Source organism: Microcaecilia unicolor, chromosome 11, assembly GCF_901765095.1.
Source record: "Microcaecilia unicolor chromosome 11, aMicUni1.1, whole genome shotgun sequence".
NCBI classification, from domain to species: Eukaryota; Metazoa; Chordata; class Amphibia; order Gymnophiona; family Siphonopidae; genus Microcaecilia; species Microcaecilia unicolor.
Window position 1 is genome coordinate 73750921 of NC_044041.1, and position 144179 is coordinate 73895099.

General features: G+C 43.8%; 2 protein-coding genes across 3 annotated transcripts in view; one reads left to right on the plus strand and one right to left on the minus strand.

The window, feature by feature from the left end:
• The first annotated feature begins 4086 nt into the window (after nucleotides 1–4086).
• LOC115479559 (occludin-like) lies at nucleotides 4087–97648 on the plus strand. Its single transcript, XM_030217530.1, has 8 exons — nucleotides 4087–4335; nucleotides 15724–16486; nucleotides 19960–20121; nucleotides 43988–44130; nucleotides 62943–63143; nucleotides 65773–65944; nucleotides 81283–81324; nucleotides 94243–97648. The coding sequence occupies exons 2-8, from the start codon at nucleotides 15773–15775 to the stop codon at nucleotides 94342–94344; spliced, it is 1536 nt and encodes a 511-aa protein (XP_030073390.1). The 5' UTR covers nucleotides 4087–4335; nucleotides 15724–15772; the 3' UTR covers nucleotides 94345–97648.
• A 16991-nt stretch (nucleotides 97649–114639) lies between these two features.
• NR2F6 (nuclear receptor subfamily 2 group F member 6) overlaps nucleotides 114640–144179 on the minus strand; it is an 82165-nt gene continuing 52625 nt past the window's right edge. For both annotated transcript variants that reach the window (XM_030217580.1, XM_030217581.1), the window contains one exon: nucleotides 114640–117596. In XM_030217580.1, coding sequence (XP_030073440.1) covers nucleotides 117322–117596 — 275 coding nt within the window. In that variant the 3' untranslated portion in view covers nucleotides 114640–117321. The remainder of the gene's footprint in view (nucleotides 117597–144179) is intronic.

Genomic DNA, 144179 nt, shown 5'->3' on the forward strand with positions numbered 1-144179 from the left:
CTGTTATTACTTAAGCAACTCATACTGCAGGTAACATGTTAGATTTAATTTTTATGGGTAAGGACATACTGTGTGGTATGAATAGAGATGTGGAGATTTGTCCAGTTGGATGGTCAGATAATTTAATGTTATCATTTCAGCTGGCACTGTGGAATGTACGAAATGCTATTATGTAAGTAGGTGACACAATAGAGGTTCGTTCACAGTTTAAGGTTCGAGAGCTATGGAAGGTATGGGCTCCTAAACTTATGTTAAAAGATTCTATGTCACTTGGGAGTCCTCTTACAAAGCTGTGGCAAAAGGTGGCCTGCGCTGGCATCAATGCGTGTTCCTGACGCGCGTCGAGGCCCCCTTTTACCGCAGCGGGTAAAAGGCAGGTCTTTGTTTTTTTCAGGAAATGGCCGCGCGGCAAGTGAAGTACTTGCCGCGCGGCCATTTCGGGGGCAGCACTTACCACCACCCATTGAGATGGTGGTATGGGCTCCCACACAAACCCAGTGGTAACCGGGCAGTGTGTGGCACTGCCCGATTACCGATGGGTACACACCAGTGCTACAAAAAATGGAACTATTTTTGCATAACCAGAAATGGTATGTGCTGGAGGAGGGAACTACCATGGTACTTCCCTTTTAGCGAGTGGTAAGCCTGCATTGGGTTAACCGCTGCTTCGTAAACGGGCCCCTCGATGAGGTAGTTGCTACATGGATGGATAGTCTTGAACAATCTTTGGATGTAGTTGCCCCTAAAAAAGTGGTTAAAATTAAGTCTGGTTATACTTCTTGTCCTTGGAGAACTGCTCCAGTATTGCAAGTGCAATGTGAAGTGAGACAGGCAGAGAGAAAGTAGAGAAAGTCAAATGACAGTGATGATTTTGAGAGTTATAAATTACATTTAGTGGAGTATTTGGGACTTTGTGAGTTTGAGAAGAATAAATATTTCAAATTGAAAATTGGAATAGCTTTGAATAGACCATGGAAATTATTTCATACATACAGTTTTTGCTTGAAGGCTATAAGTGTGACAATGTGGATGAGGTTATTGATGTTAATGTATTTATAAAGTTCTTGTGTAACAAGATCTGTAAGTTAGTAACATAGTAGATGATGGCAGAAAAAGACCTGCATGGTCCATCTAGTCTGCCCAAGAACTGTGCCACTTTTTTGTGTATACCTTACCTTGATTTGTACCTGTCTTTTTCAAGGCACAGACCATACAAGTCTGCCCAGCACTATCCCCGCCTCCCAACCACCAGCCCCGCCTCCCACTACCGGGAGTTGAGGATGTTAGTGAACGATCAAATTTGTGTGACTTCCTTGGATTCTACCATGGTTGGAGTTGATAGATGGTTGGCATTAGTAAGTTGAGAATGTTAGTGAACAATCAAATTTGTGTGACTTCCTTGGATTCTACCATGGTTGGAGTTGATAGATGGTTGGAATTAGTGAGGTAGAAGTAATAATTCGATCTGTGACCCCTACGAGAGCTATGGTGGATCCCTGTTCTTCAGGTATATTGCTGTTATTATAAAAGACAATAACTCCTACGGTTCAGAATATGGTGAATATGTCTTTGCGAAATGTTTTTCTCTTTTCTTGTAAGTAAGCTACTGTAAAACCTGTGTTGAAAAAGGCAGGTTTGGATCCTAAGTAATTGCCGGCCTATTTCTGTCTTACCATTTGTAGGAAAGATCATTGAAAAAGCAGTTTTGAAACAGCTTGATGAGTTTATGGAGGTGAATAATGTTCTTGATTCATATCAATTTGGGTTTTGGAAGGCACGTAGTGTCAAATCACTGTTGGTCTCTACTGTTGATGCGAGCAAGAGGAAGGTGGAGGATAGCACTTGTTTCTGTTTGGTTTCACTGGATATTTCTGGTGCCTTCGATTCAGTTGATTTGGAGCTTTGGCTTGTGAAATTGAAAAATTTACAGATAGGGGGACAAGTGATAAAATGGTGCGTGCAGGTTTGCAGGTTTCTGACGAAGTTGTGATGGAACATGGTATACCACAGGGTTCAGCTTCATCAGCTTCTCTATTTAATATTTATTTGGCTCAGTTAGGTTCTGTGTTTGAATCTTTATGTTTACCGTGTATACGCAGATGATGTTCAATTTTTTTTCCAGCACAAGCTTGGATGTCCAGTTGAGCTTTTATAATGGAACAAGTGAGGCTTTAGATGATGAAGAATGGTTTGGTTTTGAATGTTGCTAACATTGAATTAATGATTGTGGGGAGAAGTGAGCAAGAAATGTTGCCTGATTGTGTCAATTTAGGGGATAGATACATTGCTGTGCAAAAAGAAATGAGGCTATTAGGTGTTCATTTAGATAGTGCATTGAATATGAGTGTACAAGTCTCTAAAGTAGTACAGATTAGTTTTTTTCAGGTACATCTTTTACACCTATGCTAACTTTATATGATTTTAGAATTGTTGTGCAAAGTTTGATACTATCTCGGTTAGATTGTTGCAATGCCCTGAATCTTGGTTTGTTATCTTCTCAACTCAAGGCATTGCAAGTGGTACAGAATGCCGCAGCTAGACTTATTGTTGGTGTATCAAATTATTCACCTATTGTACTGGTTCTTAAGGATTTGCACTGGTTATCAATCTTGCAGAGTATTCAACAATAAGTTTTGGTTTTGGTACATCAAACTATTTATGCCATTGTCCCTGTTTATTTTCAACGTCCTCAAAGTGTATCATCCAAAAAGGCCTTTGAGATCAGAAAGTATGATGCAACTGTCCTTAGTAGAGAATGACACGGGGATAAAGTTTGTCCCCGTCCTGTCCCCGTGGGTTCTATCTCCGGCCCCACCTCATCCCCGTAGGTTCTGTCTCCATCCCCGCCCCATCCCTGCAGGCCCTGTCTCTGTCCCCACCCTGTCCCCACAGGTTCTGTCCTCGTCCCTGCAGGTTCTGTCCCCATCCCCATCCCCATGGGTTCTGTCCTCATCTGCAGAAGCCTCAAACAATTATGACTTTATATTAAAATCTTGTTATTAACGTATAAAAAGGAACAATATGCTGTGCAACTGTTGTATATAAATTACAAATAGAGAACAATAATAACAGCAAGCAGCTATAATAACCTTCCTCATCACCACCCTCTACCCTTCCAACCCCAACAATAGCTAATTTCTACTACCTCAAGGAATCCTAATCCGCCCTGTTAAAATGTCCAGGGGTACAAAATATAACCTGTTCTGTATGCCCTAGAGGGGAGAAATATGCCCTATGAAGCTTGGTTATGATTTTTTAAATCTGTGGATGAATAAGAAGTCATCAACAATATCAGGATTCAGTCTAGCTCTCCTGACTTCGACAGTCCTTCCTGCAATAGAAGATGTCTTCTTAGAAGATATTCTGGCAGCAGGATGTACAGAATCCCCCATGCAAATTTTGCTAGTTGTGGCCAGCATGTTTGGTTGTTTTTCCACAAAAATCAAAATATCATTGCCTGCATCACTCAAACATAAATAACAGTCCAGTTCATTAACAGGTTTCACACAGTTGAAGGTTTACCTAGAGCATCTGATACCCTTGGGCCAGACCAGCCCCCTTTCCCCCAAGTTAAAGTAGTATTCAGATATAGAAAGACACAAGGCAAGTATCTCAAAGGATCGTTCTACTGTGGCACCAAACAATGAGAAGGCCCAAAGACAACACTTTGATGCATCCAAGCTGTAAACAAAAATACAACACATACACAAATATACATCCATGCAAAATACTCACACACAAACACAATGCAACTTCATAAAGAAATGAATGGTTACGGATTTTGAGCCTACTTTTCACCTGTTTCCTGCCTCCCTCTTCCCTTTCTCCCCCCGCCCCCCGCTTTTTTTTGTTCCTTAAATAGCCTCTCTGTTTCTCCTCCTCCCCCACTGCTTTCTTTCTTTCCCTGCCAGTCTCTCTGCCCTTCTCCTACCCCTCTACTCCTTCAGTTCCTTGCCTCTCTCCTTGGTGCCTCCCCCGCCCTCTGCCCTCGAGACCCAGAGTGGCAGAATCGGTTTGACTAGCAGCGTCCAATCAGCACTGAACTTCAGGCCTGGGGGAGTGGATTTTAATATCACCCTGTACTAGTAGTGCCTTGTTGTAATCATTAATCCCTGATTCCCTTGACTGGGTTTGAACGAACAAAGAGCAGTGAATGAGGTAAAAGAGACGAGAAATCTGAGGAAGAAGGAACTTCCCATAAGTACAGGCGCACCTGTCTCTCCCAAAAGAAAAACCATGAAAAATTCTGCTCGGGAAAGAAAAGCTGTAAACTTGGGTTAAAAACAGCAAAATGTGTAGCTGCTGCTTACAGAAGTAATGTGACTTCAGCTGCAGGTAAGAAGGTGGCACTCTGTTCTCTTTTAATTTCCACAAAATAGATTTTTTTAAAAAATATGCAACAGGAAATGTGAATCCTTGGATTAGGACCCTCAGAACTTCCCTAGAGCAGCTTTTCTCGGGCAGGGGGAAGAAATAACCTCTGATGGACAATGGTGGCCTGAGTTTTCATTTGCCCATCCCCGTTATCCCGTTTTACATTCCTTCCCAGCATTCTTAGCACAGTCAGTGACCATCCACTAGGTCTGGGACCTTGCAATAGGGAGAGGGAGACCTAAATCTGGCCGCTAAGTGTTTCTGTTAATGTCTGAGACTTTCCTTCTGCCCTTCGCCCCCAATAGCTGTAATTGTAAACACTGCCTCCGAGGCAGCCGCAGCACCAAGAACAGATCTGGGAAATGAATCCAAGGTCTCCATTTTGGCAGAGTACAGTATTGCCACCGGGATGGCCACAAAATACCTTCCACGCTTACAACCAAACCAAACTTATGGATTGTTGTGTAAACGAAATTTTCTCCACACCGAAAAGAAAACAGTGGCGATGGGGAGGGAAGTTGGAAACGTGCGGATTGCAAAATTGTGCTGAACAAAAGCACTTTGTTTGTGAAGTCTACTGTAGGTTGGGGGTGGAGGATGCATCTGGTTGGCTTCCAAGTATGAGGCAAGCAGAGAGGGTATGATGCTACTTATTTCCAGGCTGGTCTTTTGGATTTGGAAGTGGGGGAGGGGTAGAAGGGAGGTTGGCCAACTGCAGGTGTAACAGAAACAGGCTACAGCACTGTAGGAATTACAGGCTCTCTCAGCTGTAACAGGAGCTGAGGGCATTTTCTTTTGGTTCAGCAAACCTCAGAAGAGTGTGTGAGAACACTTGACTGTCACGCTGTGACACAGTGAGACCCACTTAAAGTATTTAGGAGTCCTTTCACCAAGCTGCAGTAAAAACTGGCCTTGGAGCGCCCTGGCACAGGTTTTTCTCCATATGGTGTTTATGTACATAACTTGTACAATGTAACCCATAACCAAGTTGTTAACAAATGTATTTCCATTATTCATATTTTATTGTAAGCCACACTGAGCCCGCAAAGAGGTGGGAAAATGTGGGATACAAATGCAATAAATAAATAAATATGTTGCCATTAGTGTCAGCCATTAAATAAAGTAGCACATCTCCACTTACCACCACCCATTTTGTAGGAGGGAAGAGTTCAGGTGCCTTTCCTACACTGACCAGTTAGTGCTCAGTATTGTGGTAAGCCATTTTAAATTGATTTGGTTTGTGATAGTGCCTATTAATACGGGGTCCACTTAGTTTGTTATTGGGTACAGCTGTGACAGATTCCTCTGTACCTCCACACCTTGCAGAGAAAAGAAAATGGTAAAAAAAAAAAAAAAGGTCTTTTTACTATGTTATTTATTTTTGTTACATTTGTACCCCCGCGCTTTCCCACTCATGGCAGGCTCAATGTGGCTTACATGGGGCAATGGAGGGTTAAATGACTTGCCCACAGTCACAAGGATGCCTGTGCCTGAAGTGGGAATTGAACTCAGTTCCTCAGGACCAGAGTCCACCACCCTAACCACTAGGCCACTCCTCATGGTAAATGCACAAGCAAGGCTGAAAATCTTTTCTGAAAACTTGGGCACCTGCCTTGGAGGACGGGGTCTTTTAGTTCACAAAAGCCAGTCTGATAAAATGTATCACCTTATATTATTGTTTTTGTTTGTTAACCTTTATTTATGTGCAGCCAAGTGGAATGGAACCATATGACTATCTTTAGGAATCGAGGAATTTTAATTTTTTTTGTTTTCTTCTCCCCTTTGACTTACCCCTCTCTCTCCCTCTCTTCAGTCTCTCTTCCGTTATCTTTTCTAGCTTCATCACTTTTTTTTCTCTTCCCACCACCTTGGGACCAGAGCAATAGTAGCTCCTATCAGGCTCAAGGTGTTGCCATAGGCCCTGAAGTTTAGGTAAGTGGTTCAAAAGATGCTTCTGAATTATTCCTCCAGTTCTGACTTTCAGGTAATCCTTAGTGATTATATATCAACATACTAATCAGGGTTATCACATATGTGCAATGATTAACTATCACAGTACAAAAATACTAAATCATTGATTTGCATTATATAAAAAAAATTTGAAACAACTTTATTGATATCATTAGAAAAATTATATATTAAAATCATACTGAACCCCAAGCTTTCCAGTAAGGTAGACTATACTTAAAACACCTGCAATAATGACAAAGTCACCTTCTATGTGGTGTCCCTTGGGGCTCATAGATTCTGTTATTGAAACCTTTCAGCACCTGGTGGTTAGAGATATCCAGGCAGCACAATCGTAGTTTGGTACTAGATATCATAATTTGTCTAAAGTACAATGAGAAGCTTTACTTGATTTGCAGCAAGATCAATAAATCATAGTTATTCAGGCTGACAAGGGAGGTGGTGTGGTAGTCCAAGACAGATCTAATTATGAAGAGGCATAGAGACAGTTACAGGATGAGCAGTATATTATAGGCTTTTACCACTGATCCTCCTCATTCTTTTTCTGAGTAAATTACGCCCATTTTCCATTCGGCAAATCAAAGGGGGATTGTGACGACTAAGGAATATTCCTCAACAAATATTGGTATTCCTGAATCATTTTATTTTGTGCCTAAAGTACATAAGTCTTTGCACAACCCCCCCTGGCCAACCGATAGTATCGGGAAGAGATTTGTTGATAGAACCACTATCCCAGGACTACTACCTCCAACCCTGCGTCAGCAGCCTCTTACGTAGAAGATTCTTCACATTTGTTGAGGATCTTGCAGCAGCTGCAGCTGAGGTCAGATCAACAGATAAGTTTAGTCACCATGGATGTTGCAGCACTCAGTACTAATGTTCCCCAGACTGCTGCGTTGATATTGATACATACAGAATTAGAGCAATTGGCCCTTTTGATGCAAAAAATTGAATTTTTAGATCGATTAGCGTAATGTGTCATCATTTAAAAATGACTTTTTGTTTCAGGATGATTTCTATCTTCAAGTTAAGGGGGTCGCCATGGGGGCTTCAGTGACCCCACAGTGGCCTGCCTATACACAGCTAATTTTGAGGATATATTTGTTTACCAATCAATCTATATGCCCCAGGTGGTTTTATGGAAGCGTTTCATTGATGATGATTTATTTTTAATTTGGCAGGGAGATAGATGATGCATCTTTAGAGAATTTTCTATAGAAACTGAATATGTGTGATCCCCATATTACATTTACTTGACATATTGGAGGTTCCAGTGTTTGTTTGTTTGTTTTTTTGTTTTATTTTATTTTTTATATATACAGATCACACATTCTCCAACAGGTTTTGGTACTTCGATTTTCTGTAAAGCTACTGACAGAAATGCAGTATTTCATTAAAGGAATTTTCATTCCCGAAAGTTACGAGACAGCATTCCTGGAGGTCAGGTTTTGAAAATAAGGTGGTTATGTTCTGATCAGAGGGGGTTTTTAACACATGCCAGGCATATGACATCTCGGTTTCTTCATCGTTGATGTCCTAAAAAAGTAGTCCACAGAGCATATAAAAGAGCCAATAATTCCAATTGGCGGTGGTTATTGAATGCAGGGAAGCAGTGTTTGATACACCTGTGTTTAATATTTTTCACAGGTGTATCAAGTTCAACAAATAATCCTCAAACATGGAATATACTGAGTTGAAGCCAAGATATGCTTATTCAAGAGGGAGGAATTTGGGGGGAATTGTACAAGAATACTACAACGCAGGTGGATCAGTCAGCAATTAAGGGGTATGCAGGCTGTGGTCATTGTGTTTACTGTAAATTTACCATAACCACAGATTCAATAACAATTCCTAATATCACTAGACAATATAGGTTGAGACAAAATACAGATTGTTCATCTAAGCAGGTCATTTATGGTATTAAATGTCCGGTGATAAATGGTATGTGGGACAAACGAAAAAAACAGTGAAACATAGAATTACACAACATCTTAGTAATCGTAGACTTGATCGGGATGATGTTCCTTTCACTGACCATTGGAAGCAGGCAAAACATAATGTGGAAGATTTGCAGTTTGTAGTCCTGCAACAGATTCTATTACTAGTGGGGGGCTATATCAGTAATTTTGAATCGTAGGGAGCAAAGAATATTTATTTGAAACACCATTGAACCTTGGGCCTTAACAAAGAAATTGATTAGATGCAGGTGTAGTAGTGCTCAGCGTAGTTTATATTGAGTCAGTTCCACTGGTAACCCAATGCCTGACGGAGACTTCTGGTTTAGGAGGTACCGTTGAGTAAGATAGCCAGATTGGTAGTGTCCATGTGAGGACGTTTTATAAAAACTGTAAGGTATGTAAGTTTTATATACAATAACAACATTATTCTGTGAATGTTTTACGATTTCGATATGAGGATATGTTTTATGTGGGTTGTATGTTTCAGTTTTAGTCTTCTGAAGACACCGCATTGGCGAAACACCATGCTGTGTTGAGACTAATTCAGTTTGAAAGATTTATGTCTATATGAGTTGTGAACCATAAACTTTTGCAATTAAAGCTTTCTGTTTATGCAACATAAAATGATAGGAAGACGTCTGCATATTATATGCTGTATGTGACACGATCATTGCCGACTATGCAGAGTGATTGAGAAGGATTTTTCTTTTTAGTGACCGTGAACAGTGAGCCAGTTCATTGGACTTTTTGTTTTGATTAAAAGAACTGGTTGCTCATTCACTAGCTTGCCCCCAAGGTTTCGTATGACTTTGTCATTATTGCAGATGTTTAAGTATAGTCTACCTTATTGGAAAGCTTGGGGTTCAGTATGATTTTAATATATAATTTTTCTAATGATTTTAATGTTGCTTCACATTTTTTTCTATAATGCAATTCAATTTAGTATTTTTGTACATTGATTATGTATGAAATACACTTGTAAACAATGGAGGCAACACGTCAGACTCGTCCCTCTGACATGTGGTGTTCCTCAGGGTTTTGTCCTGGCCCTTAAGCTCTTTAATATACACCTCTCTCTTTTATTTATTTATTAGGATTTATTTACCTCCTTTTTGAAGGAATTCACTCAAGGTGATGTATGGTAAGAATAAATCAAACGTGAGCAATAGGCAATTATAGCAGTAAAAATATTCACATAATAATACAAAGTATGATTTGAAGAATTACAAGATAAGATAGGGAACACTTGGGGAGACCGCTTTGCCTATGCTCAGGTTAAGCATTACATTTTACATCTAAACCAGCCTGCGTTAAGATTGAAACTTGGACATCTAGTAAACACATTTTTTCAAAACCTGGAGACAGCGGGAATGACAGTTTCAACCCTATACAGAGCACTAGTGTCACGCTATCCCCAGAATAACATAGGATATATCATACAAAAATGGGAAAGAGACTCGGGGAGGTCATTAAGAGGATGGGACATCAGGGCAACACTGGGACGCATTCCGTCACTCACCATAGATGAGAGATTAAGAGAATGTGGATATAGGGTGGTTATGCGGGCATATATGTCAGGGCAACAATGGGGACATATGAGGGCCACAAATGATACTAAATGTATAAAATGCAACCATGCACCCCACAACTTATACCATGCTTTTTGGGGCTGCCTAAGGGTACGTGCCTTTTGGAAACAAATCCAGAATTATTTAACTACAATAACACAAGTCTCAGTAGGTGGAACCTGGGATCATTATGTCTTAGATACACAGGCAGCCTTTGCAACTCAGGCGAAAGGAAATAGAGTTTGGTGTCGCAAGGTATGTTTAGTGGCACGCAAGACTATTCTACAGAAGTGGATAGACCCGGATCCACCGGTGTATTGGCACTGGAGGAACCAGATACATGAGTTGGCCACCTGGGAAGCCAGAGAGGCGAAGGGAACCCCGAAAAGGAAAAAACAGTTCATGTCAATATGGGGCTGATATATACAAGGACTTAGTCCACGGGGGCGAAGTTTGCTCCTCAATCTATTGTGAGTTACCTTGGCAGTACACATGGTCTGAATGTTTAAATCCATTATCCCCAATATTGTTTGACACACAGAAGTAAGGAGGGAGGGAAGGGGAATAGAGGGTGGGGGGAGGGGGGAAGTATACCAAAAACTTGATGATGGTCTGTTCAATACTTATATGTGAAGTTTCACTGTACTGTTGAAGTTTTATATTTTATGGTATCTGTTATACCATATTTATTTCATCATTAATAAAAACGTTGAAACATAATACAAAGTATGGCATGGAGGGGCATAATTGAATGGCGCCGGCCAAATAGATGGCCGGCCATCTTTGGGGCTGGCTCCGCAAGGGGCGGAGCCAACCATATTTTTGAAATACAGTTGGGGCCGGTTAAATCGATCGCCGGGTGTAGAGGAGATGGGCGGTTTCGTTTTTCAGCCATAATGGAAACTGGGCCCGGCCATCTCAAACCCGGCAAAATGCAAGGCATTTGGTTGTGGGAGAAGCCAGCATTTGAAGTGCACTGGCCCCCCTCACATGCCAGGACACCAACTGGGGACGACCGTCTCTAAGGACGACCATCTCTAAGGTCGACCTAAATGTTGAGATTTGGGCATCCCCGACTGTATTACTGAAACGAAAGATGGACGTCCATCCCGCCCCTTCGCGGGGGACGTCCTGCGAGGACGCCCTCGGGAAAACTTGGGCGCCCCGTTCGATTAAGCCCCTCCACATGGTACTGAATAATAAACAAATCTTAATAAACTCAATTACATAATCATATAAATAAATGAATAAATAACAAAATTAACAGTTAAAAAAAAAAGTTTAACAAGTACATAAAATGAATCAATTAAAAAGAAGTGTCCTGAGAAAGTAAGTGGAAGCTGCATATTGCACATACTTGTGCAGAGACAATCTTGCTATAAAAGCCAACGGATGTAAGTAAGACGAGACGCAAATAAGTAACCAATATGACACAAAAAAGTATCAAAGTCTGTCAATCCAATTTAAACTGTTGGTGAAAATAAAATAAAAAGAGAAGCCCTCTGTAAGGGACAGTGCATTTGCAAGCGAAGAGTGAATATTAAGAGACTAAATAGCTAAAATGCATGTGAAACACTTAGGGCCCTGTTTACTAAGGTATGCTAGTGTTTTTAGTGCGTGCTAAAAATTAGCGTGTACTATTCATGTAGATACCATAGGAATATTATGGGCATCTACACAGTTAGCTGGCGCTAATGCTTAGCGCACCTCTAGCGCAGCTTAGTAAACAGGGCCTTTTATTTATTTGTTACATTTATATCCCACATTTTCCCACCTATTTGCAGGCTCAGTGTGGCTTACATAGTACCTTAGAGGCATTTGCCAGTCCGGTAAAGAAACAAATACAGGTGGTATTATGGCTGAGTAAGGAACATATGTTTCAGTTACAATGGGAATCAAGGAGAGGAAAGACTGTTTAGTGTCCAGTACAAGCTTTGGTTATGATGTGTTGTAGAGTGCAAGCATTTATGTTGGGTCGACGGGGTATGCCTTTTTGAACAGTTAAGTCTTTAATGATTTCCTAAAGTTTAGGTCGTTGTAGGTTGTCTTCACAGCCTTAGGCAGTGCGTTCCATAATTGCTGGATGCATAGGTTGTTATGTATTTAATGTTTTTGCAGTTTGGATAGTGGAGGTTTAGGAATGTTCGAGATGATCTGGTTATGTTTCTGAGTGGTAGGTCTATAAGATCTGCCATATATCCTGGGACTTGGCCATAGATAATCTTGTGGACCAGAGTGCAGATTTTGAAAGTAATACGCTCTTTGATTGGCAGCCAATGCAGTTTTTCACGGAGGAGCTTGGCACTATCGAATCGCGATTTGCCAAAAATGAGTCTGGCTGCTGTATTCTGAGCGGTCTGGAGTTTCTTTATAAGTTGTTCTTTGCATCCAGCGTAAATCTATAAATGGTGCAAACTAGTGAAATTGCTGTGATATGTGCCTGCTGGATGCATGTGCACAAAGTTCTGTACTAAGGGCAGCTAGCACTGTGCACATGCCTGAGGAAAAAAAGTGTCTGCACACATGCTAGAATATTATTCTGTGGATAAATATCAGCCTTGTAAAATTAACTTTTGCAAGGATGATATTTATGTGAGAAGTACATTCCAGTTTATGTGCAGATGTAATACTTTTCCGCTCATATCTGTGCACAGAATCTTCACCTCCTGTTTTAAAAGCTGCAGGCACACTTTGTTATAATCGCAGAAGAAAAGCTGGCATTAAATCCTCTGAACTAACCCTTCTATGCCTCAGACGTGGTGGCTAATTTCTCGCACTGTGCTCAGCATTGCAGTAGAATCACTAATAACCTCATTAGCTCCTTGTGACTCTGGGCAAGTCACTTAACCCTCCATTGCCCCATGTAAGCCGCATTGAGCCTGCCATGAGTGGGATAGCGCGGGGTACAAATGTAACAAAAATTAAAATTAAATTACCATTCATTTTAATATGCTGTGCGCCAATGTCTACTGCGCAAATTAACTTCTGCGCAAAACTCCTTTTTTGTGTTGTGTGCCCAGCAACTCACACACAGACCTCTCGGTAACTGTTCACTTCCACCCATGGTAGCTCTCTGCATCAGTCCTTCAGCTGGTCATTTACACAGACGCCTAGTACTGGCCTTCTGATATTGTTAGATTTATCTGCAGCATTTGATCTAGTCGATCACGAGCTGCTGTTGCATAGATTAGCCAAATTTGGACTAGCAGTGCTTGCTCTGGAATGGTTTCGTTTTTATCTCCACAAACTGGAAGAACTGTGGACTACATTCATCCTTAACTGTGCAGTTCCACAAGGGTCAATACTTGTCCCAACATTTTTTAACATATTTTTGGCCCCATTGATTAGGCAGATTCAACTGGGACTATCAGCTTTTTTTTTTTAATGCAGATATTCAGATTCTGGTTAGAGTAGATACTACAAACACAGATGGCTGTTCACTTAAATAATAAAGTTCTAACTATATCTGATTAAATTAAGGTTAAATCCAGAAAAGTTCTCTTTCTTTTTCCCAGAGGAAAAGAATTTACCTACCATTTTACCTCAATTACCTGGCTGTCAGATTCCAGTGGTTAGTTCCATAAAAATCCTGGGAGCTATTATAGACAATAAATTAGATTTTAGGTTACAAATCTCAAGTGTGAGTAAGAAATGTTTTTTTTAATACTATGCATGATTTGTTCCATATGCAAACTTCTAAAAAAAAATCAACTATTAATATTCATTTCTTGTTTATGAGCAGACTTGACTACCGTAATGCCGTGTGATTTATGTGCCTTAGACATGAGGCAGATCATAAATGTGATCATGTGGCACCTCCTTTGAAGGCAGAACATTGACTACCAATTTCCTTAAGAATTTCATATAAGATATTGCTTTTAACTTCTCAAGTTCTCCAATCAGATCAGCCACTATTTCTTTTTCAGCTGTTGGTCCCCTGTGTTACTCCAGGAGCATTATGCTGTACCCAACAGAATTTGATGATGGTTCGTTTTTATCAGATTATCTGCTTGGACACAAGAATTACCATTTTTAGTGTGACTGCACTGACACTTTGGAATGCCCTTCCCAAGTACCTTAAATTGGAAAAGTCCCTTGAAAAATTTGAAAGTGGACTTAAAACGAATCTTTTTCAAAAAGCATTTGACTTATGATTAGATCTGAGGGAACTGGTAGGGATTTGGGTTGGAATGATCTGGCCAATTAACAGACAGCATTCTGTGCTTTCTTTGATTTAGTCTTTTGATTTTATGTAATCTAATTTTTTTTCCTTTTTAAATATATGTTTTATTTTGTAAACCACTCAGATAATGTATGATGGACGGTATATCAAAACTGAATAAACTGTAAACTGTTATATGCTGCCTATACACCACACTCAGAAGCAGTTGTCTTCAGTCTCTAAATGGCTTCATTCTCACAAACTCAAATTCAGTTCCCATAAATCTGATGCACTCTCGATCACAAGAAACAGACACTCCCAAATATTGCACTGTGAATTGACAGTATGCCATTCCCCTTAAAAAGTACTGTCACTCCTCTAGGAATTTACTTAGACATTCATCATAAGTAGTGGCATAGGGTGGGGCACAGGAGTCAGGGGGTTACCAAATTTTTGCCCCACACAGCCAGGGAGATGGGGGGGACAGGGACGGAGCTTGGTTTGTTCTGCTGCCTGTTGATTATTATGTGAGGCTTGTAAACATGATTGCATAACTTCACTACTTATAGAGCAGCATTGGCTTCCTATTCCATTCAGATTAAGTACAAAATGTTTGAAATGTAATGCATGGAACATAAGCAGTCTTCTTTTTTTTTAATCTTGCAACTCATGTTGAGCCATACACCCCATCTCATTTACTAAGTCTTTCTTCCCTCCACCAATCATATCAAACTTGAAATCACACGTGTTTCTTTTTAGATGTCTCTGCCCCAGTCCATTACCAATGTGAAATGTCTTGCGTACACTTTAAGCGGAGACTCAAAAATGGCTATTTGAGCAAACCTTCCCCTTTTAAATAGATCAAACAGCTGTGGAAGGTCAGAGTTGGAACCAATACAGCTCTACTTTCCCCTTCTTTCTCTCCCCACCCCAAATGCCTTCATGGAATTGTATCCATTCCCATTTTTCACCTAGCTATCTAGCACTTCCATTATTCCTTTCCTGCTTTGCTATGCACCAGGGAAGGGCAGTATATCAAAATAAAGTATTTTCTGTATCGCATACCTGTCTTTAAATGTCTCCTTTGCAGTGCTAATTTCTCAGTAGTGTCTTGGGGGTGATATTTTTGTGTGGATTTACATGTCTTCAATGAGCTGTAAGAGATCCCTCATCAAAATCTGTTATTCTATCTGAGCAGTATGTTATTGAAATTTAAACTGCAGGGCTTGTTAAAAATTTATTGAGAAGAGTTTCATATAAGGGGAAGTACTGGCTCTGAATTTTTCAGGTCAGGAAGATCCAGTCCTGGCTTTGCCTAATGTCCTCCATGGACTTGTAGTTCGTAAGACGTTGCCTCCGTGAAGTAAAACAAGGACTGAGTTTTCCTGCTCTGCCAAAACAGAGAACAGAGGCAGCTAATCACTCTTTCCAACCCTTCTTCATTTCAGATGACACACAGTGGCCCTTGTACTAAAGAAAGTATGCAAACTTTCATTCTAGAAGTAGCTGCATGGATGAAATTGACATTTAATGTGACTTTTGACAGGGTTGTGGAGTCAGTACACCAAACCTTCAACTTCTCTATTTTTCTACTGTCCAATATTGACTGCTGCTGATAGTAGGCTTTCAATTTTAGACAAAGAATGAGTAAATCAGAAATAAGATTTGTGTTTTTCTGTGTTCTCATATGCAGGTGTCCAGAGCATTTATGATCGTCAGCAGTGCCTTTCCCCAATACCAAAATGTATGAGAAGAGACGTTATGATAGCCCACCAACATACAGTCCACCTAGTGCTTATGTTCAGTCCGGTTATGGATCACCTCCTGCTGGCCCCCATGACTATGACATTCATTCTCCACCAGCTGGCTCTTATTACATAGAAGACGTGCCTCAGAATTTCCACAAATGGAACTCCCCACCAGGCATCGTCAGAATCCTGGAGGCCATTATCCTGCTGTTGTGTGTTGCCATATTTGCATGTGTGGCTTCAACTCTGGCCTGGGAGTACAACTATGGATATGGCGGGCTAGGGGGTTACTATGGCGGAATGGGATATTATGGTGGAAGTAGTTATGGTGGTGGAATGATGGGCTATGGGTACGGTTATGGATATGGAATGACCAGTCCACAGGCTGCCAATGGCTTCATGATTGCCATGGCAGTAGTTTGCTTCATTGCAGCACTAGCCTTCTTTGTGACTGGTGTGTCCAAGTCCAGCAGGTCCAGGTCCCGTAAATTCTACCTGGTGGTGATCATTGTGTGTGCCATCTTGGCTTTCCTTGAGCTGATCGCCTCCATTGTGTACATCATGGGGGTAAATCCACGTGCTCAAATGACAGGCAGCATGTACTACAGCCAGATAATGACCCTATGCAACCAGTTCTACTCTCCGATGACTGCTGGGACCTTTACCAACCAGTATCTCTACCACTACTGCATGGTGGATCCTCAGGAGGTAAATCACTACTGGGTTTCTTGAATTTATTTCTTCTTAGTGATTAATTTCAATGTTTACCGACTAGCTGAAGTAAAACCTGTGTGGTACATCACATAAGGGGCCCTTTTACAAAGGCTCATAAGGGCCTTTGTGCATGTAGCCCGTTCTAAATCAGCATTACCACCTGGCTACCGCATGACCCATGCAGTAATTCTGAATTTGGCATGTGCCGAAAACATGTGGCAGAAAATATTTTCTATTTTCTACCACGTGATGCCTACCCGGCGGTAAACAGCAGTGGGTGTGTGCTGCATGCTTACTGCCCGGTTAGTGCATGAGACCTTACCGCTAAGTCAATGGGTCTCAGGCCAAAAATGGACGAGCGCTGGTTTTTATTTTGACATACATCCATTTCTGGCCCCTTAAAAAAGGCCCTTTTTCCAGGATGCGGTAAAAACTGACCCGGTGCATGCCCAAAAGACTACACTGCCACAGGCCACGTTTTGCCGCGGCTTAGTAAAAGGGCCCCCATAATAACCTAGTAAATGATGGCAGATTGAAACCAAAATGGCTGCTCTGTGATTGACTGATAGAAAATTTTGTAATAATGCCAAGCCTTCTAATGGGTTTACATATATAGTACTTCAAATTGTCAGCAGCATAGGCATCTCAATAAGTTGACATGGTTTTCATCTCTGCTACTTGGAGAGACAACTGAATACTCTCCTACTCACATATTGTTTCTAGATTATTGGATCCATAGGATAAAGGATTTATTCCACGTAAGAACTGAGACAAGTCCTGCTTCTCCTTAGGTGTACAATTTTAAGGTATAACAGCATTGAGGTTTAGGGTATGTTTTCTAAGAAACAGAAAGAATTCCAGTCTTCTGTTCAGGCCTGTGCAATTGAATGTTACAGACCCACCAAGCAGTTCCAAGAAGGAGACTTTGACCATCCCTGGTTTTGAACTTCATCCCAAAGTAGTGTGGTATTTGTATTCTCATTGAAATTAGTGCTGCAGATCGGATCCAAGATGGCGCCTAGTGTAGACGTGCGCGTAGCAGCTCCCGATTCTTAAGAACCTGACTATTGGGAGCTACCTTGGTCCTATAATGGGAAAGAGGAAAGGAAAGCCCAATGTGCTTACCTCCACAAGCCGGGCGAACCTACCCTCAACTCGCCAGATAACTTTAGAGGAATCGTGTCTGCGAGCACCGGGAACGCGAGCAGACGCCTCGAGAGGTCCTGGGGAAACATCTGACCAAAGCGCAGAGGGAGTTTCATTAAGTTCTCCCTCGGTAACAGCACCCCCAAGACCCGGAGGAGAAATGGAGACAACGGAGAGCCAGCAAGCAGGGATTTCTGGATATGGTACCCCTGCAGCTGCGAGTGGAGACCCAATTGCCACGTCATTGCCGATGGGAACAGCTCCCCAGGCAGAGATGGTGGGATATACTCCCCTGCCTATGGGAAGTCACGGCGAACCCTCCGTAAAAATTGGGGGTACAACGAGACCAACAGTTGTTACATTAGAAGCACTATGGGAAGCAATTCAAGGATTAAATACAGCTCTACAACAAATATCAGGATCTTTGCGAGGTGAGGTGGTGGATCTGGCATAGGCCCAAACTCATCTATCTGGTAAGGTCAGTGAACAGATTACAAAGATGGAAGTTATTGATAGCAAGGTAAAAACAGTGAAGCTTTCTACATTAGCAATTATAAAAAACAATAATTTTCAAAAACGCAAAATTGAATACCTTGAAAATCAGATAAGGAGGAACAATTTACGCTTTTTGAATTTTCCCAAATCTCCTCTTATCCCCACATTAGAAATGTTGAAAAAGTACTTTGCGGAGGTATTGGGTGTTTCCCCTGAAGGTTTTCCACCAATAACAAAAACTCAGTATATAACCAGTACTGGAACTAGAAGATTACCTGAGCAACCTATACCTGACCTAAACTTAACAGAATTTCTTGAAAGCTCACTTGAGGTTATTACAGAAAGAACAACATTGTTGGTTTCATTTGCTTTGGAGCTAGACCGAAATAACATATTTAGACTTTATTTCCGCCACATCAATACTACTTTTCTGGGATCCAAAATACAAATCTTTCCGGACCATTCAAGAGACACTCAGAAAAGAAGAAAATAATTTTTGATGTTAAAAGCAAGAGTTCTCCGTTTAGGAGGGACTTTTCTTTTGAAATGTCCTTGTAGATGTAATGTCTCTTTGAATTCCTCTAACTATATATTTTTTGACCCAGGGAAGTTGTTAGAATTTGTTTCCAGTAAGGAATAATTGTTGTAGTTTTTCCTTGATTGTTAGCGTTAGCTCGGCTGCGTTTACTCAAGCTCCCTCTATTCTATAGATTCGTATTACTTAATTCATTTAGGGGTTTTTTTTTCCTAGTACTTGGATCATATAATTGTGGACTAAACTTATTTGACTTATTTTCCTTACAAAAGATTTAATTTGTTAAATTGTTTCTATATTAAAAAAATTTATGTTAATTGCATAAATGTAAACTTGAAATTCATTAAAAAAAGAAAAGAAATTAGTGCTGCAGTTCCCATAATGCAATAGGATGGGATTGTCAGAATCCAACAGTAACCTTAGATTTCTAGCTGGAACTGGGAACTTGGCAGTTCTGATGTTAGTAGGACAGAAATTTGCACTAAAGCAGTGGTTCCCAGATCTGTCCTGGAGGCACCCCAGCCAGTCAGGTTTTTGGTGTATCCACCATGAATATTTGCATGCATTACCTCCCCTGCATGGAAATCTCTGTCATGAATATTCATGGTGGATATCCCAAAAACCTGTCTGGTGTGCCTCCAGGATCAGGTTTGGGATCCATTGCACTGAAGAGAATAGCAGCTGACTGTGAAATACCACAGATAAAGTTGATGCTTGCTGATCTGGGGGAGCCAACATTAATGAGTGGAGGAATCGACTCACAAACTTGTAGACACTCTACTGTTCAGCTGCTGGTTGATGTCTTGTCCTTGTTAAGTGAACAGAAAAGAGTTTTCTGGCTTATTCCAGTCCCTAGGAATATCAGAACTAAATATCCATGCATTCACTGAGGAGGAACCAAGATTGGATCAGCATGTTTAGCTGACTTAGTACAACTTTGGTAACACCAGTTTCTCAGAGTTGCCAAGTTAGCTAGTTCCAGGAGGGAGACTTTTGGCTAGTGCTGGTTTTAAATTTACATCCTAAAGCAGTTTGGCATTTATAAAGCCTAATTCTACCCATTAAAATCATTGCTGCATCATGATGAGGTTGGCAGAAATCCAAGACTGGCCTTCCTTCTAGAACTGGGCAACTTGAAAGCTCTGTTTTCCAGTTAGCATGAGATTTTATCCTACTGTGCTAATTCTGCTTAGCCAGCTTTCGTCATGGCAACATGGAGTTAGATTAGCAGAACTGGAGTTGGAATACTTTTTTGAACATGTCCTCTGTCTTTTCCTTTCTCTACTTATAGGCGATTGCAATTGTCTGTGGGTTTGTGAACGTTATCCTCCTGTGTGTGATCTGTTTCTTTGCAAGCAGAGTTCGCAACAAGATCTGGAAATATGGAAAACCCAACATTTATTGGGACAAGCCATTTGCTGATGTCCAGGAGGGCCCCAATGTGGCAGAATGGGTAAGTAAGACATTTTATTCTCCTGCTGAATTCTCCGGTTTAGTGGTTGCATTCACCAGAGTTCAGCATATCAGCACTGGCATGTCACCTTGATACACAGTACATCTTATTAAGAATGGATGGTCCATTTCGGAGCAGAAAGCCCAGTTCTTTTTTTTTTTAACGTTCCTATCAGTGTGTTCTGACTCTTGTAATGTCTATAAGGAGAAAAAGGTCATATAGCCCTTATACAAGTTATTAATGAGACGCCACCTTGAGTTTTGTAGGCTAAATTCTGTAAGGACAGTGAAAAGATAGAAAGTCAGAAAAAAAGATACAAAAATGTTATGGGACCTATAACAGAACCATTATGCTGAAAGGCTTGATGTATGCAAAATATACCTGCGGAAAGAAAGAAGGGAAAGAGATTGAGCAGAAGTGGTGGAAACCAATACTGTAAGATTACTTGTTTGGGAAAGATATAGAAGAAAGTGGTAAGAACAGAGGCTGAAAGACAATGTAACAACATAGTAGATAACAACATATAAAAACAAAGGACCCAATGTTCAAAATGATTTAAGTGGCCAGGAGAGGCCGAAATGGCTATTTTGTGAGCATTCCAGGTGTGGAGTCGGCACTCAAATCGGTTAAATGCTGATTTTCAGCACTTAACTGGCTAAGATAACCGCATAAATAGGACTGCATAAAATGCAGTCCTCTCTTTAGGCGGTGCACCATAGCCGATTAAGTGCTGAATATCACACTTAACCAGCTATGTTTTCGCTGCCTCTGTATATCTGAAAATTTAGTACTGAAATCCAGACATGGTCCAGGTACTGGACGATAAGTCACAGTGTTCGTCAAACTGGCGCCAGTTTGGCAAACACCACGACTTACTGTCAAGTTCTTGGCACTGCTTAAAATTTCATGTGCTGCACTTTAGAATGACCCTTGGTTCAGGCACTGTGATGCCAAAACATGGCTTGTATTGGGTCTCTGAATAACTTAGACAGCGAAGGTGACAAATAAACACACTTCACAAAATCACGGTGTAGCACAAAGCTTTATTGGTTAACAAGACTCAACAAAATGTGTTCCGGCAGCTAGGCCTTCTTCAGGAGTCTAAAAAACAAAACAGTATGCTAAAATAAATACATTACAAACAAGAGAGAGACATCGGGGATCCCAGTGGTGTGTGAGAGAGAAAACTATAATCCCCACCAACCAAAGAGAAGACAAAAGTGCAAGAGGTAACAGTACTTAAAAGATCACCTCATTGCCACACCAAAGCAACCACTAGCACCCCCAGACCACCCTTGGGAACTATAGGTCTAGTGAATGCCAGATCAGCTGCAAAGAAATTCTCAGTGATCCATGATGTTATACATAAGCAGCATCTTGACATCCTAGGAATGATTGAAACCTGGCTAGATGAAAGTGGGGGTCTGCCACTGGCTGAACTGTGCCCAACAGGTTTCAGTATCCAACATCAACCAAGGCTCTGAGTTCTGACTCCATGAGGATCAAGACCCTGAGTCAGATCCAGGATCCAGGCAAGTCTAGTGCCAGGGCATGTACATTATCATCTAAATTTCTAGAATGTCTCTAATTCTTTTTCACTGTGAGTGTGAACAGGAGGCCATGGAACATTACACAAGTTATTTCTTATCAGGGAAAAGACCAGGTTGTACTCAGACGTGTAAATAAATGTGTGTGTACGGGTGCAGTGGGTAGGGCTGCGCTATCAGCTGGACTTCGCATTGGGAAGCTTTTGCTCCTTGAGACATTTTCATCTCCTTAGAGGTGTTACGTATTTATTTTTGATACAGTTGGTTTCGGTCTGGTGAATCATTAATCAGCTGCAACACTGAAGTTTCTGGTAGCCAATTCTTTAAAAGAGCTGGAAAGGATGAAAATGAGGAGGAGCCAGTAAATGGACTCATTTATTCCTTCTCCAAGGCAGTGCTGATCCTCAGCCACCTGGCAGCAGGGTGTGAGATTCCTGACAGCCACGCCCTCTGCTGTTTCCTTTAAACAAACGGATTTCATTCCTCACATTTAATATTTCATTAGGAATGTGCTTTTATACAGAAATGAGTGACTAGGGATGATGTTCTCAGCAGAATAAGGCAAAGAGCCATACTAGAATTCAGCCAGGCAACAACCGTACCGTTAAGCAGAATGCCCTGGATTTCAAAATGATCTTGGTTTTCCAGATTTCACTCCAGGGTGTTTCTCCACTTTGTTATTCATGTCACATTTTGCCTTTTCATGGGATACCTGCTACTTATCTGTAACAGGTATTCTCCGAGGACAGCAGGCTTTATATTCTCACACGTGGGTGACACTAACCTGCGTCACCCAATCCAGGACTTATGAATAGCATAAGTAGAGCTTTGTGGAGCGCAAGTACCTTCCTGCCCACCACAAGAACGTGGTCTCAGTTTTATACTACAGCAAAAAAGAAAAAATGAGACAACTCCAAGGGGAGGGATTGTTCGAATATAAAGCCTTCTCTCCTCTGAGAATACCTTCTAGGGTAAGTATCTTTGCTTTCTCCGAGGACAAGCAGGCTAATAGATTCTCACAAGTGGGGAAGCCCTAGCATCCAGGCTCACCAAAAACAACAAACATTGGTCAGTTGGGCCTCGCAACGACGAGGACATAACACAGATTAGCCTGAAACTCTATACAACCTGAATGAGAGTACAGCCTAGAACAGAATGGGCCTAGGAGGGTGGAGTTGGATTCTAGACCCCAAACAGATTCTGCAATACTGCCCGAACCGATGTTGCATTGGGTATCCTGCTCAAGGCAATAGTGTGGTGTGAATGTGTGGACTGAAGACCATGTCGCAGCCTTACAAATTTCTTCAATGGAGGCTGACCTCAAGTGGGCTATCGACGCAGCCATAGCTCTGACATTGTGAGCCTTGACATGACCCTCAAGAGTCAGCCCAGCCTGGGCATAAGTGAAGGAAATTCAATCTGCCAGCCAATTAGAAATGGTGCGTTTCCCAATGGCGACACCCATCCTGTTGGGATCAAAAGTAATAAAAAGTTGGGCGGACTGTCTGGAATAAAAAGTTAGGCGGACTGTCTGTGGGACCTGGTCAGATCCATGTAGTAGGCCAGTGCTCTCTTGAAATCCAAGGTGTGCAAATTGCTTTCGCCAAGATGGGCATGAGGTCAGAGAAAAAATGTTGGCAATATAATTGACTGGTTCAGATGGAACTCTGACACCACTTTCGGCAGGAGCTTAGGGTGCATGCGAAGGACTACTCTGTTGTGATAAGATTTAGTGTAAGGTGCATTCACCACTAAGGCCTGAAGCTCACTGACTCTACGAGCTGAAGTAACAGCCACCAAGAAAATGACCTTCCAGGTCAAGTACTTCAGAAGGCAGGAATTCAGTGGCTCAAAAGGAGCTTTCATCATCTGGGTGAGAACGATGTTGAGATCCCGTGACATGGGTGGAAGTTTGACAGAGGGCTTTGACAAAAGCAAACCTCTCATGAAACGAACAACTAGAGCCTGTTCAGAGATGGGTTTACTTTCTACATGTTGATAATGATAAGCACTAATTGTACTAAGGTGAACCCTTATGGAGTTGGTCTTGAGACCAGACTCGGAACGGTGTAGAAGGTATTCAAGCAAGGTCTGTTTAGGGCAAACAAGGGGATCTAGGGTCTTGCACCAGATGGGAAATCTCCTCCATTTGGAAGAATAGCACCTCCTAGTGGAGTCTTTCCTAGAAGCCAGCAAGACCTGGGAGACACCCTCTGAAAGACGCAAGGAAGCGAATTCTAAGTTTTCAGCAACCAAGCTGTGAGAGCCAGAAACTGGAGGTTGGGATATAGAAGAGACTCCTTGTTCTGCGTGATGAGGGTCAGAAAACACTCCTATTTCCATGGTTCTTTGGAGGATAACTCCAGAAGTAGAAGGAACCATATCTGCCGCAGCCAGTAAGGCACGATCAGAATCGTGGTTCCACGTTTGCTTGAGTTTCAACAAAGTTTTCCCCACTAGTATCCCTTAATTGAGGAGGAAGGCATCTGATGCTAGTCTGTTGTGGGCCTGATGCCTGGAACAGAACTGAGGGACCTTGTGGTTGATCTGAGTAGCAAAAAGATCTACTGAGTGAAAGCCCCATGCTCGGAAGATTTTGCGGGCTATTCCCATATTGAGAGACCACTCGTGTGGTTGCATTATCCTGCTCAGTCTGTCGGCCAGGGCATTGTTTTTGTCTGCCAGATAAGTGGCTTGAAGGAACATGCCATGATGGTGAGCCCAGTGCCACATCCGAACGGCCTCCTGACACAGAGGGTGTGATCTGGTGCCCCCCTGCTTGTTGGTGGAATATATTGCAACGTGTTTCTCTGTTTGGATGAGCACAGTTTGATGAGATAACCAATCTCTGAAAGCCTTTAGAGTGTTCCAGGTCACCCGGAGCTCCAGGAGATTGATCTGAAAATTTGTTTCTTGGGTGGACCAAACACCTTGGATGTGAAGACCATCTACATGAGCCCCCCTATCCCAGGAGAGATGCATCCGTCATCAACACCTTTTGTGGATGAGGAATTTGGATTGGAAGTCTCAGAGTCAAATTGGATCAAATGGTTCACCACTAAAGGGAGCGTACCAACTCTGGGGACACTTGGCTGACATCTTCCAGGCTCCTCGTGGCTTGATACCACTGAGAAGCCAGGGTCCATTGAGCTGATTTCATGTGAAGACATATCATGGGTGTAGCATACACTGTGGAAGCCATGTGGCCCAACAATCTCAACATATGACAAGCTGAGACCTGCTGAGAGGCTCGAACCATCAAAATGAGTACGACAAGAGTGTCCACTCTCATCTCCGGAAGGAAGGCTCAAACCTGCTGAGTATCACGCAGTGATGATCTGGTGCCCCCTGCTTGTTGGTGTAATATATTGCAACCTGATTGTGTTTGGATGAGCACAATTTGCTGAGATAACCGATTTCTGAAAGCCTTTACAGTGTTCCAGATCACCCAGAGCTCCATGAGATTGATCTGAAGATTCGTTTCCTGGGTGGACCAAACTCTTTGGGTGTGAAGCCCATCTGCATGAGTCCCCCATCCCAGGAGAGATGCATCCATCGTCAACACCTTTTGTGGTTCAGGAATTTGGATTGGAAGTCACAGAGGCAAATTGGATCAAATGGTTCACCACTGAAGGGAGCTTACCAGCTCTAGGGACACTTGGATGACATCTTCCAGGCTCCCCGTGGCTTGATACCACTGAGATTTCAGGGTCCATTGAGCTGATTTCATGGGAAGACATGTCATGGGTGTAACATACACTGTGGAATACATGTGGCCCAACAATCTCAACATCTGCCAAGCTGAGACCTGCTGAGAGGCTCGAACCGTTGAAACGAGTGCAACAAGGGTGCCGCTGTCTTCTCCAGAAAGAAGGCTTGAAGCTGCTGAGTATTAAGCAGGGCTCCTATGAACTCTAATTGTTGAACAGGGCAAAGATGGGAGTTGGGGTAGTTTAAAATGAACCCTAGTAGCTCGAACACCTGAATAGTAATCTACATGGACTCCTGAGCACCATCTGAAGAGGTGCTATTTACCAGCCAGTCATCAAGATATGGGAACACATGGACTCCCAATCTGCATAGCGATGCTGCAACTAGAACTAGACATTTGGTGAAGAGCCTGGAGTATGACGCGAAGCCAAAAGGCAACATACTGTACTAAAAGTGATGTGTTCCCAACTGAAATTGAAAATACTTCGTAGGCTGGAAGTATCGGGATGTGAGTATATGCATCCTTTAAGTCCAAAGAGCGTAGCCAATTATTTTTCTGAATCATTGGGAGAAAGGTGCCCAGGAAAACCATCCTGAACTTTTCTTGGACTAGGACTTTGTTCAGGTCCCTTAGGTCTTGGATGGGACGCATCCCCCCTGTTTTCTTTTGCACAAGGAAGTACCTGGAATAGATTCCCCGCCCTTCCTTCCCTGGTGGAACGGGCTCGACAGCATGGGCCTTCAGAAGGGCTGAGAGTTCCTCGGCAAGTACCTGCCTGTGCTCAGAGCAGAATGAATGGGCTCTCAGTGTGCAATTTGGAATTTTTAGATACTAATTGAGGGTGTATCCGAGATGGACAATTTGAAGAACCCACTGGTCGGAGGTTATAAGGGGCCACCTTTCTTGAAAAAACATCAGTTTCCCCCTGACCGGCAAGTCGTCCGGGATGGACACTTACTGCGGCTATGCTCTGCTGGAGCCAGTCAAAAACTCATCCCTTGCTTTGCCTGGAGAGCAGCAGGGACCTTTGGTGCACACTGTTGACGTGTACGAGCGCACTAGGGTTGAGCCTGAGCAGGCTGGTGAGCCGAGGGATTGTACCTACACCTCTGATAGTAATAGGTGCTCATCCTTGGCTTGCCAAAAGTCCTCCTAACTGAGGAGGTAGATGCGGAAGGTGCCCGGCGGGAGAGAGAAGAGATGGTATCAGAATGTTTTTTCATTTATCTGCGATCTCGTCAACCTTACCTCCAAAAAGGTTATCCCCCTGGCATGGGGCATCTGCCAGCCTGTGCTGAACAGAATGTGCCAAGTCAGAAACACACAGCCATGAGAGTCTGTGCATTGCAATACTTTGGGTAGAGATTCTGGATGCCACACCAAAAGTGTCGTAAGTGCCCCTTGCCAAGAACTTCAACTCGCATTCTGCTGCGTGACCAACTGAAGTGACTCAGCCTGCTCCAGAGGGAACATCTCAGCTAGATCCGACAACTTGCGCACCGAGTTTCGCAAGTAAGATGCTCGTGAAAAGCTAGTAGGATTGTATTCGGGAGATGACTGTTGAAGCCTGAAACATCTTTCTCCCAAAAGACTCCAAGGTTCTAGCTTCTCTACCTGGGGGTGCCGAGACATAGTCCCTGGAACTTCTGGCTCTTTTGAGAGTGGATTCTACCACCATGGAATTGTGAGGCAACTGAGACTTAATCAAAACCAGGTGTACTGTGGATCCGGTACATGGTATTGTTGTTATTGGGCGTACCGGGACCGACAGAGGGGACTCTCGATTCCTAACGAGGACTTCCTGGAGTACCTTGTTGAGAAGGACAGTTACAGCCTCCCTAGGAGGAGACGTGTAGTCCAGGACCTCGAGCATCTTGGCCTGGGCTCGTCCTCCACTTCGAAGGGAAATGGAAGGGCATTAGCCATTTCCTTGACAAAAGAAGGGAATGAAAGACTCTCCAGAGGAGACTTTCTCCTGTCAGGTGGAGGGGAGGGTTCAGAGGGAATTCCATAGGACCGATCTGAGGAAAATTACCTTGGAATCCTCCTCTGAATCCCATGAGTGCTCCTCTTCGGTGTCGGATAGTACCTCCTAGTGGGAGTGTCGAACCTGCTTTGACGTGGAGGAGCCATGTCCTCGAGAACTGCGTTGAGAAGTCAGCTCCCGCCTCAACTGTGACGAAGCTTCCTCCACCAACGTCGAGAGAGTGCCGCACTGCAGGCTAAGGGCCAAGCAGGGCTGCAATGGGAGGCAGGGTAGCGCAAGCACCCCTGATGCCAATGCACGCTGTTGCAGAAGGCTATCCAGAAGCTCAGGGAGCAAGGCCCAGATGTGCTCATTGAGGGCCGGCAGTGGGAAAGGCTGGGGTGCCAGCTCAGGAGCAGTTTGCAGAACTGCTGGGATCGATGCGAGAATTGGGTCTTGGCTGCTGGGAGACCGATGCATCGGCACCTCCTATATGGAGGGGGAGTGGTACTCCTTGCGCTGATGCTTCTCAGATGCCAAATCCTTCAATGCCCTGGAGCTCCTGACACCATTACATAGTAACGTAGTAGATGACGGCAGAGAAAGACCTGTATGGTACATCCAGTCTGTCCAACAAGATAAACTCAAATGTGCTACTTTATATGTATACCTGACCTTGATTTGTATCTGCCATTTTCAGGGCTCAGACCGTAGAAGTCTGCCCAGCACTAGCCCCACCTCCCAACCACTACCCCGCCTCCCAACCACTGGTGCTGCCACCCAATCTCTGCTAAGCTTCTGAGGATCCATTCCTTCTGAACAGGGTTCCTTTATGTTTATCCCACACATTTTTGAATTCCGTTACCGTTTTCATTTCCACCACCTCTCACAGGAGGGCATTCCAAGCATCCACCACTCTCTCCGTGAAAAAATACTTCCTGACATTTTTCTTGAGTCTGCCCCCCTTCAACCTCATTTCATTTCCTGTAGTTCTACTGTCTTCCCGTCTCCGGAAAAGGTTTGTTTGCGGATTAATACCTTTCAAATATTTGAACGTCTGTATCATATCACCCCCTGCTTCTCCTTTCCTCCAGGGTATACATATTCAGGTCAGCAAGTCTCTCCTCATATGTCTTGTAATGCAAATCCCATACCATTTTTGTAACTTTTCTTTGCACCGCTTCAATTCTTTTTACATCCTTAGCAAGATACAGCCTTCTAAAACTGAACACAGTAGTTCAGGCGGGGACTCACCAATGACTTGTACAGGGGCATCAACACCTCCTGCTGGTCACACATCTCTCTATACAGCCTAGCAACCTTCTGGCTACGGCCACCACCTTGTCACACAGTTTCGTCACCTTCAGATCCTCAGAAACTAAAGGAAAATATTTTTAAAAGGGGGTTCCACAAATTGGAACACAATAAAGGATAAAAAAAAATCACTGAAAGGCACCAAAAAGCTCTTTGGACCGAGCAAAAGTGAGGAGATGGTAAAAAAGCCCCACCCTCTCCTCACCGCGGTAGAAAAAGAACTGAGACCATGTTCTTGCGGCAGGTGGGAAGGCACTTGCGCATTCGCGGTGGAGTGTGTCTTGCGCTCCACAAAGCTCTATTTGTGCTATTCATATGTCCCGGACTGGGTGACGCAGGTCGGCGTCAACCTCTTGTGAGAATCTATAAGCCTTCTTGTCCTCAGAGAATACACAAGACCAAAAGACAGACCAGTGGTGAGTGGCTATGTCTCAGCTTTGCCTGGAAAAAGAGCAGTGTGATTTGCAGTTTTCAGCCTGGGTAGTGCATATACTATTCTTCATTCTCCTGAGTTTTGAAAATAATACACAGAGCAATTCTATAAGCTGTTGCCTAGCGGTATGCATTACTTATGCTCAGGCGCTAGCCACTGTTCTAGAAGGTAATGCCTGAGTGCTCTGGAAGAGCATTTTTGATATGACATCCAAATCTGATTTGCAAAATGTCCAAAATTCCAGTGGCAAACATGGTCATTTCCCAAGTTTATTAAGGGCTTATATCCCTCCCATCAAAGTAATGTCTAGGTGGCTTACAATTAAAAGCAATCAAGGAGGGGTGGGAAATAGAGTGACAGACTGTGAGGAAAGGGGGGAATGAAATACTATGTTTGATAAGATAGGTAGGTGGTGGGAGACACAAATGGGGAGGGGATTCTGTAGTGCAGATCAGTACCCTCATATAAGCATCATGAATATAATGGGTCATAGGTGCCTGTAAATAAGAAAGACTGAAGGTCGGTTTTGAATTTCTGTAGAGAGGATGAGAGACGAAGGTGGGTTGGTAGTTTGTTCCAGAGCTCAGGCCCTTGGACTGGGAAAATAGTGTTGTGTGGTATCTTATCTAATTTTGTGGAAGGTGTTTGCTTGTTACATTTGCACCCTGCGCTTTCCCACTCATGGCAGGCTCAATGCAGCTTACGTATACAGGTACTTATTTGTACCTGGGGCAATAGAGGGTTAAGTGACTTGCCCAGAGTCACAAGGAGCTGCCTGTGCCTGAAATGGGAATTGAACTCAGTTCCCCAGGACCAGAGTCCACCACCCTAACCACTAGGCCACTCCTGGCTACAAGCTGATTTTGTTGAGAGGACCTAAGTGTACACAAGGGGCAGTAAGGTGTCAGAAGACAAGATATACTGGTTCACCAGTGGCATGAACTTTGAATATAAGGAACAGTAGTTTATTTTATTCAATGGATTTTTGAACCAGAAAAATGTCTTATCTTTTTGGTTTAAAATTTGCCCTATTTTAGAAGGTTTTTGTGCTCCGTGAGTCTTTAAGGGTCTTTTCCAATAAAAAAATGCACAAAAATAAGCCAGCAGTCTTACTAAACTGGCCACGCAGATATCCAAGCAGAGCAGTGGGGCAGCTTAGGGGGCACTACAGTAAAATTCACATCACATCTTAATCCCCTTATATTGTATGGTGAGCCTTCCAGGAATAGCAAAATGTGCTGTATACCACTAGAATAGCCCTTATGCCTGCAGGTGTTGCCTATATGTAGATACAGTAGGTATGTTGTGCACTTTCTACCACAAGTATACCAGTTAGAGTGGGATATGGGCCTGGGTCCCCTTCTCCACAGTACACTGCACCAGCCACTAGGCTACTCCAGGGACCTGCTTGCTGCTCTAAGAGAAATGGCCATTGTATCTGCAACTGTCATATAGCCTGGTATGTACTGTCATTTTCACCTCTTAGGGAAGGTGGGAGAGGCTCAGTGACCATTGGGGGATTAAGGGGGGCTCATATTTTTAATCCTACAGTGGTCATCTGGTCAATTCAGGCAGCTTTTTGGCTTGTAGTCCTTATTGAATCAGGTCTAGCCAAAAATGTCCTATTTTTTGCCCTCAACATTTTTACAATGTTCCATTATTGCAGAAAAATGTTCAGATCACAAGCCCACCCTATTCCCACCCAAAACACACCTTCAACACACTCCTTTGAGATTTAGATGAACCGCATAGAAAAGACTTCAAAATGAGTTTTGAAAATAGCAATTTGGATGTTTTTGTGAAAAGAAAGTCCATCTGCTGCTTTGTGCCATTTTGGATGTTTCTCTGTTTTGAAAATGAACCCCAATACCATAGGCGGTTGGTGGCCCAACTGTTTGGGGAGGCTAAAGGGGGTGGGGTTAGGGGTAGGGCCAGGGGTGGAGCTTACATCCATAATTGTCTGACAACACAGAAAAAAATAAGTAAAAATAAAAGTCACAATTAATACCTTTTATTAAATTTAGATATTAGATATGTATCATATGTCAAAGAATAAAGTGGTTGCTCAAAGCATATACTAGCCACAATCACTCAACTGCAAAACACTATGCACAAATTTGTTCAAAAACGCACTCAGAACCTTACTGTACCATAAATTTTACACTGGGCAGATCCTAATACACCAATATACCACCCATACGGAAAATGCAGACCGTCAACAATATGAAACAAGGGATCATAATATCATAATTCTCATGTAGAGCCACAAAACACCCTTTTAGGGTGGATATTGGATAGTGTTCATAATGAGCTCCTTTTATTAACGACCATAGGTAGTGTGTCATGATTTAGGCTCTACACCCTTTCTGATGTAAGGCCAACACACAATCTCTCCACTGCAAAACACTATACACAAACTTGTGCAAAAACACACTCATAACCTTACCAAACCATAACAGAACTAATTCCAAGGACAGGTCGAGCTACAACCTTATGCGTGGAAAGGCAGCACTGTAATTACATCGGGCTCTAAAACACCAGTACACAACCTAGTGAAAAAAACAAACAAAAAGGGCTGCTAATACTACATGCTAGCAGAATACTGCGCCTTGATCACACATGAAAAAGATGACACAACAGATATGAAGGCAAAATACTGATTTGGAAAGTTACCTCAAGAAGTCAGACTCAGCATGCAGCAATACTAGAAAAATTGAAACTTACATGCAAAATATCACAGATGCACATTTCCAAAAGCTGACATATTCCAATTAATAAATTCTGAATGAATATACTTTTTTTTTTATCTTTGAGGTCTGATCATTTAGTTTTTCTATTCACTTTGGTCCCAGTGTCTTCTGTTTTATGCAGTGTCTTCTTTCCATTTGATATTTTTTCTCTCACCATGTCCATCATCCTCCTGTCTACCATCGGTAGCCCTGTCCCTATCCTTTCTCCAGTTTCAGCATCTGCCCTCAAAGTGTTCCGATCCAGCCCTTAAATTCAGCAATTTCCCCTTCATCCATATCCAGCATTTCTCCTCACTCCCCTCCCCTCCATCCATGTGCATCTACTTCCTCTGTCTTCCCTCCCCTCCATCCATGTCCAGCATTTCTTCTCTTTCCCTTCCACTCCATCCGTGTGCATCTCCTTCCTTTGTCTTTCCTTCCCTCCATCCTTGTCCAACATTTCTCCTCTCTTTCCTGCCCTCCACTCCATCCATGTCCAGCATTTCTCTTCCCTCCCCTCCATCCATCCATGTCTAACAACTCTCCATTCTCCTCTCCTCCATCCACCCATATCCAGCAAATTTCCTCTCTCCCCTTCCCCCTCTATTCATCCATCCATGTCCAGCAATTCTGCTCTCTCCCCTGCCCTCCCCTCCATCCATCCATGTCCAGCAACTTTCCATTCTCCCCTGCCCTCTCCTCCATCCATCCATATTCAGCAAATTTCCTCTCTCCCCAGCCCCCTCCATCCATCGAGGTCCAGCAATTCTCCTCTGTCCCCTGCCCTCCCCCCTCCATCCATCCATGTCCAGCAACTTTCCATTCTCCCCTGCTCTCTCCTCCATCCACCCATATCCAGCAAATTTCCTCTCTCCCCTGCCCCCATTCATCCATCCATGTTCAGCAATTCTCCTCTATCCCCTGCCCTCCCCTCCTCTCCTGTCCAGCAATCTCTTCTCTCCCCCTGCCCTCCTTCTCTCCCCCTGCCCTCCCCACCCATCCATGTCCAGCGATTTTCCCTGCCCTCCCTCAGCTTCCCGACAGCCCTCCTCTCCGTTCCTTCCTGCCCCACCACCCGCGCGTTTAACCGTTTTACTTTCAGGTGCAGCACTGGCAGTGAAGAGGACAACACATGCCACCTTCTGCAATGATGTATTTCCTGTTTCCTTGAGGACGGGACACTGTGTGAGGGATGGGAGAAGCTGGAGGCGAGCCTGCTGTGTTGTCCTATTAACTGCTGTCGCTTAGCCTGAAAGTAAAAGGGTTAAACGCGGGGGGAGGGGGGAAGGAACGGAGAGGAGGGCTGTCAGTCGAGGAGCTGAAGGCGGGAATGAGGGACTGGTCCGAGAGCTGCCTGCAGCGCTGCGCCAGCCCTGTGTTTGGGGGGGGGCAGCAGCCAGGGGAAGGTCACGCGCCTATGCCCAGTACTATAAATTACATTCATCACTTGGCACACCAACTTATGCCTGCCATTGACATGACGTTAGAGGGTACACCAATGCAAACATGCTACTGCAGGGGTTTCCAAACCTGTCCTGGAGGAGCCTCAGCCTGTCAGGTTTTCAGGATATCCAACATATATGCGATTTGCATAGCAAGGAGGCAGTGTATGCAAATTAATCTCATGAATATTCATTATGGATATCCTGAAAACTTGACTGACAGGGGTTTCTCCCGGACAGGTTTGGGAATCACTGTGCCTACTGTTCTATAAGTGGAATCTTGGCGCCAAGATGCGGTTATAGGATTGGTGCTAAGCGCACAGCATTGAGGCACCATACAATTTCTGCCTCCTGACTATGCTATGCATTTGGCATATGAAGTTCTGCTGGCATGGCGCCACACATGCCAGCCAGGTTTGGCCACGCACCACGCCGCCGATGGCCACATCGCCACCTGACACCCTCTGACCTCCCCCACTCCCGCTGACCACAGTGGTGGTGTGTGTGTGTCTGCAGACTTCTGCGCTGCTGCGCATATGCAGGCTCTTCTCTGCTACCAATGATGATTGATGGCATGGCAAGCACTGTCTACTGCGCGGTCTCCCACCCCCTGATGTAACTTCTGTCCTCACCTCAATCTCGAGGGTGGGCTGCATCAGAGAGTTCCAGCCTGAGCTTGTGGCACTTGGGAGTATTAACATCACTCATCTGGTCATGATTAGAAGACAGAAGAATTAAGAAAGAAGAGTAAGCACTACAGTCTAGTGTACTAACTTGGGGGGTTGAGAAGGCCAAGGAGGAATGGAAGAACAAAGTACACACATTATAATAATTAAAGTCTGGGGGGGGGGGGGGTCTTTTTTCATTGTGTAGTATTAGGTTTCCTATGATAGCATTGTGCCTATTTCAATCATTTTTTCTGTACAAGTTTTGCTTCATTTGTCTTTATTTGAAATTTTATAAATAAAACTTGTTCTAAAAATTTAATAATCTTGTCAGTGGGGGTGGAGCTAGGATAGGGCAGGGCTATAGTGGGTTGGAGCTAGGATGGGGCCCCACCAAATTGGTCTGCACAGGGTCCCGCACTTGCTAAGACTGGCCTTGTAGACTGAGGTGCCAATTTATAGAATTGTCCCAAATGTCTTTTTCTGAAACTACTAGAGCACTGTATAGTGCTACAATGCATTGGTATTTAGAGAGGCAGACATTGCCTAATGGCTGGAATCCCCAGGAGAGTATGAGGACACGAGTACATGCAACACACATTTCAGCACCCGGATATAGTACTTGTTTTTTTATTTATTGGGATTTAGCTCGCACCTTTTCAGTAGCTCTCAAGGTGAGTAACATTCAGGAACAAGAGGTATTTCCATGATCTCAGAGGGCTCACAGTCTGATTTTTGTACCTGAGGCAATGGAGGGTTAAGTGAGTTGGCCAAGATCACAAGGAGGAGCAGCAGCAGCAGGATTTGAACCAGGATTCCCTAGTTTTCAGCCTGGTGCTCTAACCACTAGGCTACTCCTCCACTTTTCTTTTCAGCCCAGCCCCCTTTTTTTTCTGGGCATTATACCAATTGCTCTGTTAGAGATTTAGCCTGCTTCATGTCTCAAAGGAATTTGAAGGCTATCTTAATGAAATGGTGGACTTGCAGGGATACTATCTGAACAGATCCAAAGTCAGGAGGCCTAGGATATAGTGGGGATTAGGTACAAAGCAGGGAATTTGAGGAATGTAACTGCATGAGCCTTGAGGGAAGTTGCAGGCAAGGGGAAGATGTGGTTGTTAAACCTTGATCTTTTAAGTTTAAAAGCTGGAAGGGGAGCTAGAGATTAGACTATGGGACTTTGCTCCTATCCTCTTGAATATATACTGCCTTTCTGTGGTACATCCAAAGCAGTTTACAGATATATTATATCAGGTACTTTCTCCGAGCCTAATATACTTTGTTTACATGCTTAAGCGTGGATGAGCTCATGAGTCCTGCTGCAGCCACATCTTGTTTGTCACTGCTGGTGAAATTTCGCTCATGTCATGACATTTCCACAAGGTCATTATGAGAGTTTGTTCAGCCCCAGTTGCAGAGTTAAGGCTAAGCAATCCATGTACAGAAATGCTAATACAAACCATTCTTTACTTTTTATTACCTGGCAAATACTGCCAGCCATGCACCACTTTCTCTCTTTCCAAGCTTTAAAACAATTCAGTAGGAGAGCAAGAGATTTTCTTAACTAAACCTGTGTTGCTGCTAAAGTGTCTCAGATTTTGGAGGGAAGCCCTAGCCCAGTCCTGGCTTTTTCTGACAGCCCCTTTTTGTGCATTTCAGTAAATGCAGTTCTGGCATGCAAATTGAAAAAAAACTGAGGTTGATCAAAAATCTCCCAAGCTTGGCTGCATGGCAGTTCTGGGTCTTAGCTCTAGAACGCTGGCATGGGTACAGCCGTATGACCACCAGGAAAATCAGAAGAGAATCCACAGATGTGGAGAACTCAACGAAGTCCCACGGATGAACACAATACAGCAAGGCAGTGGGTAAAGAACCAGGAGTACCAGAGTGAAGATGAAACAAACTTTATTAATCAATATATCGACTCGACACAACGTTGTGTTTCGGCCAAAAGGCCTACATCAGGAGTCTAAAAATAAAAATAATATGTAAACAAAATGTAAACATAATATATATAAAAAAATTAAAACCAAAACGGAACAAAAATTACATATATATTTTTAAGAATATAAAAACAAAAGCAGCAAAACCATTCACATTATAATGATCACTAAAATTTAAATCATGTATCTGAGAAATTAGTGCATGTCACCAATCAAAATATCCTGGTTAGCAGCTAGCCACAGCTGATTAGGCGCTGATTATCTGCGCCTAACCAGCTATGTTGAGCAGTCAAAATAGGCCACTTAAATAGCCTATCTTTGACGGCTAAAAACTTAACTGGTTAGTGCTGAATATCGGCATAGCCGATTAATTTTTTAGCGGCCAAAATAAACCCAGATATTCAATGCTGGTTGCTGGATACGGCCTGGCATTGAATATCCAGGTTTAATGCCAGTAGCAGACAGCAAACCCGCTGCCTGCTGCCCTTCTGAATATCGGGCCCCACGTGTTTATTTCAGTAGGGTTTAGCACAGTAGAGCCTCGGATTATTCGTTTTCAAATTTAAATCGCTGTTCAGCCTAATACGAATAATGTATTTTGGGCACTATTCGGGGCCAAATCGAATCAAATACGAATCTTTGGTACAGCCCTAGTTCCACAATCACCTACCCCACAGCTCTGTCAGGCAGACTTATGACAGTATGGCTGTTTTGGTGGTATTACATCCAGGTAGAAATGGCAATCTAGAAATCACTCAAGGCCTGTCAGTTTCACTGATCTCCCTGATAACAGCAGTAGCACATGAGGGCTGTGACAGGTGAGACTGTATTATCCGATCTTTGACCTTACATTTCACATCACACTAGAGACCATATAAAACCCAAGGAAGGGTTTTATACTGATGGATTCTGCTGTGATTTGTAAGAAAAACCCGAAAGGTGTAATAAGAAGCAGATTTCTTCCTTGCTATTATTATTACTCCTCCGTAATGTTTAATCATAATCTTTCTTCCCACCTAGATGAAACATCTCAGGCTTTGTAAGTTGCTAGGTGCCTGCTCTTTGACTTTCAGGGTATATCTACTAAGTTGCTAGTTAAAGAATAATTTTTTAAACAATGAGTTTCTGTAACATGACAATAGTGTACAAAGCTCACGATGTTTTTGTCCCTAAATTAGTTGTAGAAGAAAGATTTGTAGCAGAAAACTGAAAATGCAAAGGCTTAAAGTCATTTTAATTCCTACAGGAATTTGAGAATGTTTGTAGATATGCAGGGGTTAAGCAGCAGCTTTAAACATAATGCAAGTGTGGGAGAGCAGCAAACAAATCCAACCAGTGCCTGTTCATTCTAGGCCCCTAGATAAGACAAACTGGCACACCCAGGCATCTAATACTAGATAAGAGGGACCATTAATCTGGGCTTTCTGCTGCAGGTAAGCAGTGCCTCATTTCAGCAAGAATTGCATTCTTTAATGTCTTTAGGAAGCCTGGGCAGTTGTAAGATACTAGGTGTTGTTTCTTTCCTGGAAAAATAGATGAAGAAGCGCAATAACAAGCTCGGAGAGGTAGGGTTCGTAGCCGCCCACTCCCCTTGCTCCAGCAGGCAGAGACTGCCCCTCTACAATAGTAAGAAGTGGGCTGTCTAATATCTAGCACTGCATCACATAGGACTGTATGGTTTGGAAAGACGTGCTCTCTCTTAGAACCCAGAATGTTGTAGTAAGATGGGATACTGTCTTCCTCTTGTTCTCACTTCCACTTATAGGAAGCCTTAATGGAGAAATATAAGGGTCAGTATTCAGCCAGCGGTAGTCATTGTTTTTTTTTTTACCATTGCTGGCAGTATCCCTGGATATTCAATGCCGGGCTATATCCGGGCATTGACGTTGAATATTTGATTACATATAACCAGGTAATATCCAGTTAAGCAAAATATTCAGCACTTAACTGCATATGTTAAACCACATAACGATAGGACTGTGTTTTATGTGGTCCTGTTTATTCGGTTATCTTATCTGGTGTTCTACCACAAACCGCCCACAAAATAGCCAGATTTGGCTTGATCACGCCACCTAATATACCCAGTTAGCCCCAGACAGATTTAAATGTCCAGGACCCTTTCCTGGCCATTTAATTTGCTTTGAATATCCACCCCATAGAAAACAATTTCAGATAAAGACCATATGAGCTGTCCATGCTGCTCGTCTATATCATCTACTGACCCTTTGTCTCACTTAGAGATCCTTAGAGATGCTTTCTTGATTCAGATACAGTCCTCACTTCTACCACAGTTTCCATAAAGAAATGTTTGCATAGATTTCGCCTGAGTCTGTTCCTTGTCACCTTTATCCCATGCCCCACTTCTTTTAGCTCTGGAATCCCAGAGCCACTGGGAGCATGCTGTGTTACTGAATCATTGGGTCTTTCATTTGTGTGTGTATGGATCTGTCTATCTAAGAAATCCATTAGAGCTGTGAATGGACCTCCAGTTGCCTACTACTTCCATTTTTTTCAGGGTACAATAACTCAAATCATGGATTCATCCTACTGCATGCAGAAAGGTATGGTCTCACTTTTCTTAGGTAAATCAATAGGAATCCACAAGTCCATGCATGCAGTGGGATAAAACCAGGACTGGATTAACCTGTCATGAAAAAAAAATGGAGCTGTGTCCTCTATAGTTTTAAAGTATAGCTTTTGTTTTCCACGCAATAGTGTCGTGGACAGGATGCTGGGCTCGATGGACCCTTGGTCTTTTCCCAGTGTGGCATTACTTATGTACTTATATTTCTTGTTTGGAGATTAATCTGTTCTATAGGGAGCAGCTCCAGTCAAGAAACAACTCATGTGCTCTACTGCACACAATGTGGAAAAAATATACTTTAAACAGTAATAGATCTGCAGTAATGTAGACGAGGGATATTTACAGAGGCAAAATAGTTGTCCACGCACATACACAGAAACATATGATAAACATGCTTGCTGCCCTTCCCATCTTGGCAACAGAAAAGGCTCTCTTTTTACTTTATACGAAACCAACCTACCTTGGCAAATGAATTAGGTTCCTTGTTGTCATGGTTTGTGCGAAAAGAACGCATAAGAGATATTTCACATTAGAAAGACCACATGGTATTTGTTCAGTTGTAGGTTTCTGATAACACAAGCAGTTTCTGTTTGGTTTTTGTGTTTATTTTTTCTGGTCCTTATCTGTCCAGCAGTAAGCTGGGTTCTGTACAGACTCTGATATCTTTAACTGAAGTAGTGGAAGAGATAATCCACAGGTACTGCTGCACAGGAACTTTCCAGACCAAAGGGGAGGCAATTTTAGAAGGTTTATACCAGATTAACCCCCCCACACACACACTTTACACATGCAAATCAGCATATATGCTTTCAGGATGAAATTAAATAAAGAGAAAACACAGTGTTTAGTCCTATCTTCTCAACATTCTCCATTCATCCCAACTACTCTTAGCACCCCAGAGGTTAAACTTCCCATATCAGACAACTTGAAAATTCTTGGAGTAACGATTGATAGTCATTTATCTTTTGAAAACCATGCTAAAGTCATCAACAAGAGGATGTTCAATATGATGTGGATTTTGAAAAGCGTGAAATCATATCTTCCCTTAGACACCTTCCGGAACCTAGTACAATCCATGGTTCTTACACACGTAGATTACTGTAATAGTGTATTTCTAGGTTGTAAATCCCTAATATTGAAAAACCTCCAGACTTCCCAGGACACGGCAGCCAGACTTATTTCTGGTAAGTCAAGATTCGACAGCACAACACCTCTTTGAGAGAAACTTCACTGGCTCCCTATCAGAGAAAGAATTAACTTTAAAGTCCATACAGTGATTTACAGGATATTACACGGAGAAGCCCCCACCTACATGAATCACCTTATTGACCAGGAATAGTTCAACGTCTTCTCGTACTTACCTTAATTTACACCTCCCTAACTGCAAAGGTACTAAGTACAAATCCTTCTATGCATCCAATTTTTCCTTTTTAGGTAGCCAGCTTTGGAATGCTCTACCACGATCTATCCATACCATTAACGGTCTTCTGCCCTTCAGAAAAGCACTGAAGACCCATCTCTTCAAGATTGCTTATCCCAACGATCCAACCTAATCAAATCTTGCCCATATGATTCTTATTGACAACAGTTATATTTTGACCATGTTCCCCATTATCCTTATTGCTACCCCATACCCATTTCCATCTTTCTGCGCCTACCTCCCAACGCTTTTTTCCTTCTGAACCCAATTCCTCCCACGTTTAACTTACTTTCTGCTAACCCCATTAGTTTTTGCATTTACCACTAACTGTATATTCTTCTTACAACTTTGTAATTATATACATTGTTACTGTGTAAGCCGCATTGAGCCTGCCATGTGTGGGAAAGCGCGAGATACAAATGTAATAAATAAATACATGTAAGTAACCATTGTAGAAGGACTTGAAGGCATGGTTTGGACAAACCTAAAAATTATACATGTAGGAGTTAATATTCAAAGTGATTTAAATGGGCAGGAGAGGCTCCTGTGCGGGGGCTATTCATTGCTATTCTGCAGCACTTAGCCAGATAGTGCCAATGAATATCAGCACTAACTGTCAAGCACAAAGCCAGCAATTTTGTGGGTGATTCGGGGGGTGAAGTCAGCACTTATGCAGTTAAGTGCTGATATTCAGCACTTAATTGCAAGTTAATCAGACAAATAGGACTGCGTAAAACACAGTCCTGTCTTTGTCCAGTTTCACTTAGGCAGTTACATTCTGAATATTGCACTTAACTGTATAATTTTTATCCAGCCACAAAAACCCAGATATTCAGTGCCAGTGCCCAGACAAGGCCTGCCATTGAATATTTGGGCATAATGCCAAAAAAGCATTTGACTGCCGCCAGCTGAATATTTACTCTTTATGTTCTATTTAAAAGCAGTTAGCTTAGCAGGGTTTAAGAAAAGGTTTGGATAATTTCCTAAAAGAAAAGTCGATAAGCAATTAAGGTGGACTTGGGGAAATCCTCTGCTTATTTCTAGGATAAGCTGCTTAATATCTGTTTTACTCTTCTGGGATCTTGTCAGGTACTTGTGACCTGGATTGGCTACTGTTGGAAACGGGATACTGGGCTTGATGGACCTTTGGTCTTATGTTCTTATTTTGTAATGGAAATACATAACTGTCTTGTGTTTAAAAGAATCTCAAATGAGGGCATTGAGATAACACTGTGATTGGCCATGTGTACTGGTAGCTCCTGCTTGGTGTTCCTCTCTGTTTGTTCTCCATTCAAGGAGATTGTCTGTTTCTAGATGAGCTGAATCTTACTCTAAGCTCTTGGGATAGGTGGCTCCTCCTCCTCCTCCAATGACATACATGTGTAGTACCCCAGGAGGGAAGTCGCACTCAGATGAAATTGACAGGTAGCACCAAGAGTCTCGAGTGAATGGAACAGCTGACTCAGAATCTGGAAGATTCTCTGGTCAAGCAAGGCTCTGGGAGGACAGTTAAGAGTGCTTCAGGAAGACTGTAGGCTGGCATCACTGTCATTGCTCAGGTCAGTGATCTTGTTCCATCCCTTACTAGAGCCCCCATGATTGTGTTGTTTTCCTTGGCCCCTAGTGAAAGTAGTGTGATGAGCTACAGGAAGGTGTCCTGGGACATAGTAATTATGGAAAAGACTATGAATAGGTTTCTCAGGTGCTGGACTTTTCTAAGGGAACTATGAGCAAACTAGAGGAATACAATAGAAGGCTGAATCATCTGGTGCAGCAAGTGGGGTTGTGGAGATTCATGTGGTCACTTTACAAGCTGTGCGGAGTACTCAAAAGATAGCTTGATACTCCACAATAAGGTGAAAATTATTGGAAAATCAGCTTAGGAGCAAGAAGGAGACTACTTAGTTTCCCAAAACTATTTTTTGTCACCCCAGGAATTATGGAAAGTGTATTTTGAAAGAGGTTTTGAAAATATCAAATGAGGAGAACATTGGTGTTTCCAGAATATAGTATCTAGCTCCAGGGAAATATGTAGAAGACACTGATGAGGATGGGATGGACACCATTGTTTCAGCTGATAACTTGGATATCTCAGCCTTCTAGAAACATCAAGAAAATATACCCACTGGAGCTACTCTGATGGTGACTTTGTGCTCCAAATCGGACAGAAGTTTGGTGTTCAGAAATGTCTTTAATAGAAGGAGGTTTACCCATTGGGTGCATTTATTCCCAGACATGGGCAGATCCACACAGTTTAGGAGGAAGGTTTTCTAGTAGCTTAAACATTATGTGATGAGAGCAGGGGGTAAATTGTTTTTCTTGAGTTTCCCGGTGTTTGGCTAACCTGGAAATATATTCACTTTCTTTGATCCTAATCAACTTGAGGGGCCCATTTACAGAGTGGCGGTAAGCCCAACGTGTGCGTATTTCTCACTACTCCGGGACTACCACCGGCCCAGTGTGGCCGCTGGTGATAGTTTTGGGGTCGAGCGCATGCCATTTCTGGGGGAATCCCCTCTCCCCCAGAAATGGTTAGCGCAGCGGTAACCTGGTGGTAATAGGGCATCACCACATCAAAGAGTGGCAGTAAGGGCTCCCTGCCGCATGGCCACGTGGTAAGAGTTTTCTTACCAGATGGCCATTTTGGTTTTGGGTCTTTTTACTTGCTGTGGTAAAAAGAGCCCTGCTGCACGGGAAACACGGCCCCCGCCACTACGACAGAACCCTTTTTCCCGCAGCTTGGTAAAAGGACCCCTGAGTGATTTCTTCATGATAAAAATGTTTGGATATGACCTGATGGGAGTGGGAGGTTTGGATGACTTAAAATTTTATTACAACTAGGTTTGGTTTCGTCTGTTTTTCCCTTTTGCTTATTTATTTTTACATTTCCCCCTCCCTCCCCCCCCCCCCCCCCCCCAAAAAAAAATGATGTGGAGTTAAGTGGAAATGTAGGGTTAAGGTTAGATTTAGGAGCATAAAAACTAGGCGGCAATAGCAGATTTAGGACAGGGAAAATAAGTTTATTTTTATTTATTTATTTGTTAATTGGTATCCCACATTTTCCCACCTATTTGTTAAGCTTAGCACTGATTTTCAGCACTAACCTCATAAATTAGGCTATAAATCTAGGCAAACAAATGGCTAGTCTAAATTTAAGAGCATAGCCTTTAAAATTAAGATGAATTTTTCAGCTGAAAAATTACACTCCTAAGTGGATCTAGCTGAAAATAGGGCACAAATTTAGGAGGCTAACTTAGGAGCATATTGGACCCTTATGTTTTCTTTTTTCCATAGATGATCCTGTTTGATTATAGTTTACTTCTCACTGTTTCTTGATGATTTGCTTTACCTAAACTTTGAAAAAATTCTGAACAAGGAACACCTCAAAAAAGCAAACTGTTCTGAATCTTGACTTCTTTCTTTGCTCTCCTTTTGCAATGTCCACAATGTACAAAGTCCCAAGTGATGCTGCTCTTTTTTAAAATGTGTTTTTCATAAAATAGCTGTTCCTACTCTGCATATTGCCACATGCAGCATTATGTGGTTTTGTTTTGGGTTTTCTTTGCAAAAGGCGCCATTTTCAAAGAGGCTTTTGTAAAATATGCTACAGGTTGTGATTATTCCAATTTTGGATATCCCTTCTCTGGCCTGGAGGTCATTTAAGAAAAATTGAGTTTCCAACTCTCATTTAAAGATCAGGGGTGTGCTAGGGATTATGAAAGCAGCAGGTAGATTTCTCTTTAAGAAGCTTCAAAGTTTAAAAATGCCATTAGACTGATCCAGAAGGCTGAGTAGACATACAGTCTGTGTTCTAATAAGTGTATTTCTTTCCTTTCTGGATGTTCCATTTTTCTTTCCTTTCTATATAATGACTTCCACGTTTTCTATTAGTTCTTCCCATATATTGTGGGCTTGTGAAAATACTGTGTCTTATTTTTTTTAACACCAACATTATGAAAAAAAATAAATATACTATTTTTTCTTTCTCAAGTTATTATTTTATATATAAATTTTAAATGGAAGTAAAATAATGTTTGTGGGGAGGGGGGGCAGTGTGAGGGAAGGTTCCAGGGGTTGAGTTCAACACATAAAAAGATTAATTTCTTTGTAGGTGAAGAATGTTGCAGATGGCACAAACACAATGGCATATTCAGAAAAACCTGTCAGCCCAGTCCATGCCACCACCAGTGCCAACAGCTACGCAGCACAGCAAAATGGTTTTCCTGGATCAGACCATTTTTGGAATCACAACAGGTACAGCTGTAGACTTTCACCTTGAAGTTCCAAAACTGCCAAAAGAACACAGAGAAGGGCTTCTCTCCCAGCACTATTGTTCATTGGACAATTATCCTTACCTGTGGGGATCACTTTCTTCTATTTTTTTTAGGGGGATCTAGCCCTGTAATTAGATCAGTATACTAAGAATTAGGGAGATCAGAGTTCAAATTCCACCAACACTCTTTATGACCTTAAGTAACTCACTATCTCCCGTTGCATTAGGTATCTACTGTACCTGAAAGTAACTTGCCTTGACTTACAAAGAAAGTGTGGGCTAAATTTAAATCCATTTATCCTGTACTCACTTAAGACTTATTTTACCTGAATATTAATACTGTAAGCCACATTCAGCAATATTTGGAAAGTTGGGCTATAAATCCTGCAAAATAATCCAATCTTGCCATCCTGAATGTTCTGGTCAGGGAAGCAGGTCTGAAACCTCTTCCACTCAGTCTTTGCTCCTGCATTCTGATGAATACATTGCTGCTGTTAAACTAAGACTCCAGTTCTTTCTTCTAGAAAAGAACCTGAATCACTATGAAAAAGAAATGCTGAGACTCGTCTTCCGGGCAACTGTCCTGTGGCTTTCATCTCCTGAAAGCTCACTTTTCATCAACATTCCTGCTCTGTGAAAAGGGAAATTTCAGCCTGAGCTCTGTTCTCCTTGACCTTAAGGTCACACAGCACTGCTCAACATAACTCTTTTTGACGGCCTAGAACTCCCTTTGTTTTTACAAATGAGAAGAATACTAACATATGAAAAAAAAGTTCTCGCAGACAGCTAGAGATAGAGCTCAACACGCGAAAGATTCTAAAACATGAACTAGCTAAACTTGTTGCATCAGGAATCCATGTCTAAACCAGGGATTCTCAACCCAGTCCTCAGGACATACCCAGACAGACAGACTTTCAGGATACCCACAGTAGACTTGAATGCACTGCTTCCATTGTATGTAAATCTCTCTCATGTATATTAATTATAGCTATCTTGAAAACCAGACTAGCTGGGTGTGCCCTGAGAACTGTCAGGATATCCACATGAGATATATTTGCATGCACTACCTGCAGTGGTGTGCTGGTAAATGTTTAACAACAGGTTCTCTCCCCGGTCCACCTCTGCGCCCCTCGTCCACCTTTGCCCCCCCCCCCCCAAATTGCAGAGCTGGCTATAGCCGTGGAGAGAGCCTGGGGGGGGGGGGGCAATGCATTACTCCAGGAAAAAAAATTTAAATGATCCCAGGTTCTAATCTAATTCATGTTTAATGTGGGATAAAATGCCATAAATAAGTAAATAAATATAAACTTTTAGTGTTGAGCACCTGATTCTCAAAGTGGACATATTCCAAACACTATAATAAAAATAAAATGATTTTTTTCTACCTTTGTTTGGTGACTTTGTTTTTCTGATCATGCTGGCCCAGTATCCGATTCTGCTGCTATCTGTCCTCTTAACTCCGTTTCCAGGGCTTGCTTTCCATTTATTTCTTTACTTTCCGCCTTTCTTCTTCATTTCTTGCCCTACATCTGTAAGTAAAAGCTGGGTCCTCCACAGACTTGACTGTCCAGTGGATCCAGCTTCTGCCTATTTTCTTCATCCATGTGCTTTTCTCCTCTCTTCCTTTTCCCTCATCTCATCTCCTTCCTCAGTGCCCTCCATCCATGTCCAGCATCCCTCCTCTCCCCCCTGCCTTCCCCTTCATCCACCCATGTCCAGCAGCTCTCCTCTCCTCTCCCTCCATCCATCCATATCAGCAATTCTCTTCTCTCCCCTGCCTCCCCTCCAGCCACCCATACCCATCGATTTTCTTCTCTCCCCTGCCCCCCTCCAGCCACTCATACCCATTGATTCTCATCGCTCTCCTGCCCCCCCTCCAGCAGCACCTCTCTGCTCTCTCCCCTTGCACTTCCTTGCCTCTTGCGCTCGCCCGTCTTCTCCGTTTAATTTTTTTTTAAGCAGTGTTAACACGTCAGAAGGATCAGGCTGCTTCAGCCAATTCCAGGGGCCTTCCTTCAGTGTGTTCTGCCCCCGAGGGCTGAAGGAAGGCCCCTGGGATTGGTTGAAGCAGCCTGTTCCTGCTGACGTGTTAATTTTTATTTATTTAGTTTTTTAAAGCAGTGTTAAGCGAACTCCGCAAAGCTAAAGAAGAGAGGTGGGGGGGGGGGGGGGGAGGAGGAGAAACAAGAGAAGAAGTGCTGCATGTGCCGGTGTGAGAAGATGCCTAAAGGCACAGGGGACACCATCGACACTGCAGGTGGGGACCAGAGCCCAAATTTTGGCTCCCAAAATTCTGAAAAAAATAACAATCGGCTCTCGTGAGCCGGCTTCAGCACACCACTGACTACCTGTATTCCAGCACACCACTGACTACCTGTATGCAAATCTATTTTATGCATTTTCTTTGTGGGTATTCTGAAAACTCAACTGGCTGGGTGTGTTCTGAGGATAGGGTTGAGAACCCCTGCTATAGACTGAACTCACATAACAACTTTGTACATTTCTTCTAAAGAGGCTGACCTTGACAGGTCAGACTTACTTGGGTGCAAATGGAAAATACACAGCATGCTCGCCAGTTAGACCATTTTCTCTTCAAAGCAGCAATTACAGGCTTACTGGGACAAAAAGCTGGCTGGACTTTCTAAAGGCTTTAGTGCGCTCAATGGAGAGGATAACCGATCTCTTGCAAACCAAAACATGTAGGGCCCATTCACCATTGTTGGCCTGTGCTTATAGAAAAAAATTGTTGGCAGGATAACTTACTGATTGAGGCAGAAATTCTGGATCCATGCACAACCTGCTGTAATGAAACCTAATGTAAAGTGAACAAATTACTAGGGCCTGGTACTCTTCAACTCTGTAGTTTGAAGTTCTGGCCATCAAAAAGTAGCTTTCCAAGTTCAGTTTATTTGATATACTGTCCTTTAGTCAAGCCATCAAGATTTCAAGTCAGGCACTTTTAGTTCACAAGCATTCAGCCGCTGAATGGGAGCTTCAGTCAGCTGTGTTAAAATACTACTACTACTTATCATTTCTAAAGTGCTACTAGACGTACGCAGCGCTGTACACTTGAACATGAAGAGACAGTCCCTGCTCACAGAGCTTACAATCTAATTAGGACAGACAAACAGGACAAACGAGATAAGGGAATGTTAAAGTGAGGATGATAAAATAAGGGTTCTGAACAAGTGAACAAGGGTTAGGAGTTAAAAGCAGCATCAAAAAGGTGGGCTTTTAGCTTAGATTTGAAGACGGTCAGAGGTGGAGATTGACGTACCGGCTCAGGAAGTCTATTCCAGGCATATGGTGCAGCAAGATAAAAGGAACGGAGTCTGGAGTTAGCAGTGGAGGAGAAGGGTGCAGATAAGAGAGATTTACCCAGTGAACGGAGTTCCCGGGGAGGAATGTAGGGAGAGATGAGAGTGGAGAGGTACTGAGGAGCTGCAGAGTGAATGCACTTATAGGTCAATAAGAGGAGTTTGAACTTTATGCGGAAACGGATAGGAAGCCAGTGAAGTGACTTGAGGAGAGGGCTAATATGAGCATAACGACACTGGCGGAATATTAGTCATGCAGCAGAATGTTGAACAGATTGAAGAGGAGAGAGATGGCTAAGTGGGAGACCTGTGAGAAGCAAGTTGCAATAATCTAAGCGAGAGGTGATAAGAGTGTGAATGAGGGTTCTGGTAGTGTGCTCAGAAAGGAAAGGGCGAATTTTGCTGATATTATAGAGAAAGAAACGACATGTTTTAGCAGTCTGCTGAATATGTGCAGCGAAGGAGAGGGATGAGTCAAAGATGACCCCCAAGGTTACGAGCTGATGAGACAGGAAGGATGAGAGTGTTACCCACAGAAATAGAGAATGGGGGAGGAGGAGAGGTTGGTTTAGGGGGGAAGATGAGAAGTTCAGTCTTGGTCATGTTTAGTTTCAGATGGCGCTGAGACATCCAGGCAGCAATGTCAGACAGGCAGGCTGAAGTCCCATGATGCAGCCAGAGGGTTGATAGGAAGCTTTAAATGAAGCAAGCTTTGTTTGAGTCTTAATAAGTGTTGCACAAAACTTGGTCTTCCTTCTACATGATGGTATTCACCAGTCTGCTTCAGGAAAATCAATGATGTGGGATGTAATACTCACATATCACCCTAATACCTAATGAGTTAAATTGGTAGGGAAAGAAATACTAAGGCAGTGTTTCTCAACCCACTCCTGGAGGCACACATAGCCAGTTGGGTTTTCAGGATTACCACAGTGAATATGCATAAAAGAGATTTGCATACAATGGGTCTCCAGTATGTGCTAATTTATCTCATGTATACTCATTACAGTAATCCTGAAAACCCAAGCAGCTAGGTGTGCCTCCAGGAGGGGGTTGAGAAGCACTGCATTAAGGCATACCAACCCAAATTGAAAGCAAACAGAGTAACTCTGCAGAGTTAATTGCAATGAACAAATAAAACCTGCTGAGGCAGTGAATACACATCTGTCTCTCATCATAGAAAACAATGAACTGGAGCACCCTACATGGCCATTGACATGTAGGAAATATATCATGTATGCTTTCAGCCATGATGTTGGCAGATTACTTTTCTGAAAAGCTGGTGATTCCACAAGACACTGGTGAGAAGCCATACTTTTTTTTTTTAATTTATAGAAGAGTAATTTCTACTAGTAAAAATTATGAAGTTTATTAGTATTTAAGTTCTCTACTAGATTGTCGTACTTCCTCATTATTGATATTTCAGCCAGTACCGCTACTGCAATGGTTTAACCCTGTTCGTGGGTAGAGTATTAAGGGCTGGCTGTTGTTCAAGCATGCTTGGAGGTATGGTGTTAACTCCTATTTCAAAAGCTTATAACCTACATCTCAGTCTACCTTCAGATTATAGACCATTTTCCAGTCTATCTATCATGACTAAATTATGAGAAGCCATAGTTTCTTCTCAATTGGCTAATTATTTGGCTCTTTAACGATTGTTTGCATCCTTCACTGTGTGGATTTAAAAATGCTTATAACACTGAAACTTTACTAAAAACAGCAGTCACACTCATCATCGATTCTTCATGATCAAACCAACAATGAATGTGATATAAAATATTTGATCATGTTTTTTCTTTGGCATTTCTGGGACATAGACCATAGAAGTCTGCCCAGCACTGTCCTCATGTTCACAGCCAGAGTCCCATCTAAGTGCCACCTAACACATCCACACAGATGCAGCCATTTAAGTTTTGTTTTCTTTATACCATCTGTGTTCATTCCACAGAATTCAGTCTCTGTTTTTGCCTCTACCACCTCCCTCGGGTGGGCATTCTAGGCATTGACCACCCTCTGCTTGAAAAAGAATTTCCTGACATTTCTCCTAAGTCTACCACCACGCAACCTCAGTTCATGTCCTCTAGTTTTACCGTTTCCCCTCTGGAAAAGATTTGTTATATTAATACTTTTCAATTATTTAAGCATCTGTATCATATCTCCCCTGTACCTTCTTTCCTCTAGGGTATACATATTCAGGTCTTCCAGTCTCTTCTCGTACATCTTTCGGGGCAAGCCCCATATCATTTTTGTTGTCTTCCTCTGAACCGCTTTAAGTCTTTTTACATCCTTAGTAAGATACAACCTCCAAAACTGAACACAGTACTCAAGGTGGGACCTCCTTTCTTCTGCTGGTGTCTCTATGCAGTCTAGCATCCTTCTGGCTATGTCCACTGCCTTGTCACACTGTTTCTTGCCTTCAGATCCTCAGACACTATCACCCTGGGGTCCCTCTCCCTGTCTGTGCATATCAGCCTCTCACCTCCTAGGACATATTTCCCTTGGATTTCCACTCCCCAAATGCATCACTCTGCACTTCGTTGCATTACATTTTAACTGCCAAACATTAGACCATTTTTCTAACTTTTGCAGATCCTTTTTCATGTTTTCCACTCCCTCTGAGGTGTCCCCTCTATTACAAATTTTGGTATCATCCGCAAAAAGGCAAACCTTACCTTTTAACGCTTTGGCAGTGTCACTCATAAATATATTGAACAGAATCGACCCCACCAGTCCTTGAGGCACTCCACTACTTGCCTTTCCTTCCTCCGAGTGAATTCCATTGACCACTACCTTCTGGTGTCTGTCTAGGAGGACCCGCCAGAACGTCTCAAATCTTCCTCAATGGATCCCATCCAGTCTCATGGCTTTGTCTACCTTCAATTCTCAAGTTGTTCATGAACACTTTCTTCCATGAATGGTACAATATCTACTCAATTCTCATATGTATCTTTGCCAGCCAGTCACGGTCCTTCTCCAGGATTTTCTTTCGTGAACACTGAACAGAAGTATTTGTTTAGCACATTCACTTTTTCCTCATCACTCTCCACATAGCAGTGTAATGCATCTTTCAGTCTCACTATTTCAATTTTAGCCATCCTCCTTTCACTAATATACCTCAAAATGTCTTGTTTCCCCCCCCCCCCCCCTTACATTTCTAGCTGTTTGTTCTTCCGCTTGTGCTTTTGGCAGACATATCTCTCTTTGCTTCTTTCAGTTTCATCTAGTATTTTTCTATGTTCCTCTTCTTGAGTTTATAATTAACACCAACTCTTTTGCCTTTTTCAAAGCCACTTGTTTGGAGAACATTGTTTTCCTTTTTTTCTTGCTTTTATTTACTCTCCTCATGTAAAGGTCAGTAGCCATTTTTATAGCTTCTTTCAGCCTGGACCCACTGTCTTTCCACTTCTAGTATGTCCTCCCATCACATCAACTCTTTTTTCAGGTACTCCCCCCACCATTTTACTAAGTCATCATGTTTGAAATCCAGGACTTTTGAGTTTTGAGTGGCTGCCGTCCACTTATAGTAACATAGTAAATGACAACAGATAAAGACCTGTATGGTCCATCCAGTCTGCCCAACAAGGTAAACTCATTTTACATGGTATGTGATACTTTATATGTATACCCGAGTTTGATTTGTCCTTGCCTTTCTCAGGGCACAGACCGTAGAAGTCTGCCCAGTACTGTTCTTGTACTAAATTCTGAAGCTAACATCGAAGCCTCTTAAAATTTACACTCCAGCCCATCCCTATCTATTCAGTCATGATCAGGGCATAGACCATAGAAGTCTGCCCAGCTCCCGTTTTGTTTCCAATTACCGGCGTTGCCACCCAATCTCCGCTAAGATTCCACGGAACCATTCCTTCTAAACAGGATTCCTTTGTGTTTATCCCACACATGTTTAAATTCCATTACCGTTTTCATTTCCACCACCTCCCGCGGGAGGGCATTCCACATATCTACCACCCTCTCCGTGAAAAAATACTTCCTGACATTAGTCCTGAGTCTGCCCCCCTTCAACCTCAATTCATGTCCTCTAGTTCTACCGCCTTCCCGACTCCGGAAAAGATTAGTTTGCGGATTAATACCTTTCAAATATGTGAACGTCTGTATCATATCACCCCTGTTTCTCCTTTCCTCCAAGGTATACATGTTCAGATCAGCAAGTCTCTCGTAAGGTTTGCAAGGCAAATCCCATACCATTTTCGTAGCTTTTCTTTGCACCGCTTCCAGTCGTTTTACATCTTTAGCAAGATACGGCCTCCAAAACTGAACACAATACTCCAAGTGGGGCCTCACCAACGACTTGTAGAGGGACATCAACACCTCCTTTCTTCTGCTGGTTATGCCCCTCTCTACGCAGCCTAGCATCCTTCTGGCCAAGGCCATCGCCTTGTCGCATTGTTTCTTCACCTTCAGATCCTCCAACACCAACACCCCAAGGTCTCTCTCCTGAGTCAAGCTTACTAATCTCTCCCTTCCTATCCGGTATCTCTCTTTTGGGTTTACGCACCCTAAGTTCATCACTCTACATTTCTTGGCATTAAATTTTAACTTAGCAAACTATAACAGAAACCCTGATTAGAACTTTAAAGTATTAGAAATATTCTCATTTACTCATATTGTATAAATAGTTACTTTTTGTAAAAAGCTCAATAAAATTGTATAAATATTTATTTGTTGTGCTCAGTTTTTTTGGTGTATTGCTGTGGACTAAAAGTCCAAGCTTTGCAGGGACACCACATTTACATCATAGCACATCCTACCTCCATCCTGATCACAATATTTAATTAATGGACAATATCCAAAAAATGATGTTAAAAAAACTAATGTTCAAAAAAATATTGTATAACAGCTACTTAGCTTAGGTAGAGATTGTGCAGAACCAAAGATCTTCTTCCTGCAAAGTTCTTGTCCACTGCAATACTTTTTTCAGAAAAATCACTCCGTGCAAGACATAAGATCAAAAGAATCACTGTTCATAGGTTTAGTTGCAGTGGACAAGAACTTTGCAGGAAGAAGATCTTTGGTTCTGCACAATCTCTACCTAAGCTAAGTAGCTGTTATACAATATTTTTTTGAACATTAGTTTTTTTACATCATTTTTTGGATATTGTCCATTAATTAAATATTGTGATCAGGATGGAGGTAGGATGTGCTATGATGTAAATGTGGTGTCCCTGCAAAGCTTGGACTTTTAGTCCACAGCAATACACCAAAAAAACTGAGCACAACAAATAAATATTTATACAATTTTATTGAGCTTTTTACAAAAAGTAACTATTTATACAATATGAGTAAATGAGAATATTTTTAATACTTTAAAGTTCTAATCAGGGTTTCTGTTATAGTTTGCTAATTTTGAAATTTGAAACCGATTTTTGTTGGTTACCCAGAATTGCATTTGGTATTAAATTTTAACTGCCAGACCCTCAACCATTCTTCTAACGTTCAGAGATCCCTTCTCATCGTTTCTACTCCCTCCAGGGTATTGGCTATTTTCATGTCATCCGCAAAAAGGCACACCTTTCCTTCCAACCCTTCAGCAATATCTCCCACAAATATATTAAACAGAATAGGCCCCAGCACTGACTCCTGAGGAACTCCACTGCTCACCTTCCTTTCCTCCGAGCGGATTCCATTTACCACCACCCTCTGCCACCTGTCGGTCAACCAGTTTCTTATCCAGTTCACCACTTTCGGGCCTAAGTTCAACCCTTTCAGCTTATTCATATCAAACCAAACTGCTTGATGATCACTATTACTTCTACGGTCTGTGCCCTGATCATGGCTGGACAGATTCAGCTTCTGTAACTGGAGAACAAGGCCAGTGCTTGGTCTGTGCCCTGAACATGGCAAAGACAAATCAAGATCAAGTATATGTATCATACCGTATACTATGAGTTTATCTTGATGGGCAGACTAGATGGACCATACAGGTCTTTATCTGCTGCCATCTACTATGTTACTGCCCAGGTAGGTAACCACTCAGATATCAGACATACTTTCCGCATTTGTGAGCACTAGATCCAGCGTTGCTCCTTCCCTTGTGGGTTCTGTCACCATTTGTCTGAGCAGAGCACCACTTTGAAAGGTATCCACGATCTCTCTACTTCTTTCCAATTCCATAGATGGAACTTTCCAGTCCACATCTGGCAGGTTGAAATCTCTCAGTAATAGTACTTCCCGTTTCTTTCTCAACTTTTAGATATCTACAACCAGATCTTTATCAAGCTGCTCTGATTGTGTCGGAGGTCTGTACACAACACTCATGTGGATAGAGGTTCCATTGTCTATTTTCAAGGCAATCTATATTGCTTCCTCCTTTCCCAAGGCCCACTGCATTTCAGTTGCTTTCTTAGGAGCCAACTTTTCAAAATTATTGGGGGTGCTAAGTCCAATGGAAATGACCCCTCCTTGGACATATACAATGAATTTTCTCAATATTGGGGGTGCTCAAGCACCCACAACACCCACAGAGTCGGCTCCAATGGTTACTTTGATATTGTTTTTCACATATAGAGCTGCTACTCCACCTTTTTGACCATCTTTATCCATCCTAAATAGTTTATAGCCCAGTATGTTTGCATTCCATTCATAGGAGTCAATGAAATATATCTCCATGATAGAGGCACATTTAGATATTGTTGTTAACATCAGGGCTTGCAGATCATGAACTTTGTTGCTTAGACTGTGAGCGTTTGTGGTCATTGTTTTCCAACTGTGTTTCAGTGGCGGTCTCATCTTCTGTATAGTTTTTTGTTTAGTCTCACCACCTACTTTATTGCTAAGAAGTGAATTACTAAGATTGATGTTTAGATTGCTTTCTTTACTACTGTCACAGCTTGTCTTTTGCTGGGGATGACTACCTGAATCGACTTGCTCCCATCTGCCACCCCCACCTTCTAGTTTAAATGCCTAGAAACATATTGTCTGAATCTAACATGAATGATCTATTATTTAGAAGAAGATAAGTCTAGCTGCATTAAATTGCCTATCAGGCATTTTTGACATTGATTATGACCTACTGCTTAGACTAAACAAGCTAGGGATTTCTGGTTCGTTTTTTAACTGGCTTACGGAATTTCTCTCAGAGATTTTAATCAGGTTCAGATGGATGGTATTTTATCTTTTTCTTGGCATGCCATCTATGGAGTACTACAGTGATATCCTTTATCACCTTTTTTTTTTTCAATGTTTCATAGTTCTTTTGGTTTAGGATTATAAGAGTTGGGAATTTCTGTTTATTCTTGTGTTGATGACATTTTATTAATACCTGTTCTTGATGATCTAGGATCAGCTTATTCAAAAAAGTTAGGGATTTAGAGTAGTAGAGAACTGAATTTGTTCCCATCATCTAAAACTAAATACAGATAAGACCAAGCTCCTCTGGTTGAGTAGTTCTCCTGACACAAAGCCTGGTTTTAACCTTGAACTCATGGGTATCAACATATTTTAGGAATCATACTTGAGTCAGCCCTTTCGTTGGACTATAGTATCAGGTTAACTTATAGTTCAAGCAAACATCTATGGTAGATATTACTTTTGTGAAGAACATTTTATATTGTTGTTTCAGGCACTGACGGTAACTCGGAGTACTGTAATTCCCTGAATTTCGTTAAATTAAGAGTCAGATTACAGTGACTGCAAAATATGACAGACAAACTTATATTTAAAGCTTGGAAATTTGATAGTACCTTTCCTTTATTGGCCAGACTTCATTGGCTGCCTATACATGACAGGATTATTTTTAAATTTGTGTTTTGTTTTCTGAATTATGGCTGGTATAGCCTTACGATATATGACCCATTTACTTTTCTATCCTAATTCCATTCATTGTCTACGTTTTATTGATCAGTTGTTGTGTTTGCCTATTATACTCTTATTAACTATGGGCCTGATTATTCAAAATGATTTAACTAGTCAGGAGACGCTCCTATCCGATTAAATTACGCTTAGCGTCCCAGCTGCCGATATTCAGTGACATTTAAGCAGTATGTTGGCTCTGATTGCCCTAGCACTGCCCAGTTAGTGCTGGGGGCGGTCAGTGGGTGGCGTCGAGAAGGAGCCAGCAGTTATGCAGGCACCATCTATATTCAGCACTGGTGCCTACATAGCTAAGTGGGCCAATAGGACCACACAAAAGGCAGTCCTATCTTTACCCACTTAGATAGATAGGTGCTGGCTCAGAATATTGGCCAGCACCTACATAACTTCCAGGTGAGCGACTGACCCCAGATACTCAATGCTGGTGCCCAAACATGACCCAGCATTTAACATCCGGGCTTAATCCTTCTCGTGGCTGTCATTGGCTTTAAAACCACTAACCGCCATGGGCTGAATATCAGCTTCCAGTGCTTTTTTTGTAGGAAAAAGGGTACTGGTACTCATGATGAGCAACCTTAGGGGCAGGATCACTGTAGCTCCACACCCCTTTTACCAGCCATGGAGCATATAAAAACACATCATTGAAAATATTACACCAGTATAGGAGAAGAAAAATAACTTGTGATTTTTGTTTTCATTATAAATAATTCTGTAAGCTGTTACAGTTCCACTACACCCCAAATGACACAAACCAAATTTAGCACACAGACCAGGAATTAGGAGAACAGTCTTGCCAAATCTGAAACACAATATGTTATCAAAATCTCAGAACCTAACAAACAGACCCCTATTCAGACATTTGGCTTTGCAGTCACACATGCAGAAGAGAAAGAACCCATTTTCAAATATAGGCAAAAATGAACCTGAAATCCCAAGAAGCCAGACTCTGCAAGCAGCACAATACAAGAAAAAACGGAAAGAAACATGTTTCCTCATGTACAGTGCAAAATAAGACAGCAGATGTAAATGCTCAAATTGAACATATTCCACAATTAAAATTAAATGATTTTTTTCTACCTTTGTTATCTGGTGACTTTGTGGTGATGATTTTGTTTTTCTGATCATGTTGGTTCCAGTCTCTGATTCTGCTGCTCTCTATCTGTTCTCTTAACTCCTTTTCCAGGGCCTCCTGTCTATGTATTTCTTTCCTCCTTTCTTCACTTCTTGCCCTACATCCATAAATAAAAGCTGGGTTCTCCTCAGACTTGACTGGAGGAGGTATAGAGTGGATCCAGCTTTTGCCTGTTTTCTCCATCCATGTGCAGTTTTTCTCCTCTCTTCCCTTTCCCTCCTTTCTGTGTATCTTCTTCCTCTCTGTCCCCTCCCCTCCATTCATGTCCAGCCTCTTGTCTCTCCCATCCCTCTCCTCTCCATCCTAGTGCATCTCCTTCCTCTCTCTGTCCTCCCATCCATGTCCAACATTTCTCCTCCATCCATCTATGTCCAGCATTTCTTCCTTCCCCTTCCCTCCATCCATGTGCTCCTCTCTCCCCTCCCCCTCCTCTCCATCCATGTCCAGCATTTCTCCTCTCCATCCATGTACATTTCCTTCCTCTCTATCCATGTCCAGCATTTCTCCTCTCTCCCCACCTCTCTCCCATCTATTCAGCCCCATAGCGATACCAACAGGGAGGAGGTAAAATAAAAGGTGCCGTACCGGCACCAAAAAAAGCCCTATCAGCTCTTATATGTTTTTATCAATTAATGTTATATGACTCTGTATTTTGTGGTAGGTGACTGTTATCCTTTAAATGTTACCTGCTTTGAACCTTTTGTGGGGGATTAAGCTGGCTATATGATATTAGATTGGATTAGGTCTCTGGAAAACATCTTTATGCCAGCACTGTCAGTTGATAACAACAAGGTTTGTGGCTGTGATGTAGGCTTGTCTTCAGAGAAAGACACTTGCCCCAAAAGTCACAGAACATCAGGATTCAAATTCACTCTGACTCCCACACACTTTTATTTACGCAGTTACTTTGAGACTGGCATTCTGGTACTGGAGTTAGGATACTCCAGCATTAATTTGAAAAACAATGTTAAACTAACAAAACAACTTTCCTGAGGAAGTGACGTCATCGGAAGATATGGCTGCTTGATCAGTAAGCTCCGTCGTCTCTAGAGCAAAATCAAAGCATTCCTCGTGCTAAAAAGCGAAAAAATCACTCCTAATATAAAAGAACTAACGCTAAACTCATGGCAGCAAAGAAAAAGCTGGCAAAATTCAAGTTTACGTCCGAGTCATCGAGTGCTACAAAAGGAACCGGACTTCGTTCTCGAGGGGCCAAGATGGCGAACGCGGAAAGCGAATCGGACCAGGACCTTGAAGAGCAGTTTGAGAGCGAGGCAGAAATTAGTAAGAACGATTTCGCCAGATGGTTTACAGAATTAAAAACTGAAATGGTGACAACAAGACGTAGCATTCAAACGGCGGTAGCGGAATTGCGCGAAGAAATCAAAGAAATCGGAAATAGGCTGGCAGAAACGGAGGAAAAAACGGAGGCCATATCGCAGGAAGTGCGGGACCTCCGGGGCTCCATAAAAAATGAACAGCAAACAAGAGTGGATATGGAAGACAGGCTGGAAGACCTTGAAAATCGCACTAGAAGGTGCAACTTGAGATTCAGAGGCATTCCAGAGGAGGACCAGTATAAAGATGCTGAGAAAGTGGTTCAAGAAATCTGTGCTTCTCTACTTAATCAGGACTCCAATGCAGGAGAGGACCGAGAGAATGCACCTGTGGAACTGGAAAGGGCGCACAGAAGCCTAGGTGCACCAAGGAAAGGATTGCCAAGAGATATAGTAGCCTGTTTTCTCAGGTTTCCAGTTAAAGAGAAAATTTGGAGAAAAGCGAGAGAACTGGGGGAGATAACTTGGAACACGGCTAAGATCCGGATATATCAGGATCTGGCTAGACAAACGCTACAGCGCAGAAGAAACTTTAAGGACATCACGAGCTACTTACAAAAATCTGGACTACGCTACCGCTGGTTGTTTCCTTTTGGGCTGCAAGTAACGGTGGGGAGTACCACCCGCCGTCTTCAATCACCGCAAGGAGCGTGGAAAGTCTTAAAGGAGATGGGATGTACAGATGTCCCCAGAGAGGAAGAAAACATGCAGCAATCCCAAGGCAACACAGGGAGAAAAGATCAGACGGGTTGGCAGATGGCTGTAGGGAGGAGGAGCCGCCTCCCAGCACGAAATGCAAGAGATACAGTGGAGAAAGATGATGCCACCTGAAGCTGATAAGGACTGAACAGGGACTTTGAACGAGTTTCCACTGTAGTAAGTGGGAGTGAAGATGAAACAAGTTGAAAGGTTATATATGTGATGTTGGGGTAAATGCATATATGAGTTTTAATAGAAGGGAAGGGGGAAAGCAAAATAAATAAGGGAGAGAATGCATATTTCATTAAGAGACCGGGCAGTCAAGCTCAGAGGATGACGTGCTTCCTTAAGGGAAATACTGGCACGAAAGAGCGGGTGCCAGTTGATGGGGAGATTGGGGGGGGGGGGGGGGTACAGGGGAGGGCTGAGCGATAGAGGACTACGTATTGGGTCATGGAATGTAAATGGGTTAAACAATCCTGGTAAGAGAAGTATAATTTTCAGAGAACTGCGCAGATTGAACTGTGATATAATAATGTTGCAGGAAACCCACATTAGGAAGAAGGATGAAGCACTTATTATGAACAAAGGGCTGGGGGAAGGGTATACATTGGCTGATACTAGGGGAAATAAGACGGGAGGTTTAGTGATTTATGTGAAAGAACATTTGCAGTTTGTTAAAGAGGCTGTGTATAAAGACAGAGAAGGTCGCTGCCTTGCAGTCAGGGGGAAGGTCAACAATCGCAATATCACATTAATAAACATGTATGCACCAAACAAGGGACAAGGGAGATATTTTGATGCCACTCGGGCGGAACTGATTCCCTTTGTAGAAGGAGTGGTAATGCTGGGGGGAGACTTCAACCATGCGGCGGGGACCATGGACCACTCTGATAGGACGGATGGGGGAGAGGGGTATAATGGGCGCCAATTTCTTAGACTGATGCGCGAATTACACGTAATAGACATATGGCGTTTACAGCACCCAGGACAGCGCCAGTACACACACTATGCCCATGTACAGAGAACATACGCCAGAATACATGCAATTTGGGGTAGCCGAAACATATGGGGAGATATAAAGGAGGCAGAGATCGAGAGTATACATGCCTCTGATCATGCAGCAGTTTGGGTCACATTAGATGGGTTGGGTAAGCAAAGATCAGGACAAATCTGGAGACTCAATGAAACTTTACTAGATGGAGAATCTGATTGCCAAGAAATCAGGAACACTATTAAAGAGTACCTGGAACTAAATGATACGGGGGAGGTAACGGATGGGACAATGTGGGATGCTTTAAAATCAGTAGTGAGGGGGGTCTTAATTAAAAAGGGGGCTCACAAGAAGAAACAGAGGGCAGAGAGGGAGGTAGAAATTCGGAGGCAACTAGCGAGAATGGAAGCTATACATCAAAGAGAAGGGAGACCCCAACAATTAGTAGAACTTAAAAAATGGAGAGCGGAACTGCATATGATTCAGATGAAAACCATGGAATTCCATAGACAATTAATGCAGCAGAAATTTTTCGAGTTCAGCAACAAAGCTGGGAAAATCTTAGCTAGAGGTTTGCGTGATAGAAGAGTTAAGAACACTATCACTAAAATTAAGGGCCCAAAAGATGTGATTTACCATCAAGATGAGGAAATCAGGACACAATTTATGGATTTTTATAAAAAGCTATATAAAAGGGAATCAACAGAATCTGTAGAAAGCATCAGGGATTATATACAGGGACTTGGATTACAAAAGGTGTCGGTACAACAGAGAGATGAAATGGAAGCAGCAATAACATTAGAGGAAGTGTTGGGAGTTATCAGAGGCCTAAAGGGTGGGAAATCACCAGGGCTAGATGGATATACTGCTAAATATTATAAAATCTTCCAACAGGAACTGGGACCCCTCTTGGTGAGGTTGGGTAATGCTAGCTTTGAGGGGAAAGGATTCCCGACCAGCATGCAGGAGGCAGGGATATCGGTTTTGTTGAAACCTGGGAGAGATCCAACTTTATGTGGGTCGTTTAGACCGATATCCCTGCTGAATGTAGATGTTAAAATCCTGGCCAAAATAATGGCAAATCGGCTGAGTGGGATATTACCATCTCTCATACACGAGGACCAATCTGGCTTCATTAAACATAGGCAAGTGGCAGACAACATTAGAAGGACCCTTAACTTAATTTTGGGGGGCACAAAAGAGGGGAGACTCTATGACTTTATTAACAATAGACGCCGAAAAGGCGTTCGATAGGGTCGAATGGAATTACTTATGGGAGGTAATGTTAGGAATGGGATTTGGCAACACTTTTGTAGGCTGGGTGAAAAAGCAATATGACCAACCAAGGGCAAGGATTAAAGTGAATGGGGGGTGGTCAGACCCAGTGAACATACAGAGGGGGACCAGACAGGTATGCCCCCTATCCCCGCTGTTATTTGCAATATCTATTGAACCATTGGCCCAACGAATAAGAGCATTGAAGGAAGCGCAGGGGGTCCGAATGGGAGGAAAAGAGCATAAAATAGCTTTATTTGCGGATGATCTGCTGTTTTACATTGGAAAACCACTTGCGACACTGCCGGTGCTAATAAAGGAATTAAATCTTTTTGGGTCATTGTCAGGTTTTTGTGTAAACTTTGATAAATCTGAACTCATGGGAATAACTGCCGCTGATCAGGAAATAGAACAACTAGGGAAGAGACATGGTTTTCGCTGGACAGGCAGAAATTTTCGCTATTTGGGCATAAGTGTACCCCGGGATCTAAACACATTATACCTATTGAATTACACACCGCTTATAGCAGCTATTAGAAGGGACTTGCAAAAGTGGAAGGGAGGATTGTTGTCATGGTGGGGTCGTATAGCGGTGGTCAAGATGAATATTCTTCCTCGACTGTTATTCCTATTTCAAACACTGCCAATAGCTGTCCCTAAAGGGGAATTACAGAAATTACAGATGGAAATAGGGGAGTTCATTTGGGCAGGACATCCAGCCAGATTATCACGGAAAATAATGTGGAGAGCAGTAGAACTAGGGGGCAGAGGAATCCCTAATATTACTTGGTATTACTGGGCAGCCCAACTGCGGCAAATTGAGGTCTGGAGCAGAGTTGACCTTTCTCCGGTTACCCAGTTAGAACAGATATTTGTACAGGAAGGTAGGCTAGATGCACTACTCTGGGGGTCTATCCCTGAACATACGTATAAAACACTAACATTGAATCCCTTCGTTTCACATTTGTTAATATTATGGGGTAAGCTCAAAAAGAAACTCAGGGGACCACATAATAGATCCACATACGCTTGGCTCACACAAGAACCGGGGTTCCCTGGGGGGCAGGAAAACAAGATAATTGCCTCATGGTATGATAAAGGTTTGATTAGGTTTCGTGAGTTTACAAGAGAGGGCAAACTTAAAAACTTTGAAGAGATTAGTAAGGAATATGATCTTCCTGAGACAGAAATCTATGCATATCTTCAAGTTAGAAATTATATGGTGACAGCAAAATGGAATAAGGGCAACTGGATAGATAATGAAAAGTTTGAAAACCTATGGGGGTCCCTATATGGGGGAGGAAAGGGATCTCTAAATTATACGAACATATTAGGGGCACTACCTTTGAAAAATTACCTTATATGAAAGCTTGGGAGCAGGATCTTGAACAAGAATTCAATGGGGGAGAATGGAAGAAAATGTGTATAGAGGTAAAAAAAAGCATCTATCTGTGTACTGGTGAAGGAAAACGCTTATAAAGTTATGAGTCGCTGGTATTATACACCTGGCAGATTAAAAGCAATGTTCCCTAATGCATCAGATAAATGCTGGCGCTGTGAAGAAGGGAAAGGAACATACTATCACATTTGGTGGACATGCTCCATTATACAAGAGTTTTGGGAAATGGTTACAGGATTAATTACCCAAGCAATAGGGGTTCAGTTCATTTGTGATCCCAAATGGTGTTTGTTGGGCTACGGGAATAAGGGAGGGAAGGCATGGCAAACTCGAATAAAGCGTATGTGCCTAGCAGCAGCCAAAACAACAATAGCACTGAAATGGAAACAAAGAACAGGCCCCACGAGACAGGATTGGGAAAATAAATTGTACTTCTTGATGGGAATGGAAAAAATGACCGATAGGCGAAAGGGAAAATATAAACCCAATGCGGAAGAATGGTTACGATTAGGTGAGCTAATGGGGGGAGGGGAGGGGGGAAAGGGGGGGAGGGGGGGAGGGGAATAATGGGGAAGGGGGAAAAATAAAAGAATGTTAACAAAGCTTGAATGTTACAGATCAGCTATGTATAGGAATATTGTTTACGAGTGTAATACTTTGTTGGAATATTAATAAAATGTTTAACAAATAAAAAAAAAAAAAAACTTTCCTGTGGCCCAAGAGGATTTGGAGAGTCTTGTAGGTTACCTTTTTCAGTGTTGCCTGCGAACAGACTGAAACTAACACTCTTTTTTTTTTTCCCCCCTCGCCCAGTCTTCCCCATCCAGAGAGCGATGCCCCTGTGCGAACCGTCAGCAATAGCACTCTGGAGCTGAAAGTGAGCCCCAGCAAAACCACTACAAGGAAGGGGAGATGGAGGCGACGCAACCCAGAGCTTGATGAGTCCCAATATGAGACAGATTATACGACAGCAGTGGAGTCAGGAGATGAGCGAGACCAGGGCGAGTGGGACATGTGAGTACCTTTCTTCTCCATTACCTTTAAGAAATTATAACTAAAAGGAGTCTCCACTCAGAGCAGATCTATCAAAATGGTTTAGGGTTTTCACCAAAAGCTTTATGAGAGATGACTTTAAGAACCTAACATATACATCATAGAATATCACCTTATAATCATTCATACCTTATATTTGTTCAGACTGGAACCGGCAAACGCCGATAACGGTAATATGTAAGCCACATTGAGCCTGGGAAAATGTGGGATACAAATGTAACAAATAAAATAAATAGAACAAGGTTTCTTTACTAGTGGATGCACTCTGATGCCCATTATGAGTTCTGCAAAAGGCCTGCTCAGGTTCTGTGAAGTCTAACAAAAATGAATGAAAAATAAAATGTATGTTTGTTAAGCTACGAAAAGAACTGCTTCCTTAGTGTCCATCCAGACCAGCCTAGACAGATGGGTTATGCACTCCTATCAGCAGGTGGATGGAGACTGAGAGCTACAAATTCTGGTAGAGCTTATATGTCAACTATGGAGTACCTCCCAGAATCAGTATTTCTCAATCTCCCAGCAGGTGGAAGAGGTGTGAGCCTGTGCAGTCTCAACTGGTCTAGTAGGCCTGGGGATTCCTAGTCCTAAGAGTTGCTTGGGTCAGCAGTGTTTCAGTCTGGCTCCTAATTTTGCTGCATCTCTCCCATGGCTGCTCCTTGACTGCTGGTTGGGCTCTGGCCCACGGAGGTTGCATTGTGTCCCAGGGGTGTCAAACCCGGGTGGCCGATTCCCTTCCCATTCCCTCCTGGTTCCATGGCCCTGAAGGGTTCCTTTTTGTTTATGGATGTCCTTTTTGTGCCTCGACCGCAGTTGCTATCTAGGAACCCTGAATACATGGGAGGTGAGCCTCATCTTTGCTCTGTGTTTAAAAAAAAGGGGAGGGGGGTAGTGGAGCAGAGATCGGTCTTGAAGTTCTCTGCCCCCTCCCCCCCTCCCATTGAGGCCTCCCTTAGAAGACAGCATGGTGAGTTTGTGCTGTGTTATTTTATTACATTTTGGGGGTTTTCCACCAGTGTCAAACCCTCTTTCAAACATGAGAACAGTTTATTTTCCTTTTTTTCTTATGGCAGACTTGATTATTCCTCAATTTGAACTTCCCCAGCTGTAAAAGAATTAAATATAAGCAGGCATACACCACTACCTTCTCGTACAGGAGTACACAGCTATGGAACGCACTGCCCACAGCCTTGAAAATCATGGACAACCTAACCAACTTTCGCAAATCCTTGAAGACATAGCTCTTCAACAAAGCCTACAAAATGAACCCTTAATGACACTATCACCACCCAACCCACCTAAGAATTAAAACACACCCTACACCACCCTATATAACCCTTCCTTCTCTTATCTCTCTTACATCTTCTGCTTACATCTAGATCCTGTCATGTCGATGTCATAACAACACTCTGTAAGCCACATTGAGCCTGCAAATAGGTGGGATAATGTGGGGGTACAAATGCAATAAAATAAATAATAAACACACAGCCCCCCAAATTGCTGAGTAATTATTACAATGAAAGATAAAGATGCACTACTGCCAAAAATAAACTGAGGGCACGATATTCAACTGGCAGCAATCAGTATTTTGGTGACCACCACCAGTGTTATCCAAGGATAATCAATGTTGGGCCATGTCCGAGCTCCAGCATTGAATTTCTAGGTATATGGGGCTGGCAAAAACATAGCTGGTTAAGTGCGATATTCAGCACTTAACCAGCTGTGGCGAAACGCATAAAGATAAGACTGACTTTTATGTGGTCCTATTTATGTGGTTTCCTGGACAGGTTAAGTGCTGAATATCGACACTTAACTGGCCAAGTGCCAACTCTGCCCTGGAACGCCCCCCAAATAACCAGTTTTGCATTTGGCGCTAACCAGCCATTTTCAGCGGCACTATCCTGATAAGTGCCACTGAATATGCCCATTTAGCCCCAGACAGGTGATTTAAATGGCCAGGGGCCTCTCCTGAGTTTACATTATTTTGTTTTGTACAGACATACAGGCTTGCTGCACCTCAAATGCTTTAGGCAGACTAGACAGTCACCTATGATGGCAGCTTCTGGGGGGAAAAGAACAACTGCAGTCAAAGCAAAACAGTAAATCTGACAGTGATACAAACTCAAAATAAAAAAATTGGAGGGTGGGCAATTTTCAAATAGTTCATTCACCAATGTAAACAGCTTTTTAGAAATTCTTTTTTGTATTTATATATGTATTTTACAAGATGATTGTGGGAGAAGCGGTGTTGGGTGATCATAACCGAGTTTAATTATTAGAATCTAAGGGGGTAGAATCTGGAGAGTTGAAAGTTAACCAAGGAGAGGAGTGGGAGGACATGGGATGCAAATCTGAAGTTCACTAAGGAATCTGAAATCCTTGTACCAACCCTGTAATTCTGGAAAAGAAGGAACCTTATGTATGTAGGGTTGGTTACTTTACAGATTGATACGACTGACTACTTTTCTGTTTAAGTAAATAGATAAATAACTGGCTACTGCTGCTTATTACAAAAATGTCACCAATTGAAAACCAGATGTGTATGGTATGAAATTCTGTTAATGCTATTGGTTTTCTCTTTCTTGACTGGCAGCTTGTACCCTGTAATAAACAATTATGAGATGCGTCAGGAATACAAACGGGAATTTGATGTGGACCTTAAGCGCTACAAACAGATGTGCGCCGAAATGGATGACATCAATGACCAGATAAACCAACTCAGCAAACAGCTGGATGATCTTTCAGAGGACAGCCCTCAGTATCAGGTAGATACTAAGCCAATTTTGCCAGACCTAAGTTTATGTCTTAAGAGGATTTCAGAGTCCTATGCAGGCTCCTGAGCCAGCCTGTAACTATTCAGTGCTGCAACACAAGAGCAAGGAGTCTGATTTCCACCTTAAAGCTGTGGGATATGCTTTCTCTAAGGGTATGCAGCATAAAAATGGGAGGAGGAAGGGTAGAAGCAATATAGTAGCACTATGGAGGGAGTTCCAGTGTACAAAGAAATGCATGCTTAAAAGATAAAGTCTCTCCTACTAATGCTGTACATCACTATGAATACATTTTACTACTATGCACCATTTAAGAAGGAAAACAGAGTTTCCACTACGTAGTTTTCCACTATTCCAGAACCTATGGGATAGTTGTGTCCATCAACCAGCAGGTGGAAATAGAGAACTGAAAACTGAGCTGAAACATATCTCTCTTGGCATCCAGTCCAGCTCCTCAGTATTTTCTGTCTCCAGCAGGTGAATGGACACACTTTTCAGCCTCTGGTTCTGAGTGATTTGCTCCTGTTTGGCAGCTCACATCACTGGGTCCTTGAATGTGGAGGTGGACTTTCTCAGCAGGCACACTTTGGACCCAGGAGAATGGGAACTATCCAGCCAGGGTTTTCAGCTGATAGTAGACTGATGGGATTCTCCGCTTCTGGACTTGATGGCAACACAACGGAATTACACCACACTAAACTCCAACTTATATATGCAAATATCTCTTTATTATAAATACTTAAGCCTTATACTAGCTATTAACTTTAAACATTAAAACACTCATTCATCACCTTTCAACCACCACTCACCCTATGTACTAGTTATCTACAATGTCTTTAGAAATTTAAATATCAAACCATTATACACAGTGCATTTTTTGTAGAAAAAAAGGTGCCAGTACTCATTGTGGGCGGGGTCACCACATATGGCTCCACCCCTATGATAGCCACACTAGCCACACCCCTTATTTCAGCCATGGCGCATATAAACAGACATCATTGAAAATATACTAGTATAGGAGAAAAACAATAACCTGTGATTTTTTTTCATTATAAATCATTTCTGTAAGATTTTACAGCTCCAGTATACCCAGTGCAAAATAAGACAACAGATGTAAATTCTCAAATTGGACAAATTCCAAACACTAAAATGAAAATAAAATAATTTTTTTCTACCTTTGTTGTCTGGTGACAGTTTTCTATCCATACTGGTCCAAGTGTCTGATTCTGCTGCTCTCTATCTGTTCTCTTAACTCCGTTTCCAGGGCTTCCTTTCCATTTATTTCTTTACTTTCCTCCTTTCTTCTTCCATGTCCAGCATTTCTCCTCTCTCCCCACCAACCCCTCCATCCATCCATGTCCAGCAATTCTCCTCTATCTCCTGCTCTGCTCGCCATCCATTTCCAGCATTTCTCCTTCCTCCCCTGCCATCCCATCCATGTGGATCTCCTTCCTATCTTCCCTCCCCTCCATCCATGTCCAGCATGTCTCCTCTCTCCCCTGCCCTGCCCTCCCCTCCCATGTCCAGTGATTCTCCTCTCTCCCCTGCCCTCCTCTCCTATCCAAGTCCAGCAATTCTCTCTTCCCTGCCTTCCCCTTCCATCCATGTCCAGCAATTCTCCATTCTCCTCTCTCCCCTGCCCAGCAATTCTCCATTCTCCTCTCTCCCCTGCCCTACTATCCCATCCCCTCCATGTCCAGCGATTCTCTTTTGCCCCCTATCCTCCCCCTCCCTTCAATGTCCAGTGACTCGCCCCAGCCTCCACCTGCCCCCGAGATCATTCAAACCCCAGCCCTATTTGCCCAGCCCCCCTTGCCCATACACACATACCCCCAGCCCCACTTGCCCACACCCCCCCAGCCCCACTTGCCCATACACACATACCCCCAGCCCTACTTGCCCACACACACACTCCCAGCCCCACTTGCCCACACACACACCCCCAGCCCCACTTGCCCACACACACACTCACCCCCAGCCCCACTTGCCCACACCCCCCCCAGCCCCACTTGCCCACACATCCCCCCAGCCCCACTTGCTCACCCTCCCCTGCTCGCTCCCTGCTGTTTGTACCCCGTCGATCCCTGCCTCGTAAAACTTTTATTTTTTCGCGAACTGGCAGACAAGAAAGAAAACAAACAGCAGACAGGCTTGCCTCCTTCCATCGCGTCGGCCGCTTCGTTTCCCTGCATTCTCAGCGCGTCCCGCCCTCGAGGAAAGGAAATGACATCAGAGGAGAGCGGGACGCGCTGAGAATGCAGGGAAACGAAGCGGCCGACGCGATGGAAGGAGTCAAGCCTGTCTGCTGTTTGTTTTCTTTCTTGTCTGCCGGTTGGCGAAAAAATATAAGTTTTAGAGGCAGGGATCGGCCGGGTGCAAACAGCAGGGAGCGAGCAGGTGAGCCCCAGAAAAAAGGTGCCGGTACGCCGTACCGTCGCGTACCGGCACAAAAAAAAGCACTGATTATACATGAAAAAAATCCTGCTTCATCACATTAGTGAGGCAGACAGTTCATAGCACTCAATAATGTCCACTGCTGTAATGTGCTGTATAACGACATCCACTGTGTGATCCTTTGTTAGTCAATTTTCAGCAGCTGATTAGTCGCTCCTCCTTGGCATGTGCACACAGAAATTGTCAGCATTGCTGTTTACAAACATCCACTGTGTGACCTTTTGTTAGTTAATTTTCAGCAGCTGATTATGTCGCTCCTCCTTGGCATATAGGAACTGTTACACACAGGAATTATCAGCACTATTGTTTTCATTGTATAGGTTTTACTAGTATCGGGTGAATGGGCAAGCCCTCCACAGGGTAGTTACAAACAACTTGTTTGTAAACAGCAATGCTGACAATTTCTGTGTGCACATAAAGCACATTACAGCAGTGGACATTATTGAGTTCTATGAACTGTCTGCCTCACTAATGTGATGAAGCAGGATTTTTTTCATGTATAATGGTTTGATATTTAAATTTCTAAAGACATTTTAGATAACTAGTACATAGGGTGTGTGGTGGTTGAAAGGTGATGAATGAGTGTTTTAATGTTTAAAGTTAATAGCTGGTATAAGGCATAAGTATTTATAATAAAGAGATATTTGCATATATAAGTTGGAGTTTAGTGTGGTGTAATGTTGTTTATATACTCCGACTGAATTGGTTTTTCCCCCCTTTTTTGTAAGATTGTAAACGAAACGGAATGCCAAAATGCCCAAGTTCTTCAGCCATCAGAAAGAACCGGGCTCATCTACTGTATGTCTTCCCTCCTTGGCCCATGGTACACTGTGTGTTGAAAAGGATAGCATTGCACCAGGGGTTGAATAATTCTCATAGCCCCAGATTGGCTGCAGAGGCCATAGTATACTGACCTGATTCAACTGCTGGACAGGACTCTTCTCCATCTTCCACAGATACATGGCCTACTGAAGCAAGGTCCTGTTCTCATGGAGGATCCTTGCCCCTTTGGCCTTACAGCTTGGCTATTGAAAGGGCTCAGTTGAGATGAAAAGGTTATTCTGATTCAGTCATTGCTATCTTGCTTCAGGCTCAGAAACGCACTACATCCATGGCATATGCGAGGGTGCAGAGGACATTCGAGAGCTGGTGTTCTGAGTACAGACTTTCTCCCTTCTCTTTTCAGATCACGCGCGTCCTAGCGTTTCGGCAGGCCTTCAGAAAGAATTGGCATTGGGTTCTTTAAAAGTTCAGGTTGCGTCTTTGGCCTGTTTCAGGGGCTGACTGTAGAAGACATCTCTTGCAGCTCACCTGGATTTCATTTGATTCTTGCAGGGAGCAGGCATCCCTCTTTTATGCCGTGTCCAGAGCGGAACCTTATTTTAGTCCTTTGGGCTCTGCAGAAGCCTCCTTTTCAGCCACTCTGGAAGGCCTCCTTGAAAGATCTTACACTAAAGACAGTGTTCTTCGTGGCTATGTTGGCACAGAGGGTTTTGGAGCTTCAGGCCCTCTCTTGTCAGGATCCCGTTCTCTGCTTTTTGGAGGTGGGGGGGTCTCCCTGTGCACGGTTCCTTCCTTTCTTCCAAAAGTGGTATCAGCATTTCATCTCAACCAATACTACTACTCCTACTATTTAACATTTCTAAAGTGCTACTAGGGTTACGCAGCGCTGTACAATATAACATAGGACAGTCCCTGCTCAAAGAGCTTACAATCTAAAGGACAAATGTACAGTCGGTCACGTAGGGGCAGTCTAGATTTCCTGAAGGGTAAGAAAGGGTTAGGTGCCGAAAGCAACATTGAAGAGGTGGGCTTTGAGCAGGGATTTGAAGATGGGTAGGGAATGTGCTTGGCGTATGGGCTCAGGAAGTTTATTCCAAGTATAAGGTGAGGCGAGGCAGAATGGGCGGAGCCTGGAGTTGGCGGTGGTGGAGAAGGGTACTGAGAGGAGGGATTTGTCCTGTGAGCGGAGGTTTCGGGCAGGAGCATAATGGGAGATGAGGGTAGAGAGGTAATGAGGGGCTGCAGACTGAGTACATTTGTAGGTGAGAAGGAGAAGCTTGAACTGTATGCGGTATCTGATCGGAAGCCAGTGAAGTGACCTGAGGAGAGGGGTGATATGAGTATATCGGTTCAGGCGGAATATAAGACGTGCAGCAGAGTTCTGAACGGATTGAAGGGGGGATAGGTGGTTAAGTGGGAGGCCAGTGAGGAGTAGGTTGCAGTAGTCAAGGCGAGAGGTAATGAGAGCGTGGACAAGAGTTCGGGTGGTGTGCTCAGAGAGGAAAGGATGAATTTTGCTGATGCTGAAGAGGAAGAAGCGACAGGTCTTGGCTGTCTGCTGGATATGCGCAGAGAAGGAGAGGGAGGAGTCGAAGATGACTCCGAGGTTGCGGGCGGATGAGACGGGGAGGATGATGGTGTTATCAACTGAGATTGAGAGCGGAGGAAGAGGAGAAGTGGGTTTTGGTGGAAAGATGATAAGCTCGGTCTTGGCCATGTTCAGTTTCAGGTGGCGGTTGGACATCCATGCAGCAATGTCGGATAAGCAGGCCGATACCTTGGCCTGGATCTCCACAGTGATGTCTGGTGTGGAGAGATACAGCTGGGTGTCATCAGCATAAAGATGATACTGGAAACCATGAGATGAGATCAGTGAGCCCAGGGAAGATGTGTAGATTGAGAAAAGAAGGGGTCCAAGGACAGATCCCTGGGGAACTCCAACAGAGCGCGGAATGGGGGAGGAGGAAGATCCATGAGAGTGTACTCTGAAGGTGCGGTGGGAGAGATGGGAGAAGAACCAGGAGAGGACAGAGCCCTGGAACCCAAATGACAGTGTGGCAAGAAGTAAATTGTGATTGACAGTGTCAAAAGCGGCGGATAGATCGAGGAGGATGAGGATGGAATAGTGGCCTCTGGACTTGGCAAGGAACAGGTCTGTGGAGCAACTCTAGGACATAACTGCTGTAGACAGTCTGCAGATCCTCATTGGTCTGAGATCACCTGGACCCTGTCCTGGTAGCACAGGCAAAGCTATCTACCTATCTAAACTTCCTGAGAGGGGGCCCAAGCCCTGCCATTGGGAATCTTCGTGGTGGAAGAGGCCACCTTCCTTAGCTCACCTCATCCCCTGAAAGAACTGACTTCTCTGAAACTTCATCCCAGAAGCAGCTGAAGAGGGGCGGGATAATAACAGCTCTGGTCTCTGGATCAAAACCTAGACCCAAAGGACCTTGAAGACCATGCCCAGTTGTGTAGCAACTTCTGGGACCTAGAACTCCTTGACCTGCTTTTTCAGGTCCTCACCAAACAAGAGCCGACCTCTTAATGTTAGCTTGCTGAGAAGGGACCTGGATATGGAGTCCACTGATATTGCTGCTGCAGCAATAACCAATGCTAATAGTACTGATGCTGCTACTAAGCGGGCCAAAACCTTAATAAAATCATAAAGCAAATCCACCAGAAAGATTGCCCCCGACTTGAGCCTCAGTAGAGAGGACAGGAGTTGCTGCGTCCAGTGTGGAAGAGCTCTTGCAATATAACCGCCACATACAGCTGCTTGAACTCTCACCAGAAGGAGCTAAAGGCCTGCTTCAGGAGCTACTCTACTTTCCTATCATGAGGATTTTTTAAGGCTGCAACCCAGTCGGGTTTCCAGGCTTTCCCTGATGAATATGCATGAGTTCTGTTTGCATGCACTACTCCATTGTATGCAAATAGATCTCCTGCATGTTTATTGGGGAAATCAAGAAAACCCGACTGGGTTACAGCCCTCAAGGACAGAGGTTGCCCACCCATATTATACACCAGTGTTTCCCGAGTCAGTCCTGGAGTACCTTCTTGCTCTGGATATCCACAATGAATATGAATGGAAGAGATCTGCATATGGTGGAGGTAGTGTATGCAAATAAATCTCATGCATATTCATTGGATATCCTGAAAATCTGACTGACAAGGGGGTACTCCTGGACCGACTTAGAAAACACAGTTATAGACTAACAAATCTATTGAGGCATATTCTTTTGAGGGCAAGCATTCCCTCTGTCGTGTACATGAAGTGCTACTAGAGTTGTTAGCTAGTTCCTGATTCACCTGAAGGGATTGTTTCATTCCTGGCTTTAGCCCCAGTGCATATATATTATAGAAGAACAATCAAATAAGCCATAGATGTTGTAGTTGAAGTTGTTAGGTTCTGTTAATGCTAGTGACTGAGCTGGCATCTGGGTTTATGGCAGGGCCTGGTCTCTGAACTGGTATCATTGTTGTGCAGTTCTTAGTTGCTTGTAAGTATTTGAGTTTAAGGCGGTTGTCGATAAGCCAGGATAGGGTTATCATATAAGGCCTTTGAGAGGGTTGCATGGGAAACCTCTCTGCAATACGCTGGGTTACATCCTTCCAGCAACTTCTGTAAACAATTCAGCTGAAGGGCACGGAGAAAGTAACTAGAGATTATACAAACTAAATCTAATTTAGAATGAAGATTTAGGTCTATTATGCTATGACAGGGTGGTTTACAAATTAATGTATTAAAATGGGAAAGGACCACATTTAATGTGATAGAGAAGAAGACATGAGTAAGCAGGAGTGAAAATAGAGTGGGTAAAATAATTTAGGAATCTTAAAAGTACTGTAAATACGTTTTGCCGCCATGTATTATAAATACGTTTTGCTGCCACCCTTGGACTGATGGAGAAAAGACAATGAGCAACTAAAACAATCTACACTTTTGGTCATTGATCTGGGTAGGCCTGCCTAAAAGGATGGGCCTTCAAAGCTGATTTAAATCTACAGAATGACTCTTCCATCCTAAGAGACACAATCGGGCTCATTTTCAAAGCACTTAGCCTCCCAAAGTTCCATAGAAACCTATGGAACTTAGCCTCCCAAAGTGCTTTGAAAATATGCCTCCATGTCTTTTCAAAGCACTTACAAAGATACATGGAGGGGCATAATCGAAATGAACGTCCAAGTTTTGATGAGGACGTTTTCGCAAAACGTCCCCATCCAGGGGCAGGGAAACCCGTATTTTCAAAACAAGATGGACGTCAATCTTTCATTTCGATAATACGGTCAGGTACGCCCAAATCCTGAAATTTGGTCGTCCTTAGAGATGGTCATCCCTAGTCTTGGTTGTTTCTGATTTTCGGCGATAATGGAAACCAAAGACGTCCATCTGTCACGATTACAAAGCTGGAAACTGGGTTTGTGAGCCCTTGGGCAACTGCCGAGGAGCGGCAGTGGCAGGCAAAACCACCCCACACCAGAAGCAAGGCAGAATAGACGTACCGGCAAATCCAGGCAAGGTCTCTAGGCAGTCAGCCAGCAAGCAGAAGACAGGTCCAGGCAAAGGTTCAAAAGGCAGGCGGCAAGCAAAGCAAAGTCCAGGATCAGGCAAGGTTCAAAAGGCAGGAAACCAGCAAAAGCAGAATCAGGTCCAGACAAAGTCTCTCAGGCAGAAGTGCACAAGCATCCACGTACCAGGGCCTAAGGCGATGCAAAGGCAAGGGCTGAGAGTAACAAAATGGCTAATAAGCCCAGCAGCACCTGGAACTCAGCTGCTGCAATCACCAGGCAGCTATGGGTGCTGTGCAGGCTCAAACAACACAATCAAACCTGGCAGCCTGGAAGATCCGGACCAGACTTGAGCAGAAATCTGGAACGGGTGATGGTCCATAGCAGCCACCCGTTCTTGCCACCAGAGGGCGAGGAAAGCACAGATGTAACACCATCTCAGAAAGGACCAAATGCAAGCCATTTGGTCGTAGGAGGAGCCAGCATCTGTAGTGCACTGGTGCCCCTGACATGCCAGGACACCAACCGGGCACCCTAGGGAGCACTGCAGTGGACTTCATAAATTGCCCCCCAGTACATAGTTCCCTTACCTTGTGTTCTGAGCCCCCCAAACTCCCCCTAAAACCTACTACCCACAACTGTACACCACTACCATAGCCCTAAGGGGTGAAGAGGGGCACCTACATGTGGGTACAGTGGGTTTTGGAGGGCTCGCTGTTTGTCGTTCTCCACAAATGTAACAGGTAGGGGGGATGGGCCTGGGTTTGTCTGTCTGAAGTGCACTGCACCCACTGAAACTGCTCCAGGGACCTGCATACTGCTGTGATGGAGCTGAGTATGACATCTGAGGCTGGCAATCAATATTTTTAAAGATGTTTTTTTAGGGTGGGAGGGGGTTAGTGACCACTGGAGGAGTAAGGGGAGGTCATCCCAGATTCTCTCCGGTGGTCATCTGGTCATTTCGGGCACCTTTTTGTGCCTTGGTCGTAAGAAAAACACAGGTAAAGTCGTTCAAGTGTTCGTCAGAGATGGCCTTCTTTCTTTCGATTATGGGTCGAGGACATCCTAGTGTTAGGCACGCCCAAGTCCCGCCTTTGCTATGCCTCCAATACGTCCCCTTGAACTTAGGCCGTCCCTGCGACGGAAAGCAGTTGGAGACGTCCAAAATTGGCTTTCGATTATGCCAATTTGGGCGACCCTGTGAGAAAGATGCCCATCTTTCAATTTATGTCGAAAGATAGGCGTCCTCTTTCGAAAGTGAGCCCAGTAGTAACCTATGGAAGAGTCCAGTAGTAACCTATGGAACTTTGTAAGTCTAACTGCTTTGAAAATGAGCCCCATAGGGATCAACTTTCCGAGTCTGGGCACTTAAAAAAAAAAAAAAGCACTATGGCAAATCAAGATGCACACATTGTACTTGAAACACCTTCCCTTGAAGTGCACAAAATCAAGGCTTTTTACGGAAGAGAAGCGCCACTGTGTTTATTCCTACTTCAGTTACAGTGCATTAGTAAATTAACCGCAGCAGGTGGCAACACTGTTCCATCTCCATCATCAACATTTCCTCTTTGTTTTTGGTGGTGTTATGACATCGCTAGTATTACCAATACTGTTCAATGTAATGATGGCACCACTCGGGGGAAAAAATTGGAATTAATGAGTTTCAACCCGTTTATATATATATACAGACGACGTCACCATCTTCATACCTTTCCAAAACAATATCACAAACATACAGGACAAAATAAAAAAAAAATAAGGATTGGACCTCATGGAAGAATGGGCAACAACTTTTCAAACTCAAACTGAACAGAGACAAAACCAAATTCCTAATACTATCCAGCCCACACAACCCCACATCTTACTAAAAATTCACAATCAACCAACAAACATACCACTTCAAAACACATCTTAAAATATTAGGAATCATTCTCGACAAACATCTAACACTGGACAAATATCAGCAGTAACATCAAAATGCTTCACAACACTATGGAAACTGAGAAGAATAAGAGACTATTTTCCTAGACAATCTTTCCAGATACTGGTCCAATCAACAATACTATCGCAACTAGACTACAGCAATACAATATATGTAGGGTGCAAGGAAAACACACTAAAATTGCTGCAAACAGTCCAAACCATGGCAGGAAGACTGATTTTCAAGAAATCAAAGTACGAAAGAGCAACCCCACTGCTTGAAACACTACATTGGCTACCAGTCAAGGCAAGAATATTTTGCAAAGCGAGCACCTTAATCTTCAAGATACTGTTTGGAATGGCACCCGAATATATGCTTAATATGACTAAACTATTCTCAAGAAATGCCAGCCCAGTAAACTGAAAATAAATATAGGGTTAAATGGCCATTTTTCTCAATGGAAGAGGGTAAATAGTGGCGTGCCACAAGGGATCTGTACTGGGACTACTGCTATTTAACATATTTATAAATGATCTGCAAAACAGAATCTGGAGTGGACTAAAGCCATAGACAATCCATCCATCTGGGAGTGCATTTGTTCCCTTATCTCGACGATTGGCTGGTGAAGAGCACCTCGGAGGATGGTGCTAGGGAGTCCATGCGGAAGACTATTCAGGTGCTGGAATTACTAGGGTTTGTAATAAATTATCCCAAGTCCCAACTCACTCCGGATCAGAAAGTGGAGTTCATTGGAACATTGCTCAACATGAGAACGGTTCGAGCCTATCTTCTCAAGGCACGAGCAGACAACCTTCTGTCCCTAGTGTCCAAGGTTCGAGCGTCACAGCAGATCACAGCTCGGCAGATGTTGAGACTCTTGGGGCATATGGCCTCCACAGTTCGTTATTGTCATGGCACATCTACACGTGAGATCTGCTCAATGGACCCTAGCTTCTCAGTGGTATCAGGCCACAGGGAATCTAGAAGATGTCATCCAAATTACTCAGCCGCAAAAAGTGCTGACGGATGCATCTCTCCTGGGATGTGGAGCTCATGTAGATGGGTTTCACACCCAGGGGGCTTGGTTCCCCCACCCCCCAGGAAACATCTTCAGATCAACCTTATGGAGCTCCAAGCGATCTGGAACGCTCTCAAGACTTTCAGAGATCGGCTGTCCAACCAAATTATCTTGATTCAAACAGATAATCAAGTTGCGATTTACTACACCAAAAAGCAGGGAGCCGTCCAAATGTGGCATTGGGTGCGCTGTCACGGCATGTTTCTCCAAGCCACTTATCTGGCAGGCATAAACAACAATCTAACCTACAGGCTGAGCAGGGTTATGCAACCTCACGAGTGGTTGCTGAATATGGGCGTGGCCCGTGAGATCTTCAGAGTGTGGGGCACCCCCTTGGTGGATCTCTTTGCCACTCAGCTAAATCACAAGGTCCCTCGGTTCTGTTTCAGGCTTCAGGCCCACGGCAGCAAAGCGTCAGATGCCTTTCTCCTACATTGGGGAGCAGGCCTTCTTTATGTGTATACTCCCATACCTCTGGTTCGGAAGACTTTGCTGAAACTCAAGCAAGACTGCGGAACCATGATCTTGATTGCGCTGTCTTGGCTGCGTCAGATATGGTTCTCTCTTCTTCTGGAATTGTCCTCCAAAGAATCGTGGAGCTTGGAGTGTTTTCCGACCCTCATCACTCAGAACGAGGGGTTGCTTCTACATCCCAATCTCAAGTCTCTGGCTCTCACGGCCTGGATGTTGAGAGCATAGAATTTGCTTCCTTAGGTCTTTCGGAGGGTGTCTCCCGAGTCTTGCTTCCAGGAAAGACGCCACTAAGAGGGGTTACTCTATTAAATGGAAGAGGTTTGCCGTCTGGTGTGACAGCAAGGCCATAGATCCCCTTTCTTGTCAACAAAGACCCTGCTTGAATACCTTCTACACTTTATCAGTGAGCCCCTACGTCTTGCCCCATCCTTGGCCACCTTTAAATCTAGACTGAAAGCCCACCTCTTTAACATTGCTTTTGACTCGTAACCACTTGTAACCACTCGCCTCCACCTACCCTCCTCTCTTCCTTCCTGTTCACATTAATTGATTTGATTTGCTTACTTTATTTATTTTTTGTCTATTAGATTGTAAGCTCTTTGAGCAGGGACTGTCTTTCTTCTATGTTTGTGCAGCGCTGCGTTTGCCTTGTAGCGCTATAGAAATGCTAAATAGTAGTAGTAGTAGTAGTATCAGTCTGGTCTCTACCAACTCCGTAAGGGTTCACCTTAGTGCAATTAGTGTTTATCATCAGCATGTAGAAGGTAAGCCTATCTCTGGACAGCCTTTAGTTGACTTCATGAGAGGTTTGCTTTTGTCAAAGCCCCCTGTCAAACCTCCACCAGTGTCATGGGATCTCAACGTCGTTCTCACCCAGCTGATGAAAGCTCCTTTCGAGCCACTGAATTTCTGCCATCTGAAGTACTTGACTTGTTACTTCAGCTCGTAGGGTCAGTGAGCTTCAGGCCTTAGTAGTGGATGCACGTTATACTAAGTTTCATCATAACAGAGTAGTCCTCTACATGCACCCTTCCAATGTTGGTATCAGAGTTCCATCTGAACCAGTCTATCGTCTTGCCAACATTTTTCCCCGTTCTCATGTGCACCCTGGTGAAAGCAGCTTGCACACCTTGGACTGCAAGAGAGCGTTGGCCTTTTACATGGAGCGGATGAGGCCCTTCAGACAGTCCGCCCAGTTGTTGATTTTGATTCCAACAGGAGGGGAGTCGCCATCTGTAAATGCACCATTTCCAATTGGCTTGCAGATTGCATTTCCTTTGCTTATGCCCAAGCTGGGCTGACTCTGGAGGGCCATGTCATGGCTCATAATGTCAGCCATGGCTGCGTTGGTGGCTTACTTAGCCTCCATTGAAGAGATTTGCCAAACTGCGATGTGGTCTTCAGTCCACACATTCACATCTCATTACTGCCTTGAGCAGGATACCCGACGTGACGGTCAGTTTGGGCAGTCTGTGCTGCAGAATCTGTTTGCGGTTTAGAATCCAAGTCCACCCCCCTAGACCCATTTTTATTCTGTTCCAGGCTGCACTCTGTTAGTTGTATATAGTTTCAGGTTAATCTATGTTAAGTCCTCACCATTGCGAGGCCCAATTGACCAACGGTTGTTTTGAGCCTGGATGCTTGGGATACCCTACTTGTGAGGATTATTCAGCCTCCTTGTCCTTGGAGAAAGCGAATATACTTACCTGTAGCAGGTATTCTCCAAGGACAAGCAGGCTGGACCAGGGCCGTGCCTAGGGTCTCCAGCGCCCCCCCCCCCCCCCCGAAAAACGATCGCTACACTACCCGCCCTCTTCTCCCCAGATCCTTTTCCTTTTTTTTTGTATAAATTTACCTCTGTCCGGCGGCAGCGTAGCGTTAGTGAGAAGGAGGCGGCGCTCCCCCACCCTGACGTGTCAGTCTTCCCTTCACTCAGTGTCCCGCCTTCTTCTGATGTCATTTCTGATGTCAGAAGAAGGCGGAACTGAGCGAAGGGAAGACTGACACGTCGGGGCGGGGGAGCGCAGCCTCCTTCTCACTAACGCTACGCTGCCGCCGGACAGAGGTAAATTTAAACAAAAAAAAAAGGAAAAGGATCTGGGGAGAAGAGGGCGAGGTAAGCATGGTGCGGCGGGGCGCCCCCCCCCCCAGAGGATGGCGCCCTCCTGCTATGCTTACCTTGCTTACCGTGTTGGCACGGCCCTGGGCTGGACATCATCACGCATGGGTTGTCGTCCGCGATGGCTCAGGAGCTCTGGAGGTCAAAACAAAAACTTTTGAAAATTCTACAAGCGACGTGGCGAGCACAGGGGCAACGCACCGTGCATGCGCGAGTGACTTCCCGCCGGCAACGCCGGCGCGCTTCCCTCATTTCTCTTTTTTCCGCTTCGCAAAGGAGGAGTCTTTTTCGCTGCTCCTCGTGATTTTCGGCCCAGGAGAATTTTGTCGAGTTTATCGCGCTCCGTCTTTTTCTTCAAACATTTAAAAAAAAAAAGTTTCCTTTATTTTTTCTTAGTTTTCTCATCTTTTTAAGGTTCGAGGGAAGCAGCACCGAGAATCCAGGCAATGGCTGCCGAGAGACCACTTCGAGCTGGGAGCAGCGAGGCATTGAGTGGGTCTCCACCTGTCTCGAGGCCTACTGCTGTCCAGGCGCCCCGGCCCCGAGGAGGCATGAGGAGTCCGCGTCCTACTCATCGGTACCGAGGACTGTCGATGACAGGCGTCGAGCGAAGGCTAAGAAGCATCACCATCGATCTCCTTACCACGGTATCATGGGATAAACATAAAGGAATCCTGTTCCGAGGGAATGGATCCTCAGAAGCTTAGCCAAGATTGGGTGGCAGAGCCGGTGGTGGGAGGGGGGGCTGGTTGGGAGGTGGGGATTGTGCTGGGCAGACTTATACGGTCTGTGCCAGAGCCGGTGGTTGGGAGGCAGGGATAGTGCTGGGCAGACTTATACGGTCTGTGCCCTGAAAATGACAGATACAAATCAAGGTAAGGTATACACAAAAAGTAGCACATATGAGTTTATCTTGTTGGGCAGACTGGATGGACCGTGCAGGTCTTTTTCTGCCGTCATCTACTATGTTACTATGAATTGAGGTGATTAAATTTGCAGATGACACAAAACTATTCTTAAAGTTGTCAAAACGCATGCAAGTTGTGAGAAATTGCAAGGAGACCTTAGGAAACTGGAAGACTGGGCATCCAAATGGCAGATGAAATTTAATGTGCACAACTGCAAAGTGATGCACATTGGGAAGAATAATCCATATTGCCTGATGGTAGGGTCCATCTTAGGAGTCAGCACTCAAGCAAAAGATCTAGGTGTCATTGTAGACAATATGCTGAAATTTTCTGCCCGATGTGCGGCAGCAGCCAAAAAAGCAAACAGGATGCTAGGAATTATTAGGAGAGGGATGCAAAATAAGACCAAGAATATTATGATTGAGGCTTATAAAATCCTCAGTTGTGTAGAACGGGTAGAAGTGAATCGATTTTTTTTTCACTCTTTTAAAAAGTACAAAGACCAGGGGACACTCAATGAAATTACATGGAAATACTTTTAAAACAAAAAGAAGGAAATATTTTTTCACTCAAAAAATAGCTAAGCTCTGGAACTCATTGTCAGAGGATGTGGTAACAAAGGTTAGCATATCTGGGTTTTAAAAAGGTTTGGACAAGTTCCTGGAGGAAAAGTTCATAGTCTGTTATTGAGATGGACATGGGGGAAGCTACTGCTTGCCCCGGGATTGGTAACATGGAATGTTGCTACTAATTGGGTTTCTGCCAGGTACTTGTGACCTGGATTGGCCACTGCTGAAGCAGGATACTGGGCTAGATGGACCATGGGTCTGACCCAGTATGACTCTTCTTATGTTCTTATATTACTGTATTCTATGTTGTACACACAATTAGGTGAAAAGTAGACTGTAAGTTTTCTAATTTAAATGTTTTTAAAGTTAGCTTTCGTACAGTGAGGTAGACTGTTCTGCAGTTGCCTGCAAGGATTTCCACATTTATGCTTGTTTGTGAGACCTGAGATGCCTAGCGACAGCCCATGGCTGCCACCATATTTAAAAGGCTAACATGTTCTCTTCTTTTCACATGCAGGGAGTTGCAGAGGAATATAACAGGCTGAAACACCTAAAGAGGGTAAGTCTTCTCTCCACACAAGACGCAAAGTGTTTTCTTCCTACTTGTTCCCCTCTTCTTCTTGGATAAAAGATTGTTCTTTATTATCCCTACTTTGAAAATTTTAGGGGTAACTATTGACACTAAATTCACTTTTGAATGACAGGTAGCATCCATAGATAAAGTCTTACTTTTGGCCTTTAGATTAATGATTAAAATCGGGCATGGTACCGGAAGATTGGAGAGTGGCCAATGTAACGCCGATTTTTAAAAAAGGTTCCAGGGGAGATCCGGGAAATTATAGACCGGTGAGTCTGATATCGGTGCCGGGGAAAATGGTAGAGGCTATTATTAAAAACAAAATTACAGAGTACATCCAAGGACATGGATTACTGAGACCGAGTCAGCAGGGCTTTTGTGTGAGGAAATCTTGCCTGACCAATTTACTTCAATTCTTTGAAGGAGTAAACAAACATGTGGACAAAGGGGAGCCGGTTGATATTGTGTATCTGGATTTTCAAAAGGCGTTTGACAAGGAGGGTCATGGGATAGGAGGAAAAGTCCTATTGTGGATTAAAAACTGGTTGAAGGATAGGAAACAGAGAGTGGGGTTAAATGGGCAGTATTCACAATGGAGAAGGGTAGTTAGTGGGGTTCCTCAGGGGTCTGTGCTAGGACCGCTGCTTTTTAATATATTTATAAATGATTTAGAGATGGGAGTAACTAGCGAGGTAATTAAATTTGCTGATGACACAAAGTTATTCAAAGTCGTTAACTCGTAACAGGATTGTGAAAAATTACAGAAGGACCTTACGAGACTGGGCGGCTAAATGGCAGATGACGTTTAATGTGAGCAAGTGCAAGGTGATGTATGTGGGGAAAAAAGAACCCGAATTATAGCTACGTCATGCAAGGTTCCATGTTCGGAGTTACGGACCAAGAAAGGGATCTGGGTGTCGTTGTCAATAATACACTGAAACCTTCTGCTCAGTGTGCTGCTGCGGCTCGGAAAGCGAATAGAATGTTGGGTATTATTAGGAAAGGTATGGAAAACAGGTGTGAGGATGTTATAATGCCATTATATCGCTCCATGGTGCGACCGCACCTTGAGTATTGTGTTCAATTCTGGTCTCCGCACCTCAAGAAAGATATAGTGGAATTGGAAAAGGTGCAGCGAAGGGCGACTAAAATGATAGCAGGGATGGAACGATTTCCCTATGAAGAAAGACTAAGGAGGCTAGGGCTTTTCAGCTTGGAGAAGAGACGGCTGAGGGGAGACATGATAGAGGTATATAAAATAATGAGTGGAGTGGAACAGGTGGATGTGAAGGGTCTGTTCACGCTTTCCAAAAATACTAGGACTAGGGGGCATGCGATGAAACTACAGTGTAGTAAATTTAAAACAAATCAGAGAAAATGTTTCTTCACCCAACGCGTAATTAAACTCTGGAATTCGTTGCCGGAGAACATGGTGAAGGCGGTTAGCTTGGCAGAGTTTAAAAAGGGGTTAGACAGTTTCCTAAAGGACAAGTCCATAAACCGCTACTAAATGGACTTGGGAAAAATCCACAATTCCAGGAATAACATGTATAGAATGTACGTTTGGGAAGCTTGCCAGGTGCCCTTGGCCTGGATTGGCCGCTGTCGTGGACAGGATGCTGGGCTCGATGGACCCTTGGTCTTTTCACAGTGTGGCATTACTTATGTACTTTTGATATCACTTAAGCCCTTTCTGATCAAAGATGCACTCCATGCTTTGATCACCAGCAAGCTAGATTATTATAATTTATTGTATAATGGTGATAAGAAAACCACCCTTGGAAAGTTGCAGTTAGTGCAAAACAGCACTATTAGGCTCCTTCATGGAGTCAGGATTAGTGATCATGTTTCCCCTCTTTATGTCCAGTATTACTGGCTACCTATAAATTACAGGATAAAGTTTACAATTTTTAATATTTTAAGGTCATGTTGTGGGTCTTCCTGCTTCATTACCTAATGCTCTTATTCCTGTCACTTCCATCCACTGTCTTCATTCCAATACAGCCAGCTTGCTTGCTGTTCCCCCACCATTTCGTGCCCACCTTTCATCCACACACGTCAGTCTTCTATATCCTATAACCTTTACTTTGGAACTCTGTTCCAAGTTATATTTGACTTGGAAAAGCTATAGTTATTGTTGACACTCCGTAAATTTAAGGTAGCTCTTAAAAACTCCTTTTTGAACAGGCATTTGGTGTTTGATCAAGCAGTTGAGAGTGGTTTAGCAGTCCAGTGAGGCACTTATTGTGCATTTTTTTTCTTTCTCAGGATAATGAGAAAGAAGAAAAAAAATGCACAATAAGTGCAAACCGCTTTAATCTTTTGAACTGCAGTATATCAAGTCTTAATAAACATAAAGTGAAGTTACTCACCTGTAGCAGATGTTCTCTGAGGACAGCAGGACACGAATTCTTACATGTGGGTGATGTCATCCGACGGAGCCCCAGTACAGACACTATCCAGCATTCTGTTGCTTTAAGCAGCTTTTGGCAGCATCCCACTGTGTATGTGCAAATGCCTTCCCACCCAGCATGAGCATGCAGGCCCATCAGTACAATAACATAGTTATAAGTCCAAGGGGAGGTGGGCAGGTATGTAATATGTCCTTCTGTCCTCGGAGAACATATGCTACAGGTGAGTAACTTCACTTTCTCTGAGGATAAGCAGGACATTGATTCTTACATGTGGGAATTCCTAGCTACCAGGCTTACCGAAAACAACTCAAGGACAAGAGGGACTTGCAACAGCAAGGACAACCAGAAATCAATCAACCTGAACTTATATACAGTCTTGTTGTGAGGGTGCAGCCTGGAACAGAAGAAAAATGGGCCTAGGAGGGTGGAGTTGAATTCTAGCCACAAAACAAATTCTGCAAGACTGTCTGACCAAGCCAGCTATCATGTTGGGTATGCTGCTTAAGGTAATAATGAGATCTGAATATGTGGACTTATGGCCACATTGCAACTTTGCAAATCTCTTCAGTGTATGCTGACCTCAAATAGGCTACTGACACAGCCATGGCTCCGACATTCTGAACTGTGACATGATCCTCCAGAGTCGGCCCAGCCTGAGCATAAGCAAAAGAAATGCAGTCTGTTAGCCAGTTGGACAGAGTATGTTTTACCGATGGCTGCACCCATCCTGTTTAGATCAAAAGAAACAAAAAACTGGGTGGACTGTCTATGGGCTATAGTCCACTCCAGATAGAAAGCTAAGGCTCACTTGCAGTACAAGGTGTGCAGTGCACTTTTGCCAGAAGCTTTGGGAAGAATTTTGGCAGGACAATTGACTGATTAAGATGGAACTCCGACACCATAGAGAACTACTCTATTATGATGAAACCTTGTGTAAGGTGGATATGCTACTAGGGCTTAAAGCTCACTGACACTGCAAGCTGAAGAGACCACCATCAAAAACAAGACCTTCCAGGTCAGGTTCTTCAGATGACAGGAATCACGTTTCTCAAAAAGGAACTTTCATCAGCTGGGTGAGGACAATGTTGAGGTCCCGTGACAATGCAGGAGGTTTGACCGGGGAGGGGCTGTCATGAGAGGGGATTCCTCTCTCATGAAGTGAACTAGAAGCTATACTGAGATGGGCTTAGCCCACACACTATGATGATAAACACTGATTGCACTAAGGTGAACCTTTACAGAATTGGTTTTCAAACCAGACTCAGAGGTGCAGGAGGTATTCAGGCAGGTTTTATGTAGAGTAAGTGAGAGGATCTAGGGCCTTGCCCTCATACCAGAAGACAAACCTCCTCCATTTAAAAGTATAACACCTCTTAGTGAAGTCTTTCCTGGAAGTCAGGAGAATCTTGGAGACACCCTTCGCTAGCTGCAGAGATACAAATTCTACACTCTCAACGTCCAGGCTGTGATGGCCAGGGACTGGAGGTTGGGAAGCAGAAGAGATCCCCTTATTCTGTGTAATGAGGGTTGAAAAGCAGTCCAGTCTCCACAGTTCTTCAGAGGACAGAAGAGGAAACCATATGTTCATATTAGCCCTCTCCTCAAGTTAGTTCACTGGCTCTCTATCTGTTTCCGCATACAGTTCAAACTCCTCTTATTGACCTATAAGTGCATTCACTCTGCAGCTTCTCAGTACCTCTCCACTCTCATCTCTCCCTACATTCCTCCCCGGGAACTCCATTCACTGGGTAAATCTCTCTTATCTGCACCCTTCTCCTCCACTGCTAACTCCAGACTTCATTCCTTTTATCTTGCTGCACCATATGCCTGGAATAGACTTCCTGAGCCGGTACGTCAATCTCCATCTCTGACCGTCTTCAAATCTAAGCTAAAAGCCCACCTTTTTGATGCTGCTTTTAACTCCTAAGCCTTATTGTTAAGAACCCTTATTTTATCATCCTCACTTTAATATTTCCTTATCTCTTGTTTGTCCTGTTTGTCTCTCCTAATTAGATTGTAAGCTCTGTCGAGCAGGGACTATCTCTTCAAGTTCAAGTGTACAGCGCTGCATATGTCTAGTAGCGCTTTGGGAAATAAGTAGTAATAGAAACCAGCTCTGCCTCGGCCAGTAAGGTGCAATGAGGATCATGGTTCCCTGGTACTGCTTGAGTTTCAGTAAAGTCTTCCCTATCAGAGGGATCGGAGGATACATGTACAGAAGACCATCTCCCCAATGCAGGAGGAAGGCATCTGATGCTAGCCTGTCGTGACCTGAGTCTAGAGCAGCACTGAGGGACCTTGTTGTTGAGATGAATAGTGAGGGGATGCCCTGCTCAATCTGTCCACCAGACTGTTTCTGTTTTTCAGATATGTGGCTTGAAGTATAATAACGTGATAGTGGCCCACTGCCATATTCCTACAGCCTCCTGACACAAGGGGTAGGATCTCACACGCCCCTGATTGTTGCAAAACATAAAAACTCAAGAAGAACACAGAGAGGAATACTGGATGAAACTGAATGAAACTGAGAGAGCGAGCTACATTTGTCAAAAGCGCAAATGGAAGAACAAATGGCTAGAAATGTAAGGAGGGGTGACAATAATTTTTTCAGGTATATTAGTGAAAGGAGGAAGACTAAAAATGGAATTGTGAGACTGAAAGATGCTGTGAATTGCTAGGTGGAGAGTGATGAGAAAAAGCAAACGTGCTAAACAAATACTTCTGTTTTGTGTTCATGGAAGAAAATCCTGGATTAGGACCACGATTGACTGGCAAAGGTACATATGAGAATAGAGTGGATAGAGCACCACTCACGGAAGGAAGTGTTTATGAACAACTTGAAAATTTTAAAGTGGACAAAGAGATGGAACTGGACGGGATCCATCCCAGGATATTAAGGGAACTCAGAGAGATTCTGGCGTGTCCTCTTTAAAAGATTTGTTTAATGAATTCTTGGAGACAGGGGAGGTTCCTTGGGATTGGAGAAGAGCAGATGTGGTCCCTCTTCACAAAAGTGGTGACAGAGAAGAAGCTGGAAACTACTGGCCAGTAAGCCTCACTTCAGTTATTGGAAAAGTAATGGAAGTAATGCTGAAGGAAAGGATAGTGAATTTCCTGGAAGCCAATAGGTTTCAAGATCCGAGACAACATGGTTTTACCAAAGGTAAATCATGCCAAACGAATCTGATTGAATTCTTTGACTGGGTGTTTAAAGAATTAGATTGAGGACATGCACTAGATATAATCTACTTAGATTTCAGCAAAGCCTTTGACACGGTTCCTGATTGGATGCTCTTGAATAAACTTAACAGGCTGAAGTTAGGACCCAAAGTGGTGAACTGGATTAGGAACTGGATGATGGACAGATGCCAGAGGGTGGTAGTTAATGGAATTCACTCGGAGGAAGGAAAGGTGAGTAGTGGAGAGCCTCAAGGATCGGTGCTGGGGCCGATTTCTGTTCAATATATTTGTGAGCGATATTGACGAAGGTTTAGAAGGAAAGGTCTGCCTTTTTCCAGATGATACCAAGATTTGTAACAGAGTGGACATTCCAGAGGGAGTGGAAAACATGAAAAAGGATCTGCAGAAGTTAGAAGAATGGCCTAATGTTTGACAGTTAAAATTCAATGCAAAGGAGAGCAAAATGATGCACTAGTAGAAATCCAAGGAAGACATATGTGCTAGGCGGTGAGAGGTTGATATGCACAGACAGGGAGAGAGGGATCTTGGAGTGATAGTATCTGAGGATCTGAATGCGAGAAAACTGTGTGACAAGGCAGAGGCCGTAGCCAGAAGGATGCTAGGTTGTATAGAGAGAAGTGTAACCAGCAGAAGAAAGGAGATGGTGAGATCCCACCTGGAGTATTGTGTTCAGTTTTGGAGGCCATAGCTTGCTAAAGATGTAAGAAGACTTGAAGTGGTTCAAAAGAAGGTGGCAACAATTGTATGGGGCTTGCACCAAAAGACATAGAGAAGAGACTGGAAGACCTGAATATGTATACCCTAGAGGAGAGGAGGAACAAGGGAGATATGATACAGATGTTTAAATGCTTGAAAGGTATTAATATAGAAACAAATTTTCCAGAGAAGGGAAAGTGGTAAAACTAGAGGACATGAATTGAGGTTGGGGGTAGATTAGGAGTGATGTCAGAAAATTCTTTTTCATGGAGAGGGTGGTGGATGCCTGGAATGACCTCCAAAAGGAGGTGGTGGAAAAAAAATACTGTGGCAGAATTCAAAAACACATGGGATGAAGCCAGAGGATCTCCTAATTAGAAAATAAATTATATAAAAAAACAAAACAAAGGGTTACAAATGTGTTTGCATGTGAAGTGGTGCTTAGATGGAAACTCATCAACTAAAGCCGGTGCTGGGCTGGGTTGTACGGTCTGAGTTCCACATATGGCAATCCGGTATAGGGTGGGCTAGAGAGAGCTTCGATGGAAACTCCAGTGGTTTGGAATATGAGGACAGTGCTGGGCAGACTTTTACGGTCTCTGTCTCACAAATGACAAGACGGATTTGGGTAGGCTAGAGTCGGCTTTGACGGGAACTCCAGTAGTTGGAACATAAGGACAGAGTGTTCTGTGGTCTATATCCCAGAAACACTAAAGACCATGATCAAGTAAATAATATCACGCTCGTTGTTGAGTTAAATCTTGAATTGATAATGAAGGTGACTGGATGGACCATTCAGGTCTTTATCTGCCGTCACTTACTATGTTACTACGATTATCCATTTAAATCAGCACAGCTTGGTTCAGCAGCCAATTTCTGAAAGGCTTTAGAGCATTCCATATTGTCCATAGCTCTAGGAGGTTGATATAAAGTCAGTCCTCCTGAGTGGACCAGGTCCCCTGGGTGTGAAGCCCATTAATATAGGTTCCCCACCCAGTAGTGGACGCATCCGTAGTTAGGACCTTCCGATGAGGAGGAATTTGGAATGGGAGTCTCAGGGTCAAATTGGATCACGTCATCCACCAGAAAAATGACTGAGCTAGCTCTGGGGTAACTGTGCTAACATCTGCAAGTGTGGCTGGACACCACTGAGAAGCTAGGGTCCACTGGTGCCCCAGAAGTGGAGGCATGCCATGGAAGTGACATACACTGTGGAGGCCATGTGGCCCATCAACGTCAACACTTGCTGAGCTGCGTCCTGGTGGCAATAGTAACAAAGGCAGCCGCCCATGCAGAAGGGGAGATAAGTCTGAGCATGCTGTGTGCTTAGTAGGGCTCCAATGTACTCCAGTTGCTAGACCGGGGTCAGATGGGACTTGGCGTAGGTAAGAACAAATTCTACTAGCTCCAACACCCAAATAGTTCTCTGCACTGACTCGTGAGCACTTTCCCTTGATGTGCTCTTGACCAGCCAATCATCCAACTAGAGAAACACGTGAACCACCAGTCGATACAGCAACTACAGCAAGACATTTTGTGAATACCCTGAGAGGGGATGCAAGGCTAGATGGCAAGACCCGATAATGGAAATGCTATTTCCCTATCTGAAATCTTAGATATTTCAGATGACCTGGAAGTACCTGAATGTGGGTATAAACCCAAGTCTAGAGAAGCATAGCCGACTGTTTTTCTGAATCATGGGAAGAAGGGTTACCAGGGAAATAAATTCTGAACTTATCTTTGACCAGATATTTGTTCAGGGGCCTTAGGTCTAGGATGGGACAAAATCCCCCATCTTTTTGGGCATGAGGAAGTATTTGGAATAGAATCCCTACCCTTCTTCCCCTGATGTAATGGGCTCGACTGCATGGGCTTTTAGAAGGGAGAATTCCTCTGCAAGCACTTCCCTATGCTGAGAGCTGGACAGTTTGGAGGAAGCTGACAAAAGTTGAACTTACAAGGGGCTACCTTTCTTGGAAAAACCTCAGTCTGCCTCCTAGTGGTCATCCAGGATGAATACTTTTATGGCAGCTATGTTCTCTTGAAGTCAGTCAAAAGCCGATTCTTTGCTTAGACTGGGGAGCTGTCTGGGATGTCTGCACTTGCTGCTGTCTAGGCCAGGAGCACTGAGCCTGGGTCTGTTGCTGGGGGCAAGAAGAAGGGGTATACCTACACCTTTGAGAGTAGTAGGATCCTCTTCTATTCCCTCCAGAAAACCTCTGAGAAGTGGAGCCACAGAAGGAGTAGGCCGAGACAGGGAGTTGATGGTGTTGGCATACTTCTTGGTGAGGTCCGTCACCTCCTCCACCTTGTCCCCAAAAGATTATTGCCTCTGCAGGGGCCATTTGCCAGCCTCTCCTGAACCACCGCTTCTAGGTCCAAACATGCAGCCATGAGAGTCTGTATGCTACATCAAAAAGTGTCAAAGGTGTCTTTAGCAAAGTATTTCCTGCACTCCTCTACTTCTGGACTAGCTGGTGAAGCTCTGTGGCCTGCACTAGTGAGAGAGTGTCTGCAAAATCAAGCACACTGAAAAGCAGGGACTTTAAGTATATGCTTATGTATAGCTGGTAGGTATGGATGCAGGAGATAAATATGGAGGGCTGCTAAACCTTCCTTCCAAAAGAGTCCAGAGTCGAGGTTCCCTGCCTGGGGGAGCCGAGGCATGAGTCTTGGCACTTCTAGTTCTCTTGAGAGTTGATTCAACCACCATGGAGTGGTGGGACAACTGCGCCTTCTCAAATCCAGCAGCTTTCTGGACTCTTTAAGTGGAGTCCACCCTTTTAGGTACCACCTGCACAGAGAGGAGTCCACCCTTTTAGGTACCACCTGCACAGAGAGGAGTTTCCCAGTTCTTCATGTGTGCATCCCTCAGGACACTGTAGACAGGACGTGTCACAGCCTCCCTCGGAGAAGAATCATAGTCCAGGACAACCAATAATTCCTCCCTAGGCTCATCCTCCATCCCCAACTTAAATGGAATGGTCTCCGCAATTTCCCTTAAAAAAACATATAAAGAAGAGCTCTTCTGAGGGAGACCACCTCTTTTCTTAAGGTAATGAGGGATCTGAAGGTATGCCAAGAGGTCTGTCCTCCAAGAAATCCTCTGGCTGCTTCTCAGATCTCCAGGAATGATCTGTATCAGACTCAGCAAAGTACTTATTGTGAGAGGTCTAACTCTTCACCTGCCTCAACCTGCTGGACGTGCTGCAGCTTCCTCCCGCAGCGTTGAGAAAGTCACTGCATTGGCAGACATTGACAACCGCTCAACAGGCAGGGCATAAGCCTCCAAGACCTGCTGGCGCAAGCACCCTTGATGCCTCTGCAGCACACTGCTGCAGAAGGTGCCCCAGCTCCTCCTGGAGCATGGAGTGGAGTGTTCCTTGAGAGCAGGCATTGGTAAAGGCTGGTGTGGAGACAGCCTGAGAATCTGGCAGTGCCGAATCAGAACTGCGGTCCTGGCTGCAATAAAAGAGGGGGAGTGCTTGTCCCTGCATTGATGCTTCTCGAGTGCCGGCGATGCTGCCACTCTGGAGCTTCCAGCACTGTGCCTCGAGAGGGACCAATGCTGATGCTTCTTAGCCTTCACTTGATGCATGGCATTCAGGTTCTTTGGTGCAAATGAGGACTATGTCAAATCCACACAGGTTCATAGTGTCAGGTCCAATGCTGACCAGTCTCAGGGTCCACTGCTAGCTCCCAGTGTCGAGGCAGGTGGAGACTTCCTCAATGCTGGTGCACTCCCAGTGTCCAGCAGAGCTCCTGCAGCCATGGGGACTGATGTTTCTGATGCCAAGGGGCTGGACTTAGAATTACCAAAAGTTTCTCATGCCAAGCTTCTCTGGGTTTTTTTTCTGCATTTTTAAACAGAGAAGTCAGAGCCTTCATGATCAGGTCCTAGCACCCCAGACAGTTATGCGGATCTGTCCCTGAAATGACTTTATTGCATCTAGTACACCTTTTAAAACTACTGGGAGTCTTGAGAGACTGAGGGAAAAACAACCAATGCAAAATCAAATGGCTCAACGATGAAGGAAGCAAGGCTGCCTTGCAGGAAAAAAGAGGGTCCCTACCAAAACTCAGGCCTAAGTGGGCCATAAGGGCCATGAAAAGAAAATGAAACTTAGGCCAAAAATCTACCAAAACTACACCGTAAGGGGAAGGAAAACTCAGAAAAAAAATAAAAGAATATAAAATAAGGTACATGCAACCACAAGGAAGGCACTTTGAAAAGAATCAAAGATGCGCTGAGGAGAGCTCTGGAAAAACATGACCTCTCCGCTCCGTGGAAAAATGGAGAATGATGATCCTGTTCACTCATGCTGGGCTGAAAGGAACTCGCCCATACATGGTGGGATGCTGCCAAAAACTCTCCGCACTAGGGTTACCCACGTGTAAGAATTGATATCGTGCTTGGTCTTCGGAGAAACACCCTATATACTCGTCCATATGCCAAAAAATAAACCAGGGTCATCTTATCTATGAATCATTCTCATCAGTGCCCTTGCTATTGTTAGCTTCATGGAAGTACAGTGTTTTTGCCATTGTTAGATTCTTTCATGGAAGTACAGTATAGCTATAAAGGAGAGCTTAGCTGGGGGAGACCTTCTCCTTTCCTAAGGTGGGGAGGGATCTGAGGTATGGTAAAAGATCTCTCCTGTGAGAAATCCTCTGGCTCCTCCTTCCTCCAGATCTCCATCTGCAAGAATGGTCCGAGTCACACTCAGCAAATTACTCATTGTGAGAGGTCAGCGGGCTGTGCTGAAGTTACTTTCTGGAACAGAGTCGGTGCTATATATGTCCCTAGTTTGGGAAGAACTCCTAATGATTGCCTTCGATGAGTAGTTCTGGACCCTACTCAGAGAGAAGCTGGTGCAGTTGCTGCAGGGGCACACTGCACAGACATTGAGGGCACTTGCGCCACTAGCGGAACAGCCCCATTCCCAGCCACCCACTGACTCTTATCGATGCCAACACCTCAAAGGGTATCAATGTCAACATGGATGCGTACAGTACCACTCTCGACATTGGGGAAGGAAGCTTCTTCGGAGTCTGATGGTAGGTCTGTACCTTGGGGATGTAGAGGGCATGGACATAGATCCACTGGGTCAAGGCTGGTGCAGACCCACTCAGATCTGAATATGCTGAAGAGTCTGATTGGGATCACTCATGCGAATCAGAGAAGGATCCACATTACTTCTCAAAGGAAACATTTATGGGGTGAGTTTAAATTTAAGGAGAAGAGGTTTGGAGGAGGTGGCAAGTAAGACCAGAAGTGATAAAAATAAATAGTAGTGTTTGTTTAAAATCTGTAAATCTGTAAAATCTGCAGGAAAGTTGCATGACAATTACAGCAGTCATGCAGACAACTAAAGGCCATTTTATTAAAAATTTCTTATCAATTTGGGACCCTTACATAGACTCCCTCAGTCATACGGTTAAGAGTGTTATCTTGAACACTTTTTAAATTTGAATGGGAGTGGAGGGTTCGTGTCCCTCGGCTAGCAGGGGTCTTTTTATTTTTGTTTTCTGGTGGGAGAATATGGAAAGGATAGTATTCATTAGTTTGCTGCAAGGGACTTATAACTGAGGGGAAGGCTATAAGACACAAGGCCTTTTCTCTTATATCTGGTATGACAGTTCAATTTCCATGCTCTTTTGCATGGAAGTGTTATTGTCTCTTTGTATACTATATCATAAGCACTTGGCTGTTTTACCTGAATTGGGGGTGGAGGGTTTTGGAGGGGGTAAGTTAGGATTGAAAAGTGTATAGACAGTGGAAAAATGAGACATTGTTCTGTTTATTACTTTTTCAATAAAAAAGATTTAACGTAAAAGGCCATTTTATTGGTTGATGGCTCAAGCAGTAGGCTCAAAGAAGTTTAACTGAGACTTTGGTGTGCAAAGAGTTGGTGGGTGAATTCTAATTTTCTTTTACCAAACAGGAGTATGTGTGTAGGTGCTGAGAAATGCTGATTCCTGAATAAAACGTTCTCCTTGGATAGGAAGGTGGAGTGATTGTGAAAATATTTTCCTAGAACATTCTGTTTTAGTGAACTTGCCAAAGTTTAGAGAGAGAGTGGTGAATAAAACTGAATTGAAGACTTAAAATCATTGAGGGATAAATATATACTCCTCATATACTGAAATTTGATGACTTAGCTTAAAGCCAGAAGGAAATGTCTATTCCGACACCTGTTGAGATCTGTGAAACCTTGGGTTACAGGAAGGGGGTCGGTTTGGGCAGGGAGGGGAGGGAGAGAGAAATGTTGGACCTGGAGGTGGAGGGGAGAGATAGAGAGGGTGCAGTGTGGGACCCAGCCTCGACTTATACATGTGTCGCAGCATTTTTAGCCATTTTTAGTTTTTAACTGTCCTCGAATTATACTCAAGATCAACTTATAGTTGAATATATATGGTATTTCTCCACTTTTGGAAGAGATTATGAAATTGTGGTTCCAGAAAACATGTTTCAGCCCTGGTTTAGGTATACAGGTTTGTATCTTTTTCTGAAAAATGAACTTGCATGAGTTATGCTAAATTCCAACTGAAGAAAAGGTTTTACAGTACGCTCTGTTTATTTGTTTAGACTCCAGATTACCAAATGAAGAAACTGGAAAGTAAACAGCTGAGAAACAAACTGTTTCACATAAAGCGCATGGTCAGTGATTATGACAAAATGAGGGGATAATTTGAGAAAACAACTGTAAATCCAAAGGCACAGGTGGAAGAAAAAATCCAGACGAGGAAATGCATAACTAGCACAGTGATAGTTTTGCAAAACTGCTTTAGTTTCTGTGTATACATACTTTGGATGTAGAGTAAGAGCTAGAGTTGGTGCTGAGATGGAATTTTTCATCTTACAATTTATGCAAAAATAAAAAACTCAAGAAGTCAGAAACTGGGCTTAAGGGCAGAATTGTTTGTAACAACTAGAGCCAGTTTGTAAATGTAAGAGCATGTATATTTGTAAGATAGTATGTATATATATATATATTTGTATGTTATTTAAAATGTTATCCTTATATTTGTTGTAAAATGATACTATGCAGAACAAAGTCAAGAAAAAGGGTGCCTCCATCAGAGGCATTAGGCTAGAATGGTAAAAGCCCCAGCACCCTAGTTTTAAAATGTGTGTATTCATGATAAGAGAATCAAAATAACCTTAAGTAAAACTAAAGAATACACACATGAATGGTGCTTCTGCTATCCCCAATCTCACAAGCCTCTGCTTCACTTCTATCCGACTGCATCCATTTAGTACCCCCTCTTTAACCTGATGCCCCTAGTTCTTCCTAGTGCCTGGGCATTCTATTACTATCAACTATTGCAAATTTGGCTGACTAACCAATTAACTAAGGCCACCCAAGCAGAAAGCAAAGGGGAATAACATCAAAGCCGACCACCAACCAATAATAGCTGCATATATCACTAAAGTAAATAAATACAGAAACATGACACTTCCAAGAATGCAAGGGAGCCAAAGTGGTCATACACAGAATTTATTCAATTCATAGACTTGACACAGTACAGTGTTTCAGCGCTGGTTGTGTCTGCCTCGGGAGTCTAAAAAATCATTTAAAAAAATGAGTACATTAAAAAGACAATGATAAATGTCCTTTTCTTTTACATGAACACTATAATTTTTATTGCATTACCTTTTCATCCAAGTAACCTTTTTTTAGTACCTTTTAGCTTATTGTATTGCTTTATTGTTACATATTTGATCAGATTGTGTCAGTCTAATTGCACTTATCTATATGTTTGAGATTAACACCATGATATTACATTGTATAACCTTATATTTTTCTATTTATGTACTTTTATCATTATTTGACAATTTCTGATGTTTACCTAGTTCTTATTATGATGACTTTCATTTTATGTGATGATTTTTCATTTTATGTCTTTTTAATTTAGTCTTTATTTTTAAAATGATTGTTTAGACTCCTGAGGCAGGTGCAACCAACACCAAAATATTGCACCATGTTGAGTGTATGAGTTGAATAAATTCTGTGTATGAGCACTTTGGCTCCCTCGTGTTCTTGGAAATGTCATTTTTCTGCACTACTTCTTTGACTGTGCCTTACTATGTTCGTAGTGTTCCTGTTCTTCCACCTCGGCAGTTGATTTCGAAAGTGAATAAACACCATTTCTCATAAGCAAGCAATATAAGGAACACATCTGACTTCCAAAGCATTTCTCTCCTTATCTACAGAATGAATCTACATGAAAGTGATGGTGCCTTTCATGAGGGCACAAAAAAAAAGTTTAATTTTCCTTACTTTGCTTACGTCACATGAGGTAACTTAACTGACCTCATGTTTTCCTTTAAAAACTCTGATGTTGCAAAGAATGTAAACAAAGCCCTGTGACTGTCTGTCTCCTCATCATTCACTTCCTTTTCTGAAATCACAGAGAAGGAAACTGCCATTTTTCTTTCTCCTTCTAAACTCATTACTTCTGCCTCAGACCTTATTCCTATCCAACTTTCCAGTTTTATTTCCTCTTCAGTTGTCCCCTCCATCTGTCACATCCTCAATCAACTACTTGCCCTTGCAACTGTTTTTCTTCCTTCTAATTATGTTGTGATCACAACACTCAAAAATGCTTCACTGGACAGTACCAGCTCTTTCATTTTATTTCCCTTGTCTCTTTCATATCCAGACTGCTCAAATGTGCTCTTTACATTTGCTGGCTTGACTTTCATCTGAAATTGCTCTAGATCTATTCTACTCTGGTTTTCACACTCTACATTCCATAGGAACTACACTTGCCAAATCCAGTGGCCTTATTATAATCAAGGCCAAAGGCCTTTACTTTATCCTCATCCACCATAACCTAGCTACTGCTTTTGATACTGTAAGTCACCATCCATGCTTTGATGCACAGTACACAATTGGGATTTCAAGATTCCAGCTTGATTTTCTTCTTTTTCCTATTGTACTTCCATTGTACCCTCAAACTGTTCCTTCTCTACTTCTATTATTCAGCATACCTCAAGGCCGTGTCCTAAGCTTTCTTCTCTTTTCTTTCTATGTTTGTCCCCTCCGTGCTCTAATTTCCTCTCATAGCTTTCAAGAGTAGCTGCTGTGGAATGTAGAGTGTGAAGACCAGAGTAGAATGGATCACTGTAAATTTAGCATTGCCAAGATGGAATTCTCCCCTTTTCCCTTTTTTTCTGTCTTGGTGATGGCAAGCACATCCTTCTGGTTCCTTCCTTTTCAACTTCCCTTAGAAAGGAAGGGATGAAGTTTAGCAAGCTACCGAAATGCTCATACTCATTAGCACTTGTTTAGACTGTCATGACCTACTCCTTACAGATTTTGCACAGAACCATCATGCCCCATTGTAGTTTATAGAAAATGCAGCTGCATGAATTATCTTTCTTCTGCATAATTATAACCCTTTATTCAGCTATTTGTTGACATACGTTCACCCTATATTTAGGGACTGAAAAACACTACAAATTCTAAAATAACCAACTTTCTAGTACACAAGTTTTGTTGTGCTTGTGGTATGAACAACTTTTTGCATAGTTGGTCCCCTATCATCATTACTGATCATTCTGAAGTGATGCTGGAAGATTATACCTGCTTTGAAACTTTACTGCATATTGTGAGTGTATCCAGAATAACTTTAACCATTCAGCTTCTTTCAATTCTATAATTGCACAAGGGTTCCTTGAAAGAGAACTTCGGGATCAGACTTAATACAATTAAGGCAGTCAGACTCAGTCCTGATTGATAAGTGAGATTAGATGACTTCTTTTTATATAAAAAATTTATTTAAAAAAATATTCAGGTATAACCCACATTCAAGCAAAATGGGACACGCTTAACTTTCCTACTTTCCTGGTCTGTAACAAATTTTTCCTGTACAAGTAAATTTATTTTTTTTGTTTACTTTATTCAATACCTGAAAAATGTTAATTTCTGCTGTAATCTGATTTGAATTAAAATTTGAGTATTATATTTTTCACTTACTTGTTCACATTTTTTTTAATCCCTCCAATCCTTATTTCACACAGACGAAAATTTCTCCTTGATGAGGTTTAGGGAAAAATGATGTGCTGTATTACACGCAGGATTCTAGGTACTTCCTCTGCTGTGATCTAATGAAACTCCTAGGAAAATGAAATCTGAAACCTGTGGATTCCTGGAGGTGAGCTGAATATAAACCGCAGTAGCTGTAAACACCCAAATAGTCCTAGATATGGATTCCTGAGCTCCTTCCTTGGACTTGCTCTTCACCAACCAATCATCGAGGTAGAAAAACACATGTACTTCCAGTCTGCGTAGCGACGCTGTGCCTATCACTAGACATTTTGAAAAGACCCTGGGAGCTGACATTTTGCCATTTAGCCTCGCAGTACTCATACTGGTGTTTCCCTACTCAAAATCTCAGATATCTTTTGTGACTGGGATGTATCTGAATGTAGGTATAAGTGTTTTTTTAAGGCCAGAGACGATAGTCAATCTTGTGTCTGAATCATTAATAAAGAAGGCTAAAAGAGAATATGAAGAGAAACTTGCCACAGAGGCTAAAACTCACTGTATCAGCTTTTTCAGGTACATCAGAAGCAGAAAGCCTGTGAGGGAATCAGTGGGACTGTTAGATCACGAAGGAGCAAAAGGGGCTCCTTCGTGATCTAACAGGAGGGCAAAGCCATAGCAGAAAAACTGAATTCTTTGCTTCTGTCTTTACAGAAGATTTAAGACATCTGCCTGTACCGAAAATGGTTTTCAAGGGTGATGATGCGGAGGAACTGAAAGAAAATCTCAGTGAACCTGGAAGATGTACTGATCCAAACTGATAAATTAAACAGTAGTAAATCACCTGGACTGGATGGCATACAGCCAAGTGTACTTAAAAACTCAAGCATGAAATTGCTGATGTAACCTGTCATTAAATTGTCAGTAGTACCTGAAGATTGGCCCATGTGATGCCGATTTTTTAAAAAGGGTTTTAGGGGTGATCTGGGAAATTATAGACCGGTAAGCCTGATGTCAGGTGCTGGGCAAAATAGTGGAAACTATTAGAATAAAATTATCAAACACATAGACAAACAGGGTTTAATGGGACAGAGTCAGCATGTGAATAAGACTGAAAATACAATAATGCCTTTGTATTGCTCCATGGTGCATCTGCACCTTTAGTGCGTTCAGTTCTGGTCGCCGTATCTCAAAAAAGATCTAGCAGAATTAGAAAAGGTTCAAAGAAGAGCAACTAAAATGATAAAGGGGATGGAACTCCTCTCGTATGAGGAAAGGCTAAAGAAGGTAGGGCTCTTCAGCTTGGAAAAGAGACAGATGAGGGGAAATATGATTGAGGTCTACAAAATCCTGAGTGTTGTAGAATGAGGAAGTAAATCAATTTTTTCTACTCATTTCAAAAGTACAAAGACTAGGGGATATTTGAGGAAGTTACATGGAAATATAAAACAAATAAGAGGAAATATTTTTTTTTACTCAATGAATAGTTAGCTCTGGAACTCTTTGCTGGAGGATGTGGTAACAGCGGTTAGTGTATCTGGGTTTTAAAAAGTTTAGAGAAATTCCTGGAGGAAAAGACCATAGTCTGCTATTGAGACAGATATGGGAAACAACTGCTTGCCCTGGGATTTGTAGTATGGAACGTTGCCACGATCTGGGTTTCTGCCAAGTACTTGCAACCTAGCTTGACCACTGTTTAGAAAACCTGATACTGGGCTAGATGGACCATTGGTCTGACCCAGTATGGCTACTCTTATGTTCTTATTGGTGCTTGGGGCAAACATCCTGAAATTTTGGGGGGCCAAGTAGTTGTTCAGAGCCCTCCTGTTTTCTTGGGAACCAGGAAGTAGTTGGAGTAAAATCCCTTCCCTTTTTCCCTTGGTGGAACAGGCTCAACCACATCGGCCTACAAAAAGGAAGAAAGCTCCAGATACTGCTCTCTCGGGAGCTGACAGCTTAGGTTTGAAGTTCTCGAGGGGGGGGGGGGGGGGAATTTGGAGGAAGTGTTGACCAATAAAGTACATAACCCATCCAGACAATTATGAGGACCCACTAGTCCAAGGGGCCACTTTCTTTGAAAAAATTCAGCCTCCTTCCCATTGGTAGGTTACCTGGGATTGATACTTTTATGCTCTCTTGCAGCCAGTCAAAAGCTTGTCCCTGGTTTTGACTAAGGAGCTGACGGGGGTTAAGCGAGAGCTCTGGGCAGACTGGGAAGGGTGCAAGGCAGGATGGCCCCTATACCTTTGACAGTTGTAGAATCTCCCGTGATTTGCACCTGGAAACCTCTTGAGGGTGCAGGAGTAAGCCGGGAAAGTGATTTGATAGTCTCAGTATGTTTCTTAATTCGATCCATGACTTCTTCCACCTTGTTGCCAAAAAGGTTCTCTCTCCAGCAAGGGCTGTCCACCAGCTGCTCCTGAGCTGCAGGTTCCAGGTCGGAGCCAGGGGAGTCTGCACGTTCTAATACCCATAGCAGAGGTCCTAGGTGACATCTCAAAAGCACCATAGGTTGTCTGGGCCATGTGCTTTGATGCTCCCGATGCTTGGCTAGTAACTGGCAAAGTTCTAGTCATCTCAGGTGGTAGAATGTCTGCAGATCCACCATGCTATTCAGCAAGGACTTCAAGTACATGCTTATGAAGAGCTGGTAGGAATGCATGTAGGACAGAATAGCACTTTGATAAACTTTCCTCTCAAAAATGTCCAAGGTCTAAGCATCTCTCACCGGGGAGTGAGACTGGGCACTCTTGGCTCTTTTGAAAGCTGATTCGATTACCATAGAATGGCGGGGAAGCTGGAGCTTGAATCCAAGAGCTTTTTGGACTCTGAATATAGAGTTGGCCGCCTTGTATATGAGCTGTGCACAGTGAGGGATCATGACAGTCATCTGAGCCTTGAGGATGCTGTGAACAGACTGTCACAACCTCCTGGAGTGGAGGAGGGTTATCTCAAAAATCAAGGATGTCTAACACTTAGCCCTGGGCTCATCCTCTAACTTAAATAGAATGACCTCCACCATCTTTCATACAAAACTGGTAAAAGAGAGCCTCTTCCTCGTGTTTGTGGGGTGGGGGGTAAGGTGGGAAGAAGAATGTGATGGAAATTCCAGGGATTCCCCCTCCCCCCCCCCCCCCAAGGGATCTGGATCTTCTTCAGACACAGATCAAGGGGCTGGTGGTTGGGAGGCGGGGCAGACTTACACGGTCTGTGCCCTGAAAAAGACAGATACAAATCAAGGTAAGCTATACACAAAAAGTAGCACATATGAGTTATCTTGTTGGGCAGACTGGATGGACCGTGCAGGTCTTTTTCTGCCGTCATCTACTATGTTACTAGGATTAGTCCGACTCAGATTCAGGGTAGTAAATCCTGGTTGAGTCCTCAGTGGCCTTGAACTTCTGCGTGGGCAGGCATGGGCTGAGAGCATCAAGGCATGGTGCAGAACCTGAACCTCGAAGAAGCTTCCTGTGGGGCTAGACACAGACACTGTCTCAGCTGGCAACGATGTCTGTGTACAGCCAAGAGTGCATGGGCCTCTTGGATCAGCTGGACCAACATGGGGTCCGACACAGATGTCGATGCCTCGGCATCATATCAGGTGAGAAGTCACCCCAGCTCCTCCTGGAGCTTGGCCTACATCTGCACCTCATGATGAACACTGGCAAAGGCGGGGTCTCAGCGTGGTTGAATCAAAGATTGGTCCCAGCACTTTGGAGGCTTGTGCACCAGTGCTGATTAGGTGAAGCAGCCCTCACAGTGCAGGTACTTTTCAGGTGTCAACAGGGTTAGTGCCCTAGTGCTCATGGGGCCATGCTTCAAGTGTTCTGCCATTTGGCCTTGCGTCAGGTCCCAGAATATTCTAAATGTTTAGCAGTACTTGCAGTGTATCTACGTAGACTGGGAAAGTATGTGTTTCCATACTTGGACTATTGGCTGATCAAGAACACATCGCAGGAACAACAGTCACTGTGCCTACTATTCTAACTTCTAACTGTCCAAATAGGATACATCAATGCAAGATCAGTGGTAAATAAAAGTGAAATCATCACAGATTGGATCACATCAGAGAACCTAGATTTACTTTTCATCATAGAAACCTGGATTCGCCAACCAGAAGATCCTATCATAAACAAACTATATCCTCCGGGCTACAAAATATCCCATTGGCCCAGGAAAGACAAAAGAGGAGGAGGAATTGCTCTCATTTATAGATCATACTTCTCCGCAGAACCCACTTCAGAGTCCATCTCAACTCGAAATAGCCTCTATCGAACTATACAGCCCCATGCTATACGAACACTTAACCTGCATACTGTTCTATAGGCCTCCTATTAACTGGAACCATAACCAAACCACATTCATGGACTTTATATCAAATACACGCGTCAACAACTCCAATACACTACTACTAGGGGACCTAAACCTCCATTTAGAAGACTCTAACTCTGCCCACACTGTGGAATGTATTGACTTCCTCCAACTATGTGATTTCAACCTTCCTCCAATAGTACCAACCCATACCAAAGGCCACTCACTCAATATCATCACACTTAAACAATCCACAGAGCAAAACGTCCTCCTAACAGACATCCAGTGGGTCGCTTCTCCCTGGTCCGACCACCACAAAGCAACCTTATCTGTACAATGGAGGAAAAAAGACCAACCCAAACCACCAGAACTCACAACAATTATAACCAGAAAACGAATCGAAAAAGATACCTTCTGGCAACTTATCTATGACAACAACTGGACGATAGACCCAAACACAAACCACTTCCTTGCAGATTGGGACAATAGATGCAAACTCATCTTAGATAAAATTGCTCCGCTGCACTCCAAAACCCTACACACGAAGAAAAATCCCTCCCCATGGTTCAATGAGGAACTAAAAAAACTAAAGAAAGAAACCAGAAAACTAGAAAAAACTTGGAGCAAATCAAAAGACGATCTCACCCTGAATACATGGAAATAAACACAAAAGAAATACAAGAATGAAATTAAACGAGCCAAAAGAACGTACTATACAAAACAAATCACAACCACCGGAACAGACATAAAAAAAACAATACAAAATCATAAAGAATCTTCTTAACACGAACCCAGTAACAACTTCACCCTCAAACTGCCCATCTGCTGACCAGCTGGCCAAATACTTCAATGATAAAATTACTAACCTGTGCAACACAATTCCCCACGATGAGACCAATATTGACAATTTCCTTGATGAACTAGATCCCAGCAGATCGCTACTGGACAAACTTCACCCCCCCCCCCCCCCCCCTCAGCACTACGGAAATCTCCTCAGCACTATCCAAACTTTCCAAGTCTCACTGCCACCTGGACCCATGCCCCAATTATCTTATGAAAAATGCCCCAGAATGATTCATTACAGAACTCACCACCCACCTTAACTTCCTACTTCAACAAGGCTCCTTCCCCTCTGAACAGGGCAACATACTACTTACACCAATACCAAAAAACCCCAAGAAACCAGCGGATGACATTACTAACTATCGACCTGTGGCCTCCATCCCTCTTCTAATCAAATTGATGGAAAATAGAGTGACCTCCCAACTCAACGAATTCACTCAAAAATTCTCTATTTTACATGAATCATAATCGGGTTTCCGACCTGCACACAGCACAGAAACAGTACGGCTCACCCTGATATCCAGGTTCAAACAGGAAATTTCAATTGGCAACAAAATACTTCTTCTGCAGTTTCGATCTATCTAGTGCATTTGACATGGTAGACCATACTATTCTCACAAAATTACTGGACAAACTAGGGATCGGCGGAAATATCATTAAATGGATAAAAAGTTTTATCACCACCAGATCATATCAGGTCAAATCAACCTCATCAATATCGCCTGCGTGGTCATCAAAATGCGGAGTCCCCCAAGGCTCACCTCTATCCCCGATCCTCTTCAACATTATGATGATTCCTCTGGCCAAATCCCTATCCAAGTCCGACCTTAACCCTTTCATCTACGCTGATGACGTCACAATATTCATCCCTTTCCAATCCAACCTTTCTGAAATCTCGTAGAAAATAACTTCTGCCATGAACATCCTATCATCCTGGGCCAACGCTTTCAAGATGAAAATGAACAAAGAAAAGACTCAATGCCTGATCCTCTCATCACAACACGCTACTCTGCTCCCAACCACCCTGAACACACCAGACGTTACAATCCCAATATCTGACAATCTAAAAATCCTAGGAGTAACACTAGACAACCACCTAACCTTGGAAACCCCACGCAAAAGCCACAAATAAGAAGATGTTCAACATGATGTGGGTATTGAAAAGAGTAAAACCATTCCTCCCACAGAAAACTTTCCGCAATCTAGTACAATCCACACTACTCACCTATGCCGACTACTGCAACAGTATCTTCATCGGCTTGAAAGCCCAAATCATTAAAAAACTCCAAACCACCCAAAACACAGCAGCCAGACTCATCTTTGGCAAACCACGATTTGAAATTGCAACACCACTTCGTGCAAAACTTCACTGGCTCCCTATCAAGGAATGCATAAACTTCAAAGCCCACACAATGATCCACAAGAACCTTCATGGCGAATCTCCAAGCTACATGAACAACTTGATCGATCTTTCAGCCAGGAACGGGTCCAAATCTTCCCATACTTACCTTAAGCTCCATCTTCCCAATTGCAAAAACCTCAAATACAAAACCTACTATGCATCCAACTTCTCAGTTATAGGCAGCCAACTCTGGAACGCAATACCTCGACACATCCGAACAACCAATGAACACCTACCCTTCCGTAAGCTGCTGAAAACTTACCTCTTCAGACAAGCTTACCCAAATAACCCAACTTAATTCTCAAACTTAACCACGCTACCCATACTCCAATCCTCTCCCCCACAACTCTCCCAATTGTCTTACTCCTTACAACTGGATCATCTATGTTATATTTCGTACCATACTCTGTGTACCTTACTTTGTACCTTACAACTGGATCATCTCTGTTATACTTCGTACCATACTCTGTGTACTTTGTACCTTACTTTGTGTTATCTCTGTGATACTCTGTACCATATCCTATAAGCCGCACTGAGCCTGCTATCGAGTGGGAAAGAGCAGGGTATAAATGCCATAAATAAATAAATATTCAGGTGTTGGGACTATTAGGGTTTGTCATCAACTACCCCAAGTCCCACCTCCAACCAATTCTCTGCTGGACACATTGCAAGCTCAGGCTTTTCTTCCACACACGAGAACAGATACCTTGGTGATGCTCACCTCTCAAGTTCGCAACAGTAAGCAGTTTCAGCTTGGCAAAGGTTGAGATTGATGGGCCATATGACTTCAATTGTGCATGTCTCTACTTGAAAGAGGCCCAGTGCACTCTAGCTTCCCAGTGGTCTCAGGCTACTGGGAACCTAGCAAATGTCATCCTGATTCCCCCAGAGTGGACTCAACGCCCTTATCTGGTGGACAATTTGGTCCAATTTGACTCTGGGACTACCATTCCAAATTTTACCACCTCAGGTGTTGACAACAGATGCATCCAATCTGGGCTAGGGAGCTCATGTAGATAGACTTCACACTCAAGGCATGTGGTTTGCTCCGGAGACTCAGCTTCATATCAACTTCTTCAAGCTCAGGGCCACCTGGAACGCTCTAAAGGCTTTCAGAGATTGACTGTACCACTAAATTATGCTTATCCAAACAGACAACCAGATTGCAGTGTTCTATGTACACAAGCAGGGAGGTATAGGATCCTACCCCTTGTGTCAGGTAGCAGTAGAGATATAGCAGTGGGCCCTTCCTTCACAGAATGGACCTCTGAGCCACATACCTACCCAGGAAAGACAACTACCTGCTGGACAGACTGAGCAGGGTGCTACAACCACACGAGTGGTCTCTCAATATGGGTGTAGCCCGCAAGTCCTTTGAACATGGAGCACCTCCTCGTGGATCTTTTTGCCACTCAAATAAACAACATGGTCCCTCAGTTCTGCTCCAGGCTCAGATCACATGGCAGACTGACTAGCATCAAATGCCTTTCTCTGTTTTTTTTTGGGGGGGGGCAGGTCTTCTGTATGTGTATCCTCCAATACTCCTCATAGAGAAGACTTTGCTGAAATTCAAGCAAGATCAAGGAACCATGATCCTAATTGCTCATTACTGGCTGAGGCAGATCTGGTTCCCTCTTCTTCTACAGTTATCCTCCAAGGATCCATGGAGATTGAATGTTTTCCGACCCTCATCATGCAGAATGAAGGTTCCCTTCTGCATCCCAACCTCCAATCCCTGGCCCTCACAGTTTGGATGCTGAGAACATAGAATTTGAATCCTTGAATTTGTTCGATGGTGTCTCTTGCTGGCTTCCAGAAAAGACTCCACTAAGAGCTGTTACTCTTAAATGGATGAGGTTTGCTGTCTGGGGTGAGGGCAAGGCCCTAGATCCCTTCTCATGTCCTACACCTCTCGAGTCTGGTTTGAAAACCAACTCTATTAAGGGTTCATCTCAGTCCAATTGGTGCTCATCATCACCATGTAGCAGGTTAAGTCTATCTCTGTACAGCCTCTAGTTATTAGCTTCATGAGAAGTTTGTTGTTACCAAAGATTCCCCCCCGCCCCATCAAAACTTCATTTGTATCATGGGATCTCAACGTTGTTTCCACCCAGCTGACGAAAGCTCCTTTTGAGCTGCTTGATTCCTGTCATCTGAAGTATTTGACCTGGAAAGTTGTGCTTTTAGTCGCGGTCAGTGAGCTTCAGGCCCTAGTAGCTGATCCACCTTATACTAAGTTTCACCACAACAGAGTAGTTATCAGCACACGCCCTAGGTTTCTTCCTAAGGTAGCGTCAGAGTTCCATCTTAGTCAATTGTTCTGCTGACATTTTTCCCCAAACCACATGCTTATCCTGGTAAACGTGTACTGTGTGAACTGTTCACCCTTCCAGGACCTGGCCAGGGCTGACCCTGCTTAGCTTCCTTCACAAATGTTCACCAACACCAGGCTTCTTATAAGCAAAGGTTTGTATTAGTGGCCATTTCACATACTCTTCAGGGCTTATTTCTTCTTGAACTCAAAACATTTCTTCTTCAACTCAAACATAACAAAAGGCAGTTAACTCAGAGTCTTCTAATTAAACCCTTTCCATACTTAAAGCAGTTCCCCAAACTTTCACAGTTCTAACAGCCCTACAAAAGCATTTTCTTTTCATTTAAAGACTTTCTCAGCTGGTAGTGCAGCTGTCACCTTTTCAGCAGATAGTTTCAAAAAGTCCACAAAGTTCAGCCAGCACCTTCAAAGGGGATCTTCTTCCTCAAGCTGTCAGGTCCCAGCTTCTCTCCTCTTTCACTCCTCAGGCAGGTATAAAGTGGTTAATTAGCTTCTCCACCCCTTCAGGCTCTTCCCCCTAATTCCAGGCAGGCTCCAGCCCATAACTGCCTACACCTGTTTCCAGCCCAGGACTCTCCTTGGTCCTAGCAACCTCTACCTGGACATTCCCCTACCGGCTCCCCTGGTGGACTCCTCAATAATGACATGACCTGGACCTTTCCCCCATTTCTATGGGAACAGCACCACCTAGTGGCCTACCCAGGACAGGACAGCCCCTGACTCTTCACAACTACATACCTTAGAATGCAAGCGAGCCTTAGCTTTTTATCTGAACTAAAGCCCACAGACAGTCCACCCAGCTTTTTGTTTCTTTTGACTCAAATTGGACGGGGATGGCCATCAGCAAACGCAATTGGATAGCAGATTGCATGTCATAAGTACATAAGTATTGCCACACTGAGACAGACCAGAGGTCCATCAAGCCCAGCATTCTGTTTCCAACAGTGGTCAATCCAGGTCACAAATACCTGGCAAGATCCCGAAAAAGTTTGATACATTTTATGCTGCTTATCCCAGAAATAAGCAGTGGATTTTCCCCAAGTCAATTTAATAATGGCCTTTGGACTTTTCCTTTAGGAAGCCGTCCAGACCTTTTTTAAACCCCGCTTTCTTTGGCAACAAATTCCAGAATTTAATTACATGTTGAGTGAAGAAAACTTTTCTATGATTCGTATTGTGATAAACGCAGTGTCTGCCCTTACTTGAGGAGGCCACCAGAGGGCGCTCTCCCACTGAAAACCGGGAAAATGCCCATTCTGGTCCCTAGGGGGAGCTCCAGGGATCTAGCTGAGTGTTGACTTGCATGGGCCAGTAGAGGGAGCTCCAGGGAGATAGCTGGGGGAGTGAGAAGAGACTTCTAGACCCAGATCTTTCTGGAACCAGAGGGGCGAGGTCTCAAGAGGTGGGGAGGTTTATTGGACCTCTCATAAATAGCTTCCTCTCAGTAGAGGGGGGAGTTTTGCCCGAGGGAGAGGAGATGGGAGCCTGGAGACCTGAAGCCTGGACTGTGTGTCTCAGGTGCTGAGGGGGAAGGACTGTGTGTCCAGGACTGGGGGTCCCAGGTACGGGCAGGAACTGTGTGTTCGGGGGGGGGGGGGGGGGGAGAGGCCTGTGTGTCCTGGGTACTGAGTGAAGCAGGCTACAAAGCCTGGGGTTAGAAGTCCCCAAAATATTGAGGTTGGAACTGTGAAAGGTTTAAAAGGAGCAAACAGCCGTGGAGTGGAGGATAGGACCGTAAGGTTAATGAGATTAAACAAGGTCCTATCCAGGGGTGGTGGCTGTTATACCCTGAGACCCAGGTGTCCCACAGTAAATGGGCTCAGGGAGTGAATTTGTAGTAAACGAATAAGAGTTGAAAAGAAAGGTTCCCACAAGACTGAAGCATAGTTCTAATAAACTGAATTTACATGTACTCAGCTAATTTGCATATTTCTGAAAGCAGAGGAATCCGGGCTATCTTCCAGAGAAGGGTGACCAGGGGGCCCCACCAGAAGAACTGGTAAGGGGGTCGGTTACCAGGAGATACAGCGGGAAGGCAGGTCCAGGACTGGAGGTTAATGGAGAGGTCACCCTGAGGGAAAGGGGAGGCCCAAACAGAGAGGCCCGCGTCACCAGCGTCACAGAGAAGTCTTGTTGCAAGGTTATTCCCTTAAGCAAAGGGCTGGGGAGGCCAGGCAGAAGCTCCTAGAGGGCCGCTGCACACCTGAGAGCACCCCTGCGGGCTTACAGTATTAAATTTACTACTTTGTAGCTTCATCGCATTCCCCCTAGTTCTGGTATTTGTTGAAAGAGTAAACAAACGATTCACGGCTACCCATTCCACTCCTCATTATTTTATAGACCTCTATCATATCTCCCCTCAGTTGTCTTTTCTCCAAGCTGAAAAGCCGTAGCCGCTTCAGGCTTTCCTCATAGGGAAGTCATCCCATTTCCTTTATCATTTTCGTCGCCCTTCTCTGTACCGTTCTAATTCCACTATATCTTTTTTTGAGATGCGGTGACCAGAATTGAACACAATATTCGAGGTGCGGTTGCAACTATGGACCAATATAAGTGCATTATAACGTCCTCACTTCTGTTTTCCATTCTTTTCAACATTCTATTTGCTTTCTTAGCTGCCGCCGCACACTGAGCAGAGAGTTTCAACGTATCATCAACGACGACGTAAAGATCCCTTTCTTGGTCGGTGACTCCTAATGTGGAATCTTGCATTACGTAGCTATAGTTCGGGTTCCTCTTTCCCACATGCATCACTTTGCACTTGCTCACATTAAACGTCATCTACCATTTAGATGCCCAGTCTCGTGAGGTCCTCTTGTAATTTTTCACAATCCCCTTGCGATTTAACAACTTTGAATAAATTTGTGTCATCAGAAAATGTAATTACCTCACTATTTACTCCCATCTCGAGATCATTTATAAATATGTTAAAAAGCAGCAGTCCCAGCACAGGCCCCTGGGGAACCCCACTATCTATCCTTCTCCATTGAGAATACTGACCATTTAATCCTACTCTCTGTTTTCTATCCTTTAACCAATTCTTAATCCACAATAGGACACTACCTCCTATCCCATGACTCTCCAATTTTTTCTGGAGTCTTTCATGAGGTACTTTGTCAAACGCCTTTCGAAAATCCAGATACACAATATCAACCGGTTTGCCTTTATCCACATTTGTTCACCCCTTCAAAGAAATATAAAAGATTGGTGAATCCATGTTGGCTTTGTCTCACTAATCCATGCATTTGAATATGCTCTGTAATTTTGTTCTTTATAATAGTTTCTACCATTTTGCCCGGCACCGATGTCAGGTTCACCAGTCTATAATTTCCCAGATCCCCTCTGGAACCTTTTATAAATATCGGCATTACATGGGCTACCCTCTAATCTTCCGGTACCACACTCGATTTTAAAGATAAATTACATATTACTAACAATACCTCCACCAGTTCATTTTTCAATTCTATCAGTACTCTGGGATGAATACCATCTGGTCCAGGAGATTTGCTACTCTTCCATTTGTCAAACTGCCCCATTACATCCTCTAGGTTTATAGAGATTTCATTCAGTTTCTCTGACTCGTCAGCATTGAATACCATTTCTGGCACCCTGACTCATCAGCATTGAATACCATTTCTGGCACCGGTATCTCTCCCAAATCTTCCTCAGTAAAGACCGAAGCAAAGAATTCATTTAATCTCTCTGCTATGGCTTTGTCTTCCCTGATCAACCCTTTTACCCCCTGGTCACCTAGCAGTCCAACCGATTCTTTTGCTGGCTTCTTGCTTTTAATGCACCTAAAAACATTTTTACTATGTTTTTGCCTTCAACACAATCTTTTTTTCAAAGGCCCTCTTTGCCTTCCTTGACATTCCTTATGCTGTTTCTTATTATTTTCAGTCGGTTCCTTCTTCCATTTTCTGAAAGATTTTCTTTTAGCTGTAATAGCTTTCTTCACCTCACTTTTTAAACATGCTGGCTGTCGTTTGGTCTTCCTCCCTCTTTTTTTAATACACAGAATATATTTGGCCTGGGCTTCCAGGATGGTATTTTTGAACCGCAAAAAAGCCTCATAAGTCCAGGGTACCATTAACTTGGACACAATCTGAATTGGCTATCATCATTGGCTCCTACCTCCTCCAAAAACACCTGCAGAGCAAAACAACTCCAAAATGGATAAAAAAGGTCTGCAGTAAAAAGCGGAGGGGTTCAAATGTGACAATTTTATGATCAAAGTGCACAAGCAAAAACCCAATTGTGCTTCTAACTTTTAACTTGCTAAAGTCGTAAGAATAGTTTAAAAAGTGAATCATACATAGACGGGAACAAAAAAAGGGAGTACTTAACTTCACCAAGGAAATACCATCCCAGAGCTACTCTCAATTGTATATACACCCAATATCCATGATGTCACGTCTTTGGTCAATGATGGCTTCAATCAGAAATTTTTTTCAATAATCTTTCTCAATATCTTTCTCGACAGATAAAGGAATCCTTCTGTTTCGCTACTTCATCAGGAGAAAATAAAAAAAGGAAGTGACCAGTTTTCTTCCTAAACACGACATTCAGCATAAGTGCATAATCAATACCGTTCATTTAGAACAAACACTGTATACGTTTCTTAAATTATTGCTCTAAGCAGTTTTTTGAATTTTTGAGAGTTCATTTTTGAACAGCAGCCATGCCTAATGTAAATTTTTGACCCTCGCAGCCGCTCCTCTAAGTCTTTTTTTCACCGTTCTTCTCATTCTGTTAGTCTCCTTTTTGAAAGTTAAACGCTAATGTATTGGATTTCCTGTTTATACTTACTCCAAAGCTAATATCAAATCTGATCACATTATGATCACTGTTATCAAGCGGCCCCATCACCATTACCTCCCGCACCAGATCATGCCCTCCACTATGGACCAGGTCTAGAATTTTTCATCCTCTTGTTGGCTCCTGTACCAGCTGCTCCATAAAGCAGTCCTTGATTTCAAGGAATTTTACCTCCCTAGCATGCCCCGATGTTACATTTACCCAATCAATATCAGGGTAATTGAAATCACCCATTATTATTGTGTTGCCCAGTTTGCTTGCCTCCCTAATTTCCAAGAACATTTCTACATCAGTCTGTTCATCCTGGCCAGGCGGACAGTAGTACACGCCTATTACTATCCTTTTCCCCTTTACACATGGAATTTCAATCCATAAGGATTCCAAGATGTTTTTTCTCATACAGAATTTTCAATCTGTTTGATTCAAGGCCCTCAACTTACAATGCTACCCCTCCACCAATTCGATCACTACAATATAATTTGTAACATGGTATGATAGTGTCCCACTGGTTATCCTCCTTCCATCAGGTCTGAGAGATGCCTATTATATCTAATTTTTCATTTGGTGCAATATATTCTAACTCTCCCATCTTATTTCTTAGGCTTTGCTTATGCCCAGACTGGGCTGGCTCAAGGGTCATGTCAAGGCTTATAATGTCAGAGCCATGGCTACATTGGTAGCTCAATTGAGATCAGTGTCCATAGAGGAGATTTGCAAGGCCGAAACGTGGTCATCTGTCCACATATTCACATCTCATTATTGCCTTGAACAAGATACCCAACATGACAGTCGCTACAAGCAGGCAGTTCTGCAGAATTTGTTCAGTGTTTAGAGTTCAACTCCACCCTCCTAGGCCTTGTTTTCTTCTTTTCAAGGCTGCATTGCCACAACTAGTATGTATTTCGTTTCATTTTAATTGATGTTTAGGCCTTGACATCTTGAGGCCCTATTATCCTAGCTTTGTTGTTTTTGGTGAGCCTGGTAGTAGGAATTCCCAGCTGCGAGAACACAAAGGCCTGCTTGTCCTTGGAGAAAGCAAAGTTACTGACATGTAACAGTTGTTCTCTGATGACAGCAGGCCAAGTATTCTCACATACCCTCCCCACCTCACCTAGAAGTTGTATTGCTTTGCTAATTTATCTGACTCAGATACGTGCAGCAGGCGGGAAGGTACCAGTGTATGCATGGTGGGATGCTACTAGAGGCTTTTACATTCCTTGCTAGTCAGTATCTGTACTGGGCTCTGTTGGATGACATCACATAGCTGTGAGAATACTTGGCCTGCTGTCCTTGGAGAACATCTGCTACAGGTTAAGTAACTTTGCTTTACTGTCTGACAAGTGTGCTTTAAAAATTCATTCCACCTCTGGACATTGTTGAACGGTTCACTTCTGACTAAGATCCAAGTGCCATGTCTTCACCCTGAGCAGAGGATGGTCTTCTTGGTCTACAAACTAAATCCTGCATAATTATCAGTTTAAAAATGGAAAACAAAAATGTGTTACATTGAATCATGTAATCTTGTCCATTTAACCAAGGTGGTATTCAATCCTCTTCCATCTTGAGGATTAAAGAGGCATGCTTTGGAAACAACTTAATTAAACTCACTCAAAACTAGGCACAGAAATATGGAAGATGCTACACACAGAGGGCAGTCAAGATACTCCAAGTATAAAAACAAATCTTTTATTTCTCTTGTTTCTTTGGCTCTACCCCCTCCAAAATTATGTTTTTGGCATTAACACAGTGTATCAGTTTAAAACAATCATGTAGATTGTAATTTTAAAAAGCATTCTTCTTACATGGTTCTAGTACAATAGCCAAATAGCATTCTGAATTTATTTTCTAGTTCAGTCAGCACAGGGAAGAAAGATGCAAAAGAGTCCTATCAAAGTTAAAAAAAAAAACATCCAAGACCCAGTAAGATGCTGGAAAAGGTCAGAATTACTAGAAGTTTACAACCATCTGATAGGATCACAGCTCCAGTAAATCAACGTATAAAAATTACTAAGAGGGGCATAATCGAAAGGGGCGCCCAAGTTTTCCTGAGGATTGCCTCACAGAACATCCCGGCGAAGGGGCAGGGAAACCCATATTATCGAAACAAGATGGGCGTCCATCTTTCATTTCAATAATACGGTCGGGGACGCACAAATCGCGAAATTTAGGTCAACCTTAGAGATGGTTGTCCCAGATTTTCGGCAATAATGGAAACCGAGGATGCCCATCTCAGAAATGACCAAATGCAAGCCCTTTGGTCTTGGGAGGAGCCAGCATTCGTAGTGCACTGATCCCCCTGACAAGCCAGGACACCAACCGGGCACCCTAGGGGTAAATTGCTCCCAGGTGCATAGCTCCCTTACTTTGTGTACTGAGCCCCCCCAAACCCCCTTCCTCCAAAAATCCACTCCCCACAACTGTACACCACTACCATAGCCCTAAGGGATGAAGGAGGGCACCTACATGTGGGTTTCTGGTGGGTTTTGAAGGGCTCACATTTACCACCACAAGTGTAACAGGGGGGGGGGGGGGGGGGTGGGCCTGGGTCCACCTGCCTGAAGTGCACTGCACCCACTAAAACTGCTCCAGGGACCTGCATACTGCTGTCATGGAGCTGGGTATGACATTTGAGGCTGGCATAGAGGCTGGAAAAAATATTTAAAAAGGGTTTTTTTTTTAGGGTGGGAGGGGGGTTGGTGACTACTGTGGGAGTAAGGAGAGGTCATCCCCGATTCCCTCTGGTGGTCATCTGGTCAGTTCAGGCACCTTTTTGAGATTTGGGCATAACAAAAAATGGACCAAGTCGCCCAAGTGCTCGTCGGGGACACTCTTCTTTTTTCCATTATCGCTCGAGGATGCCCATGTGTTAGGCACGCCCCAGTCCCGCCTTCGCTACGCTTCCGACACACCCCCATGAACTTTGGTCGTCCCCACGACGGAAAGCAATTGAGGACGCCCAAAATTGGCTTTCGATTATGCCGATTTGGGCGACCCTGGGAGAAGGATGCCCATCTCCCAATTTGTATCAAAAGATGGGCGCCCTTCTCTTTCAAAAATAAGCCTGAGAGTCTTTCTTCCATCCCTCATGTTTATTCATTCAGTGTTCCTTGAGAAGCAGTGAGCTAGGTGCTATAGCAAGCAATAGATAAGGGGATGAACCTGCAAGAATGTAGTACAGTGTTTCCCAAGTCAGTCCTGACTGGAGTACACCCCCCCCCCCCCCCCCCCCCCCCCAGTCATGTTTTCAGAATATCCGCAATGAATATGCAAGATAGATTTGCATACAATGGAGACAGTATATGCAAATCAATCTCATACATATTCATTGTAGATATTCTGAAAACGTGACTGGCTAGGGGATACTCCCAGGACAAACATAGGAAACACTGATGTGGTGAATTCCATACTGTGAAGAAGGAGCAATGTGTATGATTCTTCTTCAAAGGAAGCAGCCGGTAGACACCACAGCTTTGGACACTTGCTCAGAGACAACTGTAGCTCTATACAAATAGCAACTGCTGTGCCAGAACTCAGAGTATCCCTTGTATATGATTGGGATTCTGTTTTAAGAAAAAGATGCCAGCAGGAGGGAAGCTTGATATAATTTTTCCCCCAATCTAATTTTTCTTTTTTTGCTTAACTTCAATAATACTGCTATTCTGTACCCTTCCAACATTCTTCCCTATTTCAGCCTCCCTTCTCCTCTGTATCCTGGCAATTTCTTTCAGCGCTGGGCTACCAGTACTGCTCTTATTGGACCCACCTCCTCCATTTGGCAACAGAAACCAAATTTTAAGCACCCTTTTTTTTCCAGCCCTGCCTGTAACTGTGTTACCTATTTCCTAGCCTCAATGAATTTCTTCCCTTCACACAGAAAATCATTTCCAAATCTAACTCCATTAAACATTTAACAAACGTAGATCTCAATTTCCATCAACTGTCATTAAATTATAGTATTGAAGAAATTCTATATAACTGAATTCCCCATTCCTCTAAAAAAAATACACATTTTCCTGATCTATAAATTTATTAAAGCTATTGATTAGTATTGCACTGCATATCTTGCCACCTATTCCGAGTGTTCAGACTTAGAAATAATAGTCTAGGTTGGATGAGATAGTCAGGGTTCTACAATGTAGAGGGTGATAGTGCTACACAGTTGTGCTCAGTCTTTCTATACTTCAGGAGCCAAGCTTCAGTAACACTTTTGCACAAGCTATTGTAGATCGATAAAAAAAAAAAACTGCTGTCTGAACCAATTCATGCACCAACAGTAATCCAAGACATATAGTCAAATTTGGCATTTAAAGTATATACACATACAAATTTTAGGGAAAAAATGAGTCAGCAAATTAAATGCAGTGTCACATGACGGAAACCTTTTTCTCATCACTTGGTTTATATTGGGTTCCTCCCTCTACCAGGAATCTGTGCACACGGGTGCAATGTTCATTGTAAGACTTAGCCATTGACCTACACGTTGATTCTCACATTAGAATGAATCACATTTCAATTAATTATATAAAACAAATCTAATCAAAATGGTATCAGTCCTCAAATAGCTGGGCAAATCTTGACAATTTGTACATTTTTAGAATGCAACCAGTGTCGTGAACCTCAGCCTCCTGCGACAGCAGCAGTAGCTTAATAGCGTCAGTAAACAGGAGGAACTGACAATATTTGGGGGAACAGGTGACTATTCATGCTAATATATGCACCAGCAAAATCATCTTTTCACTTGATGGCTACTATTATATGATTATTTGGTGCCGACAAAGAATGAGGAATCCTCATACTGCAAAAGTCATGAATATGTGGAATTATAGACAAAGATATCAGCTGTAATTAACTCTCCTTAGTGTAAAAAAAAAAAAAAAAAAACAGTCCAAGCTCAATGGTTGTTTCATAAACCAAACAAATATGCATTTGCCTTCTGAAGGAGTGATCTTGTGTGGTCTCCAAAGCTTGTGTATTACAATCTTTTGTTTGGCTGTTATCACAATCTATAAAAACTCCAGTTGTTTTCAAAACCAGTATCACACAGAATTCTGCATTTTAGTACAGGAACAACATCTGCGAGCGTAACAGATAACAAGAATGCTACCTGAAACATTAAATGGACATGCTTAGTTTCACTACATTCACTGCTTCCTCTGTGTTAAGGTTTGTAAATGTTTAAAAATTTGAGATTTAAAGGTTACAAGTTATCCTAATCTGTAAAAAGCATTGTCAGTATTTTCTGGAAATGCATGTTAAAATTTTAGGGTTTGGCAAAGGACAGTTGTCCTCGCCCCCAATCAACCCATTACTTTCATCACACAAATGCTTCTATTTGTTGCAAAAATGAAACACTATTTCCTTACATGACAGTTTCCCAATAAAAATGTCTTTAGGACAAATTAAAATTGGTTTAACAATCAGACTTGGACCCCAAGAGCAAAATATGATCTTGTGCTTCATTGTAGAAGTATGGTCCACTAAAACCCACTGTACTGTTACAGTTCTATAGAAATTCTTAGTCTAAAAATTCTGTAATTTATGCCTTAATTACCTGGAAAAATTAATATTCACAGGCCAGTTCCAGGAAAACTAGTATTAATTTAGTCATTGAAATTTCCCTCACTTTTGTAATATATTTCTGAGTTCATGACTAGAATACTTCTTTGGAGGGAGGGGGAGGGATGCAGTCAACTGAAAGAATACATAGGTTTCACACCCGAAAGGAATTATTGTATCAGTAGTAAAATTGCACAGAATGTGTCAAGTGTACAGGAAGGAGGAGGAGACAAAGTTTGGCAGACGGTAATATTGCTCTCGAGGGAATTCCAGACAAGTTAATGTCCATCTTCCATTTACTTCTTTAATTAGCCTAAATAAGATCAATACCTCCAGTTGGACTGAAGTTGTAAATACCAGGGACTGGAAAACTGAAATATTTCATACTAGGTCTTTCTCATCTTGTCTTCATTGGCCTGCTGTATATGGCCAGTTGAATGTGCTGCCAGACAACAGCATGTCCCTAATTAGTGTTTCAATAGGAGTCTTCCCCACCAACCGCATAAAGAAGAGCTGTGAGATAAGAGAGGCTGGCACAGCTCGAAGTGCTGGCAACCGCAGCAGAAGCCGGCCAAAGCGCTGTGGTTGCGAAGGATATTGAGAGCGGACATATTCTGTGAGGGCCACTTGAGCTTTCTCCTGCAAGTTCTCCACATGACCAGGGTCTGTCAGGCCACACGCATCTGAAGTAAATCAGAAGACAAAATTAATGCACACAGCACATCAACAAGAAATCCTTAGGAACTGAAGAAATTCAGAGCAAGAAGCAGTCTCAACTACAAAGTTTATGGTGATTATCAATTGATCACTGGTCCAGCCATGCAGATTTTTAAAATCATTCATGGATTTCTAGTATCCAACAGCTTATTTCTCTTTACTGTACTTTGATCCACTAGAAGGCCACATGGACTACAGCACTCAGCTCAGACGGCCAAGGTTTAGACCATAGTTTAATCCTGCTGTAGGTCAGGAAGGGGAATTAGACTTACCCTGTTTGAAATGCCTAGAAAGCTTTTTTTTTTTTTTTTCATTTTATAAGAGTGTGTGTATTTAACTAGAGCCAAAACCTTGGTAAGGGTCTTAAAGGGAAACCCTGAAAAAGTTAACTGTATCTACTTTAAAAGTTTCAATCTAATATTACCCCTTCAGAAAGTGAAGTTTCTTACCTGTAGTAAGGGGTTTTCCAAGGACAGCAGGACATATACACACAGGAGTGCTTCTTGAGTTCTGCTTGTCCTCGGAAAATAGTCTATTCACAATTTTACATTTTTTTCTTACTAATTTGGATTATAGCAGTTCGGTGCATATGACCACAAGGGAGCAGTACAACTTTCAGGATGTATATCTGGCAAGCTAAGAAGTGTTTTTGATACATATAGACTATATTTCCAATTTCCATATACACATTATTACCAAATGAGAACAATAATTTTCTAGGCATCTGAAAACAGGCTATGTCTAATCTCCCCCTCTCCTAATTAAGAAGAATACATTTTGGAGAGGAGAAAAAAAAAAGGATGAACCAGGAATAAAACAGAAAAACCAAAACCATGAAATTTGTCAGTAAATATTTGGAGCACTGGGGGTAGTATATCTGGTTAAAAATATATATATAGCTTTGACACTGCTTGCTGTTCACAGATTTCAAATGTTTATTTAGATATCTGCATCTGTAGATGCTTTTATAAACATTTTTTTTTAATATTTGCAAAACTGTTAACATTAAAAATGTTAGATGTGAATATGGTGAGTCACTTTCTTTCATTCTATTCACACAACCCTAATAACTCAGCATTGCCTCAAGTTCATATGGGATTTTACGTTGATGAACAAATAGGAATGGTGTAGCTGCTGCTTATTACTTTGAAGATCTGTGAAACACTTAACAAGTGCTTTTTAATTTTATAATTTAGTAATCAGAGTTCTCAAGCTAGTTGATGCCTAGGAGCAGTAGTCCATTTCCAGCTGAGTTCCTGAGGTTTGCTGTGTGTATTAGGTTGCTAGCACAAAGGCATTTGTATGTCATTTAGTTTTCTAATATATATATATATATCCCTGCTGGATTGCAGAGGTTTAATGCATAGCTTAACCAGTACAGCAGCAGTGTTTGGATGTTGGACATTAAAGAAGGAGGCCTAAGTAATTTGATAGAAGAAATGCTCAATTTTCTGTTAAACTACTTAGATACTTACTTCTGATCAATTTTTAAATATATTTTTAAGGTAACTGAATTACCATACTTATGAAAGCCTTGGTAAATGATACTGATGTTCAAACATTTCAAAAGCTGCACTATTTCAAATTTTGTGAGAACTTTATGAACATTGCTCTTCTCAAAAGCAAATTAAAGTGTGTTCAGGTTCTACAGCCATGTGTTTAGAATAGGTAGGAATGCAGTGCAGGTACATCTGATTTTCAAATGCATGTGTGCCACAAAGTATGCTAACTTTAAGGGTCCTTTTACAAATGCGTGCTAGCATTTTTGGCGCATGCTAAAAGTAAGCGCACGCTAAACATTAAGAGATGCCCATATATTTCTATGGGTATCACTAGCGTGCCTTTGTAAAAGAAGCCCTTAGTATGCTATCTATAAAGTGACATTGGATTTTTATTCTGTGTGTACAGTGTGAACTGAACGATATTTAAAGAGAACGTGTCAGCTGTTGGTTAAAAAATACAAACCTATAATACAAGAAAAAGTGAAATCTATCTTACATGATAATCTCCTTCCCCTGAGTCCTGCTAGACTAGTTTAGACTAATGGGTATATCCCTTAACCAACAGATGGAGGCAGAGAAAAACTGAAATTCTAATTTAATGCTAAAAAATGTGGACTCGTGCGCACTTGGTTGCAAAAACCTGAGGGAACAGTACAGGATAGGAGATGAAGTACTTCTGTGCAAGAAAGAAAACTGGGACTTTGGGGTGATTTTATCTGATGAACTTAAAATAGCCAAACAGGTAGAAAAGGTGACAACAAAAGCCAGGAGGATGTTTGGGTACATAGGAAGAGAAAGTGGTCTGTGGCGAGACCCCATTTAGTACTGTGTACAATTCTGAAGACCACAACTTTCAACAAGATATAAACAGAATGGAGGTGATTCAGAGGGCTATAACTAATAATCAGTGGTATTCATCATAACACATTCGGGGACAGACTGGAAAATATCAGTATGCCTACTCTGGAAGAACACAACACATTCCCCATATATGGCATAGGTTAAATATAATACGTGCATAAAGCCTCGAACTATAGTTTAAAGAATCTTTATGTGCTCATAGATTCTTTTAAGGACTATCACAGACCAACTGGTCTTATATTGTCCACTGGTCACTACTCATTGCACATGTTTTTTCTTTTTTTTTTGTACCATAACGTGCTTATTCTTAAAATAATTTTATAATTTGTAACAAACTTATCTTAGTGATCTTAGGTCCCGACATGGACCACGTTTCGCTGAAAAAGTTCTCTCAAGGGACTCAATTTTAAATGTTCATGTCGGTAGCAATAGTCCCTTTAAAATGCTGTATTTCCAATTGTCTCTGTGGTGGTATACTCTGGAAGAACTGCAGGAAAGGGGAGATATGGGAGATACATTTAACTATCTCTGTAGCATAAATGTACAGGAGGCAGGTCTTTTTTCAACTGAAAGGAAGCTCTGGAATGAGGGAGCATAGGATGAAGGTGAAAGGGATAGACTCAAGATTAATCTAAGGAAATGCTTCATTACAGAAAGGGTGGTGAATATAAAGAATGGCCTCCCAGTGAAGGTGGGGGAGATGAAGACTATCTGAATTCAAGAAAAGCATGGGACAAGCACTAGGATCTCTAATGGGGAGAAAGTGATAGTAGATGGTATGGACGGGCAAACTGGATAGGCCAAATAGTCTTTATCTGCTGTCAATTCCTACGTTTAATTATATCATCACTGTTAATAAGTGGTGCAGATATGATCTTGTCAGCATGTCGGTGCCAAAGCTATAAGTAAAGTAGTGTACAACCCTTTTGCCCATAGATTTAAACAAACTTTCTTCTAGAGGTAGAAACTTAACTATTAACAGCCAAGAGCATTAAAAAGGATAGTAGCAGAGCAGAGCTCAAATTTTAACTGTTTTAAAAGAAAAAGTTATTTTCTGTTCTTTGGCTGGAGGAGACGTAGCAGTGCTATTGACCTGAATTAGGTCTTAATTAAGGTACTGTGAGGAAGGTAGATTAGCTGCAAAGGTTACTAGGGCAACCTGATTGCTGAGTGAACTTCAAAGGGTCCGTTTGAAGCAGTCCCCTTAGAATCAAAACTACTGTATATATATATACATATAAGAGAGAGAGAGGAAAGGTCCAAGGTAACCTTCTTTCTGAGAAGTTTTACAAGAAGAGGACATTTCTCTAAGTGAACATTTTTTGCCTTTGTGCTTTGGAAATTTGAAGACTGGGGGCCAGATGCACTAAACGTAACGAGCCATTAAACAAGCAAGTAGTAAACCCTGGCATGCACTAAAGACTTTTTTCCGACAACGGTAGCAGCTAACGAAAACGGAATGCACATGAGCAAATTGTGTAGAAACCCTATTGTAATGAGATGCACTAACCTTTTCCGATTGCCTTAACACTGGAAAATCTAACGAAAGGTATGTACCTCTCGTTGGGGCTGCGCGGGATTGAAAAACTGCTACAAAAGTAAAAAAAACAAAAAATCAGGGAAAAAAAGTCAAGTGCTCATCCGTGCAATAATAAAAACATCTATTTTAGCCATCATTCCCCCCCCCCCCCCCCCCCAAGGACGTCACGCTGCTCACCCCCTCCAATGCACCTCGATCCAGAGGAGTGCAGTTGAGGACGCTCATCCAAAAAAAAAATGCCCATTTTGGCCGCCTCCCCCCCCCCCCCCCCCCCCGGCAATAATAAAAACATCTTTTTTGGCAGTGCTTCACTAAGCTGAGAGACCTAGAAGTCTCTGAGCCAATCACAGCACGTTTAGCTCGGCTAAACGCGTTGTGATTGGCTCAGGGACTTCCAGGTCTCAGCTGAGTGAAGCACTGCCAAAAAAGACGTTTTTATTATTAAGGGGGCCAAAATGGACGTTTTTTTTTTTGGATCGCGCTATGATTGGCTCAGAGACTTCCAGGTCTCTCAGCTGAGTGAAGCACTTCAAAAAAAGACGTTTTTATTATTGCAAGGGGGGAAGGCGGCCAAAATGGGTGCCCATCCAAAAAAAAAAAAAAACGTCCATTTTGGCCCCCTTAAAAATAAAAACGTCTTTTTTGAAGTGCTTCACTCAGCTGAGAGACCTGGAAGTCTCTGAGCCAATCACAGCGCGTTTAGGCTCAGAGACTTCCAGGTCTCTCAGCTGAGTGAAGCACTTCAAAAAAGACGTTTTTATTATTGCAAGGGGGGAAGGCGGCCAAAATGGGTGCCCATCCAAAAAAAAAAAAAAAAAGTCCATTTTGGCCCCCTTAAAAATAAAAACGTCTTTTTTGGCAGTGCTTCACTCAGCTGAGACCTGGAAGACCCTGAGCCAATCACAACACGTTTAGCCAAGCTAAACACGCTGTGATTGGCTCAGAGACTTCCAGGTCTCTCAGCTGAGTGAAGCACTGCCAAAAAAGACCCTTTTATTATTGCAGGGGGGGGGGGAAAGGCGGCCAAAATGGGCATTTTTCTGGTGGGCGTCCTCAACTGCACTCCTCTGGATCGAGGTGCATCGGAGGGGGTGAGCAGCGTGGCGTCTTGGAGGGGGGGGGGGGGGGGGAGAATGATGGCCTGACACCATTAGGAAACCAAAGTCTACTTAGCACCTCGCAAATGGAGACATGCCATGGGTGTGACATACACAGTGAAGGTCATATGGCCTAATAACGTCAACATCTACTGAGCTGCAACCTGCTAGTTCCTGCAAACTTGATGAACAATGCAAATGAGCACATCTGCCCTCACTTGAGGAAGGTACACTCAGCTTGAACTGTATTTAGCAGGGCTCCAATATACTCCAATTGTTGTACTGGGAGTAGATAGAGTTTTGGGTAGTTCATTATGAACCCTAATAGCTCCAACACCTGAACAGTTCTTTGCATCAATTCTTGAGCACCTTCCCTTGATGTGCTCTTTACCAGCCAGATCTAGATTAGGAGTGCATGTGTTTCCCTGCCTGCACAGAGATGCTACGATTACAGCAATAAATATTCTTGGGGCAGATGCAAGGCCAAATGGCAGAATGCAATACTGGCAGTGTAATTTCCCTACCTGAAATCTTAAGATAGCTCCTGTGACTGGGACTTACAAGATGCTTACATTACACCCACATCTGGATAAGTCCAGAGAACATAGCTAATCATTTTCCTGAATTGTGGGAAGGAGGATGCCCAGGGAAATCATTCTGAACTTTTCTTTGACCAGATGTTTATTCAGGGCCCTGAGGTCTAGAATGGGTTAAAAATCCACCCATCTTCTTGGGCACTAGGAAGTACTTGGAATAGAACCCCTTCCCTTCTTTCCTGGGAAAACGGGCTCAACTGCATGGGCCTTTAAAAGGGAAAAAGGTCCTCTGCGAGAACTTCCTGATGCTGCAAGTTGAGTTTTGACACTGTTCGTGAGTAATTTGGAGTTAGTTGTTGCCAACTGAGGGTGTAACTCACCTGGACTATTTGAAATACTCACCGGTCTCAGGTTACAAGGGGCCACCTTTCTTGGAAAAAATTCCCTCCAACCAGGTCATCCAGGATGGGTACTCATGTCAGCTTTGCCCTGCTGAAGCCAGTCAAAAGCTCGTCCCCTGCTTAGGCTGGAGAGCTGGCTGGGGCTTTTGGGCCCCCTGCTGCACAGGATGGGAGCACGGAACCTGGGTTTGCTATGGAGGGCAGGATGAGGGACTAAACCTACACTTTTTTTTAGAGTAGTAGTAGACAGTTGACTCCTCCCCCCCCCCCCCCCCAAAACCTCTGAGAAGTGAAGGATGCAGGAGTAGGCCAAGGAAGGGCCAATGATATCAGTTATTTTCTTTATGAGGTCTGCCAACTCTTCCACCTTGTCCCTAAAATGACTGTCACCTCAGCATGGGGCATCCACCAACTTTTCTGAACTGCTGGTTCAAGGTCCAAGACATACAGCCATGAGAGTCTGTGTATGCCACAAAATGCATGGATGCCACATCAAACGTTGCCTGAGCTATGCGTTTCTGCCACTACTTTTGCTTATATGCAAGCTGGTGAAGCTCTGCAACCTACTAAGGAGAGACTTTCGGCAAACTCGAGCACACTGCACACCAAGTTTATCAAGTAAATGCTTATGTAGAGCTGGTAAGATTGGATGTGGGAAATGAGCGTCAAGCCCTGAAACACCCTTCCTCCAAAAGGGCTCCAGAGTGCAAGCATCCCTTCCTGGGGAGGGAGGGGGAGAATTGAGGCATGGTTCCAATAAATTTTGAGAGTGAATCTGGCCACCATGGAATGGTGTGGAAGCTGCAGCTTCTCAAATCTGGGAACCTTCTGGACTCTATACAAAATCCATCTTCTTCAGGACAACCTGCACAATGAGAGGGGTCATTCAATTCTTCATCTGTGCAGTCTTAAGGATGTTATAAACAGGCACTATCACAGCTTCCTTAGGAGGGGAGTCATAATCATGGATATCCAACATCTCAGCTCTGGGCTCATCCTCGATCGCCAACTTATTCCACCATTTCCCTCAAAAATAGGACAAAAGAAAGCTCCTCTGGAGAAGACTTTCTCCTTTCCTGCGGTGGAGAAGGGTCTGAAAGTAGACTGAGAACCCTCCTCCGAAGGCTCTTCTTTATATTAGACCTCCAAGAACAGACCATATTAGACTCAGCTAAGTACTTCTCCAGGGTTGTCAGAGTCTGTGCCTGCCTTGGACCACAGGACAGGTGACCAGCTCTGGACAAGAGTACCAAGGTAGAGGCCCCCTCCTGGACTCTAGGGTTGCTTTTTCCCCTAAAGGACTGGAAAGGAGCACCATACTGGTTGGTGCCAACTCTGATGCCCAACAAGGCACCGGCGTTAACAACTGCCTGACAAACGGACATGGGTCTCAAAGATGGGCTGGAGCAGCACCCAAGTTGGTGCCAGCGCCCTCGATGCTGTGGCATCATGTCGACCTAAGATGCCCCCCAGCGCCTCTTATAACATGACCTGGAGCCGCTCCTCGAGAGCAGGCATTGGTAAAGGCGGGGTCCCAGCTTCAGGGAGACTGGCGCACTGGCACCACTTCCAGGTGAGACCTCTCTGATGGCAGTGCGTTTCCAGTCGTCGATGTAGCTCTCGAAGCCAATGTCGATGGGCCGGACTTCAGTGACAAAAAAAATCTCTTGTGCTGGGTCTTTCTCTCTCTCTTCTGTGTTCTTTTCTGCATTTGAGAACAGAGTTTACAGTGAGAAGGTTGAAGGTCAGGACTGAGGCACAGTAGGCACCAGTTATAAGTGTCAGTCACAGACATGGTTCAACCGCACCTCCTACACTTAAACCCACTGGAAGGTTTTTGGAACATATCCAGAAAAAAAACAGCTGACGTGAAATCAAACAGCTAGATTGAAAAAATGATAGAATTACTATATTGGGGGGGGGGGGGGGGGGGTTCATGACCAGCAGCGGAAAATAAGAAAACAATAAGTGCCAAAAAACCCACAACAGGCAGGAAGACAAAGAAATTACAGAAGAAAACTGTACGGCTGAGGCATATCTGAAGAGCTCCATGGAGAAAATGAAAGTGTAAGTCCTGCACAAGTTACACAGGCAGAAAGGCACTCTCGCACATGCGCAGTGGGGCCCTGCCAAAAGTTCTAGAAGTGAACACTGGGCAGCGACCGCACTGGGGTTCCATGGATGATGTCACCCACATGTGAGAAAGTAATGTCCTGCATGTCCTCGGAGAAATATACATACATGTATATATATATTTTTAAATTCTGCAGAGGGAGGACATGGAAGGGGGGGAGGGAGTCATAAGAATAGCCATACTGGATCAGACCAATGGTCCATCTAGCCCAGTATCCTGTTTCCAGCAGTGGCCAATCCAGGTCACAAGTACCTGGCAGAAAACCAATTAGAAACACCATTCCATGCTACCAATCCCAGGGCAAGCAGTGGCTTCCCCCGTGTTCATCTAACCCAGATACACTAACCGCCATTACCACATCCTCCAGCAATGAGTTCCAGAGCTTAACTTTTCTTTGAGTGAAAAAATATTTCCTCCTATTTGTTTTAAAAGGATTCCCAAGCAATTTCACTGGGTGTCCCCTGGTCTTTGTACTTTTTGAAAGAGTGAAAAATTAATTCACTTCTACCCACTCAATCATATCCCCCCTCAGCCGTCTCTTTTCCAAGCTGAAGAGCCCTAACCTCTTTAATCTTTTCTCATATGGGAGCAGTTTCATCCTCTCTATCATTCTGGTCGCTCTTCTTTGAACCTTTTCTAATTCCACTATATCTTTTTTGAGATACAGCGACCACAATTGAACACAATGCTGAAGGTGAGGTCACACCATGGAACGATACAGAGACATTATAATATTTTTGATCTTATTTTGCATCCCTCTCCTAATAATTCGTAGCATCCTGTTTGCTTTTTTAGCTACTGCCACACACTGGGCAGAAGATTTCAGCGTGCTGTCTACAATGAAATTTCATCTGTCATTTAGATGCCTAGTCTTCCAGTTTCCTAAGGTCTTCCTGCACTTTTTCACAATCTGCATGCATCTTGACAACTCTGAATAGTTTTGTGTCATCTGCAAATGTAATCATCTCACTCGTTGTTCAGATTTCAAGATCATTTATAAATATGTTAAATAGCACCAGTCCTAGTACAGATCCCTGCGGCACACCACCATACACCCTCCTCCACTGAGAAAAATGGCCATTTAACTCTACCCTCTGTTTTCTGTCCAATAACCAATTCTTAATCCACAGAAAGACATTGCCTCCTATCCGATGACTCCTTAATTTTCTCAAGAGTCTCTCATGAAGCACTTTGTCAAAAGCTTTCTGAAAATCTAGATATACTATATCAACCGGCTCACCTTTATCAGCAAGGCTGGTCAGTCTTGTTAAGAGGGGGGTTTCCTTGAGAAAGCGAAAACAAGGTTTGTTGGTGTCTTGAGTGGGGGCAGAGTTAAGATGGCAACACGTACCTCACACGCTTGACAGCCTCTCTTCTCAACTCGGAAAAATCTTACTTTTCCTGTAACGAATATGCCGCATACCAAAAGAAAAGCCTTGGTTAAGACCAGAGCCTCAACGGTCAGAACCTCGTCACCTTCCCAGTCGAGTATAGAGAGGTTCGCAGTGAAGACGCCTGGCTGGGGGTGCGGTCTTGGAGGGACCACGGGGCACGTGTGGTGGAGTTGTGTAAAGGTTCAAGCATTTTGGAAATCAGTTAGAAGTAAGCTACAGAAATGGGTGGGAGGTCCTATTCCTTGGTCACCTGAATTTTTTCTCTTCGGGGCCAGACCTCCCGGTCTAAAGAAGTACCAACTGGAGTTGGTGCAGTTAGCTGTGGCAGTAGCAAGAGTGATTACTGCCTCTCATTGGAAGCAGCATGGGGTCCCCTCAGTTGTAAAATGGCATAATAAGTTGAGCTATGTGCGTGAGATGGAGAGACTGATAGCTGAAAGAAAACATCAGATGAATAAATGGTATTTGGTTTGGAACAACTTTTCCTAATCCTGCATTAAGAGGGTACTGGGAGTGTCAAGAGGGTGAGGTTTGCATGGGAAGACAGCTAGATAGTCTGGCGGGAGGGATGGGGGGGATTAAATGTACTATAAAACTGTTAAAAAAAATCTTTTTGAAGTTTTCAAAGGTAAAAAATTTGGACGTTATAGTGGTGGAGTGCGGGAGTGAGGAGGTTTAACCTGTATGATTATACATTTACTGAAATAGTGCTTCACTCCTTATGTAACCGAAGCAATATTCTAGTGTTGTATTGATCAATAAAGACTTCATGTAAATTTAAAAAAAAAAATCCTGGAGCAACCCCGCTGACTGAGGAGGAGGAGAATCCTTTGTCCAGGGGCTAGATGTTACACTTTCACCCCCGGATATCAATCCACCGCCTCCACCCGCAGCTTCCCCGTCGCAGCTGAGGTCTTCGAACCCGGAAGTCGGAGAAGAAAGGCCTCAGGTAGGAGGCACTGTTGGGGGAAATGCAAGCGGAGGCCTGGGACTTATAGACTCCCAGGCTTTATTTAGATCTTTACCATCTAAGGAGCCGGTAACTTTGGAGCGCATCTGGCAAGCTCTCCAAAGCTTGGACACTAACTAATTCTATGCAAGAAATTTCCACACTAGTGACAATGGTTGATTCACTATCAAAATCGTTTGAAACATTTAAAACTGAATCCTCAGCTCAAATATTGGAAATAAAGACTGACGTAAGAAAGCTTCAAGACTTTTCAGTAGCGACGATAAAAGATAAAACTATAACTCATAGAAAATTGGAGCAAATAGAAAATTATAACCGCAGACTGAATTTACGACTTCTAAATTTTCCTAAAAGTTTTGGTGGAAATTTTGCATTATTCTTCAGATCATATTCCCCCAATAAACCGAATATATTATACTCCAATTAAAAAGAACAATTACCTTCACAGAAAGATTTAAAAGAAAATATTCTAAATCTAACAGAGATATTGGAATCTTCAATAACTGAGGATACTGAAAGGCAAACTTTGGTTGTCTCGCTTGTTTTCAAACAAAACATGGAAGCAGTGAAAAATATGTTCTTTAAGAATTCATAATTCTTGTTTTATGGGAAAAAAGTATGGATGTATCCCGATGTCACTAGACAAACACAGGAAAGAAGAACAAAGACACTCTGGACCTAGGTGCTTTTTTCTATTTGAACTATCCATGTAAATGTGTGGTAAAATACCTAAAATATGTCTTTTTCCAACTTGAACAATTGATAGCCTTCATAAATAAAAAGAAAATATTAACGTAATTAATAGTTTACTGTCAAATGATAAGAGATTGTATAATAGTATGCCAGGTGGTAGCGCTATGCTAAATTGTTCAAAGTTTAATATTTTTCTTCTTTACATTTAATTTTCTCTCCTGAAATTTATATCCTCCCCCACAAAATTCGTTTCTTTTAGTGGTCTAAAGAAGGAAAAAGGTTTACTTAAATTATATGTTTTACTGTTTTTATTCCTGTATTGCCTTATTCAAGTTGTACACTTGATAAAAAAATTTAAACTAATAAAATAAATAAATAAATAAAAAAGAAAGAAAGCGAAAACAAAACGTGCAGCATGTCGGAAGAGTATCTCCACAGGCCGACAATACTAAGAGACTCAATTTTAAGATGAGTATAATTATGTAGTTTAAGGAGAAATTAGGTCTTACCTGCTAATTTACTTTCTTTTAGTCCCTCCGGACCGGCCCAGATTATAACTGATGAATTGTGAACGCCTTCCAGCAGGTGGAGACTGAGAATTCTGACTCTACAGAGTGAGCCAATAAGAGCCCTTGCTAGGTAGAGAAAGATCCAGTATATTGTAACAAAGAAGGAGAAGAAAGAGAAAAGACTACATTCTGTGCACCTGGGAACCTGAGCAGCCACCGGCACCAGACTAATACAGAGCCTGTGCCACATGCTTTCTGTGTCTTCCACATTATAGACACTAAGAGTTCTGCATGAACGTGTCAAGATTTTTTTTTTGTTGTTTTTGAAAACAATACCAAGGAACAGTAAACGGACAACACAGCTCTCCAAACTAACTTACCAACTTGTCAGAAACGAAACAACAGACCAAAGAATGCACGGGAGGGTTCTTGGCTGGTCCGGAGAGGGTAAAGGAAAGTAAAACCTCTACGATATTATGTAAGCCACATTGAGCCTGCAAATAGGTGGGAAAATGTGGGATACAAATGTAACAAATAAATAAATTAGCAGCTAAGACCTCATTTCTCCTTCCTTAGTGTCCCTCCGGACCGGTCCAGATTGTGACTGATGGGAAGTAACAAAGCAGTAAATTCATGGGCGGGACCCCAGCAAACCCGCTGTGAGAACATGCACCCCAAAAACTGCATGCTGATGATTCTGCACATAATCTGTAATGCTTCGAAACGGAATGCAAAGAGGACCAAAGTTGCCACCCTGCAGATCTCTACATGCGGAACCAGAAAACACTCAGTCCAAGAAGCCGCCTGCCCCTTAGTAGAGTGAGCCTTCACTCCGGGTACCAGTTTGCCTGCCAGAAGGTAAGCTTGAAGCTATCTTCTCTTTACACCACCTAGAAAGAGTGGGTTTAGAAGCCGCTAACCCTCTCCAAGCTCCTCCGATCAAAACAAACAGGCAATCCATCTGTCGGAATTCCTCCGTAACATTCAAATAATGCTCGAGAACCCTCTTGATAGCAAGACATCTCAATTGACGCTGCTCCTCTGACCCTGAAGAAGAGCCCAGGCCAGGCAAAATCATAGACTGAGACACATGAAAACGTGACAAGACCTTGGGGAGAAAGGAAGGGATTGGACACAATACTACCCAGTCCTTAGCAAATTCCAAAAACGGTGAAAGCTGAGGGGACTGGACAAATACTCTGGAGGTTGAGAAGCCTTTCCAGAGTGCCCCTGAAGATGGTTGCCTTGAAGCGAGTCCGACAAGGAGACTCCAGAAATGCGTCTAACAGAAGGCTCGCAAATTCTAAGGCATACCGAAAAACCTCCAAAACCCACTGGTCGGAGGTGATCTGGGCCCACCTCCAATAAAACTGTTCCAAATACGCTCCTACAGGAACTGGAGGCTGGGCCCGGACACCCTCACTGTGAAGGACGAGCGGGGGACTGGAAAGAAACCCCCGTGTACCTGCCCCCTCTGTGAGCTCCCCGAATGGACTGATTCCTCTAGTTAAAAACAGGATCGTTGAACCAGAGCCACTTTACCCGATCAAAAGTGATGAAAATTGCAACCCCGGACCTGGCCCGAAAACAAACTGCGCCCAGAATCCTTAGGCTAGTCTTCAGGAAGTCTCAGGACCTTAGTCTCCTCCAAACTGCAGACTAATTTGTCCAAGTACTCACCGAACAATAAGGAACTCCGAAAGGGAAACTTACTGAGCTTAGACTTAGAAGCTGCATCCGCTGACCAACCTCGAAGCCAAAGAGACCTTCTAGCAACTACACCCAAAGCTATAGATTTGCATGATGCCCACAGCAGGTCTGTCAGAAAGGCCGAACCCATCTCAAGCTTAGCCACCTCAGCATCTATGGCAGACAAATCATCCAAAGATCTATCAAGCACTCTCTCTGACCAGTGAAAACAAGCTCTGGCAACTAAAGACCCGCATATGGCCGCCTGCACTGTCAAGGCCAAGACATCGAAGCTACTTTTCAACAATGCCTCCATATGGCGGTCCTGTACATCCTTAAGCACGGTGCCACCATTCACAGGCACTGTATTCCACTTTGTGACTGCCAAAACCACCGCATCCACCACAGGTAGCTTTAAGAGGGACAAGCCTCAGGGACCGGATAGAGTTGAACCATTGATTTATTGGGTCTAAAGGCCGAATCCAGGACGTCCCACTGTGCCTGAATAACACCCTGATATCCTGATGTATAGGAAAAGTCTTGCCTGGTTTACAGACTCTTTTTATCAGAAGATCCACCTTGCGTAGCTCTGCAGCAGGAGACTCCTCTTCCTCAAAACGTAATACGGAGGAAACCAAGGAAATTACTTCCTGCAAATCTTCTTTGTGGAATATTCTAAGGATGGAAGGGTCCTCCCCAGGGATAAAAGGCTCAGCCCCTGAATCCCCCTGACCAGAGTCCTCTTCCATATGGCCTCCCTGAGAAAAATTCTGTTCCTCTAAGTAGGGCATCTCCTCATCTGGATCAGACCCAAGATCCTCGTCCAAATCCCAGGACTCCCTGAATCTCTTAGCTGCCACTAGCTGCCCTTACAAAGGTCTTTTACCAGAAGCTACAGAGGAAGGGTTAGATTTCTACAACATAAATGCTTTATATACTTGGGAGTAGAAACTCTGGACGGAACCCGCCCCGCCCCCCCCCCCCCCCCCCCCATCAGACCCTACAGGGAAGAGGGAAAGACTTTCTGCATGTGCCTGCTCTGAAGAAACCGGCTGAGAAGCAGACTGCTCTGCCAGCCTAGCAGGAGCAGCCAAAATGGCAGCGGTGCCCTCCAAAACTGGGACCGCCGACTTCTCCTTCCCCACTGTCGAGACTGGCAAAATTGAAGCAGAGGGACCTGCCTCAGAGGAGCTATCAATGGCGGTGCAGTATTTATAGCCATGCTGCAGAGAAAACAGTGGCCCGGTCTTTTTTACCAACTCTGCGCACTGGAGGGGAACCGGAGAGGACAGCCGCTAATAGATACAGCAGGAGAGCCAGCTTGCACGTTCACCCACAAAGCTGTGCAAACCTAGCTTCTCTTGGCTTTTGTTTTTTTTTAATAAACATCTGCCTCTCCCTGCCTAGCCACTCTTCCCTCGAAGAAGCTTAGGCAAATATAACAGCAGCAACAAGAGACGCTGTAACAGGGAGGATTTAGGGGGAGGGACCTGGCCACTCGGGTGTAACACCCCCGAGGCTGGTATAGATCCTCGCAGACCTCAACCTCCACAAAACAAGTTCAGACAAACCCCAGATGAACAGAAGGAAAAAGGAAACTACCAAGAACACAGCTTAAAATACTAACAGAGAAAGAAAATAGAGGAAAATTGAAAGACTGAAGGGCTCACCACCTTCCACCTGCTGGAGACTGATTACTGGATCTTTCTCTACCTAGCAAGGGCTCTTATTGGCTCACTCTGTAGAGTCAGAATTCTCAGTCTCTACCTGCTGGAAGGCATACACAACCCTTCAGTCACAATCTGGGCTGGTCCGGAGGGACGCTAAGGAAATGAATATTTTGCATAAAATCTAGAATAGGTAACTTTTTTTTAAGAACAAATAACAAAGCAGGTGTGTAAAACCTGATGACAAATACCACAAGTCTCGAGAATCACAGCTGAGATTCTGTCAGAATTTTCTACTGTGATATTGTTAGATAACTGGTATTGAAGATCGTTGTGTTATGTTCATACATGACAAATATATATATATACTAGTAAAAAAAGGCCCGTTTCTGACACAAATGAAATGGGCGCTAGCAAGGTTTTCCTCAGAGTGTGTGTGAGAGTAACTGTGTGAGACAGAGTGAATGTGCGAGTGTGTGTGTGTGTGAGAGACTAGGTGTCAGTGTGTCTGTGAGAGAGAGAGTGTGTGTGTGAGAATTAGAGTGTGCGCCATGGGCCCCCCCCCCTCCGAGTTCCAGGGTCATCCCCTTCCTCCCTCTCTCTGAGTTCCAGGGTCGTCCCCCCCCTCCCTCCCTCCGAGCTCCAGGGTCGTCGTCCCCCTCCCTCCGAGTTCCAGGGTCGTCGTCCCCCTCCCTCCCTCCGAGTTCCAGGGGACCGAGTTTCAGGGTCCCCCCTCCCTCCCAGTTCCAGGGTCGTTGTCCCTCCATTCCTCCCTCCCAGTTCCAGCACCCCTCTCCTTCCGAATTTTAGAAGTCATCTTCACTTACCAAGTCGGGGTTACGGCGGTCGTCAGCAGCGGTAAAAGGCGTGCAGGCTCGGCCCTTCTCTCTCTCTCAGCTCTGGTCCCGCCCTCATTTCCTGTTTCCGCAAGGGCGGGACCAGAGCTGAGAGAGAGAGAGAAGGGTCGAGACTGCACGCCTTTTACCGCTGTTGCCGGCCACCATAAACCCGACTTCGTAAGTGAAGATGACTTTTAAAATATGGAGGTAGGGGGCCTGGAACTGGAAGGGAGGGAGGGAGGGAGTAAGGGAGGGAGGGACGACGAAACCCTCATGCGTGTGACGTCGCATTCCGTTGCCTGGCAACTCTGCAGCGTTCCCTTCCAGTGATTGGTCTTTGCTGTTTGTGACGAACATAGAAGTACGTGACGTCAATTCAGGAGATGGATACAGCAGGAGCACGAATGCTTCAAGGCTTCACTTTCACGGAGTCAGCTTCAGAACGTTGGAGGTGCTTTTTATTATATAGGATATTAGTGACCATCACTAGTTGACCCATTTATAAATTAGGCACCCAGAACTAGTCCCTCTAGTATAAAAATCCTCTCACACAAATTATATCTGTTCCAAAGGAGGAGTACAGCCCTATGTGTATTCTATGGGGTTTCTATAAGGTGGGACCTAGTTTTAGGCACAAAACACACGCATAAATGTTGGTATTTTTTCATTTAGGTGCCCAAGAGGCAATGGATGCACATAAGTAACCTCAAAATACCAACTAGCATAAATTACGCATGGTCAGTTGCATGAGATATATTTTCTCAGTGGGTGTGCACATGGGTGGAGTTTGGGCAGAGTGTGAGCAATGCCAATACATGTATGGATTATAGAATGCTATAATTTATGCATATTCTTACTAAATGTAGGTGGAGTCATTTATAACAGCTGTTGGACTGGTGTACGTAGGCAGGCTACCACAACCTTTTGAATGTGCAAGCCACCCAGCTGATTTTACAGTCCATCTAGCTAAATTAAGAGAAAACTTTATAATACTACACAGTATTCCCCCCGCCCAGCTGCTCACTGCTTCATGCTACCCAGCTCACAAAAATTTCTCAGGAAAACATTGTGTACAGTAAGAACTATTTTCCATATATTAAACATGCTTTACATGCAGAAAAAGCGAAGATACTTACCTGTAGCAGGTATTCTCCGAGAACAGCAGGCTGATTGTTCTCACATGTGGGTTGACTTCCGGGTCGACCCAGGAACCGGCATTTTGCAAGCAAAATATAAAAAAAAGGTTTTATCCCTAGCATCCAGGGCTCACTCAAAACAATGAACAGTGGTCAATTGGGTCTCGCAACAGCGAGGACGTAACAAAGATTGACCTGAAACTAAAACAACTAACTGAGAGTATAGTCTGAAACAAAAAGGGCCTAGAGGGGTGGAGTCGGATTCTAAACCCCCAACAGATTCTGCAGCACTGACTGCCCAAACTGACTGTTGGGTCGGGTATCCTGCTGAAGGCACTAGTGAGATGTGAATGTGTGGACTGATGACCACGTTACAGCCTTGCAAATCTCTTCAATGGAGGCTGACTAAATGACCCACCGACGCAATCATGGCTCTAACATTATGAGCCGTGACGTGGCCCTCCAGAGTCAGCAAAGCTTGGGCATAAGTGAAGGAAATGCAATCTGCTAGCCAACTGGAGATTGTGCGTTTCCCGATGGCGACTCCCCTCCGTTGGGACCGAAAGAAACAAACAACTGGGCGGAGTGTCTGAAGGGCTTCATCCGCTCCACGTAAAAGGCCAATGCTCTCTTGCAGTCCAAGGTGTGCAAACTGCTTTCGCCAGGGTGGGCATGAGGACGGGGGAAAAATGTTGGCAAGACAATTGACTGGTTCAGATGGAATTCCGACACCGGCAGGAACTTAGGGCGCGTGCAGAGGACTACTCTGTTGTGATGAAACTTAATATAAGGTGCATCGACTACCAAGGCCTGAAGCTCACTGACCCTACAAGCTGAAGTAACAGCCACCAAGAAAATGACCTTCCAGGTCAAGTACTTCAGATGGCAAGAATTCAGAGGCTCAAAAGGAGCTTTCATCAGCTGGGTGAGAACAATGTTGAGATCCCAAGACACTGGTGGAGGTTTGACAGGGGGCTTTGTCAAAAGCAAACTTCTCATGAATTGAACAACTAATGGCTGTCCAGAGATAGGCTTACCCTCTACATGCCGATGATAAGCACTAATTGCACTGAGGTGAACCCTTACAGAGTTGGTCTTGAGACCAGACTCTGACAAGTGTAGGAGGTATTCAAGCAGGGTCTGTATAGGACAAGAAAGAGGATCTAGGGCCTTGCTGTCACACCAGACGGCAAACCTCCTCCATTTAAAAGAGCAACACTTCTTCATGGAATCTTTCCCGGAAGCAAGACCTGGGAGACACCCTCTGAAAGACCCAAGGAGGCAAATTCTAAGCTGTCAACATCCAGGCCAAAGACTGGAGGGTGGGATGTAGAAGCGACCCCTCGTTCTGGGTGATGAGGGTTGGAAAACACTCCAATCTCCATGGTTCTTCGGAGGACAACTCCAGAAGAAGAAGGAACCAAATCTGGCGCGGCCAGAAGGGAGCAATCAGGATCATGGTTCCGCGGTCTTGCTTGAGTTCCAGCAAAGTGTTCCCTACTAGAGGTATGGGAAGATACGCATACAGAAGGCCTGCTCCCCAATGAAGGAGAAAGGCATCTGATGCTAGTCTGTCATGGGCCTGAAGCCTGGAACAGAACTGAGGGACCTTGTGATTGATCTGAGTGGCAAAAGGATCCACCGAGGGGGTGCCCCACGCTCAGAAGATCTTGCGGGCAACGCCCATATTCAGCAACCACTCGTGAGGTTGCATTACCCTGCTCAGTCTGTCGGCCACACTGTTGCTTACACCTGCCAGATAAGTAGCTTAGAGAAACATGCCGTGACGACATGCCCAAAGCCACATATGAACAGCTTCCTGACACAGAGGGCCAGATCCAGTGCCCCCTGCTTGCTGGTGTAATACATCGCAACCTGATTGTTTGAATCAAGATGATTTGGTTGGACAGCCGATCTCTGAAAGCCTTTAGCGAGTTCCAGATCGCTCGCAATTCCAGGAGGTTGATCTGAAGACCCGTTTCCTGGTAGGACCAGGCTCCTTGACTGTGAAGCCCATCTACATGAGCTCCCCACCCTAGGAGGGATGCATCCATCGTCAGAACTTTTTGTGGCTGAGGAATTTGGAATGGTCGTCCCACGGTTGGATCGGATTGTCCATCATTGAAGAGAATTTCGAAATTCGGTGGAGAGTTGGATCACATCCTCCAGATCCCCCGCAGCTTGATACCACTGGGAAGCTAGGGTCTATTGAGTTAATCTCACGTGTAAACGTGCCATGGGTGTTACATGAACTGTGGAGGCCATATGCCCCAGAAGCCTCAACATCTGCCGAGCCGTGATCTGCTGAGACACTCGAACTATGTACACCAGGGACAGGATGTTGTCTGCCCTTGCCTCGGGGAGATAAGCTCGAGTTGTCTTCATGTCCAGCAGAGCTCCAATGAATTCCAATTTTTGGACTGGGGTGAGATGGGACTTGGAGTAATTTACTGCGAACCCCAGTAGCTCCAGCACCTGAATAGTCATTCAAATGGACTGCAGAGCACCTTCCTCCAAGATGCTCTTCACCAGCCAATCATCAAGATAAGGAAACACATACACTTCCAGTCTGTGTAGCGATGCTGCGACTACCGCAAGGCACATTGTAAACACCCTGGGCGCAGACGCTAGACCAAAAGGCAGTACACGGTACTGAAAGTGTTGTGTTCCCAGCCGAAATCGAAGATACCTCCTGTGAGCTGGAAGTATTGAGATGTGTTTGTAAGCATCCTTTAAGTCCAGAGAGCATAGCCAATTGTTTTCCTGAATCATGGGAAGAAGGATGCCCAAGGAAACCATCCTGAACTTTTCTCGGACTAGGAATTTGTTCAGGGCCCTTAGGTCTAGGATGGGATGCATCCCCCCTGTTTTCTTTTGTACAAGGAAGTACCTGGAATAGAATCCCAGTCCTTCTTCCCCTGATGGAACGGGTTCAACCGCTTGGGCCTTCAGAAGGGCGGAGCGTTCCTCTGCAAGTACCTGCTTGTGCTGGGAGCTGTAAGAATGAGCTCCCAGTGGGCAATTTGGAGATTTGGATTCCAGATTGAGGGTGTATCCTAACCGGACTATTTGAAGAACCCACCAGTTGGAGGTTATGAGAAGCCACCTTTGGTGAAAAAACATTAACCTCCCCACAACCGGCAAGTCGTCCAGTACAGACACTTTTACTGTGGCTATGCTTAACTGGACCCAGTCAAAAGCCAGTCCCTTGCTTTTGCTGGGGAGCAGCAGGGTCCTTAGGCGCACACTGTTGATGAGAACGAGCGCGCTGGGACTGAGCCTGGGTAGGCTGCTAATAAGCCAGAGTATACCTACGCCTAGCATAGGAATAGGGAGCACTCCTCTTCCCTCCAAAATACCTCCTAGTTGAGGAGGTTGTAGCAGAAGACGCCTGGCGGGAGAGAGCATCCATAGTATCATTGTGCTTCTTGTTCTTGATTTGATCAACAAGATCCTCTACTTTTTCACCAAAAAGGTTGTACCCCCCAGCAAGGAACATCAGCCATTCGCTGCTGGACCAAATGATCCAGGTCAGAGACACGAAGCCATGAGAGTATGCGCATTACTGTACCCTAGGCAGCGATTCTGGATGCTACATCAAAAGTGTCGAACGTGCCCCTGGCCAGGAATTTTCGACACGCCTTCTGCTGCCTGACCACCTGGCAAAAAGGCTAGGCCTGCTCCGGAGGGAGCACATCAACCAAGATGGACAGTTGCCTCACCGAGTTCCACATGTGGGCGCTCGTGAAGAGCTGGTATGACTGAATTCCGGTGGCGAGCATAGCAGCCTGATATATCTTCCTCCTAAAAAAAAGTCCAAAGTCCTAGCTTCTCTGCCTGGGGGCGCCGAGGCATAGTCTCTAGTACTCTTGGCTCTTTTGAGGGCGGAGTCCACCACCATGGAATTGTGGGGTAACTGAGATCTCATCAACCCAGATTCACCATGGATCTGATACTGGAATTCAGCTTTCTTTGGGATCACGGGGCAGACAGAGGGAACGACCAGTACCTTATGTAGAGGAGCCATCACAACCTCTCTAAGTGGAGAAGGATAATCCAGGACCTTGAGCATCTGAGCCCTGGGCTCATCCTCAACCTCCATAGGGAAAGGAATAGCCGTAGCCATTTCTCGGACAAAAGATGTAAAGGACAGACTCTCCGGTGGAGATAGTCTCCTTTCTGGTGGAGGGGAAGGTTCAGAGGGAATCCCATAGGACTCCTTCAGAAGAAAAGTACCTAGGATCTTCCTCTGACTCCCACGAACGCTCCTCTTCAGTATCGGATAAGACCTCCCTCAGGGCACTCAGAGACTGAGCCTGCCTCAACGCCGAGGAATGACGTCCTTGATGGCGATGTCGAGAGGCCAACGTCGAAGGGGAGTCGACCTGGGTGGCAGCCGAACCAATGCCACAGGCGGCACCGAGGCCAGGGACCTCACCCAAGGTAAAGGGCCAGACGCCGCTGCAGCAGACAGTAAGGAAGGCGCAAGCACCCCCAACAGCGAAGCAGACTGGCGCAGCAATCCTTCCAGAAGCTCTGGAAGCAAGGCCCAGATGCGCTTGTCGAGAGCCGCCATCGGAGAAAGCTGCGGGGTCGGTGGAGCAACTGGTGGCAGAATCTGCTGAGGTTCGGGAGCAGGTACCGGGCTGCCAGGAGACCGATGCATCGGCACCTCCTGTATAGAGGGGGAACAGTCCTCTTGACTCTGACGCTTCTTGGGTGCAGAGTCCCTCGACGCCCCGGAGCTCCCGGCACCGTGTGTCGAAGGAGAATGATGATGGTGCTTCTTCGCCTTTGCTCGACGCCCATCATCAAGACTCCTCGGTACCAATGAAGAGAACGTGGAATCCTCACGTCTCCTCGGGGCCGGATATGACGAAGGTCGGTCCTGGGGGGCCTGCATAACAGGAGACCTTGAGGCAGGTGGAGACCCACTTGACACCTTCCCTCGACGTCGACTCCGACGACCTCAGTACCGATGTCGAAGAACTGGACCGAGCCCCAAAAGGTTTTTCTCGCTGGGCTTCAAGACACGAGTCCATTTCTTCATATGAAGACACAGACTACAAGTGGCTGGGCTATGGTCGGGCCCAAGGCACTGGATACACCACGAGTATCGGTACCTGAGATGGTCCGGTTGCACAGAGTACAACGTTTGAAGCCACTGGGTGTCTTTGATGACATGGAAGGGAAAACGACTTAGTGAAATCAAACGACGCGATTGTGCCAAAAAGAAGAGGGCACAAAAAGGGGAGAAACTCGACTGCGTCGAAAAAATTAGGGAAAAAAAAAAAAAAAGACTAAAACCAAAAAATAAAGGAAAGAACTTTTTTTAAAAAAAAACAAAACAAGAGGTCACGTGACGCCATGGTGCAGGGCAGACGCTGGTAAGCTCAGCTCTGTGCACACTTATCCCAAAAATCGGCTATATTAACGAGCCCATTGAGGAGAAAGGCATAGAATTGATCCTATAAGCTGGGGGAACGGATCCGCGATCGGAAAGTAAGAGAGAGGAAGCAGAATGGCGACGAAATCAGTCAGAAAGGAGCGAGATAAACTCAAACAGGCTGACAACAAAATGGCCGACCAGCAGGACCTCGGAGAACTGACTGTAGGCTCTGTATGGATGACGGAGATCACAGCCGAGGTCACTGCGGCGGTTGAGGCGGCCTTGGATAAAAAATTATAACAACTTTACGATCGAACGGAAGAAGCTCATGAGCGCATCGATAGTATGAGCTTGGAGCTGGACGAAGGGTTGCAGCGCGTATCGGAGATCGAGGAGGCAGCAGAGGCACAGAAGGAGATCACTGAGAAAATGGAGAGGCGTGTGCAGAACCTGGAGGCCAAACTTGATGAGTTGGAGAATCGCAGTAGGCGAAATAATTTGAGGTTAGTAGGGCTACCAGAGTCGCTGCTGGATAAAGACTTACCTACATTTCTAGAGGGGTGGCTGCCACAGTCCTTACACATAGAGGACAAACTACAACATATCTGTGTGGAGAGGGCCCATAGAGTAGGACCTCCACGCCAACCAGAGGCCAGGCCACGAGTGGTGATATTTAAAATCCTCAATTTCCGACATAAGCAAGCCATATTGGATGCGATCCGTGGCGGAGGCACCCTTACATATCAAAGCAAGAAAATCCTATGCTTTCAGGGTTATTCTCAACAGGTGCAAGCGCTGAGGAAAACATTTACGCCATTATGCACTGACCTGTTCCAGAGGAAGATAAAGTTTGCACTCCTATACCCAGCAAAGCTGCGTATCTCCATTAACAGAGTTACAAAATTTTTTGATAAAGTGGAGGCAGCTAAAGAATATGTACAGCAACAAGGGACTGCGACGGATACGTCATAAAAAAAGAAAGACATCACAGGATCCAGAGGTGGGAGGATTAAACTATTGGATAATGCGAGTCTTTGAGCTGAGAATTTATTATTGAGAACTGGAAAGACAGACCTCAAGATTGTTAAACAAGCGGACAGAGATGATATGGATCGGTAAGATATGTGCTGAGTGACACACCAGCGCGAGCATGGACGCCTGTGGCGGAAAGAGTATATGGGATAATGCAAGCGTCTGAGTTAAAGTTTCGTTTCTGCTCTATACAGTTGGAGATATACATAGAATTCTGATCCAGAAAGTCCATATCATCCTTCGAGGGAAAGTCAGATAAAGTTGATATAGTAGCTGAGATATTTTAGCTGTGCATATATCAACGTGAATTGGAGAGAGAGACCCAAAGAATGAAAGTCTACTGTTTGAGAGACTGGGGGGATGAGATGGATTCTGAGTATGTCTCAGGAGTGATCACGAATCTGATAGTAGACCATATGTAAAGTGTGGGAAAATGTTGATCGTATAGCGGCTGCTATGAATGATCTTTAGCTGGAGTCCAGAGAATGCAAGAGTATACTGGATCATACAAATTTTTGAGTTATAAGTTGGGTTTTATCTAGTTGGTGTTATATACAGACTAATGTACCAGAAATGGGCTTCTGTCTTCCGAGAGGGAGACAGACAGCTAAAGACTAGTATGACTGTAGATTTGTGGTAGATGTGCCTGAATAATTTGTTTGGGATAGGAAGGGGAATGGAGGGGTAAAAGCTATGTTGAATGGGAGAGTGTTGGTGTTATATCGTGACTAGTTTTTGGAATGGGAGGGGTAAGGGGGGGAGGGGAAGGGGAGATGGGAGGGGGGAGGGACAGGGGGGATAGGGAAGGGTAGGCCCTGGGTAGTCGAATCTCAACTGACAACACAGTGTATACAGATGGATTTGAGAGCGCGAATTAATGAGAATTGGTGGGGAAGAACAGCAGGAGTGGCGCTGCTGGGACGCCGGGCCTGCTGGTCACTAGATGTAAAGCGAATGCTACATACCTGTAGAAGGTATTCTCCGAGGACAGCAGGCTGATTGTTCTCACTGATGGGTTGACGTCCTCGGCAGCCCCTCCAATCGGAATCTTCCTAGAAAAGTCCTTTGCTAGTCCTCGCGCACCGCGCATGCGCGGCCGTCTTCCCGCCCGAAACCGGCTCGAGCCGGCCAGTCCAGTATGTAGCAAGACAATACACTTCAAGGGAAGACACAACTCCAAAGGGGAGGCGGGCGGGTTTGTGAGAACAATCAGCCTGCTGTCCTCGGAGAATACCTTCTACAGGTATGTAGCATTCGCTTTCTCCGAGGACAAGCAGGCTGCTTGTTCTCACTGATGGGGTATCCCTAGCCCCCAGGCTCACTCAAAACAACAACCATGGTCAATTGGGCCTCGCAACGGCGAGGACATAACTGAGATTGACCTAAAAAATTTACCAACTAACTGAGAGTGCAGCCTGGAACAGAACAAACAGGGCCCTCGGGGGGTGGAGTTGGATCCTAAAGCCCAAACAGGTTCTGAAGAACTGACTGCCCGAACCGACTGTCGCGTCGGGTATCCTGCTGCAGGCAGTAATGAGATGTGAATGTGTGGACAGATGACCACGTCGCAGCTTTGCAAATTTCCTCCATGGTGGCTGACTTCAAGTGGGCTACCGACGCAGCCATGGCTCTAACATTATGAGCCGTGACATGACCCTCAAGAGCCAGCCCAGCCTGGGCGTAAGTGAAGGAAATGCAATCTGCTAGCCAATTGGATATGGTGCGTTTCCCTACAGCCACTCCCCTCTTGTTGGGATCAAAAGAAACAAACAATTGGGCGGACTGTCTGTGGGGCTGTGTCCGCTCCAGATAGAAGGCCAATGCTCTCTTGCAGTCCAATGTGTGCAGCTGACGTTCAGCAGGGCGGGTATGCGGCCTGGGGAAGAATGTTGGCAAGACAATTGACTGGTTAAGATGGAACTCCGACACCACCTTCGGCAGGAACTTAGGGTGAGTGCGGAGGACTACTCTGTTATGATGAAATTTGGTGTAAGGGGCCTGGGCTACCAGGGCCTGAAGCTCACTGACTCTACGAGCTGAAGTAACTGCCACCAAGAAAATGACCTTCCAGGTCAAGTACTTCAGATGGCAGGAATTCAGTGGCTCAAAAGGAGGTTTCATCAGCTGGGTGAGACGACATTGAGATCCCATGACACTGTAGGAGGCTTGACAGGGGGCTTGACAAAAGCAAGCCTCTCATGAATCGAACGACTAAAGGCTGTCCTGAGATCGGCTTACCTTCCACACGTAATGGTATGCACTAATCGCACTAAGGTGAATCCTTACAGAGTTGGTCTTGAGACCAGACTCAGACAAGTGCAGAAGGTATTCAAGCAGGTTCTGTGCTAGGACAAGAACGAGGATCTAGGGCCTTGCTGTCACACCAGACGACAAACCTCCTCCACTTGAAAAGTAACTCCTCTTAGTGGAATCCTTTCCTGAGAGCAAGCAAGATGCGGGAGACACCCTCATGACAGACCCAACGAAGGCAAAGTCTACGCTCTCAACATCCAGGCCGTGAGAGCCAGAGGACCTGAAGGCTTGGGGTGCAGAAGCGCCCCTTCGTCCTGTGTGAATGAGGGTCGGAAAACACTCCAATCTCCACAGTTCTTCGGAGGACAACTCCAGAAGAAGAGGGAACCAGATCTGACGCGGCCAAAAAGGAGCAATCAGGATCATGGTGCCTCGGTCTTGCTTGAGTTTCAACAAAGTCTTCCCCACCAGAGGAATGGGAGGATAAGCATACAGCAGGCCCTCCCCCCAATCCAGGAGGAAGGCATCCGATGCCAGTCTGCCGGGGGCCTGAAGCCTGGAACAGAACTGAGGGACTTTGTGGTTCACTCGAGATGCGAAGAGATCCACCAAGGGGGTGCCCCACGCTTGGAAGATCTGGCGCACCACTCTGGAGTTGAGCGACCACTCGTGAGGTTGCATAATCCTGCTCAGTCTGTCGGCCAGACTGTTGTTTACGCCTGCCAGATATGTGGCTTGGAGCACCATGCCGAGACGGCGAGCCCAGAGCCACATGCTGACGGCTTCCTGACACAGGGGGCGAGATCCGGTGCCCCCCTGCTTGTTGACATAGTACATGGCAACCTGGTTGTCTGTCTGAATTTGGATAATTTGATGGGATAGCCGATCTCTGAAAGCCTTCAGAGCG

Coding starts and splice junctions, on each gene's coding strand:
- LOC115479559 (XM_030217530.1), top strand. CDS start 15,773: ATGTATGAGAAGAGACGTTATGATAGCCCACCAACATACAGTCCACCT. Junction 16,487..19,959: donor GCATGGTGGATCCTCAGGAG/GTAAATCACTAC, acceptor CTCTACTTATAG/GCGATTGCAATTGTCTGTGG. Junction 81,325..94,242: donor GGCTGAAACACCTAAAGAGG/GTAAGTCTTCTC, acceptor TTATTTGTTTAG/ACTCCAGATTACCAAATGAA.